General features: G+C 44.1%; 3 protein-coding genes, 1 long non-coding RNA gene and 1 other non-coding gene across 11 annotated transcripts; 1 reads left to right on the forward strand and 4 right to left on the reverse strand.

Annotated features, from left to right (window-relative positions):
• Window positions 1-11,556: 11,556 nt before the first annotated feature.
• ACTA1 (actin alpha 1, skeletal muscle) lies at window positions 11,557-13,415 on the reverse strand. Of its 2 annotated transcripts, none has more exons than XM_027094145.1 (6): window positions 13,281-13,415; window positions 12,851-13,175; window positions 12,606-12,767; window positions 12,322-12,513; window positions 12,054-12,235; window positions 11,557-11,952 (listed from the first exon to the last, which is right to left on the reverse strand). In XM_027094145.1, exons 1-6 carry the CDS (start codon window positions 13,407-13,409, stop codon window positions 11,809-11,811), a joined length of 1,134 nt encoding a protein of 377 aa, XP_026949946.1. In that variant the 5' UTR covers window positions 13,410-13,415; the 3' UTR covers window positions 11,557-11,808. The 2 variants fall into 2 exon arrangements, with proteins under 2 accessions (XP_026949946.1, XP_026949947.1); XM_027094146.1 differs by having other exon boundaries at window positions 12,851-13,046; window positions 13,281-13,409.
• A 7,149-nt stretch (window positions 13,416-20,564) lies between these two features.
• NUP133 (nucleoporin 133) lies at window positions 20,565-78,046 on the reverse strand. 2 transcript variants are annotated; one of them, XM_027094142.1, is made up of 26 exons: window positions 77,761-78,042; window positions 75,982-76,100; window positions 73,312-73,415; window positions 66,860-66,967; window positions 65,028-65,162; window positions 64,238-64,408; window positions 62,467-62,622; window positions 62,083-62,153; window positions 58,472-58,619; window positions 56,868-57,015; window positions 55,855-56,012; window positions 54,354-54,445; window positions 49,952-50,115; window positions 48,591-48,685; window positions 45,771-45,995; window positions 42,469-42,591; window positions 41,796-41,895; window positions 40,977-41,228; window positions 40,202-40,335; window positions 37,709-37,867; window positions 31,601-31,736; window positions 29,902-30,020; window positions 28,278-28,358; window positions 27,467-27,531; window positions 26,084-26,172; window positions 20,565-21,596 (listed from the first exon to the last, which is right to left on the reverse strand). In XM_027094142.1, the coding sequence occupies exons 1-26, from the start codon at window positions 77,940-77,942 to the stop codon at window positions 21,460-21,462; spliced, it is 3,471 nt and encodes a 1,156-aa protein (XP_026949943.1). In that variant the 5' UTR covers window positions 77,943-78,042; the 3' UTR covers window positions 20,565-21,459. The 2 variants fall into 2 exon arrangements, with proteins under 2 accessions (XP_026949943.1, XP_026949945.1); XM_027094144.1 differs by lacking the exons at window positions 20,565-21,596; window positions 26,084-26,172; window positions 27,467-27,531; ... (2 more) ...; window positions 31,601-31,736; window positions 37,709-37,867 and adding an exon at window positions 38,071-38,645 and having other exon boundaries at window positions 77,761-78,046.
• Window positions 78,047-78,160: 114 nt separating this feature from the next.
• LOC113613436 (uncharacterized) lies at window positions 78,161-81,120 on the forward strand. Its single transcript, XR_003430259.1, has 3 exons — window positions 78,161-78,290; window positions 79,073-79,308; window positions 80,407-81,120. It is a non-coding gene; the product is annotated as an uncharacterized LOC113613436 (long non-coding RNA).
• A 4,452-nt stretch (window positions 81,121-85,572) lies between these two features.
• On the reverse strand, window positions 85,573-118,253 carry ABCB10 (ATP binding cassette subfamily B member 10). 5 transcript variants are annotated; one of them, XM_027094125.1, is made up of 14 exons: window positions 117,438-117,935; window positions 110,022-110,222; window positions 108,961-109,232; window positions 105,172-105,306; window positions 104,265-104,411; window positions 103,144-103,279; window positions 96,642-96,737; window positions 95,224-95,433; window positions 93,273-93,352; window positions 91,942-92,122; window positions 89,406-89,449; window positions 87,612-87,646; window positions 86,900-87,145; window positions 85,573-85,714 (listed from the first exon to the last, which is right to left on the reverse strand). In XM_027094125.1, the coding sequence occupies exons 1-13, from the start codon at window positions 117,931-117,933 to the stop codon at window positions 86,914-86,916; spliced, it is 2,265 nt and encodes a 754-aa protein (XP_026949926.1). In that variant the 5' UTR covers window positions 117,934-117,935; the 3' UTR covers window positions 85,573-85,714; window positions 86,900-86,913. The 5 variants fall into 5 exon arrangements, with proteins under 5 accessions (XP_026949926.1, XP_026949929.1, XP_026949927.1 ...); XM_027094128.1 differs by lacking the exons at window positions 85,573-85,714; window positions 117,438-117,935 and adding an exon at window positions 117,950-118,253 and having other exon boundaries at window positions 86,511-87,145; XM_027094126.1 differs by lacking the exon at window positions 85,573-85,714 and having other exon boundaries at window positions 86,511-87,145; window positions 109,030-109,232.
• On the reverse strand, window positions 94,346-94,418 carry TRNAG-CCC (transfer RNA glycine (anticodon CCC)). Its single transcript has one exon. It is a non-coding gene; the product is annotated as a tRNA-Gly (tRNA).
• Window positions 118,254-144,179: the final 25,926 nt, after the last annotated feature.

Here is a 144,179-nt window from a genome sequence, read left to right on the forward strand (position 1 = left end):
GTGTCAACGAGCAGGGCAAGAGTGGAGTGACAGAGTTCTGGGTGCTTTTGGAAAATGAGCTGAAGGATGATCAAGACTAGGGACTTCCCTGGTGGTGCAGTGGTTAAGAAGCCACCTGCCAGTGCAGGAGGCACGGGCTTGATCCCTGGTCCAAGAAGATCCCACATGCCACGGAGCAACTAAGCCTGTGTGCCACAACTACTGAGCCAGTGCTCTGGAGCCCGCGAGCCACAACTACTGAAGCCTGCGCCCTAGAGCCTGTGCTCCGCAACAAGAGAAGCTACCGCAAGGAGAAGCCCGCGCACCGCAACGAAGAGTAGCCCCCGCTCGCTGCAACTAGAGAAAAGCCCGCACGCAGCAACGAAGACCCAACGCAGCCAAAAAAAAAACCTACACACTCCCAACGCAGGGGGCCTAGGTTCGATCCCTGGTCAGGGAACTAGATCCCACATGCATGCCTCAACTGAGTTCGCATGCCGTGATTAAGGAGCCCACGAGCCGCAACTAAGACCCGGTGCAACCAAATAAATAAATAAATATTTTTTTAAAAAAAAGAATAATCAAGACTAGATGTTGGATGTCTTGGCTTCTCCAGCTGAGGGAAGGTTGGCCCCACACCTGCACCTTGGATAACCAGGAAGACGGTGGAGAAAAAGGACATCTCCCTGGCTGTGAACCACAACCCTGTGTTCTCGTGTGGCTGGGAACAAATCTGTTTGCTTCAAATTGCCTGGATTGCCCTTTGGAAAAAATATGACCACCCAGTGCAGGGCTGGGACTGCGGTGCAGCAAGGGAAGTGCGCAGGGGAGCAGAGGCTTGAGGAAGGGCTGTTTGTGAGGGCTCCACCCTGTCCAGGCTGGACCACTGCGCTCGCTCTCATGTCAGTGAGAGACGCCCTGTAATTTCAGAGGTGCTGAGCTCCCCAGCTTTCAAATTCCTGGCCTCCACCGCCAGGGCAGCGTAGGAAGAAATCACTACACAACGTCTCCCAAGGGAGGCTCTGGGCGTCCCTGGTGATCCCAGCACGCGGGCCTCCTGGAGCCTGGTTCTCCACCGGCCTGCCCTGCACCAGCGCTAGAGGCCGGAGACGAAACTCAGAGGAAAACCTAGATTCCAGAGAACCTTCCAAAGACAGAGGGTAAGCATAGTAGGCATCCTTTTTAAGCATTTACTGGAGAAGTTCAAGTGCAGTGTGGTTATTCCATGTAGTGCCTCTTGTGCCTGCAATAGAAGAGACACTCGGTAAATGCGTGAATGGACTGGGCGGGAGGGGGAGGGGAGGCAGAACTGTGGGCACTCTGGCTTAGGAAGGGTAAAGGGTAAACAGAGCCTTCTCAGAACTTCAAAGGGCACCTGGATGTGGAGAAACTCTTTATAGCACTGGAGTCTCCCCTTTGCTCATCCCCTTGTCCTGCATCCTGAGGGGCTTCACAACAGCCCCCCCTTCCTCTCCCAGGGGTCCTGAGCAAGAGAAGTGGGGGGGGGGGCGTGATCACAGACTGTCAGAGGAACGGGGACCACCTAGAGCAGAGCTTCCCCCTCCTGTTACCGATGGAAACCAACGTCCTCCGCGGAGCCAGGGCTGGAACCCAGAGATGCTCTCCCCAGTGCCATCTGCCCAGCTCACTCAGGATGCCTGTGGAGCTCAGACGGGAGAAATGACAGGAGCAGTTTAGTCCTTTCAGCGGGGGCCACCTCGGGGTCACGCTTGACACAGCCGTTCTCCGACCCCCGCCTCCATGGCCCCGCCTCCCGCCACCCGCGTGGCTGCAAATGGATCTGCCCAAACTCCTCTGCTGCTGGAAGTACCATTCAGGGCTGAGGGCCTAGAGGGGCCTTTTCTTCTCTGTTTATTTATTTTTTCATTTTTCGCTTAAGTATTTTTAATATTAACATAACACTTATATCTTGAAAATAATAAAGTTGAAAAGAATAATGAAGTATAAAAAAGGCAGAAAAAATCACCTATCACCCCCCCATGCAGAAAGCATCGTGATGATTTATCACTTTGACCGAGTTGCTTTGTCCTTTTGCCCTTCATTTTTTCCCTGGTCCAATGGGTCCCTGCTGACACAGGGCACATTAACATTGGGCTGAAGGGCTCCAGGCAGCTCTGTCTCCCAGCTGGTGCCCTGTTATCCTGGGGAATTTTCAGACCCAGTGTATTTTTAGGCCCAGGGAAAATATAACAGATTTAAAATAAGGCAACAGAATTTGGGGCAAAATTCCTTAAGCCCGTGTGTGAGATTTGAGCTGTGTTTCAAGGGTGGCTTTAGGCCCGCACCGTGAAAGGTGTTAGTTCTATTTTTAGGGAATATGACAGGCTGAGTTCTTGGAACAACATTCCTGTGGAAAACAACTAAAAAGCCACATCAAGTATTTTGAACATCTTACAAGACCGAAGAGTTGACAAGATAGTAAGGAATCACCAGCGGGACAGTGATCCTAGAAACAGCTCTTGCCCTGAGAGTGTTTGTTTATCTCACTTACCTTGCTCTTGGGGTTTAACAGCTTTGCAAAGCTTGATGCCTCCCTCGTGAAGCTGGGACACGGGTTTACACCACGGGGAAGCGTGAAGGAGTGAGCCAGGGGTAAGCCCTGCCCCACACCGACACTTGAGGATCAGACAGGCGAGTGGCCCTGGTACCAAGTGTGTGGTAGTGGCGTGGGGTGCAGATTCCTGGGAAATTGTAAACTCAGGCTGAGTTCTCACATGCATTCGCAGCCCACCTCATCTGGGGGGACGAGGAGACCTCAGGCGGTGGATTTAGTTTACCATCATTTCAGATTAGTGGTATCCCAGGAGATCCCTGGCAGAAGCAAATACAAGTCCTTTCCTGAGAGAGTCACCTTTATTCTGGGTTTCCAAGTGTCCCAGAAATAATTCTTCAAAGACAGTGAACGCGACACTGTCAAGTACACATGGAAAAAGGTAGTGTGAGTATGAACCGGGACAATAGGTAATAGAAAGAAACTCCAAGACTTCATCCACTAGGATTATTAGATTCATATTATTAAAAACCTATGCTTGCTCTTTTAAAGAAGAGACAAGCTAACGCATATCCATAGGAAGCAGAAAGCTATAAAAATATGATCTAGTTAATTTTAAAATAAAATAATTTCTAAAATTTTCTAAAAGTTAAAAATTCAATACCAGAAATTTAAAACTGAGCAAAAGGGTTTAACAATAGATTAAGTAATTTAAAGGGAGAATTAGTAAATTGGAAGATCAATTGGAAGAAATTACCCACAATGCAATTCAGATAAACCCCCTAAAATGAAAAATACAAAAAAAATTTTTTTCCATTTAAAAATTTAAAAAAAATTTTTTTAATGTAGAGGGTATCAGAAGTTCTAACATCTTATTTTTTGCCTGCAATTTTTTCTTTTGATTAAAATGTACACAAAATGAAATGCACAAATCTTAATTGTACAGTCACTGAATCTGACCTTTGTAACCCAATCCTTTATCAAGATACAGACATTTCCATAATTCCAAAAAGTCCCCTCATGCCACTTCTCAATATCCATCCCACTCCCAGAGACAACCATTGTTCTTATTTTTTTCTATACCATAGACTAGTTTTGCCTGTTCTAGAATATCATATAAATGGAATCTTACTGTATATATGTGTAAATTTTTTTCACTCGGTATTTTTGAGATCCATTATGTTGTATGTGCATTTGCAGTCTGTTCCTCTTTATTGCTGAATTGTATTCCATTATACAGCTGTACACAGTTTGTTTATCCATTTTTCTGTTGATGGACACCTGACCTGTTTCCAGTTTTTACTATTATCAATAAAGCTGCTATCACAATTCTTGTATAAGTCCTTTTGTGACTATGTCTTTAATCTTAGTGGGTAAATTCCTAGGATTAAAATTATCAGGCGTTAGAGCAGGTGTATGTTTAGTTTTATAGGAAACTTCCAAATGTTTTCCGAAGTGGTTGCACCATTTTACATTCCCACTCAGAGTATGAAAGTTCCAGTTGCTCCACATACTTGCCAATATTTGGTGTCAATCTTTTTAATTTTAGCCATAATAGTGGGTATATAATAGTATAAGATTGTTCTTTTATTTTGCATCTATCGGATGACTAGAAACTTTGAGCACTTTTTCATGTGCTTGTCTTTTTCTTCGATTGTGGTAAAAAAAAAACCATAACATTAAATTTAGCATTTTAAACATCTGTAAGTCTACAGTTCTATTGCATTATGTATATTTACATTGTTGTGCAACCATCACCACCATCCATCCACAGAAACTTTTCATCCCCCCAAACTGAAATTCAGTTCCCATTAAAAGCTAACTCCCCATTCCCGCCTCCCCCCAGCCCCTGACAATCACCCTTCTACTTTTTCACTATGAATCTGACTCCTCTGAGTACCTCATATATGTGGAATCATACAGTATTTGTCCCTTTGTGACTGGCTTATTTCACTTAATATAACATCTTCAGACTCATCCATGTTGTAGCATGGGTCAGAATCTCCTTCCTTTTTAAGAGTGAATAATATTCCATTGTACATATACACCACATTTTATCTATTCCTCCATTAATGGACACTTGGGCTGCTTCCACCTTTTGCCTATTGGGATAATCCTGCTATGAACACGGGTGTGCAAATACCTCTTTGAGTCCCTGCTTTTATTTCTTTGGGGTATATACTCAGAAGTAGAATTGCCACATCATATGGTAATTCTATTTTTTAGGAATTGCTATAACATTTTTCCATAGCGGCTATACCATTTTACATTCTCACCAGCAACGCACAAGCGTTCTGGTTTCTCCGTACTCTTGCCAATACTTGTTATTTTGTTCTGTTTTTTTGTTTTTGACAACAGCCATTGATTACATTGAGTATGATTGTATGCTTATTTTATTGGCCATTTATATATTCTTTTGTGAAGTGTCTGTTCAAAATATTTTGCCCATTTTATTGCATTTTTGTCTGTTATTGGATTTTATAGGTTTTTTGTTTTTTTTTTTTTTTGCTGTACGCGGGCCTCTCACTGTTGTGGCCTCTCCCATTGTGGAGCACAGGCTCCGGACGTGCAGGCTCAGCGGCCATGGCTCACGGGCCCAGCCGCTCCACAGCATATGGGATCTTCCCGGACCGGGGCATGAACCCGTGTCCCCTGCATCGGCAGGAGGACTCTCAACCACTGCGCCACCAGGGAAGCCCTATAGGTTATTTTTATATAGGCTGGCTACCAACCCTTTGTCAGGTACACGTTTTGCAAATATTTTCTCTCAGTATGTGGCCTGATTGTTCATTTTATTAGTGGTGTTCTTTGATGAGCAACTATTTTAAACTTGGTGAAGCCCAATTTGTCAATTCCTCAGAATGAGGTGAGAGAAAAAATAGGATTGAAGGCAACGTTGGAAGAAACAAGGGCTGGTAATGTCCCAAACCTGTTGAAAGACAGCAATCCACATATTCAAAAGCTTGTAAATCCCAAACGAGATAAGTAAAAAGAAACCTACAATTAGGTATGACATAGAGAAACAATATTTTCTCTAAGATTTTCTCTAAGAATATCAAAGACAAAAAGAAAAAAAAATTCTAAGCTGAAATGTGGGGAAATGGAAATGCAGATTTCCTCAAAGAAGGACTAGACTGCTGACTTTTCAACAGCGACAATAGCACTTAGAGGGCAGAGAAATGCCATCTTCAATATGCCAAAAGAAATAACTGTTATCCAGGAATTCTTTATGAGAAAAAAGTGTCTTTCAAGAATGAGGGAGAAATAAGCACATAAGCAAACAAAAACTGAAAGATTTTGCAACCAACACACCATCACAAAAGGAAATTCTAAAGACTGTGCTTCAGGTGTAAGGGAATAATCTCCCTTGGAAGGTACCCATAGGGAAGAAGAAATGAGCAGAGAAAATTATTAATATACAAGAAAATCTGAGCTCTATAAGACAATTACAGTATTTTGAGGAGGTTAAAACCATGACTGATGTATGATAAATAATAATATGTAAGGGTTTATAAAGATAGAATGAAAATATGTGATGAGTCAGGATGAAAATAAATGGATGAATTAGAAGTCCTCAAGGGTCTCGTGTTGTCCAAGGAAAGTAAAAATATTGAAATTTTAGACTTTGAACAGGCTGGACTAATAGTACAAAATAAAATGATAGATTTAAACCCAAATATGCCAGTAATCACATTGAATATAAACGGACAAAGTGTCTCAATTAAAAGACAAAATTGTCAGGCTGGGAAAACTATTCAGCCTTATGCTGTTTACAAGAAATGTATATAAAATATAAGTGTACATCAAAATTGAAAATAAAAGACTAGAGTCAAGAGTTACAAGTTAAAGTCTTTCCTCTGCCACTTTTACTAATTTATAAACTAAGTTTATAAACTTAGGCAAGTCACTCAGTCTTGAGGCCTCACTGTCATCATTTATGAAAGTAGAGTAATAATCCCTATCCTAGCTACCTTCTAAGATAAAATGAGCTAATGTATGTGAAAGTTCTTCATATAACATAAGACACATAAGAGACATAACGTAAGAGAAAAGCAGTCAAACAAACATTAACATTTTAATAGTCCATGGACTATTAAAATGAATGGGCTATTAAAATGGACCATTAAAATGAATTGTTACTAGTGGCCTTTTAGTTACTATAGTGGGTTAAATTGTTGTCCCTATTGTGGGCTGAATTGTGTCACCACCAACCCAAATTCATATGTTGAAGTCCTAACTCCCAGGACCTCAGAATGTGACTGTATTTGGAGACAGGGCCTTTACAGGAGTAATTAGAACAAAGCCTTTAGGGTGGGCCTTAATCCAACATGACTGGTGTCCTATAAGGAGGAATTTGGGCACAGACATGAAGAGAGGGAAGAGGACGTGCAGACACAGGGACAAGATGGCATCTGCAAGCCAAGGAGAGAGGCCTCAAGTGACGACAATCCTGCCTTTATTTTGGAGTTCTAGACCCCAGAACTGTGGAAAAAAATAATTCCTGTTGTTTTAAGCCACCCAGTCTGTGGTAATCTGTTACAGGAACTTAATACAGGTCCCATGAAGGAAACTAGGAAAGATGGGGTGAACAAGGATCCAGGGGTGCTACGGCCACCCTTGGTCCATGACGTAGAGAGACTTCTACTCCCGAGTCCATCTCCAGTGACCAGAGCTCTCCACGTGGTGATAAGGTTTAGGAAACCCCAATGACTGTCACAGGAAAGGCAATCCTGATTCTATGGACAGCTCTGAGAACCGCCAACATCACCTTTGCACATTTGAGTCTTTCACCCAATCACCACCCCCAGAAACTGTTCAGCATCAGTGCTACTGAACTCAGGTCCGGCTGCTCATCACTCGAAAGCTAATATTTGAGAGGTAAGTGTTGGTAGAAAGGAAAGTTTGCTTTATTCTGGAGGCTGGCAACCTGGGGAGAAGGCGGGCTCATGTCCAAAGGCCAATTCTCCCCTGCCAATCAGAGGGCAAGAGCTTTTAAAGGGGAGTTTCAGGGGTGAATGGGCAGAGGGAAGGGGGCTGCATGCAGCAACAGCACAGCCAGCTCTGACCGTCGTCTTGAAACTGGTCATTGGTGGTCTGAGCAGCATCAGCCTGATTGTTTTCCGTACAGTGAGCCTTCAGTTCCAGGGTCGGTTTGTTCCCCTTTCTTTGAGGCCAGTTCTGGGAGTTGCGGCAGCTTATGTCATGGCTACAGTCTGGTCATCATGTAGTTAACTTCTTCCACCTGGTGGGAGTTTCAATGTCTACAAGGTAGCTCACAGGATATGGCTCAGAATATTATCTATAACCCTTGAGGAGGAACTAAAATCCTTGACTTTGTTTAATGACTAAATTATTATTATTTTTGTTTGACTGCTTTTCTTTGCTTCTGCATTTTCTCACTTCTCTGAATAAATTTATTCATTGGCTAAAGTTTTTCTACAGACAAGAGGCAGGCAGAGGACATAGAGGAGGGTGTTTCTGTTCTATGAAGACCCCTTAGGGTCCCGCTCCATTCCATCAGGATAAGCCATTAAGAAACTGACAAGCAGGAGCAGGGTCAATCAGAAGGCTCAGGGCTCCTGCACCCAGTGAAAGGGCCACCCTTAATGAGGGGCCCCCATTCCTCATTCACGTCAGCTAACCTCCAGCTGCCTTTGCCATCCGTGCCCCTTCTGGAAGGTGCAGCCCATGGCCTGCTGGGGGGAGTGTCTCTGGCTGTGGGTGACAAGGACGCAGGTGGACCCGGACGTGGGACCCGCCATGCTGCCCACCTCACCAGCACGCCATCACACCAGGTCTTCTCGGCTTCTCTCTGAGCTGAGGTCAGACACAGCGCATCAGCTTGTGGGAACTCCCCAAAAGGACTGTGACATAGCAACAGTGCAAAAGAGGGTGACTTCCAAGGACAGTGTGGGGCAGAGAGGAAATGTCAGCGACAGAAATGAGGCAAGAAGGAAAGGGAGGAAGGCAGGCAGGTGGCCTGGCCACATGAGTGCCCTCAGGGGCAGGGCTGGTCTGTGGCCTGAGCCCATTCTGACTCCTGTTCTCAGGGCAGAGGCACTGCCAGGTGAGAGGCAGCAGTAGTCTGTGTCCCCAAGGCCAGGGGTGGGCAGGCCTTCTCCAGCACAATGATGGATGTTTCCCTGTAAGAATCTATTTCTGGAACCATCCAGCCTCATCAGAAAACAATGCTGTGCGGGAGGGAAGCCGGCCTGGTGGTGGCGAGTGCAAAGCAGCCAGATACCCACAGCATCCGATATCCCAGGCAGCTCCTCCAACAGGCTTTGCGGCGATCGGAGTCAAGGCATAAGTGCCTGGTGATGGCGGGGGTCATGACAGTGAACTCCCAGGATGGGACCACACCTTAGCCTTCTCCGTACCCCTGGCACATAGTAGATGGGCAATAAAATATTTCATTAACCCCTTAGGGTTCTGCCAAATCTAGGGTGGCAGTTCAGGGGACTAAACAGCTGGGAGGTACTCCGGTATTCCATGGTCTAATGCTAACTGCCAAAGGTTTAAATGATAAAACCTAGGCTGTACCCCAATTCCAGACCCTTTTATTTTTCCCACTCAGCCTTATCCTTCTTTTTAATCCTGACACATCCTCTCTTCCCATTTTCTTCTTTGTCCCTTCTTCCTTCAACTGGGCACTAGCAATATAGATTTGGTGCGAAAAAAAATTACGGCTATTTAATGAGCTTTTGAGAGAATGAAATAACTGCAGTGAGATCCCTGATAAGACCTACCAGGTCTAAGGAAACACACCATAAGTGATTGCTGGGGAAATTGTTTTTGTTGTGTTCAATTCTCTCACAGCTCCAAAAATTGATTCTCTGAGATGGCTTTTCAGTGGGAAATTAGCCGTAACATTATTCCCTCTAGTGCCAAGTACACTGCTGTCACACAGGAGCTTCTCGCTTCTTCATACTGCAAACACACTTAGAGCTGCTGAGTGCTCTCCTCACCCAGCACAAACATGTGTATATCCCTATACACACTATATACACTCCATATACTGTGTGTGTGTGTGTTTATATATATTTTATATATACACGTAAAATTATATATAATTATATAAAAATGTATATAATTATATATACATATAATTATACATTAATTATATATGCATATAATTATACATTATTATATATACATAATATATAATATATATGTTATATATATATATAATTCTTTACTATAGCAACCAAATATCTTCTTTCAGGCCTAATATAGGTAACACAATTTACCAAATACCTATAATCACAGCCTACTAGGAGAGCAGGAAAGATACAGAACACCAATGAAATGTGTGATGCTTGTTTCCTTTTAGAGAAGAACCAGAAAAGAAAAGGTCATCTGGCACACTTCCAGTAAAAACACACAATTCCTAATTTTTGCACATGTTTTCAGTAGAACAACGTCAAAGGTGGGACAGAAGGAAATGCTACAGATTATATGGAAAACTTCTCTCGGGCATTTGATGATTATGACCACAGGAGAAATGGGTCATTACCTCCTTAAATATCTTACTTAAATCCTAATTAAGAGACCTGGGGTCCTGGTTAAAAAAGATTTAACGTGCTGGTTAGCTGACTCATGTAATTCTGACGTGTTTTCCCAGCTGTTGGCTATACGAATTATTCAGGCTGTGTGTGTGTTGTTTGCTCAGATATGCCTGTGTCAAGGTACTATTATCCATAAAACCTGGGTATCTCTGGAAGGCTAGAATTTAGCCCTTTTCCCAGTACGCAGACTTCTCACTGCTGTGGCCTCTCCCGTTGCGGAGCGCAGGCTCAGCGGCCATGGCTCACGGGCCCAGCCGCTCCGCAGCATGTGGGATCTTCCCGGACCCGGACACGAACCCGCGTCCCCCGCATCGGCAGGCAAACTCTCAACCACTGCGCCACCAGGGAAGCCCTAGCTCGTTTCTAACCTTTATCCATCCTAGGTGGATAAATGCATGGTTTTCAGCGGATTTGGTATCATATACTTGTTTTATTAAAACCTTAAGTTCTACTGAATGGTGATTCTCTTCATATCTGGGTTTGGCAGTATTCCTGCCTTGCAGGCTTCAATGATTTCGGAAGCTTCTCAATAGGCCATAACAGGAGGGAATAAACATATGGCACAGTGGCATATAACACAGCTATGTTGTTAATTCTACTTATAAACTTATTTCTGAATGAGTGTATTACCTTCTTTGAGTCAGAATCTATTTCATTTAGGGACCACTTTTCCCGAAAGTCTTGACTGGGAAACACTGGGCTACTTTAAAATATGTAGATGCAGTGTTCGCTCATAGAAATGCAAACTGTTACTACGTTTTGTGCCTTTCAGACACTGCGGGAGTGGAGTGGGGTTGCGTCTTCTCTCTTGCTGACCTCTTCTTCAGCACCATCTGGGCTCCCTTCCCTGCAGGCATTTCCTTGTTGGCCGGCCCCCAGTGCCCTTCCCCGCCTAGGATGCGCCGGTCTTCTTTCGGAGCGTTCACTTGGTCCTTCCTCGCCCTCCTCCCACCTCTGAGCGCCGCTCCTCCCCCGCCCCACCCTGGAAAGGGCGCTTCTTTATGCCACCATCACCTGGTACGAAGCAAAGGACTTCCCAATCGGGAAGAGAAGTGGGGATCTTCCCTTACAAATGAACACAGCCCTTTCAGTTAGATCGCAGATTCCGGAGGGAACCCGGATTCTGTAAGGCCACGCCCGCCGCGGGCGGAGCGTAAGTGCGCGCTGCGGGGCGGCCCCTGGGCCCAGCACCACGGTCAGCGCCCTGCCTGCGGCGTCCCCTGGCCACCCGCGCGCGGCCCCAGCGCCGCCGCCGACCCGAGCGCAGTGCAGAGCCGGACACGCCCGAAGGTCAAGTCGGGCCCCGGCGCGCCTGCCAGTCTGGGGAATGGATCTGAGCCAGAGGGGAGAGCCGTGAGCAGGGGAAGACTTAACTTACGGTCTTGAAAGGCGTGCACTCATTCGGAGTATTGTGCAAAGTGATGGAGGAAGATGGGGTCCCTCTTCCTCCCCGACCCCGGCCGCTCCCCGCCCCCGCAAATAAACACAACAGACAACTTTACGCAGCATAACAGAACGGCTGAGTTTAATGCTTCAAGTTTTCCATTTCCTTCCACAGGCCTTCGTTTTACAAATAACAAAATGAGGTAAATAAGTTAATGTATGTACACGTTATAAACAGTGTCGGTTTGCGGCGGCAGCAGCGCAGGTGGTTGGAGGGCAGTTGCCGCGCGGTGGCTCGAGGTCAGCCGCCTGCGCCGCAAGCGGATTCGTCGTCCTGGGGAGAAGTCGCGGCTGTCGGAGAGGCGTCTAGAAGCATTTGCGGTGGACGATGGAGGGGCCGGCCTCGTCGTACTCCTGCTTGGTGATCCACATCTGCTGGAAGGTGGACAGCGAGGCCAGGATGGAGCCGCCGATCCACACGGAGTACTTGCGCTCGGGCGGGGCGATGATCTGCAAGACAGTGACAGTGACAGTCCGTCAGGGACGCGGCCGTGGCCCGGAGCCCCTCGCGGGCCGGGGAAGCGGGGCGGGGGGGGGGGGGGGCCGCCCACCTTGATCTTCATGGTGCTGGGGGCCAGCGCGGTGATCTCCTTCTGCATGCGGTCGGCGATGCCCGGGTACATGGTGGTGCCGCCCGACATGACGTTGTTGGCGTACAGGTCCTTCCTGATGTCGATGTCGCACTTCATGATGCTGTTGTAGGTGGTCTCGTGGATGCCCGCCGACTCCATGCCTGGGGGCCACGGGGAGGAGCGTGAGCGGGCGGGCGAGGGGCCCCGGGGGCGGGCGGGGGCCGGGGGGCGGGCGCTCGGGGCTCACCGATGAACGAGGGCTGGAAGAGCGTCTCCGGGCAGCGGAAACGCTCGTTGCCGATGGTGATGACCTGGCCGTCGGGCAGCTCGTAGCTCTTCTCCAGGGAGGAGGAGGAGGCGGCCGTGGCCATCTCGTTCTCGAAGTCCAGGGCCACGTAGCACAGCTTCTCCTTGATGTCGCGCACGATCTCGCGCTCGGCTGCGGGGGGCGGGGCGGGAGAGGAGCCCTCAGCGCGGGGCCCGGGGACCCGCGGGCCGCCCGCCTGCCCGCCTGCCCGGGAAGCAGCGCACCTGTGGTCACGAAAGAGTAGCCGCGCTCGGTGAGGATCTTCATCAGGTAGTCGGTGAGGTCGCGGCCGGCCAGGTCCAGGCGCATGATGGCGTGAGGCAGCGCGTAGCCCTCATAGATGGGCACGTTGTGGGTGACGCCGTCGCCCGAGTCCAGCACGATGCCTGCGCGGGGGTGGGGCGGGCGGTGAGCGGCGGCTCAGTGCCCGGCGCTCGGGAAGGGGGTGGGGCGGCTCCCGGGCACTCACCGGTGGTACGGCCGGAGGCGTAGAGGGACAACACGGCCTGGATGGCCACGTACATGGCCGGCACGTTGAAGGTCTCAAACATGATCTGGGTCATCTTCTCGCGGTTGGCCTTGGGGTTGAGGGGGGCCTCGGTGAGCAGGGTGGGGTGCTCCTCGGGGGCCACGCGGAGCTCATTGTAGAAGGTGTGGTGCCAGATCTTCTCCATGTCGTCCCAGTTGGTGATGATGCCGTGCTCGATGGGGTACTTGAGGGTCAGGATACCCCTCTTGCTCTGCGCCTCGTCGCCCACGTAGGAGTCTTTCTGCCCCATGCCCACCATGACGCCCTGCGGAGCGGGGACACCACGAGCTCGTTACCGCGGCTCCGGGTGGCGCGGGGCTGGGCTGAGCGGGGACCCGGCCCGGCTCCCTCCGCGGACTGGCAGCCTGACCTGGTGGCGAGGGCGGCCCACGATGGATGGGAACACGGCCCTAGGGGCGTCGTCGCCGGCGAAGCCGGCTTTCACCAGGCCGGAGCCATTGTCGCACACGAGGGCGGTGGTCTCGTCTTCGTCACACATGGTGTCTGGTTTCTGCAAGGTCGGGAAGGCCGTGGAGACGCTCGGCGTGTCAGGTGGAAGGCCCCGCCATCCCGAGCGCCCTCCCTCCCCCGGGGCCTATGGACACCCCCAGCCCCCAGCCCGGCGCGGTCCCGAAGGGGAAGAAATTAATGCCACTCGGGCCGAGCTTCGCTGCCGGGCCCTGCACTGGGGGGAGACCACACGGAGCTTTTCTCCATCCGGGAACCCAGGGCACACTGTCCCCGAGGGTTCTCTTCCTTGGCTGCAGGCGCCGCCCTCTCCACACCTCCGGGGTCTCACCTAGGGGGTCAAGGTCCGCGAACCCTGCCCGCTGGGCGACTGTGAGGGTGAAAGGAGACGCCGTGGGAAGGGCTTGGGCGCTCCACCCGGGGACGAATGGTCTATTCCGGACCCCCACGACACACCAGACTCACAACCGAGGCGCCCTTGGGCCTGACGGCGAACCCGGGGAGTAGTGGCCCTTGCTGTCCTTTGGCTCGGTTGGGACGGAACTGCCCTGAGGACGACTAGAGCAAAACTAAGTGTCAGGGAGAGCAGCCCGAAGGGGCTGGGCATAAATTTGGAGAAGTTTCCAAAGGACGAAGGTTTCCTGTTTCTTCTTTAAAGCGCACGTGGCTCTGGCGTCGGAGGCGCAGCACTGAGGACGCAGGGCTGGGACTGATATAGTGAGTCGGCTGGGCCCTACCCGGAGTTCTCCGGACTCCCTGCGGTGGTGCCCCGTCCCCCTATCCCCACCCCGAACCCGCCTACCTCGGCGGGTGGCTACACCTGCTGCTCTCCGGCTGGGGCGCTGCGGTGGCCGCTCGTCTCCCAGCTCAGGTTTTATATAGCCCTCGGGCGCTCCCCCCGCGCCGCCCCGCAGGAATGTCGCTTCCCTTCTCGAGCCATATTTGGGTGTCGGGCACTAGAGCCCCCTCCCCCGGCCGGTTCGCGGCCTGGGTCCCCGCCCGGGTCCCCCGCGCTGACCAAAGAAGGAGCGGCCTGGCCCGAGCCCAGGTAACGCGGGCCGGGCCGTATATGGAGCGTCTCCCCGCTGGTCGGCCCCTCCCGACCCCGCGCAGCTGCCCGGCGGAGGGCCTGGGGTGCGGCGAGGGTCACCGCGTGCGCGGCGTGCGCCAGCGCGCCTGCGCCCCGGGCTGCACCTGTCCGCCGCCGCCGCCCTGCCCCGACCCCGGCCGCTGGGCGCGCACTGGGCCTCGGGGAGGTGCGCCCCACATTTCGCCCCTTCTTCGGGTTCTTTGCTCAGACCCCAGAACCTCAAGTGCGGCTCCAGGGAGGAGGGAGCCGTGTTCAAGTGGTGGGCCCGAGAGGACCGGGGGAGAAGTCACACCCGCGTCCCGGGCAGGGGAGGCAGGCGACCCCTCCCGCCAGCTCCCCAGCGAACCTGGTCTCTACCCCACCCCGAGCTCCCCGAATCCAGAGGGCTGACCCGTCGGCCCCCACCCCCACCGGAGAGGGTCACCAGCGGCGGGCGGGCGCGCAGCTGTCGTGGGGCAGACAGCTAGCGGCGGGAGGCAAGGGCGGAGCGCCGGGGAGGAGGCGCGGGCCGGCTGTGGCAGCGCCGGGCGCAAAGCCAGGGCCCGTGGACCTGCCCGCCTCGGGGACGCGCGGAGCGCTCGGGGGCTTGTGAGGGCAGTGAATTTCAGGGCATGACTGGCGCGCTCCGGGGTGCGGCGGGCCGCGCGGAGCGCCCTACCCTCCCGCATCCTTGGCGGAGCTCACTGAGGGCCCTGCTTCTGGGGCCGAAAGGCAAAGGTCACAGCCCACGACCTGGAGGTGGGAACGGTGAGGTGTTCTTACTAGATGAAGCCGCGCCCGTCTCTCCTCTCGGTAAAGAGGACAAGGACGTCGCGCTCTAGGATGGGCAAAACGTTTTCCTGCTGCAAAGGCTGAACAAACTCATCGTTATATTTAGAGGGTGACGCCCAGCCAAGGCCGGCCGCTTCCCAATCCACCTTGTAGAGTCACCGGTCCACCAGCGCCTGCGGAAGCGGTTCTATTTATACCACTGATATACGGGGATATGCCTTTCTAATTTTCTATAAGGATTTGGATCTGTCTACTTATGGTAAGGTGGAGTGGGGGTCAGAGGAGGTTACCCAGTTGGCGCTTCTCACTCCTCCCCCACCTCTGCTCCCGGATGAGAACAGTTCTAACCTTGCTGTGGAAGGCACAAGGAGAAACAATTTTCTGTGATGAACTCAGTGACATGCTTTAAGGGGTACATCAGTGATGTGGTGTGAGCCAGAAAGGAACCACTCATTTTTTCTGATGTGCTGAAGTGTCCCCAAAATAGCTACCATTCACATTTAGCGGTGGGACTCCAAGTGTGGGTCCTCTTGAGGAGGGATATAAAAGTATATGAAACCCTTCTCCGCAGCCCACATCATGGTAGCCCTTCCCCAAAATGGCCAAAGTCAATGACAAAATAAGGAGTTTGGTTAGTACGGGGCCTCGGTAGTGAGTATAATGCCACTGTGGCTTCATATTCAGTTTCTGAAATTTGAGAATGAATGAATAATGGACAGAGCTACATTTCATTTTCGATACCTTGTGTCCTGCTGTGGCAGTGTGAAGTGGCGACACTAGAAAAAACAAAACAAAACCTGGCAAATGCACTCTATGTACAGTGTAAGGGGAATAAATAAATTTTGGTCTTGAAGGTAGGAAGAAGTATGCTGTCATTTACTGAATACCTAAGAATTTGGTTGACATCTTAAAGGGGAAGGAGGTTGTATTTGCCAGAACTGTTGCTCAGGGCAACTCCTCTCCTATAGCAAGCTTTTCTAATCTCAGGGTCTGTTAGATTCAGACACACATGAAAAGCTATGAATCAAGCAGTCACAAACTAGCGGAGATCTGCTGGTACAGCAAACCTTGGGGAGGTGGGCTTGGGAACGCCAGCTGGGACACCTGCGCGGGTTGAAATAGTACCCGAGGGTTATCACAGGGCGGCCGCAGGCCCATCCTGGTCCTGCTGAGTTCTCATTGGCTCATAAATGGCCTTGAGGAGCAGGTGGAAGGCCGTCTCCATACATGTACACTCTGGGGATCACCCCAGCACCCCATGCCTGAGTAAGTGGGTCACTGCCTGCACAGCCTTTTGAGAGACACCCTGAGGAAAGGTCAGCCATGCAGGGTATGCTCGACATAGAGCTCCTGCTTCTAAGTTTTCGGGGGCAGCCTTAGCTCGATCCTCTGACAGGCCCTTCTACTAGGGCCCAGCCACTGTGCTCACACCCAATCCAGCCGCATCCCCTCAGCTCCTCACATATCTGTGGTCCCCAATCTCAAGCAGTCTAAGCCTTCTACTGTGTTTCCTACCTATTTAGACACGAATCTGTAAAGTGCTTCACATGTTTTTGTGTTGCTCCATTAATCCTGTAACTGTCTGGAGGTACATGAGGCAGGTACTATTTGCGCTAGCTTTAAAAAGAAGCAAACCAAGGCTCCATGAGCCAGACAGCACGTCCTGGGACACACAGCGGCTTGGGAGACCCACCCTTCCCTAGGAGTGCTCGGGGCTGCTTCCTATCTCCCTTTAACCTCCTCCAACACTTGGCATGTTCGGGAACATAACAGATCCTCGAGGGATCTCTTCCAGTGAAGGGCCAAAGACATCTTAAATGAAGCCATGGCTCCATGTGCAGCCGTCCTCTGTCATCTCAAAAAGAACAGGGAGGGGGGCTGCCTGGCAAGGCACAGAGTCAGAAGCGTTCCAGTGAGCAGGGGGGTAAAAGAAAAAACCAACTCACTGCCCTCCCAACCCACACATCCACAAATGTCCAGCTGACCGTGGCAGGCAGGAAGAGAGGACTTCGATCTTCTACTGGTTTTCCCAGACTGGGACTCGCTCTGCTTTGGCATCTCTAAGGGACTAATGATTCCATCCGAGGCTTCCTTTGGCCTCCTCCCCCTCTCCTCCCCCTCCGCTCCCCTCGTCCCCACCCCAGCCCACTAGTTAAGAAAGCCTGCACTTTGGTAAAGCACATCTGGGTGTACCCGCCCCTCTGACGGGCTATGTGGCCTGGGGCCAGTGGCTTCCAGAGACACTCCACCTACTCCTTTAAGACTGATTTGAAGGTTGAAACTAGGTAAGTGCCTGGAACACAAGAAACGATAAATGGTACAGTACCTTTCTTCTAAGTGTTTGGAGGAGGACAGAGGGGGGAGGTGAGCAAAGGACACTAAAAATCATTAGAACAGTTCACTGACCGCTTATCAATGTCATCACTAACTGAACAGGAAGAGTCGGTGTCATTTGAAATGTATCTGGAATGAACAAAGATTTTTGTACAGATTTATTCCAGTATTACGGTAAGAAAAAAGACAAAACCCCAACCCAACCCAACCCCAAACCATTAACCCAAGTGTTTTTAAGACTGTTAAGAAGAGAGAGACCTGTTAAATTATGATACAGCCCTATATGGTAAAGTGTCAGGCAGTCATTAAAAAAAATTGTACCTTGAAGAATACTGAAGACATACATTCTTTTTTTCTTTTTTTTTTGCGGTACGCGGGCCTCTCACTGTTGTGGCCTCTCCCGTTGCGGAGCACAGGCTCCGGACGCGCAGGCTCAGCGGCCATGGCTCACGGGCCCAGCCGCTCCGCGGCACGTGGGACCCTCCCGGACCGGGGCACGAACCCGTGTCCCCTGCATCGGCAGGCGGACTCTCAACCACTGCACCACCAGGGAAGCCCCTGAAGACATACATTCTTGAAGGGGGAAAAGTTGGTTCTTAGGGGGTTAAAAAGAAAATCTTAGATATTATAATGATGCGTGGCTCCAAAGGCTGTGGTACATAAAAAGATACACAATAGATTTGTGGTGTTAAACTTTCAGAGCGGGTGAAGGGAGCAGAGTGATTAAAGAAAATTGTCTTAAGAAGTCTCCTTAGGAGGAGTGATAATGAAAAGGAAGGTTGTCGGATGAATGGATAAAGAAGATGTGGCACATATATACAATGGAATATTACTCAGCCATAAAAAGAAACAAAATTGAGTTATTTGTAGTGAGGTGGATGGACCTAGAGTCTGTCATACAGAGTGAAGTAAGTCAAAAACAAATACCGTATGCTAACACATATATATGGAATCTAAAAAAAAAAAGGTTATAAAGAACCTAGGGGCAGGATGGGAATAAAGACACAGACCTACTAGAGAATGGACTTGAGGATACGGGGAGGGGGAAGGGTAAGCTGGGACGAAGTGAGAGAGTGTCATGGACATATATACACTACCAAACGTAAAATAGGTAGCTAGTGGGAAGCAGCCGCACAGCACAGGGAGATCAGCTCGGTGCTTTGTGACCATCTAGAGGGGTGGGATAGGGAGAGTGGGAGGGAGACGCAAGAGGGAGGGGGTATGGGAATATATGTATACGTATAGCTGATTCACTTTGTTATAAAGCAGAAACTAACACACCATTGTAAAGCAATTATACTCCAATAAAGATGCTAAAAAAAAAAAGGAAGGTTGAGAAATACCAGATTAAAGATACACAGAAATGCTCACAATACCTCACATCAAAATAAGCAGGTTACAAAAGGTAACACATGCACAGTCCACATACTGATACATGCACAATCTAGGATATATTTCAAAATGGTAACTGAAGTTATTTCTGGCTGGTGGGATTACAGGGGTTTATTTTCCTCCACGCACTTCTTTTTTCTTAATAGGTTTCACATTTTCTACAGTACTTATACCTTGGTCTTTAAGGAGTGAATTTTACGTAGGAATATAGAAAGCTGTTTTCTTTAGAAGCGTTCCTTGAATAAAGTCTCCAGGAACAGGTAGGCGGGCTACACTAATACTTTCGTAGTTATTAGCCTCAAAACGCACACGTGCGTGGGGAGCGAGGCTGCAGTCACCTCGGCATGGCTCTCCTTCAGGCCCAGTCACCTCGAGGAGCATGCTTCACACCTATTCCCGACAGCCCCCTACACCTGGAGGGTGAAGCTGTGAGCAAAACACGATTCAGACCCCAAAGTATAAAAAGCAGCACAACCCGATTTCTAAAAAGTTTTCTTCAGAAACGAAATCCCTAAAACTGAGGGCATCAGTCGCCTTCCACCTCACCAAGAATTCCAGCACCGTCTCTTGCTGTGATTCTCAAATTCTGTCTTAATCCTCGACACGTTCACAAGTTCCTAAAACACAGCCACACACAAAGCCTGTTGCTCACGATCAAACCCCCAACCTTCCTGTTTGATTTAATTGGGGCCACAAGCTGTGACTTTTCAAGCAGCGTTCAAAGACAGGAGTGAAGAAAACCTTTTCCAAGTCAGTACACTTTCTCTTTCCTAGTAAACATGTTCACCCTTTACAGCACCTTTACACTTTGTCATCGTCAACTACTCAGTTTATATAAAAATCATTAATTCTTTAATGAAGACTACGTTGTGCAACAAATTTTTAAAATTTAGAAGAAAAAATTACTCAATATTTTAGGCCTTAATTTCAGTACTCCTGTTAAAATAATTTTTAAGAAACCCAACCATTTTGGAGCTATGGCTACCATCTCTAACAGGGGTAGAAGAGAGAGCCTTTTTCTCCCTCAAAATGAGACAACCATCCATCCTGCTGTGAGAGCGGCAGCTGCACATCCTCGGGTCCATGGGCCGGGGTCATCGTCAGACTGGCTTTCGTCACACGGGGATAACTGGGTTTGTGGCAGCGCATGAAGGTGGCAGGGTCCTGTGTCCCAGTCACAGCATCACCTGACAGGATCTCACAGGTGAGAACCGTAGGGCCCTCACCTTTTGGTAAAACCAAAGTCTTCTAACACAAGAATTCTTGTGCCGTCTGACAAGTTCCTCTCCCTAACTTCCCCTAGTGCCCTTCAGGATATCCCTAACTGCGCCCCGCGCTGCAGACAGAGGCGAGGCTGCCCGTTTCCCTCCTTTGGTGACGGCCCTCCTTTGGTGACGGCCGGCCGAGAGCAGCTCCTCCATGAAGCCGTCCTTCCACACATGCTCAGAGGCGGGGTCTAAAGCCTGCAGGGGACAGCGCTCGAGAGCTGCACTTTGCGAAGCCGGGAACCGGACTCTCTTCACCATATTTAACTCCTGACCTTTTCAGCTGTTGGAGCAAGTTGTTTAGTGAGGATTCAACTGGGCCAAAGCCTGAATATGCCAGCAACTCCATCTTTATTTAAAGCCCGATAAAAACTGAGTGACAACATTGGTCAGGACAAACCTTTGAGAACAACTACTCTTCAGTTAAATCAGTTGCCACATTAAGAAAACCTATAAAGGTTTCTAGCATTACACACACCTTAGATTAGCTAGACAGACTGTGGTAAAGATGGAATTCAGTGTAAATCATCCTGAAAATGCATAAACCTGACTGAGTCCCCATACTGACAGGTTATAACCTATTATATGGTAACTTACAGATAGATTAGAAAGCCACATAAATATGTTTTATTCACCAAAATACTTTTATTAATACTCTATTATTTATGTAGAAAAGTCTGACATTTTTCCCAGTGAAGTAATCAGTTATCAAGCTCACAATGAATTAGGCCCACTTTGTCCTTTAGTTTCATAATAAGTTAGCAAATTTTGACATTTATCCCACTAGATATTTTCCCCAGACCTAACCAAAATGGACACCAACTATTCCAGACACTGTCCAGTACGTAACATCCAGAGCCACAGCAATTTCAGAGACAACTTAGTGCAGTCTTGCCATTTTTAGAGTTACAGAGGCTGAAGCCTAGAAGTGACCCGTGCATACACGTAGCCAGAACCAGGGCCCTGGATGGAGTGAGATAAAAAGGAAGGGGAGCAAGTATGAAACCCACAGATAAACTTCACAAGGAAAAGAGGAAGAAAAAATTATCATGTAAACAAAAACTAAAACCACAGTCATACAACTATTTTGTAGTAGCTTCCAAATACAGTATAAAAAGTTCAGGAATACATGTTATAAAACTGTACAAACTTCTAGATATTTAAGGTCTAAAATTTTTATAAGGACACACTCATACAAATTTTCAGGAACAATGACCATTTTAGCAAAATCACATTTGTCCCTGGACATAGTATTCATAATTAGCTTTCAAAACAAACTCAAAGTAAGGATTGGACTTCAAGCTTCCCAACTGGTCTGATTGCAGCAGGTCCTTCACCTCTGGCAGGTACTCACTGAGCTGAATGCCTATAAACACAAACACAGAACGTTTTTTTTTTTCACATAACTCTCAAAGGAACTGAGATGACTGATGACAAAAACACCTGTGCTTCTATTTAAAATATAACGTCACTCTGCTATTGGGAAATACTCTGTTCTAAATTCCTTCCCATCTGCCAAGCATACTCGCAGGCCTGAGAATATGACATTCCTTACTTAGCAGGGGCTGCGTAACTGTTCTTCGCCCTAGTGGTCAAAACATCCACTCTATTTAAAGTCTTTAATACAATCTGAAACACTTTCATGTCTCTCCACAGCTTAAGCCATTCCTTCGGTGTGGAAGTTTTAAACTAATAATCACTTGAAAATAAGTATTTCAAGCCCGAGGAAACAGCTTTCCAAGCAGCTGTATAGTGAGAGGTAGAAGGTATCAGTGAAAGATTGCTTATAATCCACATGTAAAATTTGAAAGACAGGAATCTGAATTATCAAGGAAGACAAGTTATACCATATCTTCTTAAAAGACTTTCAGACATTTATCTGTCTCCCAGATCAAAGATCCACTGCTTTGCTTGGATGGGTGGTCTTCCCACACTCTAGAAATGCTTCACTGCAGAGGTGCTTATTTGAGAACCGCTTTTTAATGTTTTTTTTCCTGGGGTGATTGGTCTGCTTAATTTTTAAAAAATTATTTTCTAGAGTCAACTTTGGTAATATGTATTTTCCTTGAAGTTGATCAACTTTATTTTGTATTTCAAGTTTATTTAATTGTTTAAAAATTTTTAAAAAAGAGAAGAAAACAAGTATTTCAAACAATATTCTCCTATTCAGGAAAATAATTTAGTAGAAACACTGCCGTGAAAGCTATCTACAGTGTCGCCAAATGTATTACAGTTTCTCTCTACAACTGGAGAGGGGGAAGAACCATGTCTTCGTCAGTCAGTCCTCTATTGAGCTGGAAAGCCAATGCGCATCTGTGTAGTCACAAAACAGTATGTACGATTTTTCTCATTTTATAAATAAAGAGAACTGGAGGAAACATTTTAAATTAATAAGGCAATATTTTATAGTTTGTTACATTATCATAAGTTTCTCAAAATCAAATACTGTTTATTTTTAATACCATCTAAGTGCCTAGCACCATTTTTGATACTTAATTATTATACAATAAAAAATCTCATAAGTGTTATGAGACTAAATCTGCAATATTTATATATCACTTATTAAAATTAAAACTTTCAAGAGAGACTTTTTCTCTCTAAAACAGCATTACACTTGTGAAAATATCACATTAATTTCCTAAAGATTAATTCTCTTAAAAAAACAATCTTATTTAACTTCTATTTTTATAATGCATGCCTTCTGTTAGACATAATATTTGATGGTTTATTTTTCTTTAGAGCAGGAGTCAAAAAAACTCAAATGCCTGCAAAGCCCTGGCAGGTACCATGAGGAAGATGGCCTACGGGCTTTGGTAAACTTAGGACCAGCGCCCCATTCAAAGTGGGCAGTGCTCATCAGCTCCAGCTGACAGCTGCCAGGTAAATATTTCAGTCTGGTATAGGCAAATCTTTTGATTTTTAAGACAAGTCAGAAAACAAGACTTTCGTAAGAACTCTTCTCAACTATTAAATGCCAGCGACTAATTAGGAAAAATGTTATACTCCATGCAATGACGTGCATTTTTTTCTGTACGTATAATGTACTTTAATAACATGTAAAAACTGAAAAGCTCCAGGTGGGTAATTTAAATATATATGCAGGCTGAATTCATTCCACAGGCTGAAGTAATTGTTGGGCTGCCCAAGTCTATGAAATACAATGTGAAGCTATCTATATCTACCTTCAGAATCTGCCCTTTAAAAAACATTTACTCTTGGGCTTCCCTGGTGGAACAGTGGTTAAGAATCCACCTGCCAATGCAGGGGACATGGGTTCGAGCCCTGGTCCAGGAAGATCCTACATGCCGTGGAGCAACTAAGCCCCTGCGCCACAACTACTGAGCCTGCGCTCTAGAGCCCGCAAGCCACAACTACTGAGTGCACGTGCCACCACTACTGAAGCCTGTGCGCCTAGAGCCCATGCTCTGCAACAAGAGAAGCCACTGCAGTGAGAAGCCCACACACCACAACTAAGAGCAGCCCCCACTGATGCAACTAGAGAAAGCTTGCGCACAGCAAAGACCCAACACAGACAAAAATAAAGAAAATAAAAAAAAAAACCAAAAAACAAAAAAAACATTTATTCTTGTACATGGAAGCTATATTATTAAAAGGTTCCAAAAATAAATGTCTTTGGCTTGGTTTTATAATATATATATAATATTATAAATGTATGTTATTAATATACATGTATTACATATTATATCATTATGTATTATAATTTATATATAATAGTTTCCACTTGTTTTTGTCCTTTGGTCAAAATTTAATAATTCTTTTTGTAAAATTATAGGTTTCTGTTTTCCATCTATGATTTATAATCTAAAAATAGCAACAACTGAAAAGTGAACTTTAAATAGCACCGAATACTTAATTAGCCACAATTCGGTTCAGTGGCACCTTTACAAGAGCTAACTTCATGGAAAGCATCAGATTTGGGTCCGAATGAATCTCTTCAACAGCACAGAGAAATCAACCATATCCAGTTATTTCTTCAATTCCAAATCTAGCAAAGAGAAAGCCTAATAGATATATTTTAACTCTGTCTGAATTTCAAGTATTTTTAAGCAAAAGATATTTTCTTTTGCTATACCCCTTCATTATTTAATTTTTTATTTTTTTGACAATGAAAAGGCTTAATTGCCTTTGTGTTATTTATTCATCTTTGAAAATAAAAGCATTCAGTAAATCTACTGTCAATGTGGGGTAGTCAAGTATTCATTTTTCATAAGTAAACACCCAGGTCAATGCTGAGGTGGACAGCTCTATCCGGAGTGAACTTCCGGCGTGTAAACGCCGACTTCAGCGCCCTTTCCCCTCGGCACACTGGTTGGTGTGGTGAGCTCCGCAGTGCTTCTCTGAGGCCCCCGTCATTTCGGTTAAGCCAGTGATTCTCAAGCAGAGGAGCGGAGAGTGGAATCTATTACAGAAGAACTGGGGCTATGAATCTGTAAAATAATTCTAGGCATTCAAAGAACAAATGTTTGTTGGGTGACTACTATGTACCAGGCACTGGGCCGCGCATGTCTTATGTAGATTAAATAATGTGTCTTGTAGATATATGTACAGAAATTTCCGAATGTGTGTAAATGTCAGCATCATGAATAAAATCCACATCCGTTTAGAAGGGCTGCTGAATTTACTGTGGTTTTTTGTCATTGTGTACTTTTTTCCAGCTGGTATTAAAGAGAGTGTCCTTACACCTGAAAAGATTGGTAAACACTAGGTTAGCCTATTTTGCACACTGCCTGGATTATCATCATATATGTGTGTGTATATATATATATATATATTTTTTTTTTTTTTTTTTTGCGGTACGCGGGCCTCTCACTGTTGTGGCCTCTCCCGTTGCGGAGCATAGGCTCCGGACGCGCAGGCTCAGCGGCCATGGCTCACGGGCCCAGCCGCTCCGCGGCATGTGGGATCTTCCCGGACCGGGGCACAAACCCATGTCCCCTGCATCGGCAGGCGGACTCGCAACCACTGCGCCACCAGGGAAGCCCATCATCATATATTTTGATTTAATAATTCTACAACAAATGAGCCACACTTGTCTTCATGTATAAAATGTGGAAAATCTCTCACCTCTAGTCTTTCTCCATATATTAACCTCCAGTTATATTAAAGTAAAAGTTAAGTACCCTCTAATTCATCTTCTCCCTTCATAATAAACATTTAACCATAAACGCTTCTTTACTTACTTGCACCTCGATCAGCAAATGGAATTTTGCTCACTTGTCTTAGGTACAAAACATATACAAAACATACTCCCTTCCTGTCTCCTTTTATTTTGTTCTTTTTTTTTTTTTTTGACGAGGACCATTTTTAAAGTCTTTATTGAGTTTGTTACAATACTGCTTCTGTTTTATGTTTTGGTTTCTTGGCCCTGAAACATGTGGGATCTTAGCTCCCCAACCAGGGATCAAACCCGCACCCCCTGCATTGAAAGGTGAAGTCTTAACCACTGGACCGCCAGGGAAGCCCCTTATTTTGTTCTTAAAACTAATTTTATAGTATTAATGTCCAAAATGAATTGATAAAACATTTTGTAGTTTGCTCTCAGGCATGGTATGGCCAGTTCAGTACGGGATATACCAAAAAAGTCACATTTTAGGTTTTCAATCTTCACAAGAGTTAAGTGGCCAAGCAGACGACAACTCCACCATGACACAGCTCCCCAACATGTAGGGGAGGAAAGAGCCCTTCCTTTATTTTAAACAAGTTTCTCTAATTCTAAGTATGATACCGTTTAATTTTAACCCCCTGGCATTTGACACCTAGGCAAATCCCCATTATTCTAAGATTCTAAAACTGAGGAGCGACACTAATTTCCAACATGAACAAACCACTTACCATCTTTTAAAAGTTTCTGTAAGATTTTCACAAATATACTGTCTTTAGATACTTCAATTGGATCATCTTTACCATCTGAACTGGACCAGCTAGAAAACAAAAGCACTGTGAGGAGAAAAGGGAACTGTGGCCACAATCTGAAACAAATGACGTGTTTGCTATTGTGGATTTGTTTTGATGTTTGTAAGGGGTGAAGAATCTTGAGTTTTGTGATACTGTTGAAAACTATTTAAATAAAGGAGCTTTATTAAATGTTGGATATACCCAGAGTCTCTCTAATAGATAGGAGATGCTATACTCAGGTAGCTATTTGCCCAATATAACCAGCATGTATTTGATGTCAAAACCAAGTAGTGAGGTATCTTTCCCGAGAAAATTCTATATGTAACAACCTAGTAACGACCCTAAAGTATGACCCTTCAGAGCACAGGTGATAGTTAAAGAATGTTATATTCTGTTTCTCATAAAAGTAAAATGGCAACCAGTGTCTGGTGTAACCTAAAAAGCTTCCTTTATCTAGTTGAGATTATCTACTACTGAAATACAAATCCACAGAACCACTCCTTTGTAGTAATCAATGGCTATATCCCTCATGATACCGTAGAGTGTTTAATCAGGAAGCCAAGACAAGGTATTCCAGTCAAATGACATAATACATCTTTTATGATTGCGAAGGAGAATCCAACAGGCAGAGCTAGATGCTTCGGAGGATGACCTCCAAGACCAAATTTGACAACAATTTTAACTATCTGGGAGTGATTAGAGGAAGAAATGCTTTAGTAAAAATAGTTCCATTGCAATTTCTCAAAGCCACAGGAAAAAGGAAAACCGAGTAGAGAAGGCTTTTAGCACTCAAGTCATGCTCTCTTTAAAATTCTTTCCGTGGGAAAAATCCGTCTCTACAGCTGATTATTCTGTCTCTCTTTGCCACTGAATCTTAATACCACCGTTCCAGTGGACAGAAATCCTCCTATGTAGGGAGATTACAGTGAAAAAGACGTCGCAATAACTTAGAAGAGGGTACTGATTCTCAAACTGTACTAACTTCTTATTCAAAAAAAAAAAAAATTTGTAGCCTCAAGTCTTTCTTGGCAGAACTGGCCCAACTTCTGTGAAAATAAGGAACATACACATTTCTGTGCCAACTGACAGTGTAAAATTTAAAATCAAAAGTAGAGATTTATACCAGTGGCCCCAAGTCCTTAAGCTATTCCTTAATTATTGAATAAAAACATTAGGATTGCTGATGAAACCATTAACATTTTTATAATATACGTTACAATGCAATTAGGTTACAAAACGATTTGATGTGTATGGTATCATAATCTTCCTAAAGAGTCCTTTTCCAAAACCATGTCTTATATTCACACTATGGGAACTTACTTATCTCTCTGAAGAGCTTTGCAAAGGATTTCCAGTTTTAGATTATTTATATTTATATCTTCCTCCTTCACAGCAAAACAAAAAAATCCTCATTAAGTCCTGATTTAAAAAAATACATGCTTAAATTTGAGTTATGTCAATTCCTAATTCCACATAAATATTATGATGCTTTAATTTATAATTTTAAAAAATTTCCCTTTCTTTGAGACGTTAATACTACTCAGAAGAGTAAAACTATTAAGAACTTTGTGTGAATTTGTTTCCGATTATTCTGAGATAATCTGATTTTATCAAGAAGCTTGAGAGAGTCAAGATTTTAAACAGAGTAACATAAAAGCCAACATATTATTGTCTTTATAATCTACCAAACTACTTTCAGTTGAAGGGCCGACTACTCACCCTACAGAATTATCATTATAATCTTTTTTTCAAAGAAGGCTGAGAAACAGCTTCTCTTAGGGTGAATACTATGAAGAATAAATTGGCAAGCAGCATATCAGTTTGAGAAACTAACAACGACTCAATAAATGAAAGAGAAAAAATATGTCAGGACCTTGAAAAGCAACATTTTTTATTTGTGCAGGGAAAAAGACACCTGGAAATGTGTGAGAATTATCAAGAGGTGAGATCTCTTGACAGCTTTTCTAAAGAGCTATACGTATTCCAAGAGTTACGGGTAGCTGAACCAGAAAGTCTTTTATTTTTTTGAGAGTCTTTTAAAATTAAGACATTTTCAAGATGTACTCAGTTCTACAGAAAACCATACACAAATTGTGATCCTTGCCTGAGATCATCAAGTGATTTTACTTACCTCGTCAATATATTCAAGCAAGTCCAAAGCTTTCTTGAAATCATACTCATTAGCTCTTCTGTTTTCTTCACAGATATACAGCTATGGCAAGTTAAATAAGGTAGAGAATTATTTTAACTCTTCATATAACCAAGACTGGAGAGATTTACAGAGAAGTCATCACGTCTATAGGTATCTTTATAGCAAAGAACAGCAACACGTTTGGAAATTAAATTCCATCTACCTCACAGCAAACTGTCTTTTAAAACACACCTATGTTCATTCACAGTAACTAACTTGTATAACTTGGTATACATACTTCTAAAATGCCAGTAAATTTATATTCATAAGTTCAAGATAGTATACATTTCAGTACTCTTTCAAGCATACTCTGTAATAAACAGCTGTCCTTGCATTTTTAAAGCTGGCTATAATGCTTTTGAAATGTTGCCCTTTCAATAGTTTTAAAAATTGAGACCTATGAGAAAGCATGCAGTTGGTCTACAGTTTACTTAAGAGATAACAAAACACACCAATATGTTACCAATGGTTACCCCTGGTTGGGTAGATCACAGCTGACTATATGATCATAAATGTCCCGTAATTTTATAATCAGAAAAATGCTTGCCTTATTAACAATATCAATTTGAATTTTTCCTAACTTCTTTTTCCAAAAATTATTTATAACATAACAAATTTCACTTTAAAATACTGCACATAATCCTTTAACAGCAAAGACAATACTCAAACCATTTCAGAAGAAAAGCTATCTACTTGTTGTCATTGTCTTACAACACTTGAAAACAATATTTTATTTCACTGTTTCTGAACCTTTTTTCCCCACAATGTTAACATCCCTGAAATTGGAAGGTAGTATTAAAATTGATTCAGTATCAAGGTAAATTTGGACAACTTTTTCCTTCTTACCAATACATAAAATAATGGTGAGTCTTAGAGGCAACAGCCCCTTAGATTTTTAAATTAAATGTGCTCTATCAGGAGAGGCTGCTGTGAGCTCAATGATAGGAAATGTGTTACTAATAATGACTAAAATACTGAAGTTTTTGAATTGTCTGCTTTCTTAGTAACATAATTAGGGCAATTCAAGGTGATTCTATGACCCCACTTTTGCATTGGAAATGCTTTCTTGAAAGGAAAAGAGAGAAGCAGAATTAAGGCTATTAAGTGTGCACAGCAACAAAATTACCTTATCTGGGTTGCAGCCCCTAATCTAGCTATGTCCTCAGGAATGTGCTATGTTGCAGAGGGAAATGGTGACGATGGCACTTAGAGGCTATGCAAATCCAGTTCCTAAAACCATTGTTTTTGAAGAGCCTGAACTATGTCTCATGGTACATATCTGTCCTGTACTAGAAAAGCACAATGGAAGTAATTTCTTCTGGTCGCCTGGATAAGCGTCTTGAGGAACAGGCAGAGAGCTATGGGGGGCAGAGGCTGACCCACTGCTTTCTGCTAACTGGCACCCTGCTCCTAAGCAGCTTCTGACACCTGACTCCAGGGGAAAGTGACCAGGAAAATAAGAAATGGAGAGATGACTACTCTGAGGAACTGTACTACGTGGTCCAGGAAACACTGAGGTGGTTTTGAGACTACGAAGTGGTGCAGGGATTTGAAAAGCACGTACGCCAATGAGCTGTGGTGCAGTCAGTACCGGCATCGCACTGAGACTCAGCTGCTTCTCGGCCAGCAGCTGTTCAGGCAGCGTCTCCTGGTGCAGCAGGAAGCGCTCCTGCTCAGCCATTTCTAGGAGGCAACACAGGGGGAGGGGGAAACATTCACTTTTGCGCTGTCATAAACAAATCTGAATTTAAAAAGAAATGGAACAGCTCTAAAGGTAATCCCATCACTAATTCAGTGATCCTAGAATGTTATTAATTCTGCTTATTCTTGATTCCTAGTTATGTTACAAATATTCAGGGTTTGATCCAAGTCATGTGGATTATCACAGCAACCGGAAATATTAGGAGGGGAGAGAAGAGCTAAGAAAACAAACCTACAGATTGAAGCAACTGTAGAGCAGATGGATTTCAGAAGCACAAGTCCCCCAAATCTGAGGTCTCTCAGGCCATTTTAAGGTTACTCTGTAAAGTACTACTTTTCACTTTACCAGAGTTTCTAGTATAATTTCATTCACTAAGGGAAATGATCTACTTAAAAGCCACCATGAGTACATGCCAGGAAAAACACAAGCCAGAGGACTGTGCACTAGACCTATTACCCAGCAATGGTTATTTATCGCCATACGATAGGGTGACAGGAGCTTTTGATTTACATAAACTATCATAACCTGGCTTCACCCACGAGAATGAGCTGGGCTGCAGGAAAAAAGGACGGAGGACTGTTTGCTAACAGCAGTTACAGCAAAATGGAGTGACTAAATCACAGATATGCTCATTCAAATACTGGCATCATTCCACATGATCCCAAGCTTGTAAAAATTAAAACTGTTTTGTGCAATTTCCATACCTAAGAAAACAGACTGGGAGGATTAAAAAAGTAACAGTAATTATCTCTAGGGCAGTGGGATTATAGACAATTTATTTTGTTGTTGTTGTTTTTTCTATACTTTACTAATTTCCATAATTAAACTTGTATAACCAATAGAAAGTTATCTCTTAAAAATCTACTCCCTTCAATTAGATACACTGTGATAATAGTCTGTAGGAAATTACTGAGACCTGAAAATATTCTCATTGTGCTAAGAAAGCAAAAGCTAAGAAGAAGTGATCAAAATGCAAAGTGATGACCAGAAGTTGGGGGGGAACCAGCAATAATAAAGCCTTGTGTTAAGATATTTTGATTAACATGATCTAACTCTGGTGGCCAGGTTAAAATACAGCTCCCCTTTCAGACTACCAGCCAGCCTTGCAGAACATATACACACTTCTCTAGAACAAAAGGCACTATTAGCGTTTAAAAATAAAAGAATGAGGAAGAATTTCCCAAACCACCACCTACAGCAGACCACCACTACAGAATTACCACCACCTACAGCAAACCCACTGAGTAAATGTCAAGTTTCTTTGCAGTTTCTTCTTAGCATATGAGTCACTAGGGGTGTAATCAGAGTACTCTGTTCAAATCATTTGAATTTACTCTTTAGGAATTCTTATTTAAGGCACAAATTACTTTTTCCATAAAAAGAGAATCCTAATTATGTAACTGAGTAATTGCCTAAGGACACTGAATAGAAAGCACTCCTCTCAAAGGAGATGGCTCCTGTTTCTAATGGACCCCATTAAATGATAACAAGAGCACATTCTAAGAATACACTGACAGTATGACTGATTTGTATGTCTTCTTGTTCAAATACTGTATTTTACCTTCAATTTTTCCTTGCAGTGTATCTTCTGGAAAGTCTGAAGCTAATGCAGCCAATTTACTCAAGCCAAGAAGGGTTTTTTTCTTTGCAAAGTAACGAGTTTCCATATTTGCCAAACCCAGAAGTGTTGCATGAGCCTACAATAAACAAAATATGAAAACTATGATAAAATCTTGGATACTAATTCAAGTTGCAATAAAGATTAAGTAAAACCCAAACTTGGTTTCCCCCCAAGCTGTATCAATGAAAGATCAAGTCACTGCTAGCAAGCCTAAAAACAGATGAGTACCATACGCTGAGAGTAATTACACATAAAGTATCAGCCACCCACACTAATTATTGGGAAAAGAGACATGTATAAAACATTTGCTCTCAGAAGCAAGAAGAACTACAATTCTGCAGCTCGCAGAATGAAAACCACAGTCACAGAAAGACAGACAGAATGAAAAGACAGAGGACTATGTCCCAGATGAAGCAACAAGATAAAACCCCAGAAAAACAACTAAATGAAGTGGAGATAGGCAACCTTCCAGAAAAAGAATTCAGAATAATGATAGTGAAGATGATCCAGGACCTTGGAAAAAGAATGGAGGCAAGGATCAAGAAGATGCGAGAAATGTTTAACAAAGACCTAGAAGAGTTAAAGAACAAAAAACAGAGATAAATACTACAATAACTGAAATGAAAAATACACTAGAAGGAATCAATACAGAGTAACTGAGGCAGAAGAACGGAGAAGTGAGCTGGAAGACAGAACGGTGAGAATCATTGCCATGGAACAGAATAAAGAAAAAAGAATGAAAAGAAATGAAGACAGCCTAAGAGACCTCTGGGACAACATTAAATACATCAACATTCGCATTATAGGGGTCCCAGAAGAAGAGAGAGAGAAAGGACCAGAGAAAATATTTGCAGAGATTATAGTCAAAAACTTCCCTAACAGGGGAAAAGAAATAGCCACCCAAGTCCAAGAAGTGCAGAGAATCCCAGGCAGGATAAATCCAAGGAGAAACACACCGAGACACAGTAATCAAACTGACAAAAACTAAAGACAAAGAAAAATTATTAAAAGCAACAATGGAAAAATGACAAATAACATATAAGGGAACTCCCATAAGGCTAACAGCTAACTACTCAGCAGAAACTCTACAAGCCAGAAGGGAGTGGTATGATATATTTAAAGTGGTGAAAGGGAAGAACCTACAACCAAGATTACTCTACCCAGCAAGGACCTCATTCAGATTCGATGGAGAAATCACAAGCTTTACGGACAAGCAAAAGGTAAGAGAATTCAGCACCACCAGACCAGCACTACAACAAATGCTAAAGGAACTTCTCTAAGCAGAAAACACAAGAGAAGAAAAGGACCTACACAAACAAACCCAAAACAATTCAGAAAATGGTAATAGGAACATACATATCGATAATTACCTTAAACGTGAATGGACTAAATGCTCCAACCAAAAGACACAGGCTCGCTGAATGGATACAAAAACAAGACCCATATATATGCTGTCTACAAAAGACCCACTTCAGATCTAGGGACACAAACAGACTGAAAGTGAGGGGATGGAAAAAGATATTCCATGCAAATGGAAATCAAAAGAAAGCTGGAGTAGCTATACTCATATCAGATAAAATAGACTTTAAAATAAAGAATGTTACAAGAGACAAGGAAGGACACTACATAATGATCAAGGGATCAATCCAAGAAGAAGGTGTAACAATTATAAATATATATGCACCCAACATAGGAGCACCTCAATACATAAGGCAACTGCTAATAGCTATAAAAGAGGAAATCGACAGTAACACAATAATATTGGGGGACGTTAACACCTCACTTACACCAATGGACAGATCACCCAAAATGAAAATAAATAAGGAAACAGAAGCTTTAAAAGACACAATAGATCAGATAGATTTAATTGATATTTACAGGACATTCCATCCAAACACAGCAGATTACACTTTCTTTTCAAGTGCACACGGAACATTCTCCAAGACAGAGCACATCTTGGGTCACAAATCAAACCTTGGTAAATTTAAGGAAATTGAAATCATATCAAACATCTTTCCCAACCACAATGCTATGAGATTAGAAATTGATTACAGGGAAAAAAACGTAAAACACACAAACACATGGAGGCTAAACAATACATTACTAAATAACCAAGAGATTACTGCAGAAATCGAAGAGGAAATCAAGAAATACCTAGAGACAAATGACAATGAAAACACGACGACCCAAAACCTATGGGATGCAGTGAAAACAGTTCTAAGAGGGAAGTTTATAGCTATACAAGCCTACCTCAAGAAACAAGAAAAATCTCAAATGAACAATCTAACCTTACACCTAAAGGAACTAGAGAAAGAAGAAGAAAAAGAAAAGTTAGTAGAAAGAAAGAAATCATAAAGATCAGAGCAGAAACAAATGAAATAGAAACAAAGAAAACAATACCAAAGATTAATAAAACTAAAAGCTGGTTCTTTGAGAAGATAAACAAAATTGATAAACCATTTGCTAGACTCATCAAGAAAAAGAGGGAGAGGACTCAAATCAATAAAATTAGAAATGAAAAAGGAGAAGTTACAATGGACACTGCAGAAATATAAAGCATCCTAAGAGACTACTACAAGCAATGCTATGCCAATAAAAACGACAACCTGGAAGAAATGGACAAATGTTTAGAAAGGTATAAGCTTCCATTCTATTTCTTCCAGGAAGAAATAGAAAATAGGAACAGACCAATCACAAGTAATGAAATTGAAAGTATGATTAAAAATCTTCCAACAAACAAAAGTCCAGGACCAGATGGCTTCACAGGTGAATTCTATCAAACATTTAGAGATGAACTAACGCTCATCCTTCTCAAACTCTTCCCAAAAATTGCAGAGGAAGGAACACTCCCAAACTCATTCTGTAAGGCCACCATCACCCTGATACCAAAACCAGACAAAGATACTACAAAACAAGAAAATTACAGACCAATATCACTGATGAACATAGATGCAAAAATCCTCAACAAAATACTAGCAAACAGAACCCAACAACACATTAAAAGGATCATACACCATGACCAAGTGGCATTTATCCCAGGGATTCAAGGATTCTTCAATATATGCAAATCAATCAGTGTGATACACCATATTAACAAATTGAAGAATAAAGATCATCTCAGTAGATGCAGAAAAAGCTTTTGACAAAATTCAACACCCATTTATGATAAAAACTCTCCAGAAAGTGGGCATAGAGGGAATCTACCTCAACATAATAAAGGCCATATATGACAAACCCATAGCAAACATCATTCTCAATGTGAAAAACTGAAAGCATTTCCTCTAAGATTCAGGAACAAGACAAGGATGTCCACTCTCGCCACTACTATTCAACATAGTTTTGAAAGTCCTAGCCATGGCAGTCAGAGAAAAAAAAGAAATAAAAGGAATACAAATTGGAAGAGAAGAAGTAAAATTGTCACTGTTTGCAGATGTCATGATACTATAAATAGAAAATCCTAAAGATGCCACCAGAAAACTACTAGAGCTCATCAATGAATTTGGTGAAGCTGCAGGATACAAAATTAACGTACAGAAATCTCCTGCATTCCTATACACTAAGTGTGAAAGATCAGAAAGAGAAATTAAGGAAACAATCCCACTGCAGCAAAAAGAATAAAACATCTAGGAATAAACCTACCTAGTGGGTAAAAGATCTATACTCAGAAAACTGTAAGACACTGATGAAAGAAATCAAAGATGACACAAACAGACGGAGAGATATACATGTTCTTGGATTGGAAGAATCAACATTGTGAAAATGACTATACTACCCAAAGCAATCTACAGATTCAGTGCAATCCCTATCAAATTACTAATGGCATTTTTGACAGAACTAGAACTAAAAATCTTAAAATTTGTACGGAGACACAGAAGAGCCCGAATAGCTAAAGCATTCTTGAGGGGAAAAAAAACAGAGTTGGAGGAATCAGACTCCCTGACTTCAGACTATACTACAAAGCTACAGTAATCAAGACAATATGGTACTGGCACAGAAACAGTAATATAGATTAATGGAACAGGATAGAAAGCCCAGAGATAAACCCATGCTCCTGTGGTCAACTAATCTATGACAAAGGAGGCAAGGATATACAATGGAGAAAAGACAGTCTCTTCAGTAAGTGATGCTGGGAAAACTGGATAGCTACATGCAAAGGAATGAAATTAGAACACTCCCTAACACCATACACAAAAATAAACTCAGAATGGATTGAAGTGGCGCAGTGGTTGAGAGTCCGCCTGCCGATGCAGGAGACACGGGTTCGTGCCCCAGTCCGGGAGGATCCCACATGCCGCAGAGCGGCTAGGCCTGTGAGCCATGGCCGCTTACCCTGCACGTCCGGACCCTGTGCTCCGCAACGGGAGAGTCCACAACAGTGAGAGGCCCGTGTACCGCAAAAAAAAAAAAAAAAAAAAATGGATTGAAGACCTAAACGTAAGACCAGACACTATAAAAATCTTAGAGGAAAACATAGGAAGAACACTTTTTGACATATATCACAGCAAGATCTTTTTTGACCCACCTCCTACAGTCATGGAAATAAAAATAAACAAATGGGACCTAGTGAAACTTAAAAGCTTTTGCACAACAAAGGAAACTATAAACAAGATGAAAAGACAAGTGTCAGAATGGGAGAAAATATTTGCAAATGAATCAACGGACAAAGGATTAACTCCAAAATATATAAACAGCTCATGCAGCTCAATATCAAAAAAACAAACAATCTAATAAAAAAATGGGCAGAAGACCTAAATAGACATTTCTCCGAAGGAGACATACAGATGGCCAAGAGCACATGAAAAGCTGCTCAACATCGTTAACTAGAGAAATGCAAATCAAAACTACAATGAGGTATCACCTTACACCGGTTAGAATGGGCATCATCAGAAAATCTAAACAATAAATGCTGGAGAGGGTGTGGAGAAAAGGCAACCCTCTTGCACTGTTGGTGGGAATGTAAATTGATACAGCCACTGTGGAGAACAGTATGGAGGTTCCTTAAAAAACTAAAAATAGAACTACTATATGACCCAGCAATCCCACTACTGCAATCCCACTACTGGGCATATACCCAGAGAAAACCATAATTCAAAAAGACACATGCACCCCATTGTTCATTGCAGCACTATTTACAATAGCCAGGTCATGGAAGCAACCTAAATGTCCATCAACAGACGAATGGAAAAAAACGATATGGTACATATATACAATGGAATATTACTCAGCCATAAAAAGGAATGAAATTAGGTCTTTTGTAGAGACGTGGATGGACCTAGATATGGTCGTACAGAGTGAAATCAGAAAGAGAAAAACAAATATCATATATTAATGGATATATGTGGAATCTAGAAAAATGGTACAGATGAACCCGTGTGCAAGGCAGAGACAGAGACACAGATGTAGAGAAGAAACGTATGGACACCAAGGGGGGAAAGTGGGGGGTAGGGAGTGGGGGGTGGGATGAACTGGGAGATTAGGATTGACGTATATACACTAACATGTATAAAATAGATAACTAGTAACAACCCGCTGTATAGCACAGGGAACTCCACTTTGCTGTGAAGTAGAAACTAACACAACGTTGTAAAACAACTATACCCCAATTCAAGAAAAAAAAGGGCTGTAACAGGAGCCTAGCCAAAAAAACCCCCCAAAATCCCAACATTTGCTCTCACGTCAATACCCTGTCAAGGACAAACTTTAATTCATGTACTCTTTTTACTGATAATTTGAACATTTTTATTACAAGAAAATACTCATTACAAAAAAAGGCCAATAACTGCTAATTATGTGTTAAAGTTTTTGTGCTTTATTTTACTGTAATAACAGTCAAATCATAATAGTCTTCATTTTTTTTTTTTACTGAGATATAACAAGTAATGGCAGTACCATCATAAATGAAAAATAGTTTTATCAAATTATGTGAGAGAATAGGAGATATACATTTTTAAAAAATCCATAAGTAGTATTTAACTACAAAAAACTAAACTAGTTAAAACTAAACAAAAAATTGCCTACATCTGCTCCATATAGCTGAATCCTTCTTACCTTTTCTAATTCTTGGCTGTTAATTTCATGTAACCAGCTGAGATGTTCATGAGCTTGCAAAAAATTGGCCAACTGTCCGTGTTGAGAAATAGGCTGAGATAATAATTTGCCTCGCTTTCCTTTCTCCAGATACCAACGGAAGAGAAAGTCTGAAAAATTCTATAAAGAACAAAGCCAAGAATTCAAGAATATATAGTAATACAGTTTTTAAAACTACATTTCTGGGGCTTCCCTGGTGGCGCAGTGGTTGAGAGTCCGCCTGCCAATGCAGGGGACGTGTGTTCGTGCCCCGGTCCGGGAAGATCCCAAATGCCGCAGAGCGGCTGGGCCCGTGAGCCATGGCCGCTGAGCCTGTGCGTCCAGAGCCTGTGCTCCGCAACCGGAGAGGCCCGCGTAGTGCCAAAAGAAAAAAAACAACACACATTTCTGATAATAAAGTATTAAATTTCTCCCAAAGGTCTTAGACTCCAGAATAGAAATCCAGTTTTAAACACTCATTTCCTGCATTGTAGGGTCCTCAAATCACCTCATTTAACAAATGAGGCCATTCAGATCCAGAAAGGGGATCTTGCTCAGGGTCACACAGATGTGCACTGTCCAATAATATGGCAGTCACCGGTCACATGTAGCTGCTTAAACTTCATCTAAAATGTAAAATTCAGTCCCTCAGAGACACCAGTCACATTTCAAGTACTTGAAGGCCATCTGTGGTCAGAAACTCCATTTGGGACAGCACATATGGGCAAGATCTCCATTACCACAGAAAGTTCCACTGGACGGTACTGAGACGCTATCCTTCCAGAATGAAAGATTCTCAGGGGCAGAACTGGGTGTCACGTGTCCATGTGGGCTGGCACAATAAATCAGAATCTAGAGAGGCACATCCAGTTTCCCCACAGGACGTTTGCTGGATTCTGGGGTGGTGTGAGAGGCTGGGCTGGAAAGGAAGACAAAAGTGTCCTGCAGTCTCACAGTACTTAAGAGATATTTCCACTAAAGGGGGAATTCTGCAAGGAACACACCAGCCCCATAAGACATCTGAAACCAGAAATGAATGAATTTAACGGAAGTTGCAGTCAAGCCCTGACCCACCTCTATTCTTGATGTATTGAGTGATCTGCCTCTCATCTTTCCTGTCTCCCAGGGGAAAGAACAGCATTGATTTCCGTCTTTACGGTTCTTTTATACACAATGTCCAAAATACAATTTAAAAAATTGCAAGGGACTTCCCTGGTGGTCCAGTGGGTAAGACTCCATGCTCCCAATGCAGGGGGCCCAGGTTCAATCCCTGGTCGGGGAACCAGACCCCACATGCATGCCACAACTAAGAGTCCGCATGCCGCAACTAAAAAAAAAAAAAAGATCCTGCATACCGCAACGAAGATCCCATGTGCCTCAACTAAGACCTGGCACAGCCAAAATAAAAATAAATAAATGTATATTTTTTGAATTGTAAGACATAAGAAGCAGAAAAATATGAATATGCAGGCAGCAGAAGCAGACCTAAGAATGATCATTTTGGAATCAGCACAAAAGGACTTAAAATAACTAGTAAACATATTAAAGAAAATAAAAGGAACAAAGCACAAAAGGATGGAAAATATCAACGGAGAATAAGAATCCTTAAAAGGAATAAAAATTATGATGGGCACAAAGTACTTACTTCAGCACTACTGTGAAATACGAGATAAGCCATGTCCAGCAATCAGGTACTGATCAAATAAGTTACATCCAGTCCATGAAATACCATAACAACATTAAAAATGTGGTTGTGTAATATTTAATGATATGGACAAATGTCTGTTATGTATTAAGTGAAATAAGCAGTTAATGAAACATGTTTGGTAGAGTAAAAAGACTAGAAGAATAAAACCAAATGTTAAAAAGGGTTCTCTCTGGGTGGTAGAATTATGAACGATTTTTTAATCTTTTTTGTTTATAGTGGTTTCCTGAACTTTATACAATGTTACCTTTATAGTAAGAAAAAAAATCAGTTTTTACATAAAGATCAACTGACTGAATAGACTGGCTTTAAGGAACAACTTAAATGTACCTGAATAGTGTCACAATGCGAACTTTAAAAAAAAATAGTAAGCGTAAAAAAACAACAACAGGAAGCATGTCAAAGAAGGAAAACAAGAATCTTAGGTGTACAGAAATCTGAGCTCTCTAAAAGTAGCATCCCATGCTCCCAAGATCTTCTACTCAAACTTTAGAACTCTAGCAATATCCGTATCCCTAAGTACTTTTAATTATAACTGAAAATATAAGAATAGAAATAAAAGTCTTAACATATTTTTCAGAGGTCAAAGAATCCGTCAGTAATATTTATATATAAAGAATTGTCTACCTATTTACAACGAAACATAATGTACAAATTAGTATCTGGTAATCTGCAAAAAGACTGTATCATCTTCCAAAAACCCCAAGTAAGATTTGAAATGGTAAAGTCTTCTCACAGGGTCCACAGCCTACACCCCCAGGGTTCGTTACCTGGTCAGCAAACTGTGTCATGTAGCGCTGCAGTCTGGCCTGGTTGTCAGTCTGCTCACACATTTGTACTAAGATATCAAAGTCACAGTATTTTTCTGCTAATGAAGCAGCCCATGGATACTGGCCTAGTGTGACTATGGAAATGAGAACAGATGGAAAAAAATCCTGTTAGCGAAAACTTAATATGTAATAAGAAAAATATTCCTTGAAATTTTACCTTTATTCATATTATATACTAAAGTTAATTAATAGAAACCTTTCCAGTTACTGGCATTTAGTTTCATAATCCATATAAACTCATTAAAGATGTAAATTCAGTCCCTTGCTTCATCACTGCCCACCTAAGATGCTATCCCCTTCCTTCATGTAGCAAGACAAGCTTCTTCTCTGAATCCTGGCTGTGACCGTCTCGTGTTCTCCTCTGAAGAGCCGTACCACCTCTCCACACCGTGGAACGACCCTTGTCTGCTCTACCCTGCAGTCTAGCTGTTCCTGTGAAGGTCTGAGATGGTAAGCAGTCTCCACATGCTGTTAATTTATTTATTTTTAAATCATCTTTAACACCATCTAGGACACTTGTTACCTGGTAAGTAATGACAACGAGGCTGAATAAACGAACACAGAAAGCTGTACACAGGAAAGCTCTGCTTTAAGCTCTGAGCTACAGCTGGGTTAACGACATTACACTGCATAACACATTGCGTGAATGATTTGGCTCCTACATCTGTTCTGCAGACTCAAGACCCACAGCCCTCACTAAATATCAGGCACTTACGAAGCGGAGATAAGAGGTCTGATCTTTTCTGCAGGTATTCCATTTCCAGATTGTTGTATCTTTCTTGATCACTGGATCTGTCCACAGACTTGAGCTGAGAAACATAACCATCCAGGAAGCAATCAATCAGTGCTACCAGCTGCTCTGTCAGAATGTTTCGGAGGTTGCTATCCGCCTGAGGATAAACCACTTTCAGGACAATCCCATGCTGGCGCACTATTGCTGTTCGGATGCCGGCAGGACCACTCGTTGCTGTAAAATCACACAAAATAATATGACAAGTAAGGATTCTATAATGGCTACGGGAAAGACCAACTGCCTAAAAATTATATCCCGTCAGCCTTGATGGATGGAAAAAGAAATCCAATAGGAGGTCAGCTGATACTTTTCTATGTCCTGCTCAAACCCATCTTCTCTATGAGGATGGCCTCAGCAGAGCCAGGTAAACATGATTCTTCTTCCTTCTAAATTCCTTTAATGCTACTCCACTTATTTCCTTGTATTAAAACAACAAAAATTACAGTCAGTACATCCAGGGCCTGCTGCTATGAATAACTACACGTACTAAAACCTAGTAGATGCCTGAGTACCAGTTTAAAAAAATGAGTTACAAAGAGATCTACAAATTATTCCAAGGCAACAAAGTGATTTTCGTAAGAACTACTCATCTTGGGGATGGCACTTATGTTATTTTTCATTTCACTCACAAACTTGCACTAGGAGAACAACATGGCTTCTGAAAATAACAGACCATTAGAAATATGTTTTGATCAACTGCTAATGAATCAGTGTATTTGGGCTCAGTGCTTGCAATCTCACCTGTCCACGGAATATACTCAGGTTCTTTTTCTACTGGCTCTTCTCTTCTATACAAGGAGTTTCTATTTTGTCGATAATGACTAGCAGCCTGCAGCATGTCCTGGAATATGAAATGTGTTATCACATGCAGGAAGCAAGGGATCCCAGGATCTCTAAGATAATCTGAAACATCAAGTCTATTATTACAAAAAATTACTCGGCAGAGACCTGTTGGACTACTTTTTGATTCTTTCTGCATTTGAAATTTGTTTTACTCTAGAGTTTAACTTCAGTTTTAGAGAACTATGGTAACCGAACTAGGAAGACCATTACTATAAAGTCCATGAGCTAAATTAAATGAAACATTTTAATCAATAATATAAGTAGTGTGCTTTTGTGTAATTAAAAAGCATACAGTTACAGTAACATTAATACCTTTGCAATGATATACATGTCTTCTCCAAATAAAAGGTTTATTCTACCAAATAGAAACTTTTAACATGCACAAGGCAAACACTCAGATGTGTATTAACTGACTGATAAAATGACTGAGGTTTTCCTAACTTTTTGGAATGAACAAATGGCTAAACCATTATGGATCACTGGTGATGCAAAGTAGGAACATGGAGACCACTTCCTCCCCCATCCACAGCCTGGGCTTTGAGTTGCTGGTATCTTCAGCATGTGTGCGTACCTTGAGAATACTGTTCACACTGATCGCCACCTCCGCCCATTCAACTGGCTCCAAGGCCGTGTCCTTCAAGACTTGCTCCTCGTGCTCCAGTAAGCACTCCCAGACGCTATCTACCTGGGACACCTGAGGAAGGACAGAGACGGTACCTACTAGGAACAGAGACCATGCCGATGGGCCACGCTTACAGCTGCCTGGAATCGACTCAGCAGGCTTTCCTCACTAAGTCACACCCTCTGCTCAGTAGTCAAAGGGACAGTCAGTGATGAAAACAAATTTAAAAGCCAAGAAAAGTTAGAATCTCCTAACTTTTAAAAGGTGGAGAGCCCAAATAACTGAGTCTGATAAATAAGCAAATTCTGGATTGGTAGCCGGTAGGTTTTGTATTTAAATATCAAGTAACTGAAATATTTGTTTATTATAGCTATGAGGGCTCAATGCCACCTTTAAGTAGTACTAGGCTACAAATGATGTCACATAACAATGCGAGACCCCAAAGTAATGAATTAAACGAATGAACTAATGGATTAAAATAGTTATCCAACCAATGAACTTGCTAATTTCTTTCTTTGAAGAATTTCTTTTCTTTAGACATAATAGAAATGTTTGTAGAACAGCAGTAGCTACATAGAAACTAACTAAATACATAACTTGTAACTGTTCTATTTTTTGTCATTAATTAACACATGAAGGTAACTGTGCAAAAATGTTAAGCACTGAAACACTTGTTTCCAGTTTCAGCCCCCAGTTAAGCTTTTCCCCCTTTATTTATCAAGTGGATATTTACTTGGCATTTAGAGTTTGCATAGCATTGGGCGCTCAGAGATAAGAAGAAATGGAAATTAGATTTGCTGCCCTCAAGGAACTTACAAACTAGTTGAAGGAACGATTCATAAACACATGCACAATGGAGCCCAAACAAAATCACTCTTCTTCTTTTAGTATTTCTGATGTCAGTCAAAGGCATCCTAACAGCCCTAGCAAGAAACCTCTGGCACGTTGAATTTGTAAGAATGTTTTACACTGTTAATGTGAAAAAGATAATGAAAGCATGTGATACAAAAGGCACGAAATAACATAAAAGCAAATAAAATCCCAAGACACTTGCTAGACAGCCTTACCACGTGAGTTACATGTTCAGTGGTTTCAAACATTGCTCATAAGCTGTACCAACACTGTTGAGGGCCTGTTCTGAAGCAGTTAACTCGCTTTATAGAGACCCAGGCGGTGCGGGGGCTCCTTCCAGACTGGCTACAGGTGGAGGGTCAACCCTCAAGCAGAGTCTGTATTATTTTACCTTCTATCCAGGGCTATGAGATCACATCTCCCCTACACAGCCCACCAATCAGAGCCTGACTTGGGTTATCCAGCTCTTCTCTTAAAATGCATACTTGTTTGTAATGTAATTTACCACTCCCAAGTGGATGGACAGGTAAAAAGAAAAAAAAAAATTGATACATATTTTTTCACTAAACACATGCATACCTCTTCAGCTCTCTCTTTTTATTATGGTTATGCCATGTGGGAGGACCTTTAGAACTTCACCCAAAGGAAACTTAAGACCAGTAAATGTAAAGAGAAATTAAGATAAATGGTGATGTAAACAGTCTTAAACATTACTATCTTCCATATGGAGCATTCTTTTGAGGAACCAATCACATTTTTAGTTTTTTTTTTCCTATCACATTCCTACAGTGCTACTCATGAATTATGTATTCATCCAACTGATAATTTCCAGACCCTATTTCTTTTCCAGTTAATTGGAAAAATGTACTTATACATAATTAACTAGTATGCTTTGCACTTTGATCCAAAAGCAGAAAAAGCAACCAGGTTCTTGCTCAACTCAATTTGTCATTAATAATTAAATAAGAAAAACAAAAATTTTATCTTGTAAAATTATGTATGAATAAAGACAAAAAAGGACACAAAAATGACAACAGTTTGGTTAGATCATGAAATTTGAGGTGAACTGTCTTTCTTTTTTTTCATTCAGATTTCAGGTATACTTGATTAAAAAACAAAATAAAACAGAAAAGTGCTTTGCCTTACATTCCCTAGAAAAAGCCCAAACGTATAAAAATGAGGCCTTCAAACTAAACACATTTAAGGAGTCAACAGAACTGAACATAGTTCAGTGTCTTATTTTTGGTTGCAGTACATCAAATATTCAGAGTAGAAGAGACCCTTGGCACAGGCTGTTAGATGCTAGATGACAGCCGGACTGCACGAGGAAGGAGATAAAATTAGAGGCACCAAACAGAAAAACTTCCCAAATGCAAAAAACAATTCCAAATTCCACAGAGCTGGGGGAAGAGCTAGCAGTTTCTAGACTCAGATAACGCCACAAAGGGAGAAGGAACAGCCCTAGTGAAGGACTACTCCTGAAGCAACTGACTAGCACACCCAAAACAGCCTGCTGAATGGTGGCTCAGAGCCAGGATCTGTGGTCTCAGCTGAGTCAACCGGCCCCTGGGTCTTGGCGTCAACACCTGTAAAGGGAGATGGGAAAGTCAGCCCTGCCTTTCATGAGGTTGTGAGGTGTCACTCAGGTACCAGAGCTGTGTGCTCTGACCAGTGCCCAGCTGCCACCAGCTGGCCAGCACCTTCATCTTTTCTCCCTCCCAAGTTTACAGCAGGTTTTTCTTTTCCTCTGAAAATAAATCTGACTTTAAAAGTGAGGTGTAGAGCAGGATCCCAGCAGGCAGCTGAGGAGAGTTTAGTGAAGGGACTGTTTACAAAGATGTGAGCAGGAGTCAGGGGACCAAGGCGGGATGGTGCAGCCCCGGGCTAGCAAGATGGGGAGCCACAATTAGGTCCAGGCCTGAAAGGGAACTGGGACAGAGCAGTCGCTGGAGGGGCGGAGAGGGCGGCCTGAGAGGAGCCTGGTGTGACAGCAGGCACAGCAAACAGGTGGAAGCAGCAAGGAAGGAAGCTGGGGACGACAGCTCCAAGCTCTGACCTGATGGTGCTGCACCTTCATCAAAACAACAGAAGCCGGGGGACAGGGGAGCCCACCATGGAGATGCCCTCTGGGGCAGAGTCAAGACGTGGTGTGGAGAAACACAAGGAAAACATCCAGACGTGATAGGGAAGACTTTGTAGTCATCTTTACAAGCCCTAACTTACAGGGAAAGCGATAGATGAGTGATACTTCTGAGGGATAATTTACCCAGAAAACATGGAGTCCAATTTAAAACTTCAATGACATCTTTTGTTCTCAATCCTTTCCTCACTGGGGGCCCGTTCTGTAAATGGCACAGCGCTCCAGAGCCGCACTAAGGGGAGGACGGGTCTCGTCTCACCTCTCTGAAGAAGACGTCTGCGGGAGTCAGGTTGCACGGGATGTCGCAGTCCCTCTTGTTTAAGGCCATCAGTATCGCTGTGTTGACAAGGTCAGAAAGCCTCGAGTGGTGGTTCTTGAGGACGATGGCGGCGGCCAGCTTCTCAGCGTGTTCACAGAGCAGCAGCCGTGTGGCCATCGGCAGCCCTCTCACTGGAAAAGTGCCGAGACGTCCAAACAAGCCGACCTTGAGGCAAGACGAACACATATTCTTAGAAAGCATTCACAGTAACATACAGGAGAACGCAGTCACATTTCCACCAGCAGCTCACTGGGTACAGAGATGCTGGCCCCATCCTCCCCCAGAAAGACCTCCGTCTATTGGTCTTTGGGGCTGTTCCTAACACTCTCTCTCTCTCTCTCTCTCTCTCTCTCTCTCTCTCTCTCTCTTCAGCCAGGGCCATTTACACCTGTAAGAAAGTACAGACATTCCTGTTCTAAGATTAGGGTCAACTACTGTTGTCTCTACCTACCTTATTCCTCAAATGATTGTTTATGGTTATCAAAATCATAAAATTGTTCTTTTCTAGCTACATTGATCAACTCCCCTAGACTCCAGACCTTCAGAACTAGAAACTCAGCAGCCTCCACCTTCCAGAACCCTAAAGCCATGGGGAGGGTTGGGGGGGAGGGTGTCTCTGACCCTTTGCATCAGCTGCCTCTGATTTGCTTGATGCCCATTTCTGGCTTGAGGAGGAGAGTTTTATATTCAGAATTATTTTCTTAGATACAAGTATCCAGTTGTACATTTTTCCTGATTATTAATGTAAATCTTTCAATGAAATGAGCTCTAAATATTAAAGGAAATATAAAGGCATAGGCAGACTGGGATTTTTAGATCTGGCTAGACATTCCCTTGCAACGGATGCTACTGCCAACAGCTGTGTGACTCCATGAGGGTCTGAGGCCCAGGGATGCTGTACCAGGAGATACCACAACGGCTCCAGCCCCATGGCTCCCCCCCTTCGCCCCCCGCCGATAACTTAGCATCCCCGCAGTGTGGCATGTGAGGGCCACGGACTCCTCCCACCCCAGCCTTCTGCACACCCTTCTGCAAAGTGACCTTGCCACTCCTCCCATCAAGAGGCACAATCAAGTTCCCAATCCCTTTTATCTGGCCTGGCCTTGTGACTTGCTTTGACCAACGTCGCTTTGGTGGAAGTGATAATATGTGACGTCTGAAGCCTACAGCTTCTAAGTTCATCCCCTTGAAGCACCACCTGGAGACCACAGGAGGCCAGTCCAGCCTAGAGGAGGATAAGACTAAGTGGGGGGAGAACCAAGAGGCCCCAGCGGACGGTGTCACCGACTGCCAGTCTGACAAGAGATGCCTGGGGACCTGCCAGCTCAGCCCACCCCAAATGCAGTTCAAGGAGAGGGCCCAGGGGAAATCAGCAAATAACCACCCCTGCTAACCCACAGTTGTTTTAACCCACCACATCCGGGGGTATTTGTTATGTATTAAGAGTTAACTGATAACACCTGACAATTACATCAGAAGAAAACATGTTTTTTCCCCATTGATCTGCAGCCCACCTAAAACACTAAGAAAAGACTCAATGAACAAATAAAGTTCTCTTGCCCAGACAGTAAGAGCAGACTGGAGCCAGACTGTGCATTAAAACTGAAGCAGAGGGCTTCCCTGGTGGCGCAGTGGTTGAGAGTCCGCCTGCCGATGCAGGGGACGCGGGTTCGTGCCCTGGTCCGGGAAGATCCCACATGCCGCGGAGCGGCTGGGCCCGTGAGCTATGGCTGCTGAGCCTGCGCTTCCGGAGCCTGCGCTCCGCAACGGGAGAGGCCACAACAGTGAGAGGTCCGCGTACCGCAAAAAAAAAAAAAAAAAAACTGAAGCAGAGTGAGGTATTAGAAACAACCAAGGTATTTCTGGAATCCTCTAGAACCACACTGTCCAATAAGATAGCCACTATCCAGCAAAGTGGTGACTTTAAGTCAATTAAATTTAAATTTAGAAAACTTCAGTTCCTCAGCTGCAGCAGCAATTTCAAGTGTTCAGCAGCCACACAGGACTGAGGCTGCCACGCTGGGCGGCACAGCCACAGGGCAGTCCCATCACCACAGAAGGTTCTATGAGGTGGCACTGACTTCAGTCTCTTTAACGGGGAGGCATACTGATTCTGGGGAAAAGTGTGCAAAAATAGATTTAAATTAATTCTTTTGGATTATGCCTGGGAGCCACAACTGATCAACAAGGTAAGGATGGGTGATTTTGTGTAACAACTCTGGCTAGCAGCAAAAACATTTTCTATTATTAGGCTCAATATAAATGGGAATTCCCTTACCCCTTAAAAAAAAAGAATACTTTATATGAGTATTTGATGCTAATGGCACCTCGAAATTAAACATCCACATAGAAAAACCTGTCACCACCTTCAGATTCTTCACTGCCTTTCTAGTAATACAAAATCAACTCGGGAAAACCTAAGTTTTATATAAAAGCACACAGGAAATCCGAATGAAAAGCAGGGTATCATAGGATGTAACAAGAAAAGCTGAAATAACATTTCTGCTGAAATACACTATTTTTCTTCTTTTTATCCTATTTTCAATGCAGCTTTGCTTCTTGTAGTAACAGGCCTCCACACAGCCCTGGAATTATTTACTTAAGTCAGCAAAGAAAATGGGCAACACTAGTCATGTCCCACCCAATGAAACACCTCAGAATTAGTGAGAAAGGGTCTCCCACTGTCCTGGAGAGAGCCACAAAGGGCACAGTAAAGCCAGGTGTCTGGCCATCCCTGTTCACAGCGACTGGGATGCCTACTTGGTGAATGAAGTCCATAAGGAAAGAATGGGCTTTCATCTTGTCTTCGAGTTGGTGGAGAATAATCAAAGATGTATTGCTGAACCCAGGTGCTTCTGGTGAAACACAATAACAAGACAAAAACATAATACACTGGCTTGACAGAAAGTACTGCTATTAAAAGTTAAGAAAAATCTATACAAAAGGAAAGTACTAACCTTTCAATGCAATTATTAATTACATTATCCAAGAGGTTAAAAATTTAGATGAAACTTTTGGGGGTTTGATACAATTCATACCGTATTTATTCAAAACACAAATATGTTATTATTAGTTTAATCACTTGTATCATTCTAAGCTTGACAGCTCAAAACAGTCAAAGAAAGAAGGTGAGCACTGATGTTTTCTTCCTAAGACTCTAATGAGAATTACTTGCTAGGCAGGAAATTAGGGATTGAAAGGATGTTTGTGACAGTTACATGGTCCTTGGGGACCCCTGAGTGCCCCGATGCTGCGTGGAGGGTAAGACGGACAGTCACCCAGGCCGAACAGGAGGACACATGCCCACTTCTACAGGCTGAGATCTGACCACTGCTGCTCTTAGAGAAGCACATAATTTCCATTAGCCAAATTCAGTAGTTATGCTAAAATTATCATTTAATTTGGGGCAAGTGTCAAATGCCTACCTATGCCACCAATTTCCTTTTAGAAATAAAATGCTGAGAACGCTAAGTAGGGCTGATTAATCTGTTCAGACAGAACATGTAGGATTTGCTCCAATGTTTCCTCCGTTTCTATTCTACTATGTAGACCTGTTCTGAGCCCTTTATGTATGTATGCCTGTATGTATGTAAAATAGATGAGGTGTTTTTTTCTTTTTTTCTTATTTTGGCCATGACGCACAGCTTGCGGGATCTCTGTTCCCCGACCAGGGACTAAACCCGGGCCATGGCAGTGAAAGTTCCGAATCCTAACCACTAAGACCATCCAGGAGCTCCCTGTTCTGAGCCCTTTTAAAAATCTACTATGGGCTTCCCTGGTGGCGCAGTGGTTGAGAGTCCACCTGCTGATGCAGGGGACATGGGTTCGTGCCCCTGTCCGGGAAGATCCCATATGCCGCGGAGCAGCTGGGCCCGTGAGCCATGGCCGCTGAGCCTGCGCGTCCGGAGCCTGTGCTCCACAACAGGTGAGGCCATAACAGTGAGAGGCCCGCGTACCGCAAAAAAAAAAAAAAAAATCTACTATAAGGAAACTTACAACTTTTATAAAATACTGAATTAATATTAAATTGTTTCAGAAAATAAAAAATATGCACTAAGAAACGCTTGAACAAAAGAACCAGAATGTTCTTCTCCGTAACATTAAAATTAGGATGCTCTTACCCTCGGGGACAGACTCAGCCCACCGTGGATCAGAAGCAGGGTAGTCGTCCACCAGGTCCACGCTGATTTGGGTAACAGCTCTGTCTAGTTCACAATTGGAATCCGAATCAGAGTGAGAGGAAAACAGCTCATCAACTATCATTTGAGCATGACCTAAATCTTTTCTGAAATAAAATCAGAAAACAAAAGTAAAAGTATTAGGAGATATGGGGATATATGTATATGTATAGCTGATTCACTTTGTTACAAAGCAGAAACTAACACACCATTGTAAAGCAATTATACCCCAATAAAAATTTTTAAAAAAAGTAGAAGTATTAAACTCATCATGAAGTTAATTGTGAAATTAAAAGTCCCATATGTTAGCCCAAAGTTTATTACTTCTAATAACATTTATTTAAAAGGGGGACAATTATGCATTCATTAATTCAACAAATATGTGTTGAACACTGATAATATGCAGGCTCTGGAGACAGAACAATAAACGAAACATCAGAACACAGTCCTAAGACTTCACGAAGTATACAGTGGCATGAGGAGTCAGATAATTAAAGAAGCAGTTACACACACACACTAGACAGGGAAAGAACAGAGGCCACATAGCACACAGAGGGAAAACCAAAACCCCCGACGGGCAGGGAACACTTCCTGGAGGAAGAGGTGCAGGGGGGTGGGGGTGAGTGTGGGAGGGGCACACAGCAGCAGAGAGAGCACAAGGCACACCTCTAAGAAGTACGCCTGCATCCCAGCAGAGAACGGAAGCCCTGGGGGAGAGAAGATCACCCAGTGAGGAGAGAGGGAAGAAGGGTCCAAGGCAGACCTCTTAGAAACAAAGGACAGAGCACAGAAGGTCTCGTAAAGCACGTGACAGAGTTCGAGCTTAGAAGGAAATGTCGCGATCTGTTCTATTTTTAAAAGATCATTCTAACTACGCTATGGAGATGAGGGATCAGACAGGAGGGAGAAAAATCCAGTGAGGAAGTTACTGCAGAAATCTATCCAGGCAAGAGAGGACGGGAGTTTCCATCAGCAGCAGCTGCAGCAGCGAAGGAGACAGGCAGACAGGTTTGAGAAAGAGACACAGGAGGGAAATTCTGGCCATCGGCTGGGTCTGATGCGTAAGGATGACTGAACAACTGACTGTGGCTGCTAGGACCTGCCACTGGAACAGGGGCTAGGAAAGAAAGAATAAGCTCTGGAGAAGACAAGCACAGTTTCACATGTGTTACAACTAGGTTCCTGTGGAACACACAACTGCTTCTGAACATTCTTCATTTGTATGTAATGGCCCAGAGCAAGGTAGGGCTGTGCTTCTTCAGCAAATGAAGCCAAGGAAGGAGGAAAGATGGCACAGGGAGTAGAAAGAGAAAAATATGGAAGACGATAACAACTGGAGGCGACGTCTCAGGCAGTTTAGCCGTAAACAGGAACAAACAGAAGAGGTGCTAGCTCAAAGGGGGACAACAAATCAAAGACTGGTCCTTTTTAAAAATGGCAGATTAAATATGATCAACAGCTGATGTGAAGAGGCCAGCACAAGGTTGAAGATGTAGAAGGGGAGTAACTGAGAGAGTACAGTCTCCAGGGAAACAGGACACAATGGCACTCAGAACAGAGAGACTGGCCTTAGGAAGAAGAACACCTCTTCCTACTCCCCAGGGAGGGAAAGGGAAGAGGAGCCGGGATGCAGGTAAGTTTGTGGGCGCTAAGTACAGGGAGTTGTCCTCTGATGGCTTCTACTATCTCTGTGCAACAGGAGCCTGAGTCAGCTGCTTGGGCGGGAAAGGGGCAGAGAAATGGGAAGGTAGCGAGGCGAGGAAAGGGTTGAAATGGTCTCTGCAGAAGAGGAGACAGAGCTGACCAGAGAAACACAGAAAAACTGCCGCGAAGTGTTAAAGGCAAGGTTGAAGCCGGAAACCTAGTTATGCTAGAGGTCGTGGGAATACAAAGTGGACCATAGCAATGATCACTCAATAATGAACTATTTTAATCAAAAGACTAAGTTTCTTAAAACTCTCACGAACGAAAGATTTTATATTTATATTAAGTAAAATCAAAATAATATAAAAATTAATTTCAAAGAAACCATGCTAATAAAAATAGTAATATTACCTTAGCAAAAAACTGAATGGATAATAGTTTAGAGTTCTATCCACCAGCTTTGACCCCCTGAAAATAATTCTGGTTGTCACGGTTTGGGGGGAAGGATGCTACTGGCATCAAACGGGAAGAGGCCAGAGATGCTGCTAAACGCCCTACAGTGCACAGGACGGCCCCACAACAAAGACCATCTGGCCTCAAATGTCAGTAGTGAGAAGGCTGAGAAATGCTGCTTTAAAGGTTCCATGATCCCATTTGTGAAGAGGCTAATTTTTTTAGACCATTGGCTGACACCACCCCAGAAATGACTTCTTGTTAACCTCATGGTACTTTATGCTAAACAGGATAACACAGTTGTGTCAGAAGCCCAATAACACCGGTCCTAAGGTTACTACGTTCTGAGCACTTGAGGTCAGGGACCCCTTTTCGTACTTAATCATCTTCCCCAGTAAAACATTTAGAAATGACTATACTGGGTGGAATAGTGTTCCCCCAAATCCAAGTCCACCCAGAACCTCAGCACGTGATCTTATTTGGACATAAGGTTTTCGAAGATACGATCAGCTAAGTTCATGCTGAGGTCATACTGGATTAGGGTGGGCCCTAAACCCAATGACTGGTGTCATCATCAGGACACGTGAAGACAGATGCACAGGGAAGAAGGCCATATGCCAATACAGACAGCTGGAGGGATGCATATGTGGCCAAGGAAAGCCAACAACTGCCCGCAATCACCAGGAGCTAAGGGAGAGGCTAGCGAAGACCCTTCCCCAGAGCCTTCAGAGGGTACACGGCCCTGCTGCCACCGTTCTCTTGGACGTCTGGCCTCTAGAACTGTGACAGAATAAATTTCTATTGTTTTAAGCCACCCAGTTTGTGGCAATTCACTACAGCAGGCACAGGAAACTAGTACAGTGACTCCATTACCATTTAAATGTTGAGATGCCACAAGTCTGACAGAACTGTTAATTAAAGAATAAATTTATACAAGATAAAATCAGAGTATTAATCCAAATCTTGGCAGTCAGACTGAACACCATGCAACAGAACAAGACTAAAAGAATACTATTTAAAAACAGAAACAAAACACTGGTGCCCTCTTCTGGACAGGAAATTAAGCTCAGTAGACCATCAGTACGATGGCACAGAATTTTCAAACTGTGAATGCACTGCAAAGTCTCAAGTGTGTCCCTTCTGTGAGAGGGAGCCTCCACGCACCAGACGCCACTAGGAGTGGAATTACGGGACCGTGAGCTGAGAGCGGCAAAAATGGAGGCGGTAAAGTCTGACTATTTCTTCAAAACAAAAATCTGCTAAACCCCAATTCCAGAGACATTAAGCAATCTGTCCAAAGTCTCACACAGTTAATCGGGACAGAGCAAGGGCTGGATCACAATTTTCCCGAGTATTCATTCCAATATAAATGGAAGGTACCAGATACAGAACGTGCAGAATGTGTGTGCAGGACAAACTGAAATGACTGTATAGGGTCAGCAAGTGCGACAGAGCGAGTGCAGTTGTTTCTTCCACCCCGCGCACACCCTCCTGCGAGCAGCCTTCCACGGGGCCTCACCCCGGGACTCGCTGGGGCCAACGGGATATTAGCAAATGTGACCAAGCAGAAACCCGAAGAGCACTTGTCCAGCGAGGCTTCCTCTCTTCCACTTCCAGAGCCCTGAGGTTTGTGAGCAGGCCAGGGTAGCCTGCTAGAGGAAGAGATGCCACATGAGGCAGACAGAGCTGACCAGCCAGGGTCCCCAGATGGGAGCAAGTGTAACCAGACAGCTGGCTGCTGACCACAGACCATGCGCGAGCCCAGGCAGGACCAGGAAAACTGCCACCCCAGCACAGCCCCAAACAGCCAGACGCAGGGCCAGAAGCTGTATTAAATAAGCCACTGAGTTCTGTGGTGATTTCTACACAGCAGAACTCAACCAACAGGCCAAGACTAATTCCTTTACAACAGCGATGATAACCCTTTGTATGCAACTTCACTGCCTTCACATTATACATAAAGCATGCCTGCAAGCTGCCTTCATGACCACCATTTCTAGTGGGACATTGTTTCCATCGAGTGGAGAGGCTGTGTTACACCAGGTCTCTCCCAGCCTAGCTGGAACCCTCCCGCGGCTACCAAGTTCAGAACAAGAGTTTGTTAAAGTGCTAAAGCTCAGAAAAACATCTTCTCCTGGATGGCTTCACTCCTCCAACTCGTTCCCACTAGTCAACAAATAAGCAGCATATGTCAGTAACATGTGTCCTCAAACATCAAAAGGGCAGTAATTTTAAAGACTTGTCATACCTGCAGTATTGCAGAAAAGCAGCTTTTAGCAATTTGGTTTTATCTTCCCGGGCAATAGTTTCATTCTTGGTAGAGGTGTCAAAAACCACACTCTGTAAAATAACAAACTATAATTTAGAGGTGAAGGTATAAGAATATTCTTAGTTATTGGACTAAACACTGGACCCACCTATGAGAGCAACAGTACAGACACACAGCTGTTTGCCGTACTCTCTATACCAACGGTTTATATATTGATACTTAAGACATTTATTGAAACAAGATAAAACACACCAAATGATCAACTAAAGTCCTATAGAAAATGTATATATAATTCAGGAATTATATTGTGAGTAAAATCATTTGCAGATTTCATCACAACACAACCTTCTTATAGGCTTACCCTTATACAACTCATCACAAAGTGTATTTCTAAGCATAATGGTTGATTTCAATCTTAACATACAGCAGTATTATGAAAACCACATGATTACAAAAGAAAAAACGTAAAAAAAAAAAAAGTTACTTTCTGTTGAACCTGTATCAAATCATTTTCATTTTGAATTACACAGTCTATATATTTTACATACTATTCAAATGGAAATTACCCCAAACAGTGTTAATTTTTAGCCTCCTGTAAAAGAATGATAAAAATCTTTTTTACGGATCAGGGTATTTCAGAATTCAAGATGACAGGAAAAAAAAATGATGTTTTTTTCCCCCACTCTCCCCTCAAAAATCATCCCAGAAGAAAAAGAAACAACCACCACACATCTGCGGTTCCAACTGCAACACACAAAGATGGAAACCAGAAGGGAGGAGCAGCAAGTGACAGAGCAGGGAGGAGGCCAGGCAAACCCGTGCAGTGCGGGGACAGGCCCTGAGGACAAGAAATAGGGAAGTTCCAGGCAGATAGCAGGCAAGGGGCTTCTCTAGAGACGTGACCCTGGGCAAAGCTTTACGGAAAGGCGCCTACGCAGCTGCTGGAGGGTGTGGGAAGATTAAGCCATATATCAAAGAAAAGTAAGCAAATATGAAATTAGTCCACTCCAAGAATCGCACAAAGTTGTACACTAAAGGAAATGTAATCAGCACACTGCTTCACTCTGGACTATAAACAACATTCACATAGCCCTTATAATGGAAAAAATGTACACTGGGGTGATAAACGCAGAGAGGAATGTAGGTTACCCAAGTCCTCATCCTCCAACAGGAGATCTACAGACGACGAGAATTAGTGAATGAGAGACAGCAATACACGCATATTACTTAGAAATGTGGAGGCAAACACCAAAAAAAAACAGCTGAAGGACTTACAAGTAGTCGCTTCTGAATAAGAGGACAAAAGAGATGAGAGAGATAAAAGAACTAATGTCTTCATCACAACTCTTTTAAAAGGGTCTGACTTTTAAACATTTGTGGGAAACACCCTGATAAAAATCGTTAAATCCTTCGCAAATCAGCTACACTTTAAATCAACTATACTTTAAAAAAAAAAAAAAATCTTATGGAACCACGTTACCTCATTGCCTGGTCCAGCAACTGAAGATGCCAGGGAATCTTCAAGGTCTTCTGCCAATACGGACACATTTTCCCTTGAAGTAATAGACACCAATCCACTGTTTCTAGAAAAAAGGATAGGAACGCCCCCACAGGAACCAGCTCCTAAAATACTATCTCCTAAGAGAAAGAAAAATACACAATCAGATAGACATAACCAAAAAGTACTTTCCTAAATCCACCTCGCAGCAGAAAATCCTGGTGATATCCTTTGCCGTGTTACTCCTACTCTGTAATCCCGCGTCAAAAGTCAAGGTTCCCCGCTATCTGGAGTGGTAGGCTGTGTCCTTCACTGTGCCTTGCAAGAGTAGTGGGTACAGAGCACCAAACGAGAAAATCATCCCTTCTGCAAGACTCAGAGTACAGCTTGCCAACCCTACCTTGACTTACGGAGTAAGCCAGTGCGGAAGGAAAAGGTTTAAGCTCTCTTGGAGTCTTAACAGCATCCCACTCACCCAGTCAAGTCTCTGGTGCTGGGACTAGAGAATTGAGGTTCCATCCTGCTGCCTCACATGGATTTTGCCCTTTGCCCCTTAAGATAAAGACCCTAATGAGACTGTCTGCTTGGTATTTTTCACTCCTGGCTGGCTCCCCCCATCACCCACACCTCCCCCCCAATTCCAGCCCCCTTGCATGAGTCCAGCACCTGGGATTCTTCTTACCCAGGGGTCTGGACAAACATTTAAAGAACATCAGCTCAGAATAAGTCACTCTTACTGACCAGGAACAAGCAATTACTTCTGTTAGCATCAGTTCTTTTCTTCTTGGCCTCTTCTGGGAAAAACGTTACTATTTTTTGCCCATAAATGTATCAGTTTGGGAACTCTACCACCCTTCCAGTTTTTCAGCTACTGTAGGCATGGTATTGAATGTCACAGGCATCATGCTTGAAGCAAAGTTTATGGAAAGAGAACAAAAACTGCTCAGAATGACTAACGAGTTCCCTAATCCTGTTTTCTAAAACCACTACCCTACCTTGTGTATTGAAGACGATTTTCTCCCGAGGAAGAGAAAACTTCCCAGTTCCTGTGGAGCACACGTAGACAGCACTTTCAGTATACAGATAGGCAGTCTGGTTTGAAAAGTTTGGGACCATCAACTGACATATAATCAAGTCTTCAGACTGAAAATTAAATTTAAGATTACATGTAATCAGAATTGAAACAAAAATACTTGTTTGTATGATTTTGTAATTCACACTTTTGTACGCTCATAAAAATGATAAAATAATTTGTTGATTATCCTTGTGAAAACCGAAACACTATCCATCAGATGATTTACAAAACATGACAATAAGTTTATAAACAAATTAGAGAGACCATTTGCTGAGTTGCAAATAATTAGCAAAGTTTGAAAACGTTTCCATGGTGATAAAATTTTAACTAACCGCCTGTAACAAATGTGAGGAAGAAAATAAAAGGATTAGTTCATTATTTATTTTAGAATTGACAAATTTATTTATAAACGACCCCTGATAAATATTGTCTTTTTCTTCACTGTCCAGATGTCAAGCACAAGAAAACTGAGTTAATTTGATCATATATGAAATTAAAAATAGAAATAAGACCTAATTAAATCATAAAATTAGCGAAAGCTAAAAAGGATATTCCATTTATTAAAAGAATTTTACAAACATAACATAAACATGGAATTTTTTAATTCTCGAATTGTCTTCTTTATACCCTTTCCCACTGTCTGAAAAATTTTAACACTGAGCATATTTTTCTTGTATAATCAGAACACATAAGGTTTATTTCTGTTTGAAATAAAAGACCAAACTAAAAGATTTCCTTACGGCACTCAGCTACACAAATCATATTAAGAGTGAGAGTTCAACAGAATTAGATACTATACAAGATTAAATGAAATGAATTTACAGCAGTTAAGGCCTTTCCTCAAAAACATCATACTTATTCAACAATGTTCAATTGCTATTAGGAAGCTTAAAATTAGAGAGCTTGCCTTTTAATCGTTCACATGAAATTTGACAAGTACAGAATGTGGTTACCTACAAATATAATCCTACTTTGAGGAAAAATGGGATTTTTCTGTAGTATATAGGGCTCAAAACCAAAGCCCAGTTCATGTCAGGTTTCTTCCTTATTTTTCACTCTGCAGTTCATCATCAATGTTTTCCTTCTCAGCGATACTGAAATGAAGACCCCTTCACAGAGCTACGGCAGGAGAGGCACGCTCCTCGCTGTGAGGGGCTCCCACTCTCACTTCTCTTTAGCTAAGGCTGAACAAAGGACTGAGTATGAGATGGCAAACAGAATGCAATGCCTAAAAACTAGCTACTTAAAATGTATTTCCAGGAACTCCTTGGCAGTTCAGTGGTTAGGACTCTGCACTTTCTCTGCCAAGGGCCCAAGTTCAATCTCTGATCGGGGAACTAAAATCCCGCAAGCTGCCAAAAATAATAACAATAAAGCAATAAAGAGATTTAAAAAAAATAAAATAAAATGTACGTCCAAGCTCTGCAGATGAATTTCTCAAAGAATCTGACCCTGCAATGGTTAGGAAAAGAACTCAGCATGTTACTGTCACTTTGTACGTTAACTTACAGATGGAAACCTTACCTGAAAAGGTGGGTTATACTGAGTGACTTCCACAGTCACTGCATCTGACATTTGGTAGCCGTTATCTTCTACTGTTACCAGCGAGTAATAGACGAGACAGGGCTTGTCTGCCAGGTGCCATGCCGCTGACAAAATCAGGAGACCATCGCTAATTAGTGAGAAAGAAAGATCTATTGTCTCTTGGGAAAACAGTCAGGCAATGTCTTGAAGAGTTAAACACACATTTCCCGCAGGACCTAGCAAGCCCAGTCCTAGAGACTGGGACCTTATAGTGGCTTTACTCATGATTGCCTAAAACTGGAAACAACCCAACATCCTTCAACTGCTGAATAGATAAACAAATCCTGGTAAATCTATACAATGAACTACTACTCAGCAGTAAAAAGGAAGAAACCACTGAATGAATATCAAATGCATTATGCTAAGTGAAAGAAGCCAGACTCAAAAGGCTTTATACCCTATGATTCCATTTATACTATAAGGACAGAAAATACATCAATGGTTGCCAGGAGCCGCAGGTGGAGAGAGGGGTTGACAAAAGAGTACCAAGGAAATTTTGGAGTGATAGAACTGTTCTGTATCTTGATTGCGGTTCTAGTTAAATGACTACGTGTTTGTCAAAACTCACCAAATTATACATTAAAAAGGGTGCAAGGTATTTTCTATATGTAAAATATAACTCAACAAATCTGACTTAAAAAGACCAACAAATCATCAATTACAGGGATTGGCAAAGTGCAGCTCTCAGACTAAACTGAGCCCAGGTTGAGGTTTTGTAAATGAAGCTTTCCTGCCATGCAGCCACGCCACTTGTTATGTGTTGTCTACGGATGCTTTAATGCTACCACTGATAGAGTAAAAGAGCTGCAGTGAAGACCACATGGTCCCCAAAGCCTGAAAATATAAACGTTTTGGAACCTTCACAGGAAAGGTTGCCAACCCCTGATCTGATCTGTTCTTTAAAGCTTACTTTTGTACAGAGGAAAAACATTTTGTTTTTAAATTTAATAACCAATCATAGAACTGCTGCTGTATATTCAAGCTGCTATATATGTGAAAAACAAACCTTTTTCCATCTTAAAGTGTATATGGTCCTCTTAAGTCTATCAAAGTTGTTGCCTCCAACCAATTAAATGGTCTCTAATCTCAACCCCTTCTAAAACATTTAGTAGCATTTTTAGCAACTCTCGGTTCAAGTCTCAGAAATATTAACAGGGTGGCAAACACCCTCTACTGACAACTAAAAATAATAAACCGAGCTAGTGGCTGGACAACATGCACTTCAAACCAAGCAGTCCTAACGCGGCTCTCATTTCCCTTCTCCACTGTTCTCTTCCTCCAGCTCCCCAGCCTTTATCACTTCTACCTGAATTCCCGAGAAGAATTCAAGGACACTGGCCCACATCCAAACATACTGGCAGTGACCTAAAGAGCTACTGATGACACGTAAGAAGGAAGCGACTGAGGCCGCAGAGAATGCAGTCTCTTGCCCTCCGCACCAGGTAGGGAGGGAGAGACGGCCACGTCCAGATGAGGCTCGACACTGAAGTCACTCCAAAGACTGGACTGCTGTGGGGTAATGGGTGCCCCCTGAGGCCCAGAGACACAGCTAACAGAGGATTCCTCAGGGAGTGGTGCTTGGACCAGTTTCATTTGACATCTTTATAAAAAAAAAAAAAATCTTCCTGATTAAAAAAACATGAAGGTATTTTAGGTAGTAAAGATGATAGGAAGATAACCAATTCTGCAAATCAGTAAAAATTTGACAGGGACTTAGCTGGTGGTCCAGTGGTAAAGAATCCACCTTCCAATGCAGGGGACGCAGGTTCGACCCCTGGTTGGGGAACTAAGATCGCACATGCCGCGGGGCAGCTAAGCCCACGCGCCACAACTACTGAGCTCACGTACCTCAGCTAGAGAGCCTGCATGCCACAAACTACAGAGCCCACACACTCTGGAGCCTGTGCGCCACAACTAGAGAAGAGAAAACCCGTGCGCTACAGCTAGAGAGAAGCACACGTGCCGCAGGAGAGGATCCACGTGCCCCAACGGAGGTCCCGTGTGCTGCAGCCAAGACCCGGTGCAGCCAAAAGAAATCAATAAATAAACAGAATTTTTTTTTTAATTGACAAATTTTTATGCGAGTATATACAGGGCAATACGTTTATGATTTCAAAAAATCCAGAATGAAGCTACCTGAGCTTTGTGTCAGTAATCGTCTGGTAAAAGAACTCGTGAGGCTGTTCACTGCAAACAGGAGCCGAGGTTGCAGCTCTGGCCAAAAGGAGCAATCGACCGAGGAGGAGCAATAAGCATCAGGGAGACACACACGCTCCTTAAACAGAAGAGGCCCACCCAGACACGGTGAACGGATCACCAGAACAAGAGTATTCAAAAGAGCGATGACCACATCATTTGGAGCTATGGTGGGGAGGGGCCCAGAAGGAGGGTGAGAGCTGCATCTCACAGGCCCCACGAGAATCGAGCTGCGTTAGCATGACAGCACCGGGGGAGGCGCCCAGGGTCTGGTCTGCCTCGGCACAGCCAGTCCTAAGCAGGTTTCTCTGTTCTCAACCCGTGTCTCCGTTCTGAAAACTACACATGAGGAAACGTCTGCATCCCCGCATCCTACATCCACAGTGGGCTGTGTCCTGGCAGCAGTTCTAAATTTATGAAGGTCTGGTAAAGCTAAATGAAAACAAGATACACTGTATCTAATGCAACTGTTTTGGGAAATTAAATATATACTATTATTTTTACTTCTTTGATAGTTTACATATGTGGTTTTCAGAAACTATAAAGGGTCCTGATAGTCCCAATAGCCCAAGAGAGAAAAATTAAACAGCACAACTTCAAGCCAAGAAACAAGTAGAATTTGTTCTACTAAACTAAATTACTCTAGAACACATAAAAATACTCCTTAACTTCTGGTAAGTTGCGTTTTGAAAAATTACAAGTCATGTATTTGCACTCATGATGAGCTCTGCCACAGAAGCCATGTTACAAATGGTTTTTAAGTTCCATATGGCCTCTGGTATTAAAGCTAAACAATAACATGGGATTAAGTAGCTTTATCAGACTAACCTGGGATCTTAAGCACCATTTAGAGCACCATTTCTAAGAGGAAATTCACTCTGAGTATAAACCATGACTGAATTCTAACTTGTACCACCATGACAAAACCTCACCCCATCCTTCCTTTATTCAATACAGCGACAAACACAGGCTAAAGCTCCTTCAGCAACAGAAAAAGGGCTGGAGAAGAGCACCTGGCATCTCCACTGAGTCGGGAAAAATGACAGCATGGAGCACCCCCAGCAGCGGGGTAGGCAGCTCTTAGAGGCTCCGGCTGTGACAGCAGAACAGACGGATCCCTACTGAGGGCAGACAGCTAATGGAACACAGAGTGGAAGGCTGACAACTGCCTATATTTCTCAAATGAATTAGCATCGCTAGACAACACAAAACGATTTAGTTAAGACATAATAGTATAAGATTAGCATTAGAGGCATTCGAAAAACAGATAGCAAGACTGCTCATCATTTTATAACAAACATCAGTTTGTTTTTCCAAACAACTCCTATGTTCTTCATGACAAATTAATTGCTTACCAGTTTTGCTTCAAATCCAAATACCGAATGTTGACCCCTTCTTTAATAGCTTCATAGTTACTTTCAGATCCCTACATGAAAATATCAATAACGTAAGCTCCTTGAGTTTAGGAATCGTTTCTTTTCACCTTTATATCCCCAGCACCTACTAAAGTGCCTCATCCACAGTAAGTCAAACATTTATTGAATGAATGTATGCATTTAAAAAGTTAAGTAAATCAGTGCTTCCCAATACTTCTAAAGATTGACTACTCCATTTCAGCTTATCTGCTGGCTAAAACTTTGTGTATTACACTGAAATATGTTCTAATAAATACAACAACTAAAGGAACTAGCAGTCTCACATAAATGAAAATTATAGAGATGAATGTTACTGTTCCTTACCCAGATAGCATCAATAATGTTTTCCTTCAGGACTCTATTTATATCCCAACTATGTGCTTGTTTTTCTGAAGAATCATCTAATTCCCATTTACCGATGTTTGAACTTGTCAAGCTATAAAAGCTTGATCGCTCTCTATCCCAAAGGACACTTGAAAGCTATATGGAGAGGAGAAAAAAGTTTATAGATTATTACGTTCTAATGTTAATGAACTATTTTTCTGAAATTCAAAATTAGTACATTTTATAACTATTTGCTAGTAATCCTAGCAGAATTCTTCATTTAAGACTCGAAGGAAGGAGTGATCCTGAAACAGACCTTGAGTAAGGAGGGTTTCCACAGGCACAAATATAAAGGCAGAAGGCCCAGGAAGAGCAGAGACGGGAGGTGGGAAAGTCACAGGATCTTCAGAGAACAAGACACAGTCCTGCTTAATTGGGATGTGGATTACAACCAGGAAAGAAGCAAAAATAAGGTTCACACACAGCACAGTCTTAAATGTGAGCTTGTAAACCTAATAAGCAAGGGAGATAGTCTCAATGGCTTGTGAGCACAAGAGCTGTGTTACAGGAGAAGGAATCTGGTAGGGCTGTGTGTAGTTCCACGTGGGTATGTTAACCTTGTCTTTCTTGCTTCTGAACAGATGTGTTTTTTAAGTTGGGTATACAGGACTGTTGAGTGAAAACCCTAATTGTCTCCACTTCTCCTGTCACCATGACTCTAGTCACTAATGGGACCGGAGGGGCCAACAGTGAGTAAAGCGGACTGGCACCAAGAATTAGGGGAAATTAACCAAGAGTGCATATTAGGGCCTTACAATGGAAGCAGGAAGATGGGGATGGCAGTGAGACATGAAAGAAGCCAAACCTATAGAACCTGGTAAAGAGAGAGAGACACACAGACAGACACACAGACACACAGACACACACAGAGACACACACACACACACACACACACACGCACCAGGGTTTTATACCTGGGTCTCTGAAAAAAGTGACAGTGCCATTAGAAATAGGTCAAAAGAGAAATGAGTTTTGTAAGTCAACAGGAGAGAAGAGAATATCAGCAATTTGCTTCCAGACATGTTACATTTTAGGTTCAAAGACCAGTTAAGGAAGCAGATAATAATAGCAACCTGAAATTAGAGGGAACAGCATAGCTTAAAAAAAAAGGTGTGCTCTCAATTCAAACAGACGTGGGTATGAACCTGCCGCTGAGTGGTTCTGTAACCTTGGGCAATTTAGCCTCACTGAGGCCAGTTCCTCATCTACAAATTGGAAATGAAGCTCTCTACGTTACAGGTCATCTAATAATTACAGGAGGTAACAAACATGGAGCACCTAGCAGAGAGCAGATGCCCCCCACACGTTAGTTCCCATCAGCCTCCCTTCACTATTCCAGAGACTGAGGCAGAAGCCCAGCAGACATAGATTTGAGTCATCCACACAGATAGCTGGAGTCATGGGGGTGGAGAACACACTTTTGGTTATGTCTAGAAAGCAAAATTAATCCTTAAACACGTTTATAATTTTGCATCATAGTTTTAGTTCAAAGAATTTACTTATAAGATAATCTGTGTGACTTAAGAATATTAACGTTACAGGGTATGAACTCATTTGACCATCATGATAAAAATGCTTCACTGAAAGATCAAAGCTTTCAGCTCATGTACACCACAGTTCATACAGAGGCAATAACAACTTCATAGGGAACTGCCAACTTATTGATTTCACTAAGAGAAGCTTGTAAAACAAAGTTATTTTATCAACTTACTATGAGATCACTGCTAGAAGATAAAATTCCCAAAAGAGAAGAAACCTTCCGACCAATTCCCGAAAGCACACCTTGCCCTTGAGGCAGGATATGCTGATGAATTTTTCCTACACTTTCGGGTATCAGGCGAATCAGCTGGCCTCCCGATGAGGATAAAATAAAACTTCCTCCCTGTGAACAAACATAGCAAAATTAGTTAAGCAGTTAAGACTAAGAAAAGAAAATTAACACAAATCACTTTGATACAGAAGGAAATCATCTGTACCTTAAAACAAATCTAAAAGAATAAAAAAGAACAGTGCTATTTTATTAAAATCACTTACTTATGAATCCATTTACTTAATATTAATTCTACACAGAATAACTTTGTTGCAATTTTTTTAACTGCATGTATTTTTTAATTCTGATTTTTAAGTGATAGGTTCACCATCATGCAGGTTCAACAACTCAAGTATCAGATTTTATTTCTTCAGTAAATCTGCAGAGTATATATTAGCAAACCATTCCTCCTACTGTCTAAGAGTTTCTACGTCATTTTATGAAGATCTTCCTGACAGAAATGAATAACATCAGCTACTATGCACTACTGATATTGCAGAGTCCTATGAGAAGGGCTTCCCTCTGTCTAAGTGTTCAAATCCTAGATCCTGACTTTCTTTTCTTGCCTCTTTTTGATTCCCCCCACCCCCTGCCTGTATGATGTGCTCAAAACCCCAAATTTTTAGTCATTTAAATCCCACTTCCAAGCCAAATCACAGCTTTCCAATAAATATAAAAGAATATCATATACCTGCACTGTTGTTAGGAAACTGCAAGTCTTATCACCTCCCAGATCTACGGACGTCTCTGTGTAGGTGTCTTCACTTGCAAGGCTTGGCCAATAGCGGATGGATCCTTCTCTGGTGGCAACCATGACAGCAATAGCCTCAAAACAAGACCATAACACTCAGTAACCACAATAAAAGAAGGAGCCCAAATCGGGAGTTTGTTGACACTGATATAAAGAAACTAGGGCAATGTACTATTGATTAACAGAAATCAGAAATAAAAATTCCTTTTTTTCATATTAAAAAAATTATCATACAGTAAAACTGACATTTTCCCCCTTTTGTTTTACAGTTCTATGAATTTTTATACTCTGGTTTCTCTTCAGACCACATAAAATCTTTTGCTTTTTACAGTTCTGTGAATCTTAAAACATGTGTAGACTCATATAACTACCACCACGATAAAGATACAGTACACTTCCATCTGCACCCAAAACTCCCTAACGCTTTCCCTTTACTGTCACACCCTTCCCTACCCTAACCCCTGGCAATCACCGTTTCGATCATTATAGTTCTGTCTTTCTGAGAATGCCAAACAAATGAAATCATATAGAATATAACCTTTTGACTCTGGTTATATTTGACACTGAATATAACCTTTATCTCACTTAGAATGACGTCTTTGAGATTCATCCAGGTTGTTGTTGCATGTATCAGTAGCTCATACCTTTCTACTGCTGAGTAGGATTCCATCCTATGGATAAATCAGTTGAAAGGACATTCGGATTGTTTCTGCCGTTGGCTATCACAAATAAAGCTGCTATGACATTAGCGTGCTGTTTTTTGTGTGAACATAAGCATTACTTTCTCTAAAGTAAATAGCCAGGAATGAAATTGTTGGGTCATAGGGCAAGGGTACTTTAACTTTATAAGAAGTGAAAATCAAGTGGCTGTACCACCAGCAGGCCCACCAGCAATGTATGAGGTTCCGGTTGCTCCACATCCTCGCCAGCACTTGGTAGTGTCAGTGCTTTTAATTTCAGCCACTGTAACAGGGGTCTAGTGGTATCTCACTTGTTTTATTTGCATTTTCCTAATGGCTAATGATGTGAACACCTCTTCATGTGCTTATTTGACATCCTTATATCCTCTTTGGTAAAGCATTCAAGTCCTATTTTAAATTGGGTTGTCTGTTTTCTTACTAAGCTTTGAGGGTTCATTTTATGTTCTACATACAAGTCCTTTGTTGGATAGATAAATCGTATATAATATTTATATAATATACTATTTCCTACCAGTCTGTAGTTCTCTCTTCATTTTCTTTTCAGTGCCTTTGGCAGAGCCAAGTTTTAAATTTTGATTAAGTCCAATTTATCTATTTTTTTTTTTATGACTCATGCTTTTGGTAATTTCTAAGAACTCTTCACCTAATCCCAGGTCATGATGATTTTTTTTCCTGTTTTCTTCCAAAAGTTTTTAGTTTTACATTTTACATTTAGATCTATGATCCATTTTGGGTTCATCCTTACATAAAGAATGAGGTTTAGGAGGAATGCTTCTTTTTTCCATAAAGACAGCCAATGATTCCAACACCAGTTACTGAGAAGACCATCCTTGATCCACTGAATTTCTTTTGTGCCTTTGTCAAAGATCAAAGGGCCATCCTTGAGCGAGTCTATATCTCTACTCTCTATTCTGTTCCACTGCCCTGTGTGTCCATCTCTTTGCCGTCACCTCTCCGTCTTGATTCCTGTAGCTTTACAGCTATGCTTCAGAACTGGGCTGGATGATTCCTCCAACTTTAGAACTCCCTTATTTTAAAAAATGTACTTCAATAAGCATTTAAGTCACCTACCTGAGTAGAATGTGCTTCACCTGAGGTAGCAGAGTAAGAGAGAGCCACCAAGTTGGCACTCCAGTGGAAATCAGTAGGTGGTAGCTGAAGTTCTTTGCAAACAGATAACTATAGAACAAATCCAAACAAAAAATCTTTCATGTCAAATCCAATTTTTTGAATATGTATCTGGCTTCACTATTTCCCTTCTCTGCATATTTTAGATTCTAATTCATTGCTGGAAATACCATTCTACAAATACTCTTTCTTCTCATATTTTTTTGATCAGGCTTTCATCATCATTTTCAGTAATTTTAAAACAAAATATCTTAAGAGATATAGAATCAGGAAAACGTAGCAGCTAGACCAGACCCTTAATATAAACTACTCCAATCTCTTCCCAGACCAAAAAGTCTATTGGTTGAAAGAAGTGTGTAGGCTTCCTATGGAATTTTCCCAGTCTAATCTTGATTTGTTTAGTTGACATTTAAAATCTGCATGACCACGGAGTTAGTATTCCAAGTCACCTAGAAAACATTTCTTAGACTCAGCCAAGTATCATTGTTCCTCTGCTAACTCAGGATGCCCACCCCAGGCCCTCTCCCTCACCTATGCGCCTAAAACTACAAACACGGTTTTCTAGGTAGCAGCAGTACAGAGGCCAGTAGACGTGAAGAGTTTAGGTAAGTGGGAGCCCAAGTCCCAGTGGAACAATGGCCCAGTGAACACAAGTGGTACAGGAGAGTATGCCTGATCTGGAGCGGAAAGAAAAAGAGGCTGCTAAGGGTACGGTAGTGGATGTACAAATGAAAACCCCCGTGTGAGAAGTTGACAATTGAAAGTTAAATTAGCGTTATAAAAACTGGTATCATTTTTTCCTATTTTATTATGCATCATTCAGTAGATTCAGTGAAATACATTCCTATCTTCTAAGAAACTCAGTTGAGAGTTCCGGCAGAGAGCGCGGTGAGAAGCGGATCGCGGCCTTCTAGCCCGGGGCCCTCCAGGCCCTCCGGCCTCTGGTGGGCAGGTGAACTGGGGGGCCCCCGGGACAAGCTCAGGCTGTGTCTTACCGAGCCCCAGAGCCCTCGCCGCAGCCGTCCACTGGCAGGGCCCAAGCCTGGAAGCAGCAACGAACTGCTCCCACACCCCCACCTCCGCGACCTAATGGCGGCGGACCCTTGGAGCCCAGATCCCACCCACCGCCGGGTCTCTTGACCCCACACTGCAGGGCTTAGGCGAAGCCTCCGGGAGCCCACCGAGGACGTGGCGCCTTTGGGCGTCGGGCGTGGAAGGGCGAGAAGAATGGCGGCCACTGGAACGCTGCGGAGGGCCGTTAGAGCCTCGAGGGCCTGGGAAGGGGGCTCTACGTGGACGCCAGCTCAACCACCCTTAGGCCTTGGAGCCCGCGCGGATCCAGGACCTGAGGTGACCTCTCTGCCCCAGTTGGACGAGACCTCACTTCGTCCGGACAACAACGGACAAAGGCCTTAACGGGCCCGGAAGGTGAGCGGAGCCCCGGTCGACGACCGGTGGAACGTTATCGGGTCATCGGGCGGTTGGTGGTCGTTCTACCAAGACCTCGATGTCGTAAGATAGAAACGGGAGAATCACGTACCACGTGCCACCAGTAGGAAGTGCCCGCCACCCTTTGGGAAGATTTACTGGCCGTTTATAGAAGGCCTGTGTATATAATATGAAAAAGCTGCTCTCAACTTTCCCCCTAACCTTTCGAAAGAAAACTTTTCGCTACATATAGGCCTTCTAGATGTGAAGAGGTTGCCGACATATGATAGAGTTAAAGTCACATGTCTTGTAAATGCCTATTTGTTTCTTTAAAAAAACCGTAGAAAAGAAATGTCTTCTAGAAATGACTTTTCGAAATGGAGTTGTTTGACCGCCTCTAGAGGCGACATCAGGAGCCACAGAGGACCACGTTTGTTCACTGGGTTAGAGGACATGGAATGGAAGACGTTGAGGAGGAAGAAAAGAAGGTTCTGTGCCAGACTGGTCACAGTTAGAAGACATTTGCATATTAGAACCATTGGTTTGTGTATGCATTTTACTCCTTACTACTGTACGTGTAGTTGACAATAAGTACTTTTTTGAAATACCTAGTCTTTCTAGATCTTCTAAAGTGCCTGATATATGTTCAAAGTAGAGGTAGTAAAAAGACATTTTGTAAATATCTTTTTGTTAAAATTCGTATGAAATGTTGTTCGGGTGGGGAGGGGTGAACAGTACGCAGTATGCACTGTGTTTGTTTGTGCACTGGTTCAAGGTCGCGGGGAGGAGAAGGAAGTGCAAAGAGATCTCTGCCAGTGTGTTTATAGTGAGGCAAGATTAACTATTGTCTTTTTTATGTTCCTGCATTTTGTTTCACTTTGCTGTGTATATAGTGTATATAATGGACAAATGAGTCCTAATTTACAACATCTAGTCTTTCTAGATGTTAAAGAGGTTGCCAGTGTATGACAAAAATAGTTAGTAAATAATACATTTTGTGTTAAAATTTATAGGAAAGATTGTCTTCTGAAAATTTGAGCATTATAGCCCTCTGGGTTGGTGGAGGGGGGAGAGAGAGAAGGGGATTGGTCTTAGAATGGCTAGAATGCTGGTATTTTGAAGACAGTTTCAGATTATAACTGTTACATGTGTGCAGTTCATTCAGTACTGCTCTGTATATAGTGGACAAATTAAGTCCTTATTTGAAACATCTAGTCCATCTAGATGTTTAGAAGTGCCCAACGTATGTTAGATGTAGAGGTAGTAAAATATCACTTTGTAAATAACTTTTTGCTAAAATTCACAGGAAGTACTGTCTTTGGGAATGTTAAATGTTAAACCACCTCTCTGAGCAGTATACTATTTTCTATACTTGTTCAGTGGTTTGGAGGAGGGAGGGAAAGAATTGCAAAGGTAATATGCTAGTGTGTTCATACCTGGACATTTTCAGACAAAACCATTTTTTGTATGTTCATTTTGTTTTGCTGTGTATATCGTGTATATAATGGACAAATTGAGTCCTAGTTTTGCAACATCTAGTCTCTAGATGTTAAAGGGGTTGCCAGTGTATGACAAAGTAGTAAAATGAGCACATTTTGTATACTTTACTGAAATTCATAAGAAAGCTTGTCTTCTGTAAATGACTTTTGGATATGAATTTGTTCAACCACCTCTAAGCATTACATATGCACGTACTTGTCCACTGGATTGGCGGTGGAGAGAAGGAAGTGAGGGAGGAAATGGTTCAGGCCAAAATGGTCATATTTAGAAGATACCTCAGATTATAACCATTGTTACATGTGTGCAATTTTATTTAACAGTGCTGTGTACATAGTGGACAAGTAAGTTCTTATATGAAATATCTATTCTTTCTAGATGTTTAGAAGTGCTTGATGTATTTAAAAGTAATTTTAGTAGAATAATGCTTCTTGTAAATAGCTTTTAAAAACTGATGGGAAATACTGTCTTTGGAAATGGAATTGTTAAACCTCCTCTCTGAACAGTATACTCTGTGCTTGTTCATTGGGTTTAGGGAGGTGGGAGGGAAGATTGCAAAAGATGTTTTGCTAGCAGGTACTAGAACACTTCAACTTATCCATTGCTCTATATGTTACATGCATTTTGTTTAACTTTACTGTATATATTTTGTATATACTGGACCAATGGGTCCCAATTTTATAATATCTAGTCTCTAGATATTAAAGAGGTTGCCAATGTATGACAAAAGTAGAGTTAGTAAACTAACACATTTTGTACACTTTGTGTTAAAATTCATTGAAAGGCCGTCTTCTGAAAAGGGCCTTTGGAAGTGAAATTGTAAATCACATCTAAGTGACACCTGTGCCTGTACTTGCCCAATGTTGGATGGATGGCAGAAAGGAGGTACTGGGAGAAATGAAGTGTTCTAGATTAGAATGTTCCTATGTAGAAGACAATTTCAGATCTAACCATTGTTACACGTGCATAGTTTATTCAACACTACTGTGTATACAGTGGACAAACTTTAGTCCTTATTTGAAACATCTAGTCTTTCTAGATGTTTAGAAGTGCACAAAGTATGTTAAAAGTAGAGGCAGTGAAGTAATAACATATTTTGTAGATATATCCTTTTGTTAAAATTCATATGAAATACTGTCTTTTAGAAATGAAGTGATCAAAATGATCAAACCACCTCTCTGAGCAGTACACATTATTTTATTTGTGCTGGTTCAGGGAGAAAGAAGAAAGTGTAAAGGGCTTTATACCAAGACTAACCATTGTCTGGTGTGTCTCTGCGTTTTGTTTTACTTGGCTGTGTACATAGCGTACATAAAGGACAGAGGGTCCAAATTTACAACATCTAGTCTTCCTAGATGTTAAAGAGGTTGCCAGTGTATGACAAAAATAGCCGACAAATACATTGTGTACACTTTGTGTTAAAATTCATAGGAAAGACTTCTGAAAACAACTGGAGGAAGTAAAATTGTTAAAATCCCCTCTAAGCATTACAGACGCTTATTATTCTTGTCCACTGGGTTGATAGAGATGAGAAGGGGAAGCTTCTAGGCCAGTGTTCCTGTTTAGGAGACACTTTGTGACTATAGCCTTTGTGTGCAGTTTCTTCAGTGTTACTACGTGTATACATAGTGGACAAACTTAAATCTGGATTTGAAACATCTAATCTTTCTAGATGTGTAAAAGTATACAACGTATGTTGAAAATAAAGAGTTAAAAGTAACACCTTTTAAGTATTTTTTTTCTGTTAATTCATAGGAATGGTTGTATTGGGGGAGTGGAAATTGTTAAACTTGAGTCTTGGAGAGTAAGCTGACTATTCACTGGGTGGTGGGGAGGCGGGGAGCGGACAGGGAAGGAAGTACAGAGAAGGGATCTGTGCCCATGAGCCTTTAGACAAGTTCAGATTGTCTAACCATTGTTCTATTTGTGTGTTTTAGTTAATATTGCTGTGTATTAAAGAATAAGCAAGTCCTAATGCCCAAAGTATATTAAAAGTAGAGGTAGTAAAATAACCCCTTAATAAATGCCCTTTTGTTGGTTTTTAGGAAGGGCTGTGTCTTCTGGGAGCAAGGGCTGTGTCTTCTGGGAGCGTCTACGTTAATCCACCTCTTGGAGCTAGATATAGTCCTGTACTTAGTCGCTGATATGCTGGAGGAGGGGTAAGAGGAAGGGTGAAGGGAAGGGCTCTTAGCTAGTATCTCCATATCTAGAAGACAGTTTTAGGTTATAACCATAGGTCTAAATGTGCATTTTTGTAAAGTACCAATGGTTACTATGGACAAGGTTCATTCATTATTTTGCAACATCTAGGCTTTTTAGGAGTCCTGAGGTGACAATGTATGATAAAAAGTAGAGCTAGTGAATTAACCAATTTGTAAATATCTTTGTTATAATTGGTAAAAAAGTAGCATCTTGGACATGGAATTGTTAAACCATCTGAGAAATGTAAACCAGGACTTGTTCATTAGGTTGGTAGCAGAGGGGCAGAAGGAAGTATAAAAGGGAGGGAAGTATGTGGATGTGTTCCTTTTTATATTTTGATGATAACCATTGATGTGTGTGCATCTCTTAGCTGTACTATAGGAATACACTGTTAAGTAATTCAGCAGAAATATACCTCCTTGCTAATACTTTAATAGTTTAGATCAGATAATGAATCCTCTTAAAAGCATTATACTTTGGGTACTCTGTTGCTTTATGTCTCATTTTTAACTGAACGTGAAGGGAATGTAGTATTTTAATCATAACTCTGCCAATATCTTTATCTAGAGGGCTGTTGCCATTTTTGTCTTTTCTGAAGTTTTTGTCGCCAAGAAAGGATTACATTTTTTTCCCTTCCAGATTGAGTTGGTGTAGTGTATTTTTGGTTATCAAAATACTCGTATCTTTGGGACTTTGAAATGGTAAATATTCATGATGTGTGAAAAGCATGATACATAACTGTATGATCTTAATTACATAAAAATGGATGCTTAGTTGTGTTTAAATACACAAACGAGACCTAGAAGGACACATCAAATGGTAAACTGCTTGTGATGATGGATGACTTTGTATTTCGCTTCTTGTGTTCTTTGGTGTCCTATTATGCACATGTTAACTTTTAAGAAATAAATGTTATTTTGAAAACCTTAAAAAAAATAAATAAATAAACTCAGTTCATCAGCTTATGTGGATGGCTTTTAGTTTTAGACTTCATTAGACAGAGTGACTAGCATGACATTCATTAAAAACTTCCATGTTTCTAATTTTATTAAATGTAAATAAGATGGATCTTGCTTAAAATCATGATAAGGGGAGAAACTTTTTTGAAATGATATGCTCAGTATTTCATATTGCTATGAAAATGCAAATCTATAATGCTTGAGTAGATTCAAATTATGGTCCTCCAACAACTCTAAAAATTTAGGGTAAAAATTCAGAGCCAATTAGGAATCCTCTCCTCTCTTTCCAGCTCTCTAAAGAACCATTACCTTGGTAATAGGTGACAGAGCAATCTTCCAAATAATGAGTTTCTCTTTGCAGACCAGACAAGCCCATCCACCTTCATCTATGTGAACAGTCAGCTGATCGTCAACTGAAGAAAAAAAATGAGGTACGTAATTAATCTTAAAGTATGAATAAGAAAAACTTAAAACTTCCTCACACCAAAATCTTCATTGGCACCATCTTCACCTAGAAAAGTAATCAGCACACACACACGAGGTTAACTCACAACAAAAAATACTCTTGAATAATTCAAGAGTTATTAATATCCGAAACAAGAGATCCATTTAACCTTGACAACTACTTTTAGAAATATATCTAAAGGCAAAAAGTATATTTTGGGCCTAGGTTTAATATTTCTTAAGTTTTGTTAGAGACAGATATCTTACTTTTTATAATATTATATTTAGTAACATTCATAATTTTGATAAAGCAACACAAATAATAAACCTCATTAAATATATAAAATATTTCAAGGAAAAATCACGTTCCTTCAAAAGAACAAGATTTTCAAATAAGAGCTCTCTGAAAGTATGATAAATTACTTAATTATATGGTGACCTAAAGGGTTACATTCCGTATTAAGTGACAAAACTAAATTAGTATACAGTAATCACTCCTCATCCTCAGTTTCCGTGGTATCAGTTACCTGTGGTCAACTGCAGTCCAAAATATTAAATGGAAAATTCCAGAAATAACACTTCTTAAGTTTGTGATGAAATCTTACACTGTCCTGATGTCCTGATGGGGAGGTGAACCATTCCTTTGCCACCCGCCCATTAGCCAATTATAGTCGTAGTGCAGGTTATCAGAGTCACTGTCGCGGTATCGCGGTCCCTGTGTTGAAGTAACCCTATTTTACTTAAACATGGCTGAAAGCACAGAGAAGTGACGCTGGCAACTTGGACATTCTCTTACTGTGCCTAATTTATAAATTACACTTTATCACAGGTATGTACGTCCAGGAAAAAATACAGTACACACAGGGTCTGGTGCATCCCCTGGGGGTCTTGGAACATACGCCTGTGGATAAGGGAGACTGCTCTATTGCTGTTGTACATGTTGGTGGTAAACCTGAGTAAATGTATTAGCGGCCCTAGAAATTTAATTAATGTGAGCTTTGCTCTTCGTTTAGAGTCAGGGTAGGGCTTCCCTGGTGGCGCAGTGGTTGAGAGTCCGCCTGCCAATGCAGGGGACACGGGTTCATGCCCCAATCCGGGAGGATCCCACATGCCGCGGAGCGGCTGGGCCCGTGAGCCATGGCCGCTGGGCCTGCGCGTCCGGAGCCTGTGCTCCGCAACAGGAGAGGCCACAACGGTGAGAGGCCCGCGTACCGCAAAAAAAATAAATAAATAAAACTAAAGTCAGGGTAGAGGGGCAAAATAAAAGGCATCAATAATGTACAAGCTAAAATACCACATCATACCTAGGTTAAGGGTGGGCTTTTTGCTGAACTGGAGTATCTGCTCCGTATTTTCTTTTCCTGAAAGCACTACAGCAGCTCCAAATCCTCCACTGGTGAACCCTCGAGGACGCTAACACAGCACACCAACTGACTAGCACTTGGAAGTTTCCACGTGAGGACGAGTTCCTCTCAAGTTTACACACTCTTCAATTTACACATCCTGATTTCTAGAGACTCTCTCCTCTGAGGCTGTGTACTATTTGTTATTAACATGATCTGGTGGCAGGAACCAGGAGTGTGTCAAAAGGTTTAAATGCAATTTAAGCTGAAATTTTTAGACAGGAAAAGAAAATATATATTTAAAATAGGAACAATGCATGACAGAGGTTCATGGAAGTTTAGCTGCCTGAAAATAATTGGACCTGAAGCTCCCATGGACTTACTGGCAAGATGTGCCGGTTCAAGTTGATGAGAAATATTCCTTCTTGTTGAACGGAGTACTTTAAACTTTTGTGACTGTCATTCACAGTATGAAATCCATTTTACATCATGATGCATTCATACACAATTTTAATAAAACGAAATGAGAAGCACTCTGATATTTTGCAATCTATTTTACTTCATTTTTTAAAAAAATGCTGGTCATGAACCACTAAACTGATTTCAGTCACTACCTGCAGTCTCAAAAACACTGTTCCAGGAAATCACAGGATGCTCTGAACTTTGCTCTTCTAGTCACCCCAACTCATCCTTAACGATGTCTTTCTAAAGCTTGTGTTGGCTGCACCGTCCACGCTTCCACTCTAATTGTCTGCCAGGAGAATCTTCTAATGGTGCACCAAACTGATAACATAAATTTGTGCATACAGCCTCTAGGGTACTACATAGGATCCAGAAATGGAGGTAAGACTTGATTCTACTGAATTATTAAACCCAGTAATGTGAGGCAGTAGTTTTTTGGATTTTGTTTAAAAAGCATATACTCATATACTCAATCAACTTTTGAAATTGGACTAACTTTTGCATATACAGTATGTACAACCATAAACACTTATTTTGATTGTGCTAAAATGAACTCTTTCTGCTTCCCAAATTTATCATATTTCTCAATTACAATGAAACACCAAATAAGCCACCTATTTCTCTCCACTGAAGTGAAGGTATACCAGAGAACGCACAAATTTCAATCTCCATGCCAGATCTAGGCTTCATTTTGCATTGCTAACAGAGACAAATGGAAGATGATACCCACCGTCAGCCAATGTTAAGGCTTCCATGACTTTAACAGGGAGAGAAGATCCAAATGTTTTCACATCATAGTTCACAGACTCAGTTATGGAGTGGTGTGGGAATATTCGTGTAGGTGTTCCTCTAAAGAAACGGGACCATATTATTTCACTCATAACTTAAAAATTTCCATTATTCATTATAATTTTTATGTATATATTTTCACAATAAAGAGAAAATCTCTGATAAACAAGAAGAAAGATGAAGTATAACAGTGAAAAAACTCTGGCTCATATATACTGTGTTATTAAATTTATTTTTCATTAAAAAAAAAGACTGACAGGATTTAGGAAAACTTGGTTTCAGACTTTCATGCTCTAGTAATTAGATGCATGATCTACTCACTTAAACTCTTTATAACTCTGCCTCCTTAGCTGTGAAATAAGAAGGCTGGACTAGATCAGTGTTTTTCAAATTATGGGTCTCAATCAACATTTTTAAAAAACGAAATAGAATATAGAGTTTATCATACTCTGTGGTCAAAAATGTTTTACAAACATTGGGTTAGATTATCTTTAAGCTCTCACCAGATACAGAATTATAAGAATCTACCAGATTTATACAATCAAAATCAAGAAATTAAATAGGGTCGTGAGTATCTGCTGCTACCTGGTCTTCGATAACAGATACAGCAGTAGAAATTATATTTCCTTCTCCCCTTCTTCTTAACATTCAGAAAACCAGTGTAAATTTATTAGTATAAAAGTTATTCTACCTCTTATCACAGGATTAACTGAGGAGATGCAGAGTGACTGAGAGCATTGTTTCTTACAAAGTATTATAACAAAGGTTTTTCCTTTCAATGATTACCGAAAGATAAGAAGAAATAAAAAAAAAAAGAAAACCAAGTATGACTTTTATTCACTGACTTTTCTCAAAAGGAGTAGAAAACAATCACAAGATTACCATTTGAAGAGCACTTTACAAAACGCAAAAGGATACAAGGTATTCTTTAAAAATCATTTCTCCTTTAAAGTATTGCAAACTTCTATAGATAAATTTTAACTATAAGTTCAAGATCCAGTATCACCGTCTTTTTGCAGGGGAAAATTCATTTTTGATAGATGAATTCAAAAGAAACCACTCAAGACACATGTTAGCTTCTTCTAAAATTCTAGTTTAATTATGAAAGGGGAGATGCAGACCACGGTTTCACGAGTGACGTGAACTGGTGTGCCACGCTTTTATTTGGTAACAAAACTACTAGTCTTATCGCATTGCTTATGGAAAGCCTTTTCCCTATTAATTTGGCTACAAAGCTAACTTCTGTAGCTAAAATCCCTTTAATTATCCACCAGCGGATATTAAGGGCAGTTAGTATATTAAGCACATATAATGATTTTCCAGGGTTTGAGGTCCTCACTCTCCACTTTACATCTGCATCGTGGCATTTCATACTGACTCCTCGCAGGCTCTGGTCAGGTATCATTATCGCCATTTCGCAGACGAAGAGATCATGAGTGACCTACACCAGATCACAGGGGTACTAAGAGTGAGGCGGGTAACCACTGATTCTAATCCAATGTGTTCTTCACCTCTACACAAAGGTAATTCCATGCAAAGTGCATGATGCGAAGACTCAATTGATGAATTAAAGCGAGACTAAAATAACACACAAGGATGCAAGGGTGACAGAGGTCTCTTCTCCCAATACACTGGCGTCCCGCGCCGTCCCCGGTTCTGGTGGCTTCTGGAGGCCCGTGAGCCTGTGAGTCGCCAAACCAAACCCGGGACGATCACTCACCGCGAGCTCAGCGAGCTACGACGGCCGGCCGGCGAGAAGAGCACCGGAGAGCTGAGCGAAGACCCCAGGGCCAAACCCTTCCTGCTGGTCGCCCGGGGCGTGGAGCCCGGCCCGACTCCGCCCAGCGGGCCCCTTCGAGCCCCAGGCCCCGGGGTCCGCGGAGAGGAGACGGCCGGGAACATGACGCAAGGGAGAGGCTACAGAGAGCGCACGTTCAACCGTGGAGCTGAGGCTCGGGCAGCGCGCGAAGCTTGAACACCTGAGGGGAGGGAGAGAGCGTGGTGAAGACGTCAAAGCGCCGCGCCAGGCCACGGGGCGCGCTGTGATGACGCCAAAGCGCCGCGCCGAGGCGCGGGGCGTGGTCGGGAAGTCAGGAGAAACCGGGAAGGAGGGGGTGGGGTGGTGACGTCGAGCCACGGGGCGTGGTCAAGGCGGCGGCCCCTAGAGGGGGAGAGGGTCTGTGTGCACGTGGACCCGTCCTGGAGCGGCGAGAATCCGGAGTTTCCAGGGAAGTGAAGCAGCAAAAGCAGGTGCCCTTCTCCAGTCCGGCGGGTGGGGGTGGCCCTCCAGCAACTGGAACGCAAAGCCTCTGCACGCTGGTCCTTCCTGAGCCTCTCGGGAAATGAGTTCTTCCCTGGTCCAAGCTGAGAAGGGAGGAAAAGTGTTAAATCTGACACTGGGTTTCACACTCAGTGTTTTAGATGTTATTCTTTAGGTTTGTCATTTCCCATTCACGTTGGTGACGCCACAAGTCCGTATCGCTAACCAGATCCTGCTCAAAAACCACAGGGTTCTGACAGCCGCCTAGTGGACGCTTTCACCTGGAAGTCCTGCAGACCCCTCACAATTCAGTCGTTAAAAGCTGGTTTCACGATTTCATTAGGACCCCTATCTTACTACCACCTCTGCCACATTTGGTAAAACTGGGCAGTTGGCCAAGGCAAAAGGAAGAGCTCTGGGCTTCCCTGGTGGCGCAGTGGTTGAGAGTCCGCCTGCTGATGCAGGGGACACGGGTTCGCGCCCCCGTCCGGGAAGATCCCACATGCCGTGGACTGGCTAGGCCCGTGAGCCATGGCCGCTGAGCCTGCGCGTCCGCAGCCTGTGCTCCGCAACGGGAGAGGCCACAACAGTGAGAGGCTCGCGTACCGGAAAAAAAAAAAAAAAAAAAAAAGGAAGAGCTCTGTCCTAGGGTCATTCTTCACACTCTCCTCCACTGTGACACCTGGGACATTGTACTGAGCATCTGTAGTAGAAACCACATCTGCACTGCCTCTGCCTTGGTTCACGTGTTCACCTTTTCCCTCTCTTGTAGACTTTCACCTCTTTTTTGAGTCTCTGTGCCTCTGTGTAGTCTTACAACACTGTCCTCCCATGCTGCCAGCTGATAAATGGAATATTGCCTGTCGTATCAGTAAACAGAGAATGTCAGTCATCAGCGATTGCAGCCACAGCTGATGGTGAGCTGATGCGCCTTGAGGAAACTCAGGATATTAAAACACAGGATGCTGGCCCCAGATAGCTGAGGTGCATATCAAAGGAATGATTTCGGTGAGCCCAGACTCTTGCATCTTCCCATACATAGAAAAATACTAAATTCCATAACTTGACATACCTGGTTTTCTTTAACGGTAATATTTTGACATTCAGACTACCTGCCCTTTGTTGCAAAACCTCTATATATCCTGGCTCCCCCGCCCCCACCTCCTTGGAGCAGTTCTCTCAGGGTTAGTTGAGATGCTGCCTCCTGGACTTGAAGTCCTAAAAATTCCTGCCAAATAAAACACAACTCTCAACTTTCAGGTTGTGAATATATATTTTTAATTGACACCGCTTAACAAACTAAGGAAAACCAGAAGCTGCTCTTGGGCTTCTAAATGCTCTGGCTGATCGTTGCCCAAAGGTAATTTGCTAAGCTCCCTTGCAGGGTCCTTTGTGATATAACTCTGGCTGGCTTTTCTGTCCCTAACCCACACCCCCCTGCATTGCCCTTGCACATGTGTCTTTTGCCTGGAATGCCTTCCCTCCCCCTTTGCCCACAAGCGTCTGCCTCTTACATCATCTTACTTCAGTGCTGCCTTCTCGGTGCAGCCTTCCACAGGACTAGGCATCCCTTTATCCTTTGCCCGCTGTGCTCCTACGTAGAGGCTATAATATTTTTACACTGCATGACAGTTGTTTACATAACCCTCTCTCACTTAGCTCCTTTTGAATGCCTTAACAGCTGTTCCCTTTGTGCACACCATAACAGGTACATAGACTTTCATTAAATATTTGTTGAAATAAGGGAATGGTTAAGTAAACACTGGCATATGATGTGGGAGACCACAATGTGGATGTCAGGTGTTGGCACTTCCCCTGGGAAGCCATTCTTTTGTGCACGTTATAGCATCAGGACAGTCACTCAAAGGTTATATAGGCAAGCTGCTTTGCTCTTTCTTCCCCTTAGATTTATAACCCAACTTTGCACCTCATCTTTGAGTCTTATAGCTTTTATAGCCCCGTGCATTCCCCTCTTGTTTCATTCTTACCAGGGGGATGAGAGTAGTCGTGGCTGAGTGGGTATTTGTGGGATAAATCTGTTCTTGGGCTTTGTGGGTCTGGTTAGTGGTTTGTCCACCAGCCAGTTATAAAAGTTGCTATTTGCAGGGGCTGAAACGACTCGCCAGCACCTTTGTGCTCAAAGGAACTTCCCTGGAGCCCAGATGTATGACTAAGGAAGGATGGCGAATAGACAGTCACTCATTCATTCTGGATTTATTGAGTACCCACCGCGTGCCAGACTGTGCGCTAAGTGCTGAGGTTTATGACTGTAAACAAAGCAGCCGTGGGCCCTGCCCCCATGGAGTCACAGGCCAGTGAGAAGGACGGATACTGAACAAATGGACACAAACTTATTTACGCAACTACAAGTTGAGATGTGTACTATGAAAGAAAAGAGCAGGGTGTCTGACAGAGAATGACTGGGGTACCTGATTTTGGAAGAAGATCTACAAGGCCTCTGAGAGAAAAGGCCATCTATGCTGAGACGTGCCGTCAGCCAGGCAAAGAAGAGGAGGAAGAGTGTTTGAAGCAGTGGATCCTCAGGCAGAGGTCCTGAAGCAGCAAAGAGCTTGGTACATTCCAGGGACTTCAGACAAACCAACCAACAACAAGTGAGTAAAAGTAGAGGAGACTGGAGAAATGAGGGTCCAGGAAGGGCCTTGTAAACTCTATCAGACAAGATCCCAGAGGAAATAGATAGCACCCTCAAGCTGGGTAGAGAGTTTAATAAAGGACTATTAGGGGGGCTTCCCCGGTGGCGCAGTTGTTAAGAGTCCGCCTGCCAATTCAGGGGACGCGGGTTTGAGCCTCGGTCCGGGAAGATCCCACATGCCGTGGAGTAGCTGAGCCCGTGCGCCACAACTACCGAGCCCTCATGCCACAACTACTGAAGCCTGAGTGCCTAGAGCCCATGCTTCACAACAAGAGAAGCCACCACAGTGAGTAGCCCATGCACTGCAATGAAGAGTAGCCCCTGCTCGCCGCAACTAGAGAAAGCCCGTGCACAGCAACAAAGACCCAACGCTGCCCAAAATAAAATAAATATATAAAATTTCAAAAGAGGACTATTAGGGATTGTGTAAAGCCCTGAGGCTCCTAACAGCAGATGGGCCAAGAAAGGAAGTGGTCACCAGAACCTGAGAAATAGGGCCACCTGCCAGAGCCGTGGCCTTGGGTCAGGAGATGCAGCAACTCATGGCAACCTGGAAGGAAGGGGACTGGGAGTGTTCGTACTGTGACCTCAGTGCAGGGAGGCCAGGGTGTGAGGGAGGAGGATACGAGGACAGTCTGTGGAGGCCGGCCTCCCAGAGGATAGAGTGGAGAAGGCACGTGGAACAGAAGACATCACATACACCTTGGGGCAGCCGAGGGCTTCTCTATCCCTCCCCAGTGCTGCCATTTCCCTGTTTATCCTTCTACCTCATTTAATCTAGTGCAGCCACTTACTCTGGAAATCCAGAATGAAGGGTAGTGTAGTGCAGTGGCTCTCCAGCCTAAGTGGGCACCAGCAGCACCTGGAGGGCTGGCTAAGCTACACGGCTGAGCCCCATCTCGGTGTCTGACTCGTTGGGCTGAGGCTTGAGAGTCTGCATTTCTAACAATTTGCACTCCCAAGTGTTATTTATTTTTTTAACATCTTTATTGGGGTATAATTGCTTTACAATGGTGTGTTAGTTTCTGCTTTATAACAAAGTGAATCAGTTATATATATACATATGTTCCCATATCTCCCCCCTCTTGCGTCTCCCACCCTCCCTATCCCACCCCTCCAGGTGGTCACAAAGCACCGAGCTGATCTCCCTGTGCTATGCGGCTGCTTCCCACTAGCTATCTCCCTTACGTTTGGTAGTGTGTATATGTCCATGACTCTCTCTCGCTTTGTCACAGCTCACCCTTCCCCCTCCCCATAGCCTCAAGTCCGTTCTCTAGTAGGTCTGTGTCTTTATTCCAAGTGTTATTGAGACAGCTGTCTTGGGACAGTTTGCTAACTACTGTGTAGTAACTGACAAGAGTGTATAGACTCTGGAATTAAATGGGACTTGTTTCAGATCCCGCCTCTGCTGTCTACTATCTGTGTCACCTTTTTGAGCCTCTGATAAACTGCTAATAGTGCCCACTTGTGAGAATTAGATAACAGAGACACCATTACATTTGTGGACGTCAAAAAACACAAAAAATCTGAAGGAAAAATATTTATAATAAAATAGTAAACTTTAAAGAAAATCAGTAAGAGAAAGTAAGCTACCCCAATAGAAAAAAATGGAAATGTATGAAGGGCATGAAGTAGCACTAAATCAAAGACTAAAAATGACAAAAAACACATGAAAAAGTCTTAAACTTCACTACTAATTAAAGAAATGCAAGTTAAACCACCCATCAGCACTGTTTGCCTGTTGAACCAGCAGGAATGTTTTAAAAAATGAAAATAGCGGGCTTCCCTGGTGGCGCAGTGGTTGAGAGTCCGCCTGCCGATGCAGGGGACACGGGTTCGTGCCCCGGTCCGGGAAGATCCCACATGCTGTGGAGCGGCTGGGCCCGTGAGCCATGGCCGCTGAGCCTGCATGTCCGGAGCCTGTGCTCTGCAATGGGAGAGGCCACAACAGTGAGAGGCCCGCATACCGCAAAAAAAAAGAAAAGAAAAAGAAAATAGCTCATGTTGAAAAGGCTGTGGAGAAAGAGGTCCTACTGTATAGCCTCCCGGTGGGATTATGAATTAGTAGTCTTTTATTAGGACAGTCTATCAAAAAGCCTTATAATTTGCATATGCTCTTTAAACTCGGCCATTTCACTTTTAGAAATTTGTCTGAAAAAATCAAAGAAATCAAAACAAAGATATATAGGTAATGTTGTTTATGACAGCAAAGAATACAGCAAGTAAATGTCCAACAATAGATTTCTAGCATATTCACATTATAGAATGCTATATGGTTAAAAAGAATACATGTGGATGTGTGTAATGAATACTTGCAGATGTGGGAAGATATTATCAAATAAAAAAAGCAGTTTGGTGGGCTTCCCTGGTGGCACGGTGGTTGAGAGTCCGCCTGCCGATGCAGGGGACATGGGTTTGTGCCCCGGTCCGGGAGGATCCCACATGCCGCGGAGCGGCTGGGCCCGTGAGCCATGGCCGCTGAGCCTGCGCGTCCAGAGCCTGTGCTCTGCAACGGGAGAGGCCACAACAGTGAGAGGCCCGCATACCGGTAAAAAAAAAAAAAAAAAAGTTTGGTTAAAAATTAGTATGTCCAATATAAGCCCATTTTTGTTTCATTAAGATAAAAAGAAAAATACCCCACAAGTGCAGCATGTGTGTGTGTAAGATTCTCAGCCTAGGTGTGCCTCCCTCTGTCCAACCTTCCTAAAACTCAGCCCATTCTGTTACGACCACACTGATTGATGTGGGACTCATCCCTGCGGTCAACAACAGGGAAGCAGCCAGGATTATTTCCTGCAGATGTGGTAGAACTATCAGAATTCCATTCTCAGCAACACAGAAATTATGATCCTCTTCAAATGGAAAGGCAGGGGTGCAATGAAGAACTCATCATGGAAATTATCCAGGCCTAGTCATTTCCAAGGCCCCCATCTAGTGGCAATGGAACTTCTTGAGATAACTCTAAATTTCAGCATAGTTTAAACATCCTTCAAGCAGTGAAGAATGTGTGTTGTTTTCCCCAGTGCTGGAGGCTGCAAACTTTTACTGTCAAGGGCCAGAGAGGAAGAATCTCCAGCTTGCTGTCTGTTGCCCTGAGTATGGCTGTGTTCCAATAAAATTCTACTTATGGACACTGAAATTTGGATTTCATATACCTTTCATGTATTATGAATTTTTTTTAACCATTTAAAACTGTAAAAACCATCCTTAGCTTTGCAGGCCATACAAAACAGGTAGCAGGTCACAGCTTGTGGACCCCTGTGCCAGCCTCATGAGGGAGGTGCAGCCAGCACCTAGCACAGGACCTAACAAAATAGAAGATGCTCCATAAATGTTTACTGAATGGGTTGAATGGCGATTACCAGCTAAGCTCCATGATGCCTCAGATGTAAAAACGGAGAAAAACAAACACCCTCAAACGAACATTTACAATGCAGTTTCCATATACTTCTTTCATTAATATACTTAATGTTTTACAACATTTACATTTGTTTTCACTTATTTTCTAACAGCTTTGGCACTTTTATGGAATAAAATGGACTTCCCTAAGTGGAGCCCTACTTTATAAAAGTACATATACAGGGTATGGCCTATAGTGGTTTAATTTGTGATTATTTCCTGGGAACCAGTCAGGTCCAAGGTCAGAGACCTTACACAGAGAGGAGCCTGGGAGAGCAGACCACAGAACACTAAGCTCACTGATGGGACATTTTATCTTCACGTGGAGACTTTCATGTGATTTAAACTTCTTTTTGCTTATCTTCTAGATCAGCGGTCCCCAACCCCAGGCCACGGAGGAACCAGGCCGCACAGCAGGAGGTGAAGGGTGGGTGAGAGAGCGAAGCTCCATCTGTATTTACAGCCGCTCCCCATCGCTCGCATTACCACCTGAGCTCCGCCTCCTGTCAGATCAGCGGCAGCATTAGATTCTCACAGGAGTGCGAACCCTACTGCGCATGCGAGGGATCTAGGTTGCACACTCCTTATGAGAATCTAATGCCTGGTGATCTGAGGTGGAGCTGAGGTGGTGATGCTAGCGCTGGGGAGTGGCTGCAGATACAGATTATCCTTAGCAGAGCGGTTTGACTGCATAGTAAATCAACTGCTTGCAGACTCATATCAAAACCCTATCAGTGAGTGGCAAGTGACAAGCTGCATCTGTAATAATAATAGAAATAAAGTGCACAATAAATGTAATGTGCTTGAATTTTAATCCATGACATAAAATGTTACCCAAGACACAATTAACACATTGTATAAGAAAATAAAATGTAATGATCAAATTCAATTTTGTAAATATTTCTATGGCACAAAGAGATTTCCCTCAGATCCAACCTTGTGATTGTATCTTTCTGAGAACTATACCATAGTAGTAAACCATGAAGAAAACAAGTAAAGCTTGTTAAAATTACTGTCACAGATGTACTGTTTACTAATTCAAAGAACACTGAGTTCATTCATTCACTGAACTCATTTTATTCATTAATAAATTCCCTTACGTAGAATAAATGTAATACTCCATGCTTATCGTGAAATAGTGGTTTCTTCCAGTATAATCAGGAAACTAATCAATACTTAGGACACGAGGAAACGTCCATTTTAATCACATCAACATTGTCACTTCTTAGGTTCTGGCATTATCAATGTAGAAAAGCACTTTTTCTTGAGGCAACAGCAAATTAATGGTGCCGATATGAAATACGACAAATCCAATGGCGTCAGCATTGCTTGAGGAATTTTCAGAAATTTAGGTGAATAAAACTATAACCACAAATAAAAGAAAGATGGTTAGTTATGTCCTCTTTTCAGAAGAGTGAAAAGCTCTTAAGCTTTCTTGATCTTCTGCAGAATAGCAAGAACGTATAAGTTTCCTTCAAATGTTTTAAGGTTGAACATTACAGTTATATTAATAATTTTGGAATTTAGCCTCATTGAATGAAATGTCAAAACTAAGTAACTGATAAAAAGCTGTAAAATTTGGCTAGGAATTATAAACTCTTAAAAGATAATTTTCAAGATACATGCCTCAGACAACATAAGTGTAAAATTCATTTTTACATCCTTCTTGATAATACCTGGCTTCCCAAATTCACAGAAACAAATATGTAAATAATGAAATCAGAAGTTCTCATATTCAAAGGATGGGGCCTCTTCCCTTTTCACAACTCATCAGGTTCTTATGTGCCAAAAATGTTGAAAATACACACATCCAAACACAGTCTCAGCCCAGAGGAACACATGTCCCTGAACTTTCACACCTCTGAAGAGAGGAGATGGGGAACATACATGATCCCCCCTTGCCATGTGATGTTAACTATTTGTGTGTGTGTGTGTGTGTGTGTGTGTGTGTATATATATATATATATATATATATACACACACATATATATACATATATATATACACACATATATATAGATACATATATATATATATATGTCAGGTTTGCTTTATGAGATTATCAGGATAAAATAAAGGGTTACATTTTCACCTTCTGTTATGCTACCTGGTACAATGATACCCAAAGTAGGTAGAGTACTACCAAGAGATTACACAGTGATTGGTAAAGTGGCCTAAAATAATTAGGCTCTTTATTTATAATTCCCTTTTAAAAGTTGTCATTTGACAATAGCTTCAATTTATAACAGCAGATAAAAGAAAATGAGGTGCCAGGCTATATTAATCAAAATATTCCAAGATAAAAGTACAAAACCTGAAAATAACTTCAGTGAACTAGACATTTAGAAAGTTACAATTATTAAAACTCTGAATAAAAAGGTCTTGAGAACAGGTCGATCTCAAAACAGTATTTTACAATCTTTGGAAAAAATAGGCAGATTTCAAATAGCTTGAAGTATGATTTACAGATTTCATACAGCCTGGGTTTTTAAAAAATGTTTTTCCTGCAGTGCTGCTTTGATTTAAAGTGTCTCATATTAAGTTTACCAATAATTGCTTCTTTATGCTGAAATAAAACTCTGTTTATTCATTAATTTCCTGTATATCCCGTCTGGTTTCGAAAGCAGTTCTTCGTGTTTCCCACACTCGGTGATCTTCCCCCGGTCGAGGACAGCTACCATATTGGCATTCTTAATGGTGGACAGACGATGGGCGATGATGAACACCGTCCTTCCTTCCATCAGTCGATCCAGAGCTTGCTGAACGAGGTACTCGTTTTCAGCATCCAGTGCACTGAATAGGAGAGCCCACAGGAAAGCAAAGACGTCAGGGCCACGCACACTGTTCACGCGTGTATTTCCTGGTGCACGTACACTGGCCCCTCATTAGCAGCCAATTTTCACTCTGATCAAAATTGCAACTTCTTGGGTCAACTATCTATATTTTATATTATAAAGTTACTATAAAAAAAAGAAGCTTTGGACCCTTGATCTCCATAGAACTACTGCCATGTAAGTTAAAAGCATTTTGCACAGTTGCTGATTGGTGATCAGGGATTCACCACAAATGTCTGAATTGAAACTAGAACCCTCAACTCATGACTTGGCCTGCTCACTGCCTCCCAACTGTCATGATTAATTCAGACCCCGTAACTTTAAAGTGTAAGGCATTCTCAGCCGTATCACTTGAAGTACAGAATAAAAGTTTGTGATAGAGGAAGAATTTGGTTTAATCCAATTACACATTAAGATAGCCTCACCTGGTTGCTTCATCTAGGAGAAGAATTCTGGGATTCTGAAGAAGGAAAAACAGTAAAAGGAAAAGAAAACATAATTTTATTAGAAAAACACAAACTCTCAGTAATAAAACGAAATAAAGTGCTGATACGTGATACAACATGGATGACCCTTGAAAACACTCTGCTGAGCGAGAGGAACCAGACACAGAAGTCCACCTCGTGTGCGATTCCACTTAGAGGAAATGTCCACAACAGGCAGCTCTGCAGGGGCAGAGTCGTTACCTGGGACTGGGGTCAATGGGGAAATAGGCAGGGTGGTGTGTGGATGCTATTTTGGGGGTGATGAAAATGTTCTAAAATTGATTATGGTGATGGAGGCACAACTCTGAATACGCTAACACTGAACTGCACGCTTTCCATGGGTGAACTGTAGAGTGTGTGAATTCTATCACAATAAAGCTGCTACAAAAGAAGAAAAACAAACTCGTAAGTGTCTGAGATCGCATGATCTCACACAAAAACCATGATCACAGTGATCACTGAATCGGATATTCTTCATAGTGCAGCTTTAACCTGCTGGTGAATCAACCAACAGTACGAAGTGGGGCTCTAAGGTGAGTCAGATGGAGTCTAGACTCTCAAGGTCCTGCTTGTAGTTTAGCTAGGAGTAGTACACACAGAACTGAGAAACACATAAATTCTAGCTTTGTCTAGGAATCCGTCCGTAAGAAATGAAAACACGCCCACACAAAAGCTTGTACACTGTTCATTCGGAGCAGTGCTATTCACAACAGCCCTAAACCGGAAACAATCCAGAAGTTCATTAACACTTGGGTGATAAATTGTGGTCTGTCCATACAAAGGAATGGAAAGGAATAAAGTACTGATATAGGCTACAACATGGAGGAGCCCCAAAAACTATACTACTGAAAGAGGCTAGAAGCAGAAGACTGTATCTTGTCTGATTCCATTTATCTGAAATGTCCAGAAAGGCAAATCTAGACAAACAGAAAGTAGATTAGTGGCGGGCTGGGGCTGGGAAGGCAGAAAGGTTGCAAAAGGGTATCAGGGTGATAAAAATGTTCTAAAATTGGATTGTGTGATGGGCGCACAACTCTGTAAATTTACTAAAAGTCACTGAAAAGTACATTTAAAACTGGTCAATTTTATGATATGTAAATCATGCTTCAATAAAGCTGTTTTTTTTTTTAAAAAAATCACCTATAAATCTGAGGAGAATAGTTATATAACAAAGGAGAAGGCCATCATTTCCTAAAAAATACAATGTCTATGACTTTCAGCTTTTCCCTCTCCTCTTAGGAGCCTTGTATAAGTATTTCAAGTCTGTACTATTCAGTTTAGCAGGTGATTACAGATTACACAAGTAAGCATACTTGTATTATTTTGGTATTTTGATATAATCACTACTCTACCAGTTAGACTGTATGCTTAATTTTATTATTTTTTTGTACTGAAGTGTAGTTGATGTACCATGCTGTGCTCTGCTGCACAGCAAAGTGACTCAGTTACACACATAGAGACATTCTTGTTTTAAAATATTCTGTATGCTTCTTGATGGAAGATCCGTGTGTTAAACTGTTCTCCCTCTGGCTCCTAATACTCAGGAAACACTTGCTAAATTTGGACCACAGGTACTCAGTGGAATTCCCAACTCATCTTTCACCAGAACTGTCAACCATATACCCACCCGCCCCTTCCCAAGAAAAAGGAAGAAGAAGAAAAGTTGCACATTACAAATTACAAGGTCCCTGATTAAGAACAATGCCAACCCCCGCCGAGAGGCTTCCGGCTTACCTTAAGCAGAGCACGGGCAATTGCAATTCGCTGTTTCTGCCCACCTGACAATGACAATATATACATTTTAAAATTGAATGCCTTAACAAAAATTCTTGGTAACAGGCTTTTCTGATGAGCCATGTGGCAATTTGAAGGTAGTTTCTCCCAGTCATAGTTGAGATAGATGCGAGAACAGAAACCTACGTTTTAAATATTATAATGTTTCCTCATCTATCTCAAGATTAATAATAACAATAATTATTATCATGGCTAACATTGAGGAATTCCTACGTCCCAGGCATTTCCTAAATGCATTACATGTATTATTTCATTTCATCTCAAAAACAAGCCTTTGAAGTAGATCCTATAATGATTCTCTTTTTACAGGTGAAAAGCTGAGGCACAATATCCTGTGAGAGGCCTCACAGCTGGTCAGTGGCAGAGCCGAGGTCTGAACAGTGCTGTGCGCTTTTAACCACACGTGCCGTGCCCCGCAAGAGGGCACCTCTCGTAGCAGGAAACGAACGGGAAACTCGAGGAAGTTAGAGGTTTCAGAGCAGTACGTGAGATGGACAGGAGCGAAAGGAGCTGGGACTGGTAACTCCACTGTCCGCCCAGAACACTACTCCATACTTCCACTCTCACGCTGTTTTCTTTTTCCTGCCCCAGGGAACAACCGACACACGCGGTACTTTGTGCGTGTATGAAAATGGGGGCAACAGATAGACTATGCCATGCTAGCCAGCCCCCTTTGTAAAACTCAAATTCGACTAAACGCCAGGGGGTGGTGTGGGGGAAGGGGGAGGGACGGCCAGATGATACTTCCCCTCCTCACCCCTGTTGCACCCCACCCTCTCCTTCCCCCCAGGGACGCTCTCCTAAGTTATAACTGGTGAAGTCTCAGCGCAGGACTCAACTCACTCCTCCCAACTTAGTTCATGTTAGGAAACTCAATTCCACTTTTGGTGACGAAGACATTCCTTTTTGGTTGATGTTACTGGCTGAACCTACTTATTATTCCATCTGAGACAAGTTAATCACTTAAACTGAAATGGGCGGTGCTGCTAAAGCTGTCCCCAGCCAGGCAACCCCACCCTCACGAGGAGCGAAGGAGGAAAAGCCCTTCCTTTCCCAGTTCTCGGGTTGGTGGGGGTCTGAGTGCTTGGTGTGGGTCAGCAGAGCGGCCAGCAAGGGCTCTGGTCAGCTCTGAAGACCCCAGTGCCAATGCGCACACGGGGGGCCTTCCTCCAGGGTAGACCGTGACCTCCGGTTACTTCACTGGAGATGGAGCTTGAGCGTCCTGGTCGAAGGGAAGGACATGCAGCACCTGTTCAAAGCGAGCAGGTGCTGTGCTCATGGGACAGAGCACAGGTAGCTCCCAACCCCACCCCTCCATCTCGGTAATTTCACCACCAGCAGCTTACACTGGAGTCCTGCCCAAGGACACGTCTGTTCCAGCGACACAGTAGTGGTTCTACTCCCGGAACTTCTCCAATCTATCAAAACCCCGGAACTTCCCCAATCTATCAAAAAATATTTTTTCATCTACTGCCTATCATTGAAACAAATCATACACAACAAACTTAAAACGTTTTTGTGTTAAACTGTCTGCAGTCTAAGTTCAAGCAAACGGTTTAGCACTGGAAGGACTCCTGCCCCCACCCAACCCGGCAGCTTCACTCTGACGTGGAGGCCTCTACCCCCTGCTCGCACACATCCCGTGACAGAGCTCGTCGTGAAAGGAAGTACAGTTGAATATTTGTAATTAAAAAAAAAAATCTGTTTCACCAAAGATTTACTCCTCTATTCATTGGTCCCACTTCTGTATTTGAAAGCAATAGAACTGTTTTCTCTTTCCCTCCTGGAAACACCGCCCCCAAAGGCGATCTGACCTGCGGGGTGAGCCGATACCATGGGCCAGATGGTGCCACAGCCCTGCGAGCCCCCATTCGTCCAGGATGGGGCAGAGCGGACTCCACCTGGGCTAGGTCTGGACCAGGGCCTGTCCGTGCACAGCCTCACGCTGAGAATGCTTTTTATGTTTTAAAGGAGTCGTTAAAAAATAGTAATAAGACTGTGACAGAGACCACGTGTGACGCACAAACCTACATCATCTACTCTCTGGTCCTTTACAGAAAAGTCTGTAAGTCCTGGGTCTACACATAACCTACGAGGTGAGGAATAAGGAGCCCCTTCAGCTGCACGTCTGCCCTGATGCAGTCTCTGCCTCCCTGGACAAATCATCCTGCCATCCGCGGTATCTGTCTTATTTTCTACAATTTTCAAGGATCTCGAGTTACAAAACGTATCTTTTCTGGGATGAGAGAAAGCTGCTGTGGCTGAGTACTACCCAGTGGGACACCAGTGGGAATCTGGAAACATGTCTGGGGTAGAAAGTGAAAGGAACTGGGGAGTTGTCCACATACAAAAGAGATGTGAGAAAACGAAAAAGGTTAATTTCATAAACTCTAAGGACAAGAGCCTAATTAGAAAATAACACTGCGACAGGAAGTGTTTAGAGAGTGTTTGCTGCAAAGGGGTAACAAAAAGGTACCTGAGAGGAGAACACCCTTTTCTCCGACCACAGTGTTGAACCCTTGAGGGAAATGTCGGATGAAAGCAGCTGCATTGGCTACACCAGCCACTTTCTCTACCTGCTCAGCCGTCACCGAGGAAGGGTCGTCTGCACCATAGGCAATGTTCTCCGCAATTGAGCAAGAAAACAAAATTGGTTCCTACACATTGGAAATAAAACGTATTTATTGCAAATTGCAACAGTCTAGTAAATACAGTGGAGCTTAGTACAATACTTACAGCTAAGACACTAAACGGTTCCCAGAGAATATATACTGTTTTTCTGGTTCATTCTCCATAAATATACCCCATGGGCGATTAAAAAATTCATGCATTAGCACGAGCAGGACTGCCTTTATCACCTGTAGGTCCCCCACTGCAGGACACGGGGTCCCACAGTAGCCACCTGCAAGCGTCCAGCACACAGCAGGCGCTCTGTAAACGCAAGTCCCCCTCCCCGAGGAGGACCCCGAGCCCGTCTGCATTCTCCAGCTGCCTGCCTTCCAAGGGCAATGGGAGAATCCATTTCTATCACTTTTTGATATACACACAGAGCAGAAGGGAACGTGGCATTTGGACAGAGCTATTCTGTGGAATAGTGCTAAAAAGCAAATGAACTCCCAGCTTCTTTCTCCCTCCCTAATAAGGCTGTGGCACTGCCGTTACCCTTGCACCACCGAGCCAAGCCCCCCGTCGCTGCCCCCCACCAATGGAGTGGTGCTGAGGGAAGCCTCATTAGAGGAAGAGGCTCAGCAGTCGGGGTGCTTGGGTTTGCCTGCTGTGCACGAAGCTTGGTGATAAAAATACCAATAGCTGTGTCAAAACTCCCCTGCACCGAGTGGTCCTGTGAAAACAGCCTCATCAAAGACACCGCATTCCATCAAGGTTCTTGAAATCTGCAGCCTCTTTGCAAGGAGACCCTGGCTCTGGCCACAGCCTTTGCTTGCTTGTCTCTGAAACCCATTATGCAAAACAGTAGACTGGCTAGCAATGAAAATGAGAATTGAGGAAGAGCCAGAAGCAGCTAAACAGTTGTATCTTTTTCTCCCCAATCTTCTAGACTATCTGCATTACAAAGTAATGCCAGTCCCCAGCTTCTGATAAAGTCAATGCTTCGAGTGGTTAAAATGTTTAAGGTCTTCATGAAACAGCACTATTTACAAACCTAAACAACCTGCCCTGGAGACTGGTTTCATACATCTAGAAAACTTCCATTCCTTTTCTTTTGAAAGGTTCAAGACCAAGAAAAAAGCAAATGACAAAAGCAATTTTAAAAGAAAATGTAATAAAAATGGAGCCCTCTCCTCCTACCTGACTCACTGTCCCAATCTTGGATCTCAGCCAGACTGGATTTAGCTGACGGATGTCACGGCCATCAAGACTGATCGTTCCTTGCAGAGAAGAAGGAGAGTCACTGAGTGTCATGGGGCCAATGACTCATGTAAACCCAGAAAGGCTCTGGTGTGAAAATTCTAGACTCAGTTTTTTAAAGATCAGATACTCAAAATCTCCAAACAGAATCTAAAACCAACGTATTTTAGGGAACTTCAGAGCTAAAAGGGACTTTTCTGGATTGTCCATGCCTACTATCTCCCTGCAGTGGTTAGATGACTAAGCCCACCTAGCTCATCCATCCAGCTCGCCTTCCCGAGTAAGCACAGCTGGAGAGTCTGCTGTCTGCAACTAACACTCTGACACGGTGGCAGAGTGTTTCAACAGTCAGATGTAACGCTGTGACCTCAGCTGACAGAATTACCTCTACACCTTGAGGGAACGCAATCATGCTTCCCGATGACAATGACAGTGACCAACACAAGAAATCCCATTCCTTCTCAGTTAGGTGTGTGGCATTATACAAGCCAGCTGTGAACTTTCATAAACCTACCAAAACCTGAAGTCTTGACTTAAAAAGTGTAAGTGTTCTATAGGCTACACAAGGCAGGAATGTAAGTGTGGTTGCTTTTCTCCTTGATCTACTCACCGTCGTGAAGAAACCAGAGACTTAGTGTTTTGACTTGATTTGCATCCCACTCACTAGGATTTTTCTCAACTCAGAATTTTACAGCAAGTAGAGGGTAAACCAAGGCAGTGATGCCAGAGGCCAACAGTGTAGTAATACCCATTTTAATGCACTTGGTGGTTCTGTGGTCAGGACCTGTGAGTCAGATAATTACCTGGCACATAACCAGCTCACACTGTTGTAACCAAAAAGACCATAAGACATACTCTTCAAATTCACGGTTTTATTTTATACTGACAATTGTTTTCTTGCTGAGAAATACCATTCTTTTTTTTTTTTAATATTTATTTAATTTTACTTTGGCTGCGTTGGGTCTTAGTTGCGGCATGCGGACTCTCAGTTGCGGCATGCCTGTGCAATCTAGTTCCCTGACCAGGGATCGAACCTGGGCCCTCTGCATTGGGAGCGCAGAGTCTTAGCCACTGGACCACCAGGGAAGTCCCCATCATTGTTTTCTTAATCCAAAAACAGACTATCTTCTCCGAGCTCTGATACAAAGAAGGATATCAACTCTGTAACTGTGTGTGGTGATGGATGTTAACTCGACACGCTGTGGTGATCATTTCACAGTATATACATATATGGAATCATTATGCTCTACACCTGAAACTAATATGTTGTAGGTCAACTGTATATTTTAAAAAGATATAAAGAAGTAAAATAATGTGTTCTTTGCTCTGAAAGCTGCTATAATCCAGTTAAAAATTAAAAAAAAAAAATCTGAATGAGAAAAGTCTGTAAGAAAATCTCTACTACCGCAAGAAAGCTTCAATGGAGCAGCGGCCCAGAAGTGAATCAGTGACGGCCACATGCCCTGTCTGCACACCAGCCCCAGGCAGGAGGACTGGAGGGCTTCAGGGAGAGCCCGGGCTCCTGCACAAGCTCAGGGCCGGCACAGAGTGGCACGTACTCATGGTGCTGCCGTGGCCGGTGGTGCTCAGCAGCCCCGAGGCACCTTCTTGGAGCCCCTCTCCCGGTGGAGGAAGCACCACACGGGAGACGAGGAGGTGGGGTTCAGGAAGTCACTCTGGACCTGAGTGGCGAACACAAGATACAACGTGCCTGATGGGCCCTCTGTGTGAGCTGCCATAGCCCGAAAAGTGAATCCTCTGTTTGGGACTTCCTTGCTGGGAACAAACCCTCTGTGTTCAGAACTCGCGCACTGCACGGCCCCTGTGTAACCTGACCCTCTCTGGGGGCCCAGGAGAGGCCTCTCGTCCTACAATGTGCTCAGCCACTCACCAGCGCTGGCGTCGTACAACCTCAGCAGGAGAGAAATCACTGTTGATTTGCCAGAACCACTTGGGCCAACCAGCGCTGTGATGGATCCTGCTGGGATAGAAAGGCTGAAATCCTGGAATATGGGCACCTCTGGGCGAGCTGGATAGGCGAAATGCACGTTCTTGAACTCCAAAGCACCCTGGAAGCTCTTCTCGTTTAAAATGGCCCCCTCTGCAAGGGAAGATGGAGCTCCAATCACTCAGGGCAAAGCTCAGGCTCACAGCGGAGCCCAGAGCCCGCCTGTCTGACTGCAGACACGGCCCAGCATGGCGAGTCCTGGAGTCTGGGCTCTTCCCGGGCAAGTCAGGAGGCCTCCGACCAGCGCTTCCCTGAACCCACTCTGCATCGGCACTACAACCATACGCCCGCCACCCTGCTGGAGCCTCGCAGCCCTGAGAGGTAGAAGTCCCCATCCCAGGCTTACTGACGGGACGCCGAGGTGAAGAGGGGCCAGGCTGCCCGTGCCAACCGAGCCGTGGATGGAGCTTCCAGCCCGGGAGCCATCCGGGCGAGCCCAGTGGCCTTCTCCCTGTACGCTGCCTCCGCGGTTCCCTTGTCTAGGGTTTACCTCACCTTCTCTAAATCAATGTTTTCAGAGGATGATGATGAACAGGCGGGCGCTGCACAACAGCCCCGGAGCTAGAGGGGGGTCAGAGGTCTGCTCTGTCCTGTGTAACCTTGCTCCTGACTTGGGAGAAGGGGCTCAGTCTCTCCCAGCCTGTCATAGTGGAGAATACTGGGCATTCACCACTGACCTGGGGCCAACGCCAGTACCTAGGGATCAGCGAGCAGCTGGCAGTGGCTGCCGCTCCCAGCCCCGTCCCCCGACCCCGTGGCTGGCTGGCCCAGGCCACACAGCTGCCCCGAGCACCGGCTTCCCGGGAAGCAGCTGATGAAGGAGACAGCTCCCGCCAATTAGCACCAGCACCCTCCACCCCACCCCCGAAGCCAGGCAACTCAGAGGCTTTTATACGTGTGATCCCTCTTCCTGCCTCCCTCCCCCTGCCCACACAAACGTCAAAAGCACCAAGGGAGACGAGTCTGGGCACTGGCCGGGCCCTTCCTATCTGCACCCCTGAGAGGCACTCACTTCTACCCTGCTGTCTGTGGTAGCAAATCGCCTGCAGGGAGGTAAACAGTGGCTGCACACTTTGTGGTCAGTCCCCACGCCTCCAGGGACGCCCTGGGGCCCCATGACAGAGCCCAGCAGCTGTGCTTCCTCACCGCCCACCCTGCTGACGGCCCTGTCCCTGCCACATGCAAGGGACAGCGTCCCGCTCCAGCTCATCCATCCCAAGTGGGGCAGGAAGCTGGTGTCATGGTCCGAAACCACATTTGTTTAACCCCAGCCAAGAGGAGCAAACCCATTTCAGACCCACCATTGAAAGGAAGCTCCGGCTCTCTCTCGAGGAGCTCCCAGAGGCGGCCCCCGGCACCCAGGCCCTTCATCAGCTCTGAGTAGAAGGAGCTCAGACCTGGGTGAGAAGCAAAGGCACACGTCTATCACTGGTACCAGGAAACGGCCCTCTGCTACTCCCACACCTCTGGGAACAGTGACCACAACCTGCTGTTAATACAGAATCTGATTTGAAGCAGCTACCTGGGAATCCATCAGAGTTCCCTCAGTCTCATACCCTTGTGTTCCTTCAGTTTCTCCTCCTCCAATTTCATTATTTCTAGTAAGGATTTAATGTTTGGTCAGATCAGGGAATTTATAAATACATATAGTCATATTAATCAACCACTGAATTAAAATCACAGTGTTAGGGCTTCCCTGGTGGCGCAGTGGTTGAGAGTCCACCTGCCGATGCAGGGGACACAGGTTTGTGCCCCGGTCCGGGAAGATCCCACATGCCGCGGAGCGGCTGCGCCCATGAGCCGTGGCCGCTGAGCCTGCGTGTCCAGAGCCTGTGCTCCGCAACGGGAGAGGCCACGACAGTGAGAGGCCCGCGTACCGCAAAAAAAACACAAAAAACAAATCACAATGTTACATAAAAGTCTACCTACTCAAAAACATAGCAATATAAATAAAATATAATGCTTATCCCATACTTATAAGGAACTTAAGGTACCCCAATATTCATTTAAAAGACATATCCACATAATCAAACCCTCCTTTCAGATACTCAACAAATACAACTTTTACCAGGCTAAAAACTGAAAAGAAATTTGGCAATATTAAATACTCCAACCTCTTCTTTTTTTTTTGGTACGCGGGCCTCTCACTGTTGTGTCCTCTCCCATTGCAGAGCACAGGCTCAGCGGCCATGGCTCATAGGCCCAGCCGCTCCGCGGCATGTGGGATCCTCCCGGACCGGGGTACGAACCCATGTCCCCTGCATCGGCAGGCGGACTCTCAACCACTGCGCCACCAGGGAAGCCTCCAACCTCTTCTTAAAGCCACCTTTGAACTATGATTTAATTAATGATTTAAACTCCAAGTACACTCCATGTCAACTGCCAGAACATATACTTGTAACACTTTCCCTCAGTAAGCATGCTGAAAAAATGCAATTCAAATATTCTGTCTAAGGTATACGGTTATTTATACAAGATACGGTGGATTAAAACCTTCAGGTTAAATTAAGAATGCATTGGTCAGAAACAGAGCCACATACATATAGTCAGTTGATCTTTGACAAATGAGCAAATGAAATTCAATGAAGAAAGGGTAGACTTTTCAACAAATGGTGCTGGAACAACCAGACATCCATGTGCAAAAAATGATTCAGGACACAGACCTTACACCTTTCACAAAAATTAACTCAAAGCGGTCTAAACGTAAAACGCCAAGCTATAAAACTCTGAGAAGATAACATAAGAGAAAAACATATATGACCTTGTGTTCAGCAATGACTTTTTAAGTATCATATCAAAAGCACAATCCACAAAAGAAAAAAATAAGGAAGTTAGAGTTCATTAAAATTAAAAACTTCTGCTCTGTGAAGGACACTGTTAAGAGAATGAGAAGATGGGCCACAGTCTGGGAGAAATTATTTGCAAAAGACACATCTGACAAAGGACTGGTATCCAAAATACAGTAGTTCCCCCTTATCCGCGGGGGATACGTTCCAAAACCCCTTGGATGCCTGAAACCGTGGTGCTCCATATATACTACGGCTGACCCTTGAGCAACACAGGGGTTAGGGGCGCCAACCCCCTCACATGTGAAAATCCATGTATAACTTTGTAGCAGGCCCTCTGTAACTGCATCCGTGGATTGTGTAGTACTACAGTACGTATTTATTGAAAAAAAATCTGTATAAGTGGGCTCTCACAGTTCAAACCCGTGTTGTTCAAGGGTCAACTGTATTTTTTTCCTACACACACATACTTAAGATAAAGTTTAATTTATAAAGTAAGAGAGTAACATTAATAATAAAATAGAATTATAACAATATACTGTAACAAGTCATGTGAACATGGTCTCTCTCAAAGTATCTTGTACAAATTAAATGCCTTTTCCAACTTAACTAAGCAGTGTGGTGTAACTTTTGCAGTTTGAGGTGGGACAGCAACACCAGCATGAGTTTCTTTTTCCTTCTTCACAATTTCATGACCAGAAGACTCATTCTTACCATAGATCTCAGTAACCTCAGCATATGATTTTTTCTCTTTCTTTAAGAAATCAAGAACTTTCACCCTTTCACTTAAAGGAAGCACTTCATGGCTTCTCTTTGGCATATCTGAATTGCCAGATCACCACTCTTGCAATTTGGGGCCATTATTAAGTGAAACAAGGGTCACGTCAATACAAGCACTGCAGTACTACACAGTGCATCTGATCACTGAGACGGCTACCAAAAGACTAACGGGTGGGATGCGCTGGACAAAGGGATGGCCCATGTCCCAGGCAGGAGGCAGGACAGCGTGAGATTTCATCATGCTACTCAGAATGGTGTGCAATTTAAAATTTATGACTTATTTCTGGAATTTTCCATTTAATATTTTCAGACTGCAGTTGACCACCAGTAACTGAAACTACAGAAAGTGAAACCGAGGATAAGGGGAGACTATTGTATACAAAGAATTCTTAAAACTCAACAATAAGAAAACAAACAGCCAATTAAAAAATGGACAAACAGACATCTCACCAAAGAAGATACACCCATGGCAGATAAATATATAAAAGGATACTCTGCATCACGTCACCAGGGAAAAAAGCAAATTATGACAACAACGAATCTATCAGAACAGCAAAAATCCGAAATCCTAACACCACCAAATGCTGGTGAGGACGTGGAGCAACAGGAACTCCCATTCTGGGCTGGTGGGAGCGCACAGTGGTGCAGCCACTTTGGAAGAATGTCTGGCGATTTCTTACAACACTAAACATACTGTTACTGTATGCAATCTAGCAATCGTGCTCCTCCGTGTTTACCCAAAGGAGATGAAAACTTATATCCACACAAAAACCTGCACACAAATGTCTACAGCAGCTTTATTCATAATTGCCAAAACTTGGAAGCAACAAAGATGTCCTTTTTTTTTTTTTTTTGCGGTACATGGGCCTCTCACTGTCGTGGCCTCTCCCGCTGCGGAGCACAGGCTCCGGACGCGCAGGCCCAGCGGCCATGGCCCACGGGCCCAGCCGCTCCGCGGCATGTGGGATCCTCCCGGACCGGGGCACGAACCCGTGTTCCCTGCATTGGCAGGCGGACTCTCAACCACTGCGCCACCAGGGAAGCCCAAAGATGTCCTTTTAATGGATACTGTGGTCCATCCAGACAACATTAAAAAGAAAAGAACTATTGAGCCATGAGAAGACATGGAGGGACCTTCAATGCCTACTACTAAGTGAAGGAAGCTAAGGTGCAAAGCTCCACACTGCATGATTTCAACAACACGACATCTGGAAAAGGCAAAACTGTGGAGACAGTAAAAAAATCAGTGGTTGCCAGGGGCTGGCGGGAAGGAAGGATGAATAGGCAGAGCACAGAGGATTTTTAGGGTAGTGACACTACTCTGTATGATACTACAGTGGTGGATCCATGCCATTATACGTTTGTCCAGACCCACAGAAGGTACAACACTACGAGTGACCCCCTAAGGTAGACTCTGGACTTCGGTGATAACGTTTCGGTGTATGTTCATCGATTATAACAAATGCACCATCTGGTGGGGGATGCTGATAAATGGGGAAGTCTGTGCATGGGGGGCGGGGGGTCTATGGGACTCTCTGTACTTTCTGCTCAACTTTGTTGTGAACCTAAAACTGCTCCTTTTTTTTGGCTGCATTGTGTCTTCGTTGCTGCACGCAGGCTTTCTCTAGTTGTGGCGAGCGGGGCTACTCTTGGTTGTGGTGCGCGGGCTTCTCATTGCGGTGGCTTCTCTTGTTGCAGAGCACGGGCTCTAGAGCTCAGGCTCAGTAGTTGTGGCACGTGGGCTCAGTAGTTGTGGCTCACAGGCTCTAGAGCACAGGCTCAGGAGTTGTGGCACACGGGCTTAGCTGCTCTGTGACATGTGGGATCTTCCCGGACCAGGGCTCGAACCAGTGTCCCCTGCATTGGCATGCGGATTCTTAACCACTGTGCCACCAGGGAAGCCCCTAAAACTGCTCTTTTAAGAAGTCTATTAATTGGAAGGAAGGAAGGAAGGAAGGAAGGAAGGAAGAAAGGAAAAGTCAAGGGAAAGAGTTGGAAGTAGTTCACAACATAGTAAAGAGTTTAGACTCTGGAAAACAGAAACAAAGACAAAATGGCCCTGGATAAACAAAATGTGGTCTATCCATACAATCGAATATTATTCAACCACAAAAAGGAATGAAGTACATGCTACAATGTGGGTGAACTTTGAAAACATGCGAAGGGAAAGAAGCCAAACACACAAGGCCACAAACTATATAATTCCATTCACGTGAAATATCCGGAATAAGTAAATACATACAGATAGGAAGCAAACTGGTTGCTAGGGGCTGGGGAGGCGGGTATAGACTGCTTGATGAGTATGGGCTTTTCTTCGAGGTGAGGAAAATACTTTGGAACTAAACAGAGGTAGTGGTTGCACAACACTGTGAATGTACTAAATGCCACTGAGCTGTACATTTAAAAATGATTAAGTTTGTGTTATGTGAATTTCACCTCAATAAAAATGTAAGAAAAAAAGATATTGGGTTTGATAGGAAGATGTAAGAGCCTTCTCTGGTATAAAAGAAACCAGCATGTTTTCCTTCAAATAGCACCTCTGATCCTCTCACAACAGAAAATAAATGTAGAATTTACTGTGGGTTTTTTTTTTTCAGTAAAATCTATTCTAAGCAGGAACCAACATATAAAAATTCTGATTTATTTAATAAATAAAACAGGATTTCTTGATTGCAGATTCATTACAGAATCACTCTAAACAGTGAGCTTCACAAAAACATTTAAAACCCAACTCAACCTGTAACAGGTCCCTACAGTCCCGCCCACACTTCACTCCTCTCTCCACCTCCAGACGGCAGGAACCATCAACCAGAGCTGTGGGGTGGCCTGTGGCTCAGGAGGCCGAGCCCCCCGAAATCTCAAGCACAGACAAAGCCTCAGCAGCACATCTGTAACCAGGGGAGGTAACTGACTCCCAGGGGACGGGAACTGTGTTTCCAACCAATTTCTGTGCAAGACACAGCTATGAACCTGGGACAAAAGATAGGGCAGCAGAACACCCCAAAACAGAGGTAGTGTCTATCAGGTCAAGTACTATGGAAAAAAGGAGGTGTCAGCAGAGGGACTAAGAAAGATCAAGACAAATGTGGCAGAAAACTCAAGATTGGGGGGGGCAGGAGGAAAGCTGACAGCGGTCAAGCGTGGACCGTGCACAGGAAGGCCACAGAGAGGGAAGGTGGCGGCAGACAAGTCCGCTCTGAGGTGGGACAAAAGGCTGAAAGGAACCCACCCACACGGGTGTGCGAGCCTACAGCCCGACAGGCCCAACCCAAGAGACGGAGAGAAAAGAGAAACACTGTCATTGCTCTGTCCTCCTGAACTGGCCCTCTCGCATCCCAAGTCACTCAGCACCCGGAAGTGTCTTGATCAGGTTTGTCTTCAAGACCAGCCAGAGGAACTATTATGCTATTTTTAAAGGAGTCTCTGGAAATCTCAGTCCAGAAAACATCCTCACTTGCCTGCAGATGTCTAAGGAAAAGTCTATACCTTTAACCAGTAGAAAACCCTGAAACCCTGAAAACAACAAGAGTGTCGGGTTGAGGTGACCCCCATGGGATACCTGAGCTCCTTGAACCAGACTTCAGTGTTTATCTAACCTTTCCATCCTTTCCAAAGCAGGAAATCATCTGCTCCCAGCTGGCTGGGGCCTCAGGAAAGCTACGGAAAAGAAAACCTCGCAGACTCCACGGGTCTTGCTTCCCTTCACTCAGAAGTAGACGATGAAAGCTCATCTGAGAGGCTCTTGACAAAAGCAAGCAACTGTGCTTCATGTACTTTATCACTTATATTTGTGATTGTTCACTAGTTTTGAACATGTCTGACTTTGTACAGAAGGAACTTTACTCCCCACCAGTGACTTGCCCATCATGGAAGCATCACCACCAGAGGACGGGGGTTCCTGTACATGTCTGTTCACACCACCCTTCCTCCCCAGCATCCATCCTACGGTGAAAGGGAACAGGCTGCCCTACATGCAGCTGGAAAGAGCTCCAGTGAGACCCGGAGCTCCACCAGCTACGGGGGGCCTGCAAAACCCTGGAAATTCCAGACCCCACGGAGGATCCCACTTGTATCTCTGCTCTTTCTTTCAAAGTCAAGTTGGAGTAACATTCTAGGAGAGGTTTTTGCAGTTAGTTAATTGATGAGAGGAGGAGTAATGGGAAAGTTAACTTTTCATTTCAGAAACTATAACCCTATTTTTGATTTGTAAATTCCCAAGCCTATTTAAATTATATACCTCCAATGCTTAATCCAACCCAGAAAGCATACATTAGGAAGGAAGAGAGTTCACCCACTGTCATGTGGGCACTGCCCATCAGCAGTCCTCCTTTGTACAGGACGGAAAGCACGATCAGGTTCCCAGAGAGCCCGGTCTGTCAAGGGAAGAAAACACAGAAGTCAGGTGGGAACCAAAGTCGCCAAATGCAAAAAGCATTTGCATGGCCTATAATTCCCTTTATGCATTTCACCATCAAGCAAGATTTTTCCAAAATACTAAGTAAGTTTTAATCTGAATTTAAAAATACTTTTGAAATATCACAGTATTGAAGGAAATAATCTCATTAACACAGAAACCTAAACACTAAGTCACCCATCAGATTCCTATTTTACTCAGTCTAATCAATTTGCAAAGGAGAAAAATGATAGTAAGGAGGCCTTCCCTAACTGGAGGAAATCAGTACACTGTACCGTGTTGGGCTGGGCAGGCTGCACTGAGAAGTTAGAGCCCTGCATCTCGCTCACCTGCCCTGACCTGCGTTAGGTGCGTGGTCTCTGTAAGTGCTGCCTCCTTGGGCCTTCCTATCCGTTAAGTCACGGCCGTTACTGAATCACCTCTAACATTCTTTCCAGTTTGAACATATTATGAATCTGCCATCATGGTGATTTTCTAGTTCGGTGTCCTACCCGAGTTCATTGTGATCAACGTGATCAATTTTCTTATACTTCCTTCTTGAAATACACTGAGATTATTTTGGTTAATCCTCAGTGGGTCTCAAACTGCCTGCATCAGAATGACCTGGGGCTAAAACACAGATTGCCAGCCCCATCCCAAGAGTTTCCAATTCAGGACATCCAGAGTGGAGCTGGTGTGCCTAACCAGTTCCCAGGTGAAGCTGACATGCCTGGTCTGGACCACACTCTGAGAATCAGTGCCCAATCCCACACTGTCTTGGTCTCACCACCTTTCTTTTAATTACATTTACTTGTTTTCCTCCTCCTTCACAAAAATATTTTAAGGATGGTAATTCTTACTCTTGAGGGAGAAGTATTTTCTACGTATGGCAAGATTCACAGAATAAAAACCCCTCCCAGTCATAACGTCTACCCTTTCCACTCTTTCCAAAATGATCTACTTACTGCTCCAAAGAAACCAGCCCGAGCAAATGCCTCTTTCCTTGCTAACTGCATCACATGGTCCACTTTGCTGGTGTATTTCTCTATCTCAGTCATTTCTTTCCCAAAAGCTCGAACAGTTCTTATATTTCCAATACGTTCCTCAGCTAGCTGGGAGAAATAATACATATATTTCGAGGGAGGCAAAATTAAAATGTGGTTCTCATTTTTAAGATACTATCAATAGAAAGCTGCTCATGATACGCAACTACGTCAAAAATAGATTACAAAGTAGAGTATATGATAAACAATCCTGTTTTTGGAAACAAATATATATTTATACATAGACACATCATATATATAGGTAGATAAAGAGATAAATGGGAAGGTAGGTAGATAGATAAAGACATATATTTTACGTAGTGAAAAAGATAGATGAAAAGGATAGACTCCAAAATGTTAATAACATTCATTCTGAGAGCTAGAATTATGCATGTTATTTTTTCTCTTTATATTCTCAAAATTTTAGTTTCATAAATATGCATGGTTTTGTAACATGAAAATATAAGTTATTTTTAATTTTTAAAAAAGACAATACTGGATAGCATTACAAAGCTACCCTTATTCATTAATGAAAGACAGAGTATCATCCAGAAACTATTTTCAGAATATAATTAGCTTTTTCGTCCTATAAGAAATAGTGACAGTAAGAAGTTCACACAATGTACAGTCAAGTGGGCTCAACGCTGAGGTGTGGGTACTAATCTAGTCTAGAAGGCAGAGTACTTTGTGTTGCTAAGATCCGGGGGGCTAATGTAAGGAAAAGGAAGTACTTTTTTGAAAAGCTTCGGCACATCCCTTAGGGTCTGCCCACCGATACCCTGGCTCTGAGTTCATTCAAGTGGAGACCACACCAGGGAGGGGCCTTTACCTGAGTGGCTTGTGCCAGGGAGTCCTGAGTGACTTTGGTCAGTTTCCGTAGGTATCGGCCATAAAGCACAGCAAGGATGGATATTGGAGGCACCACACTCAAAACAAAAGTGGCCAGATTAGGGGAGACAAAAAACTGTCAAAAACAAAAGCCAAAAGGTATTGTGTTACACAGAGTAGCAAGACATTCTCACTGCCCGCTCTAAGTGTGTGCGTGTGTTGAAATTAACAGGCAGGCTTAAAGGTTGCTGTCTCAAAATCGTACATCCAGTTTTGGTAGAACTTTTCAAACATTTTCAATCTTCACAAAGCCCCATGAATATTCAGCCTGCCACACAGGAGTGACCGACAGAGAGCTGCTGAAGCAAGGGTGGGGCTCTTTTACCCTCCACCGCTGCACCACTACTGACACAACGCAGGACCAGTGCTGTGTAAATCAGGCCACGCTGTTCACCGACAGAGAAGGGGGGCAGGATGTGAGCAGAGGAAGGAGGCCGCCTTCTGCTCCACGCTGGCCAGACCTCACCAGGAGTTCTGCATTCAGGTCCAGATCAAGGGCTCTGAACAACCTGAGCAATATCTCACTGAAATGACTCAGGTGGCAGCAAGACCAAAAATACCCACATCACATGACAGAGCTGAAAGAGGACTTGGCAGGGGGTGTAACAACCAAGTTAGAGCTGTTTCCGCGGCTCAGAGGACTGGAATCGCAGTCCGATGGATCTAGACTCAACAAAAGGAGGAGTCTCCTAACAACTGGAGTTGCTCGAAGGGGAAGTAACACAGTGGGGTTTTCCCGTAGCCAACCCTGCAATTAGGTGATTGTATTTTAAATGGTACTAGCATTTCTTCGACAAATTATTAATTATAAAATAGTATCATCAGTACAAGGCTCTCCTAAAATGCTGAGGAAAAGCTGCAGACTGAAATGTAAAGTAAAGGACGAAGCACGCAATCATTCACTTATTTACTCATTGGTTGCCTAATGCCGTCATGCAGCGAACACTATTCTAGGCACCTGGGAGATAACTGACCCACATGGAGCTTCATCCAAGGGGACAGCAAAGATGAGAGTCGGAGAGCAAACAGGTAAGAGAGAGAGAGAGAGAAACCACAGGGTCATGTGGTCTTGGAAGAGCAAGTACACAGAGGCCCTGAGGCAGCAATGAGCTCAGCACCTTGATTCATGGGACGACCCACCCTGAGCAGACAAGCAGACGCTGGGATGGCAGTGGCCACAGGACACATGCAGGGGCAGCGAGGCACCCAGGCAGGTCTCAGCACAGCCCAAGCAAGCCCTCTGCACGGGGGGCAGGAGCATCCCTCGGTGCCCCCCAGGCCCTGGGGACGGGCTCCGAACCCTCCCTCCCCGTGCTCCGGTTCCACGCTTAGAAATATCCTTCCGAAGAATATTGCAGGGTGCTGTATACAAGGAGCGCTGGAGTATCAGGACACACATCTTAATGGTGGGAGGGAGACCCCCGAACGTAAATTACCAAACTGGCAGTATGGTACAGACATCATTAGGTTCTTGGGAGCAGGCTTACCATAGTCAGGTCCAGGGAGCCCATGAGAAACAAAGCACACTTCTGTTCCTCCAGAGCTAAAGGCCAGGTCCCAGGGGATGCCCCCTTATGAGGCCCTGCTATGAGCTGAGTGTTTGTGTCCCCCCCACACTCATATGCCTTAAGCCCCAATGGGGCTGGACTTGGAGATGGAGCCTCTAAGGAAGGAGTTAAGGCAAAATGAGGTTATAAGGGCGGGGGCCCTGATCTGATAGGATTCGGGTCCTTAAGAGAGGAGACACCAGCGAGTCAGCTCTCTCCCCACAAGCACGGAGGACAGGCCTTGTGAGCGGAGCACACAGCGAGAGCATGGCTGCCCACAAGACAAGAGAAGAGGCCTCAGAACGAACCTACGTTGTCAGCACCTTGATCTGGGACTCCCAGACTCCAGAACCACGGGAAATAAACTTCTGTTGTTTGAGCCCCCAGGTGTGGTACTTTGCTATGCAGCTCAAGGTACTAAGGCTCCCTCCCCCTGATGAGCCACCTGCCCTACACTGGGACTCTCTTCACCTGCTACAAAAAGAGGTTCCCAGCTCTTCCTGAGCCCTGGACTATTAATATCTGGAAATGGTGCTTTAGTTCAGGAGGGCCCTTCTCCCAGAGTTTTGCTTCTCTCCTGGCTGGGCATACATAAGATTTCAAAGCTGTCTTCCACTCTGTATGTCAGATCTTACAGGCTCAACATATTCTTCTGCTCTGGACTGAATGCCCTGTGGGACACAGGACAGAAACCCAAGCTTTTCCACCTGTGAGAAAAGATCAGTCACCGTCCTCATTCTAGGGGTCTAGAACTGTGCTAAGATGACAGCCTCTCACAGCTACTGAGCACCTGAAATGTGGCCAGTGTGCTGGGGAACTAAACCTTACATTTTATTTAGTTTTAATTAAAATTTAAATTTAAAAACTGATACTCCATTTCTATTTAGTTATTGGTAAAGTTTTAAGAATGTCTGGGAATTTGGGTATGTTAATATACTTTTTCAACCACAAATTTTATGAAATCTAAATACAGATCAGGTATTCCCAATGAAAATTTAGCATCCAGATTTAAGTGTTCCGTAAGTATAAAATACACACTATATTTTGGGGGCTTCCCTGGCGCAGTGGTTAAGAATCCGCCTGCCAATGCAGGGGACAAGGGTCCGAGCCCTGGTCCGGGAAGATCCCACATGCCGTGGAGCAGCTAAGCCCGTGTGCCACAACTACTGAGCCTGTGCTCTAGAGCCTGCGAGCCACAACTGCTGAGCCCGCGAGCCACAACTACTGAAGCCCGTGCGCCTAGAGCCCATGCTCCGCAACAAGAGAAGCCACCGCCATGAGAAGCCCGTGCACCGCAACGAAGAGTAGCCCCCGCTTGCTGCAACTACCTGCACTAAGCAACTAAGACCCCAAAATAAATAAATTTATAAAAGAAAACACACTATATTTTGAAATCTTAATATGAAAAAATAATTTGAAATATCTAACAATTTTTATATTAAACACATGTTGAATTGATAATATTGTTTATATTAAGTAAAATTATTAAGATTAATCTCACCTCACCTTTCTTTTCGCTTTTTTTTTTTTTTTAATTTTTTTTGGCCACACCACGCAGCTTGTGAGATTTTAGTACCAGTTCCCCGACCAGGGACTGAACCCGGGCCCACAGCAGTGAAAGCGCGGAGTCTTAACCACTGGACCGCCAGGTAATTCCCTCTTTTTGCTTTTTAAAACGTGGCTACTAGAAAATGTACACTGGCACACGTGGCCTGCACTACATTCCTACCAGGCAGCTGCGCAGGTCTGAAGAGACCACTGGTGTGAAGAAGGGAGCTGGGCTCAGGCCCCCAGCTAAGGAAGGGACACGGGCCTGGGTGGAGCCGGCTCCCCTAAGGGAGGGCAGAGCTGCCTGCGTGCAGGAGGGGACCTGCTCCTGATAGGAGGAGGAGAGGAAATGAGGCCTCTGTCCCATCCAGACGGCAGTGGCAGCTTCCTGCCTTTGGGGACGGAACTGACACCCCTCCTCTGACCCACACTCAGGACCCGAGGGCCCTCCCACCACTTTCACACGTTCTCGGAAAACCCAGGCAACAAGGTAAGTTTTTCTAAATGCCAACGGTCCGTTCTCCAGACAGGAATTCATGGCGGAGAAGTGAAGGCGCAGGTGCCACCAAGGAAGCAGCTGCTCCAGGTCCCCGCGGCCTCTGCGACAGCGATGAGAACAGCTCAACGGAGCGCACCTCACGCCTGAGGAGAGGGCGCGGGCCGAGCCCCGGCCGCAGGGCGCCCCGGCAGCCGGGCCGACATACCATCATGCCAACGCCAATGGAAGCCTGGGCTCCGGCCCTGAGCCCGTCCGAGAGGTTCTCGGTCACCGACCGCCCCAGCAGGGCCGCGTCCGAGGACAGGCGGTTGATCAGCTCTCCGGTGCGCGTCTTGTCAAAGAAAGCGACCTCCTGCCTCAGAACCGAGGAAAAGAGCGAAGCTCTCAACCTATTCACGATGCGCTGACCTGCAAGGCAAAGAGCAGTGGCATCGGCTTGGGCTCAGCCGCTAACACGCAGCCGCGCGGCCCGAGGTCGGCGCCTCTTCTGAGCCGCAGCCCCGGAGGCCTGTCTGCGCCGGCTTGGGTGCGGTGGGAGCCCGGGCGCACTAATCGGCACGCGCTGCTGACCAGCACCGATCTCCTCTCGGTGCCCACAGCCCGAGGATGCCGAGGACAGGATACAGTAGTAAACGGAATGTGACCAAGAGACTTTCGTAAAGTATAACTTACAGAGAAGTTTTACGACCTTAACTTCTCAAAAGCTAATTTTGCTTCTCCTTCGCAATTCTTTCCTGGATTTAACTTCGAATAGCAAGAACTGGTTACTTATCTACAGAGTATTTCATCAGCTAAATGGCCAGCAACCGACTTGGAGTCGGGTGTGCCGGGCTCTAGCGTCACTGTGGTGTCACCGCCTACTAACAAGCAGGCCTCACAGTGACACCGACCACTATCGCCCGGCTCCGCCTGCAGGGGCGGCACAGCGCGGGGCACGGCCCGGCTTCTGCGGCCGCCTCACTCAAACCTCCCGGAAGGCACACAGGCGACTGCGCTCCAATTCACGGGAGAGGCAGGTTGAGCACAGAGCACATGATCTACAACAATCCCCAGCCCAGTGTTGGCCCTGTCCCCCACGCGGTGGAGGAAGAGAGCACAGGGGCCGGAAAGCACAGGTGGGGGCCGGAGCACAGGGAACCCACGAGATCCGCCCCCCCAACCCCCACCCCATGTGGCCCAGGAGGTGGGTCGTGGCACCTGACGTCTGCATGAGGTAGACGCGGACGGCGTTGGCCGCGGCGCCGCACAGGAACACGCCGCCGAGCGCCAGGCAGAGGCGGGTCAGGCTGGAGCTGTAGTCCGCAGAGGGGTTTGTGTAAATGACGTCGATTATCTTCCCCAGGAAGAAGGGGGCGGACATGGTGATGACACTGGACACCGTCAGAAACCCAACTGCAGCTGGAAAACACAAGCAACTCTCCGGTTCATCGGTGCCTCGGCCAAGGGGCAGGGTGCTGAGTTCATCACGCTTCTTTCCCGAATAAACTTTTCAGATCATGTGATGCTCTCAGATGCCGGGAGTCTCCTCCCTTTAGCTCCTGGACCCTTGACTAAAGGGAAGAACCGAGTAGTTTCTGGGGCCAAATCAGGCAGGATGACTGTAAGGGCACTGATCGTCCCCAAGTACCCAGACAAGACGGCTTTTGCTTTACCCTGGTCTGCTGCTCTCTTCTTCCTCAGGAGTAACTGACAGCTAACCACAAAAATCCGTTCTGGCCTCCCTCCCGAGATGACATTTTTCCTACATTCGTGCTACACACTGTTATTTCCTGGCATCTAACTGTATCTTAGCTTGAAGATCAAACTATGCAGGTAAAGCTCTTGATTATGTCTAATATTTCAAAACACTTGAACCTTTGGAAAGCAGTTATGGGCAGCCATTACACATGTGATACGTTCCTTCTTAATATTATTGCTCTGGGAGATAAAGTACCAGAGTATGAGCATGATAATAAGACATGTAAGAACACAACTGTTCACACGGCTTAAAAACAAAAAAGACACAGGACACAGTATCTTTTCAGAAAAGAAAATATCGAGAAAATCCAATTAGGAACAACATGTATCAGATAACAACATTCCTAATAAGAGGAATGCATATTTACACTACACTTTCATCTAATGACTGGCAAAGATCAAAGAATTTGACAGCATGGTGTTGGTAAAACTGTGGGAAAGGAAGCATTTACACTGCTAGTGGGTGTGCAAACTGGTACAGTTGCAATGGCAGAGCGATGTGATCTTATCAGTCAAAACATAAATGCACATTCCCTTTCATCCACCAATTCTAGCTCTAAGATTCTAACTTACAGATACACTCCCATATGTGTATGCAAAAAATGTACACTCAAGGGTGTTCATTATGACATTGCTTATCCCAGCAAAAGATTCAAAATATCCTAAACGTTCATTAATGGAGAAAAGTTAAATCAATTATGGAGCATTTATTTTATAAATATTATGCAGTCGTTAAAAAGAACGAGGTGAGTCTATAGGAAGAGACATGAAGCCATCCACCAAGATACACTGTTAGTGAAAAAGCCCAGGACACAGATGTTAACATCTGTGGCACTTTTTTGCTTATTGATTTTCAAGCTCATGAATGCACAGAGTATCTCCAGGAGAGTAGCAAGAAACAAGTAACAGAGGTTCCTTCCGAAGAGTGGCATCAAGTGGCTGGGGCAGGGCGCGTGCCACTGTGCACCTGCTGAGTTTGGGCCCGCTTGGGGCCCAGCTAGCTCCATCACTGGACAATCAATGGCGAGAACCCCAAGTGGACACAATGAGGGTTGAGCCCTGGGGAATGGGCGCTGCCAACACCCTGCAAACAGCTTCTCTATCTGTGTCTTGCCTAATGCTCACACTTCAGTGAAAGGCTTTACTTTCACAAAACATTAATAAAAAGAGTAGAGAACGAACTCAGTGTGAACCGGTTGTTCAGTTGGCAAACAGAGCTGTAGGAGGAATGTGAGCCTGACTTAAGTCGGGAACACTGCACACACTCTCTCCCCTCCTGGGGGTCTTCTAATGGCCTCCCCTCAAGGAGGCCTGCTCTGCAGTCCTATCTGTTAATACAGACCCAAACACAGCAGCCTCGCCCTCCGTTCTCCTCCCAGCACTTCCCAACGCTTCACTTGTCTACTGTCTCTCTCCAGTAGGATAAAAGATTTCTGTCTGTTTTGTTCACTGTTGTATCCCCACTGCCTACAGGGACAGGTATATAGGAAAAGCTCAATAAATATTTGTTGGATGAATGAACAAATAAACTGAACTTTGGCAAAGGAGGCATGAAAGCGTATCAGAGTTCGACAACAGCCTAAAGAGAATCGTAAGATCTGGTGGCTCAGGAAGTCCGTGTGTGGCAATGACTCCTTTACCAGAGCCAGAAAGCCCATGTGACTGGCTGAAAACCCCTTTTATCACAACCGAACTGCATAACGTGAACCTGGCCAAGGGCCATTTCCTTCTGCTTTAAGACCCGGGGTCTTGTTTCAAATCGCGTGTTCCTGATGACAGTGCTCAGAGGGACTGGAAGCCCGAAGGGTGTAGGAGGCAAGTGTAGCTCGGGTTCTGCAGGGCACGGTCGTGGCAAACGGGCTGCTCCAGAAAGCAGTGGCCTGGCGAGCCGGGGGTTAACCCGAAAGGCCTGTTTCATCTGTCATCAGCAGCCAGCTTCTCTGGTCTGTTTCTTCCCTTTGGCAAATACTTCAGTAAGTGTAATGTATGCAGAGTGCCATCAAGGTCCATCTCTCCCTCCCGCCTCTAGTTTTCAAACTCAAAGTTACAACTCCGAAATAAGAACCTGTATCTCATGAACACACACTAGTTCTTACACAGTAATGATAATGATTACAAAGAGAAAGGAATTGGGCTGAATCAAAATTCATTCCAGGATCTCCCCTCTCTTTCCTTTTTATTAAAAAAACAAAAACAAAGAACGATTGACAGCTTGTCTTATTGCCATTTGCCTCTTTCTTCTACAAGTTGAATGTATACAAAAGTTAAATTTTTTTTTTCAGCGTTGGTTTAGCTGGATTCCTGTTAATTAAGGTTTTACTACATAACACCATCTCGGACATTCATGAATCATGTAGATTTGCGCCACAACTATCATCTCTGATTCCTCCCCAAACCCGACAAGCCAAGTATACCATAATCCTTCTGGAAACTCTTCCCCACCTTTTCTCCATGGTTAAGCATCTTGCTTGTTCCTATCCTTGCTTGACGGGTCCCAAGCAACTGTCATCTGTCTCTTGACAGGTATCTTCAAGTATCTTTCCGTTACCCTCATTCTACTGCATCACAGCGTTCAAAGAATAAGAGAAATCTCCTCCAAAAGAAAGGGGATGGAAAACCTGAAACAGAGGCTGTTGGGAGAAGGGCTGTGGCCGGTAGACAGCTCCTGGATGGACAGGTCTGGGGGGTGGAGGAGGCTCTCAAGCATGTCTATCACCACTGGATACAGGACAGATCTTTTAATGACTCGTCTGCTCACTGTGCTGGGCAGGTGCAGCTACCCCCGTGTCACTCAAGTACTAAGGCACCAACCACCCACCACTCTCTGAAGCGTTTGATATGCACTCTCTCCAACAATGCTTTTATCACCCTCATTTTTGTTTCCAGAGAGGAAACTCAAGCACGGAGAGGTGAGGGAGCTTGCCCAAGGTCACCCAGTTCATACACTGAAGAACCACATTCTGAGACAAAGCTTGTCTTCTTCGTCTTCTCACATTCCAAGCCAAGAACACAGCAGGGGCCTCGCCTGGGGGTGAGGGCAGCCAGGGAGCAGGAAGGCTGCAGGATAAAGCTGGAACAGGGACTCTGGTGCAGAGAAGTACTGAGAAATAAAGTGGAGGCATACTAGGCTCCGGGTTCTAAAGTAGAACTGGGACTCTGCAGCAAGGCAGGCCTAAGAGCCTCAGGCTGGGGAGTGAGACAGTCAGATTTGCATTTTACGTGATCCACTCTGGCAGCAGAGTGAAAAGAAAGGACCTGAGGCTCCCCTGATCCAGGCGAGAGGGGAACTGGGGTGAAACGGGGAGGGGCAGAGGGGATACGGACAGTGACAAGGACTGCAGATATTTTTAAGAACTAGATTCTACAGGACCTGAGAATTTCAGATTTGGGAAGCATGTTGGGAAGGTCAGTTCTGAAGTTGGGACTGACAGGGTCAGTGCCCTACCTCTGCCATCTAGCTGTTTGACCTTGAGTGGGTCACTCAAACTCTCTGTGCCTCAGTTTCTTCATATGTCAAATAGCAATAAAAAGAACCCCTCCCTCACAGAAATGTTGTGAGGAGAAATTACACACACACACACACACACACACACACATACACACACACGTAAAGCCTCTGGCCCAGTGCCGCCCAGTATCTAGTAAACAGTAAGTATCCGCTATTATCTATATTACAGCTGTCACCGCAAGGCGTCAGGAATGACCCGTGTCCCTGCCAGCAGCTCCACTCTCTGACGGGTGGGACAGAGGAGGAAAGGCGCTTTCTGTGTCTATAGAACAAAGGAGTAGAGGCCCGGTGCAGGTTGGAGGCTGAGCTAGCCTGGCACCTAGCTAAGCCGGCCAGGGCAGGAGGTGAAGGGGGCTGACAGCCAGCAGGAAGCGGAGGGTGAGGAAGCCTCGCAGGCTCGTGGAGTGACCTGGAGAACAAAGGTCTGGGCAAGGCCAGAGCATCGGGTGCTCCTGTCCAGCAGACACGCGACGGGCGCCGCCCACAGAACTTAAAATCTTCCAGCTGCCACATTTAAAAGAAACTGGTAAAATTAATTTTAATACTGTATTTTATTTGTATATTTGGATCCAATATATTCAAAATATTAATCAACATGCGATGAACATTAAAAAGTAAAGAAAGTTCACAATTCTTTTTCCATACTAAGTCCTTTCAAAATCTGGTGTGTATTTCCGTCTTGAATCAACTCTGACTAGCACATTTCGCAGCACAGATACAGAATGTTCATGTTTTCTCTGCAACGTGGTACTTCCGTAGGGCTTTCTGGAGCAGTCTCCATTGCGGAGGCTCAGCCTCACTGTCCCACCAGTGCCGTCCTTGTCAGACCCCCTGTCCCGACTTGGCTGCAGGACACATGCTCCGCCCTCTCCTTGCTTACCGCACCCACTGGTTTCACCACTCTGTTCATTTTGGTCACGTCAAGGTCTATCTCCATAAAATGTAACTACAAATGCAGCAAAAGCTCCTGGCGGGCATCAGGTTCTGAGAACTGTCCTCTTCTCAACCACACAGGCCCTTATCAGTGTTTAAGTGAACACCCTGGGGGTGGAGGGCTGGACGTGCACCTGCCACATCTAACCAGGGGCCTGCCTGCAAAGCGTGAACAAGACAAGCTCCCCTGCACCGGGCCCGCCGCACAGAGACCCTCCATCGGCATCTCACGGCCCCCTCCTAACTCCCAACCCCACGCACGGCGCAGCCTGCCTCTAACTCCCTGGGAGCCCCAGCAGCCGCTTCTATCTGCCAGGCCCAGCAGGACGGCTCTGACCAGTTACCTCTTATCCCATCAGCCCACAGGGGCTCCGCAGTGAGCTCCTCCATCTTTTAAGACTCCTGTGACCAAGGTGATAAGACGAAGAATTATCAGTGAAAAAAGACTGCAGAGCAACCTTGTAGGCCACAGCTGTTGGAAGATATCTGCAAATTCCTACATAAAGTGAGACACAGGGAGAAGGGGCCGCGGAGAGCATCGAGGACTGTGGTTCCTTTAGAAGAGAAATGGAAATGACTGTTTTCAGCAGATACCTATAAACATTTCAAATGGCGGACCCTGTTTTTAAAGTTTCTGACACAAATCACTTAAGACCAAAGTTTTCTGGTCACACAGTTCAGGCAGCATGCTCACCAAACTACTGAACACAGATGAAAACACTGTTATTCAAACATACAGCGGAATTTTTGAAAAAGGATTTTTGTATTCCTTTTCCTAAAAATTAACAAATTAACATTGGAATTCCTTCTCTTCAACTCAGCTGTTTTTGGCCTCTTGATTTAAAAGTACACACACACACACACACACACACACACACACACAGGCTAAGGACTAGACACAGAAAGATGAGGCAGACACAGCCCCTTTCCCAAGCAGCTCACAGGCCAGTGAGAGCTCCTAGCCTCAAAATTTTCTTTTAAAAGAGGAAAAAGGAAAAAAACTTTATTTCCATAAAAATACACGCACAACCAACTGAGCGATGAGATAGTTCTCTTTATACCTCAGTAATACCAAGAAGCCCCCTAAACTGTAACAGTCAATGAGAGGTATAAATGTTCCCACTCTACTGCCCTCCTCCACGGCACCAACCTGCCCTACATCACAAATAGCTCTCTAGGACTATCCTTCCTAAAGCAATGGACTTGTAACAAAAAGAGGTGGGATTCTCTCCTCTTTCAAGCCTAAGAACCTCACAAGCCCTCTTTGCAAGCCCTCATCACATGTGCAGTTTTATCTCCAGTCACATATCTTTTCATCAATGTTTCTCCCCCACTAAGCTGCAAGCCCCAGCAGGAGCGGGAACCATGCTTCTTCCTGCTCATCAGTGGAACCCAAGGGCCTAGCACACAATAAGACTCAATATTTATTAAAGAAACGAAGACTTGGAGAAGTCTCAAAACCTTTGAGATCTTACAAGGCCCTTGCATTTAAACATTTCTCCATTTATGGCTAAAATGACAAGCTATACAAAAATCTGTTTATCTGGATTTTGTTTCTAAAGATATTCTTTTTTTTTTTTTTTTGCGGTACGCGGGTCTCTCACTGTTGTGGCCTCTCCCGTTGCGGAGCACAGGCTCCGGACGCGCAGGCTCAGCGGCCATGGCTCACGGGCCCAGCCGCTCCGCGGCATGTAGGGATCTTCCCGGACCGGGGCACGAACCCGTGTCCCCTACATCGGCAGGCGGACTCTCAACCACTGCGCCACCAGGGAAGCCCTAAAAATATTCATTTTGATTTCTTTTTAAAAATTACTTAATTATGATTTAGTTGGGTTATGAGTCACAGTTTCTCAACACTTCTGGAGTTTACAGATCACTGATCACGACCAGTGTTGACTCTTCTGATAAGAACTTAGTAACTTCCTGCCTACCACCCAGGAGACAAAAGCAGGGGACAAACCTGAAAAGTTTACACTGCTTTGCTTCACACAGTAAAAATATTGTTGGCTGCTTAAAAAACTTGCCTGAAGCACGCACATATGACAACATTGGTTTATTTGGGGCTAGGATTAATTTTACAAAGATATGGGGAAAAAACCCAGGTCATTCTGAGAACGCCAGCAAAGTAAAAACGGAACAAACCCGAAAACTGCAACACTGAGATGCTACCCCATTTGTATAATATGTATCAAGATAAGAAAACAAACATTAGCTCTGGGAGCAGATTCCCGGCGGGCCTGCCGGCTCCACACCGCTACAGCAGGCGCGCTCTGTCCGCGCTCCAGGTGGGGACGCCCAGGTAGAGGCACCCCGTCCTCCGCACCGTTTCCAGTGGCCCCGGGTCCCCCTGCCGCCACCGCAATGCCCCTCTCGGCGGCCCCGGACCTCGCGTGTGTAAGGTCGCGGTGACCGAGGGGAGGGGACGGGGGCCCTACCTGCCAGCCTCCGGCGCTCGGGCTGCGCCAGCCTTAGGAGCTTCTGGGCCTCCGAGCGCCCGGCAGCCACGGGCCGCTGCAGCGGGTCGTGTCCGGGGGTCGCCGCGGCCGCAGGCAAGGCCGGCTCGCGCAGCCAAGCCTCGCCCCCGGCCCGCGCGACCGCCGCTGGGCCACCGGGGAGCGCGGCGCGCGGGAGCCGGGGGACGCCGGGCCCGGCGAGCGCCCCGCACCTGGAGGGCCCGGAGGGCCGCGTCCACAGCGCCAGGAGCCGCGCCAGGCCCGCGCCGCCCGCGGGGCTGCCGGGACCCCCGCCCGGGCAGCGGACCGCCCGGCACCGCGGGGCTCGCGCGGCTTCGCCACCCTCGAGGAGCGATGGCCCCGAGTCCCCAAGCCGCGCCGGCGCCAGGAGCGTCGGCGGCGGCCGGGTCCCGGGGGCGCGGGCGGCTGGGCCCCGCCTCAGGAGCAGCCGCAGCGGCCAGGCCGCGGGGCCGCGCATGGCGCCGCGTCCGAACCTTGCGCCTCGGTCCGCAGCCTCTCCTGTGCTCGCCGCCGCCGCTCGCCGGCTTGGACCCCCGCCCCGACGCCCGCCCCATCCCGGCCCGCGCGGCCCCGCCCCGGGGCGGCTAGCCCGGCCCCGACCACCCCCGGGCGCCCCGGCCCGCAGCGCCCCCCACCGGGCAGCCCAGCGACTGGCGCGCCGCCGGAGCCGCAGTGGCTGAGGCGGAAGAAAGCGCCGCGCGCCGCTACGCCTGCGCACTGCCGCGCGGGGAGCAGTTTCGCCCTCCTCTGCCCCTCCGGAAGAACCTGGGAGCGGCGCGGGCCCTTTCTCACGCCCGCGCACGGCGGAGCGCGCAGGCGCGATCACACGGGCCCGGCACCCGAAAGAGGAGAGCGGACAGCGCGCTGCGGCAGTGCGCGGGCCTGGGGGCCGCTGTGCGGGACGGGCTTGGCGGTGAGTGAAACTTGGGTCTCTGAGAGGGAAGGGGTCATCTCTTAACGTGGACAGACGTGCGGGAGCGGACGTGGCCCGGGCGCGCCGGCCGCTCCGAGTAAGGCCGGGCAGAACGCGCAGTGTTTTAATACCCGAGCGCGGAAAGGAGGAGGGGAGGGTCTAAACCCACTGGGACGCGGAGACTTCACGGCAGGGTGTCTGTACCCCGGAGCCTGGTCCTTATCTAAGAGTCGTGGTTCGGGAAGGTGGATAGCTTTTTGTTGACTCGTCAGTATTTTAAAGGCCGGGACTCGGGTGAGACCAGTGAGAGGCAATTGCCTCAGTTGCAGTATTTATGGATTCGAAAACAAAAGTCAATAATCAAGATAAGTATTTTAGTTAAAAAATTTTTAAAGGCCAAAATTAATGCAAAAAACCCATAATGAACAATATATCAAAATATCAAATGCAGGATCTGCCCCCGCACTTGTACGAGCCCACCTCTCTCTCCTCACCTTGATCCCAGCCCTGGAAGCCTTATTTCCAAAATCAAGCAGTTAGCAGCTTTATTTGCCAATTTGTTTGTTTAATTTTTTTGCGTTAAAATACCATTTATCTTGATTACTGGGGCTATTTAGGGTTCCCCTAAATTTTGCCCCTAGGAGAGTGCCTCACTTACCGCCCCCTACTGGGGGCCCTGGTAGATAAAGACTGTAGGACTTTTGAGGAGAAGTACCCATAATGGAAAGATAATGCGGGATTAAATCGCTCTCTAAATGCCCTTGTGAAGACAGCAGGAAGCATGCCATCCTCTAAATTCCAACCTGAGAGCCAGGGGGGCATGGAGTCCCCCCAGGTTACCTTAGGTCAGCCTCTCCCTGGTGTCTGCATTCTAGAATGCAAGCTGTGATTGAAGCTGACGCTGCTGATTTATGAGTAGGTATGTCCTACTGGGAAAGATTTTGTTAGGTGACTTCTGCAAACAAGAGAGATACAGTGCCTCATACCCCACATCATGTCAGAGAATGACCTTCTCCCAGTTGGAGAGAAAGTGACAATTTTAACTCAAATCTAATCTTCCTCTTCTTTTCTGTTTCCTACTTTCCAGAAAACTGCTGCTGCTGATCGCTGGGGAAGGCAGGACTGGCCTTTGCTTTCTGCCTTCCCTGGAATGAAGTCCGCCAGGCCTTTTCAGCCAGCAATCTCTGGGGCCTGGAGTCAAAAGAAAAATGCTTGAAGTGTAGCTGATGAAAAAACCAAAACTCTCTGTGTTGCTTGCATTTCTAACAGTCAGTTGATAATCTGAAAATTATCCCTGACAAAACTGTCATGCTTAAAAAAAAAACCAAAAAACCCCACCCAGCTATCATATGATATTCAAGGCAAGAATTTTTTTATTTACTAGCAAAGAATCTAAAGAAAACGTCCGTGGCTCTTTAAAAAAAAAATACAATGGGGGAATGGAGCAGGGAATAATAATTGGCTGAAGGCTCATCTGGACTTATATAGTCATCACACCAAAAAAAAAAAAAGTGAAAGTGTGGCCTGCTCTAAATATATATATTCAATATATATTGGCAATTTTATATATGTGTGTGTGTGTGTGTGTGTGTGTGTGTATTCCCATTTTAAAATAAGGATAACTTCTCACTGCCTTTTTAGAAGTTAGTATAAAAATTCCTTGGCCACTGAAAAGGGCAAGAAATGCTCTAAGGTGACTTTGGGAAAGAAGGGAAAAAGCCACTTAGATATGAGTGGATAAGTAGTACAAAATTCCTCAGGAAAGCAAGGAAAGGCTGCACATTAATTCTGAGACAACAAGCAGAAGTTCAGATGCTACCCACAGCGAGACAGAAAGGGCTCTCGGCAGAGGGGTGACTGAACCAAGTAGTAAAATCTGGCCCTTGGTGAATAGATGCTTAATAGGTTAGGCGGCCAGTAGGTGTCGAATTCAAAAAGGATGTCTTTTGGCTGAAACTTGAGATCAGTTGAGACTACTTCAGGAACAGCTCCATGTGTGGGTCCTTGTCGCTCTCAAAGGGTGACAAGGTGGACAACAGGAGGGGGCCCCCCTCAGAGCACAATAGCACGGGAAGCAGACAGAAGTCTCCCCGGCCTGCAGTCTGATCTGTGATCTAATGGGGGATCATTTGACCCTTCTTAGTTCATTTCTTTTTCTCTGCAGCTTGCAGCTCGTCCTGTCAGGGACAGGGTGGCAGGGTGATGGCTGAAGGTGGAGCATACAGTTCAGTGAATCACAAACGAAAGGACTAGGATCCACGTGGGGCAGAAGTGCTTTGTAAGTTCCTCTGAAATTAAGCTTTTGGTAAGTCATCCACCCTGTGCTTACAGCAAATGCCGATATGGCTCAGGCAGGCTGAATGCAATGTATGTAGAAGGTGTCAGCCTCTTTGGCTTTTACCTCGTCTCTCTCACCTTCTCCCAAAAGATTCTAGAGAAAGGTTGTTATGGGTTAAATTGTGTCCCTCCAAAAAAGGTATGTTGAAATCCTAAACCCCAGTATTTCAGAATGGGATCTTACTTGGAAATAGAGTTATTGCAGATATAGTTCAGATGAGGTCATTTTGGAGATGGAGTAGGGTGTCCTTATAAGAAGGTGTCCATGTGAAGACAGAGACACACGGGGAAAATGCCACGTGATGACAAAGGCAGAGACGGCAGTTATACAGCTGCAAGCCAGGGAACACCAAAGATGGCCAACAAATCACCAGAAACTGCCAACAGGCAAGGAGGGATTCCCTACAGGTTTCAAAGGGAGTGTGGCCCTCCAAAGCCTTGATTTCAGAATTCTACCCTCTAGAGCCATGAGACAATAAATTTGTTTTAACACCCAGTTTGTTTTTGTTTTATTAAGGTAGCTCTAGGAAAGTAATACAAAGGTCAGTATCTCGTCTGATACTGCAACACATGCTCACTGTTTGTCCACTTACTCATGTTTGGCCAAAAAAGCAACTGAGTTATTCAGGCTACTTTATTTATTTATTTTTAAAAAATATTTATCTATTTATTTATTTGGTTGCACTGGGTCTTAGTTGTGGCACGTGGGCTCCTTAGTTGTGGCATGCAAACTCTTAGTTGCGGCATGCATGTGGGATCTAGTTCCCTGACAATGGATGGAACCCGGCCCCCCTGCACTGGGAGAACAGAGTCCTAACCACTGCACCACCAGGGAAGTCCCTATTCAGGCTACTTTAAATAGTCAGTTTGCAGATCACATCGGGTACAGTGCTTAACTTTATTATACCAAAAAGTATGTTCAGCAGCTGTCCAGATTTCAGGCTACACAAAGAACCTTGCATGATCTAATGAAATGTAGCTCGGGACTGTTCCACAAAAGACAGCATAAATGAAACTAGACGGTGCACCTGATTCTATGCTCTTTATAACATTTAGGTATGGTATTATTTCTCATGTTAAGAGGCTGAGGTTGTACCCAGATATACAGAAAACGTACCCATACGCTATTACTCTTCTCATTCAGTTCTAGTTTCACCTCATGCTTAAAGATGCAAGGTTGACTGCAGGGTATATGATAACTGTATTTTTCAATCCAAAATATAAGATCTTAACACCATCATTCCCATTCCAATTTGTAGATTTTTAACTATAAAATTAGGTGCAGACCAAATAGAAAAATGGGCAAAGAAAATGAACAGGCACTTCACCCAAAAGGAAATTCAAATGGCTCAGACATATTAAAAAAAAGAAAAAAAGGTGTTCTATCTAATTTATAATGAGACATGAAAATTAAAATGACAAGCAGATACCCTATTCCTTTAACAATTTAGTGATGATCAAAAAGTTCAACTATAGGGCCTTCCCTGGTGGCGCAGTGGTTGAGAGTCCGTCTGCCGATGCAGGGGACACGGGTTCGTGCCCCGGTCTGGGAAGATCCTGCGTGCCGCGGAGCGGCTGGGCCTGTGAGCCATGGCCGCTGAGCCTGCGCGTCCGGAGCCTGTGCTCCGCAACGGGAGAGACCACAACAGTGAGAGGCCCGCATACCGCAAAAAAAAAAAAAAAAAAGTTCAACTATATTGTATTGATGAGAGTGAGGTATAAAAATAGGCAAGGCTGATGTAAATTGCCACAGTAGTTCTGGAAAGCTCTTATATCTATTAAAAATTTAAATGCATATATCCTTTGATCCTGCAGACGCCCCCAGGATTTTAAAAAATAGACTTTTATTTTCCTAGAGCAGTTTCATGTTCACAGCAAAATTGAGTGGAAAGTAGAGAGTTCCCATGGACCCCTTTTTCCTACACACAGCACAGCCCCCTAACCACCACACCCCCACCAGACGGGACATTTGTTACAATGGATGAACCTCCATTGATGCATCATCGTCACCCAGAGTCCATAGCATACATGAGGGTTCGCTCTTGCTGCTGTACATGCTGTGGATTTTAACAAGTGTATAATGACATGTGTCCACCGTAATAGTACCATAGAGAGTATTTTCAGTGCTCTGAAAATCCCCTGTGCTTTGCCTATTCATCCCTCCCTCCCTCCAACCCCCTACAACCACTGATCTTTTTACTGTCTCCATAGTTTTGCCTTTTCCAGAATTCCATATAATATAGTTGGAATCATACAGCATGTAGCATTTCAGATTATCTTCTTTCACTTATAATATACATTTAAGTTTCCTCCATGACTTTTCATGGCTTGATAGTTCATTTCTTTTTATTATTGACTAATATTCCATTGCCTGGATGTACCACAGTTTATTAATCTATTCACCTAGTGAAGGACATCTTGGTTGCTTCCTAATTTTGACAGTTATGAATAAAGCTGCTGTAAACATCTGTGGGCAGTTTTTTGTGTGGATGTAAGTTTTCAACTCCTTTGGGTAAACACAAAGGAGCACCACTGTTGGATCCTAACATTAGAGTATGTTTAGTTTTGTAAGAAACTGCCAGACTTCCTTCCAAGGTGTCTGTATATTTTGCGTTCCCACCAGCAATGAATGGGAGTTCCTGTTGCTCCACATACTCGTCAGCATTTGGTGTTGTCAGTGTTTTGGCTTTTAGCCATTCTAATAGGTGTGTCACTTCTAGGAATTTAGGCTGTAGGTGTACTCCCACATGTGTGGAATGATAAATATGTACCAAATATTTATTACAGTATTGTTTATAATAGCAAGACTGTAATTTACAGTCCAGCATTAGGGCATTAGTTAAATAAATTGAGGTACATTCATGCAATGGAAGACCGTGCGGTCTTCAGAAAAATGAGGCAGCTCTACATGCACCAATTTGGAACCATACCCTAGATGTACAATGAAAATAGCAAGGTGCAGGGCTGCATGTATAATATAGTGTATTTGTGTAAATATATATATATATATATAAATACACTGACAAAAAATATAAATACACTAATATTCATATATTCATAGAATATATTTGGAAGGATACACAATGAACAGTGGTTGCCTCTGGGGAGAAGTGAATGGGGTATAAGGGTAGGTGTCCTGTAACTTTTGGATTTTTCACCATTATTCAACAATCAGTTAAAACTATTGACTAACTAATAAAACAAAGATAAGAAAAAAAAGGAAGAAGAAATTTTTTAAGATAGCAAAAGATTACCTAAAAGCAAAATATGGGGGAGTTCCCTGGTGGTCTAGTGGTTAGGATTTGGTGCTTTCACTGCCATGGCCAGGGTTCAGTCCCTGGTTGAGGAACTGAGATCCCGCAAGCCATGCGGTGTGGCCATAAATAAATAAATAAAGATAAAATACCAATCTCCATCATTGTCTATAAAAATAGATAAAGAACCCACAGCCACTTGAGAAAATTAACGGAGAATGGTCAATTCTGAGACATTGTGGTAGATTAGACCTTAAACATACAGAAAAATTCTCAAAGCCTCCAGGCAAAAGGGTTAAATAACTTGCAAGGGCAAGAGAACTAGACAGCCTTCAGACTTCAGACTTCTCCAAAGTAACACACGAAGTAAGGCAACCATGGAGCAGCACAGAAAAGAAAAGTATGAACTAAAGATTTTAGTCTGTATTAGTTGCTTAGGGCTATCGTAACAAATTACCAAACTTGGTGGCTGAAAACAATGGACATTTATTCTCTCAGAGTTCTGGAGGCCAGAAGTCTGAAATCAAGGTGTTGGCAGAATTGGTTTCTTCTGGTGGTTCTGAGGGACAGTCTGTTGTTCCATGCCTCACTCCGAGCTGCCAGTGGGTGCCAGCAACTCTCGACATTCTTGGCTTGTAGCTGCATAACTGCAATCTCTGTCTCTGTCTTCACATGGTCTTCCCCTCTGTGTCTCTGTTTAAAATCTCACCCTCTTTTCTCTAGAAGAACACCAGTCATTGCATTTCAGGTCCAGCCTAAATCAAGGATACTCTCATCCCAAGATTTGCAGATAATTATATCTGCAAAAACCCAATTTCCAAATAAGTTGATGCACAGGTACCAGGGGTTAGGACTTGAATATCTCTCTCTCTCTCTTTTTTTTTTTTTGGCGGTACGTAGGCCTCTCACTGTTGTGGCCTCTCCCGTTGTGGAGCACAGGCTCCGGACGCGCAGGCTCAGCGGCCATGGCTCACAGGCCCAGCCGCTCCGTGGCATGTGGGATCTTCCCGGACCGGGGCACGAACCCGCATCCCCTGCATTGGCAGGCGGACTCTCAACCACTGTGCCACCAGGGAAGCCCTCTCTCTTTTTTTTTAATGTTAATTTATTTATTCGGCTGTACCGGGTCTTAGTTGCAGCACGCGGGTTCTTTAGTTGTGGCATGTGAACTCTTAGTTGCTGCATGTGGGATCTAGTTCCCTGGCCAGGGATCAAACCTGGGCCCCCTGCATTGGGAGGACAGAGTCTTAGTCACTGGACCACCAGGGAAGTTCCTTGAACATCTCTGTTTGTGGGACACTATTCAACCCACTATATTCTCCTTCAAGTATCAAGACTATAGAAAAATTGATTTGAACATGCAAAAGCTTGGGAAAAACAGAGTTTATGAGCCCCACTTGAAGAGTCTATTAGAGGATGAACTTCAACTAAGTGATGTTGGGGAAAACTTTTATAAAGCCAGTATAATGTTGATACTGATTCCTGATTAAAATAATACAGAAACAATTACAGACTGATGTCACTTATGATTATCAAGGCTAAGATACTTTATTATTTGTTAGGGCTGCCTGAACAAAATATTACAGACTGGGTGGCTTAAACAGCAGACATTTATTTTCTCACAGTCCTGGAGGCTGAAAGTCCAAGATAAGGTGAGAGCAGGTTTTGTTTCTTCTGAGGCCTCTCTCCTTGGCTTGCAGATGGCCCCCTTCTCCTTGAGTCTGCACACGGCCTTTCTTTTGTATGCATGCCTGTCTTGGTCCAAATGTCTTCTTCTTATAAGAAAACCAGTCACATTGGATTGAGACCCACCCTAAAGACCTCATTTTAACTTAATTACCTCTTTAAAGACCCTATCTCCAAACACAGTCACATTCTGAGGTACTGTAGCTTAGGACTTCAACATTTTAGGTAGACACAATTCAGCAGACAGATACTAAACAAAATATTAGTAAACAGAATGTACCACCACATTAAGGAAATGCATCATGTCCAAATACAATTTAATCCTAAAATACAAGGTTGGTTCAATATTTGGAAATTCATTAATATAGTACAGTTGACCCTTGAATAACATGCAGGTTAGGGGCACTGACCCTCTGTGCAGTTAAAAAAAGCTAAGAATAATTTATAGTTGGCCCTTGGTATACATAGTTTCTCCATTATCTGAAGATCCTCTGTATCCCCAGCTCTACATTTAAGGATTCAACCAATCATGGATTGTACAGTACTATAGTATTTACTATTGAAAACAATTTGAGTATAAGTGGACCCACACAGTTCAAACCCATGTTGTTCAAGGGTCAACTGTATATACCATATTAACAGATTTAAGGAGAAAAATAATATCATCTCCCTAGATTTTGAAAAATCATTGACAAAATTCAACTCCTATTCCTACTCATATATATATATATCATATATCTTAACTCTAAACCACCATCTACTTAGAGGGGAAATACTAGAGGCATTTCTATTAAGATCAGAAACAGGAAAAGGATGCCCATTATGTACATCACTACTTAACATTGTATTGATACTAGAGGTATTAACCAATGCTAATTATAAAAGGAGACAGGAGAATTGGTAAAAAAAAAAAAATGCAGATGATATGATAGTAACCCTAAATAGCCTCAGAGAATCAAAATTAAAGCTGACTCAACAAAAAGTTTCATTAAGATAGCAAAATATTATACAATATCAGCATACAAAAAATAAGAGGGACTTCCCTGGTGGCACTGTGGTTAAGAATCCGCCTGCCAATGCAGGAAACACAGGTTCGAGCCCTGGTCCGGGAAGATCCCATATGCCGCGGAACAACTAAGCCTGTGTGCCACAACTACTAAGCCTGTGCTCTAAAGCCTGCAAGCCACAGCTACTGAGCCCTTGTGCCACAACTACTGAAGCCTGCGTGCCTAGAGCCCGTGCTCTGCAACAAGAGAAGCCACCGCAATGAGAAGCATACGCATGCAACAAAGAGTAGCCCCCGCTCGCCACAACAGGAAAAAAAGCCCATGCGCAGCAACGAAGACCCAACGCAGCCAAAAATAAATAAATAAAAGAAATAAATTTCTTAAGAGAAAAAGAGGCTTCAGATACACAATTGCCCTTTAGACAATATAATATAGAAAATGTATTTAGGAATAAACATAAAAACAAATGTGCAAAATTTATATGGGGATACTTTGAAACACTTTTAAAAGATACAACAGTGAATTTTAAACAAATGGAAAAACATCCAGTGTTCTTAGATGGAACATCTCAGTATCATAAACACATTAGTTCTCTATAAGTTAATTTATGAATTTAACATGACCTCAATAAAAATACCACTAAATCTTTTCTAGGACCCAATCAATTTGATACTGAAGTTCATGTAGAAAAATAAACATACAACTAAAAAAACATGGCCAAAATATATGAAAAAAGTACTGACCTTACCTAGTAATTAAGTGCGAATTAAAACCATGAGATACCAGTCTCTCCCTACTAAATAAACCAGTTGCATTAACCAATATATTAAATGAACCAAGATATTTAAAACAACAGGTATTTACTGTATAGCACAGGAAACTATATTCAGTATCTTATAACAACCTATAATGGAAAAGAATCTGAAAAACAACATTTTTATATATAATGTTTTAATGTTTTAAATTTTTTTTTTTTTTTTTTTTTTTTTGCGGTACGCGGGCCTCTCACTGTTGTGGCCTCTCCCGTTGCGGAGCACAGGCTCCGGACGCGCAGGCTCAGTGGCCATGGCTTACAGGCCTAGCCACTCCGCGGCATGTGGGATCTTCCCGGATCGGGCACGAACCCGTGTCCCCTGCATCGGCAGGCGGACTCTCAACCACTGCGCCACCAGGGAAGCCCTAATGCTTTAAATTTTTAATCTTTTAAAATTTTAGAATTTAAAAAAATTTTTAATTAAAAATTAATTTTTTCTTTTTTAACATCTTTATTGGAGTATAATTGCTTTACAATGGTGTGTCAGTTTCTGCTTTCTAACAAAGTGAATCAGTTATACATATACATATGTCCCCATATCTCTTCCCTCTTGCATCTCCCTCCCTCCCACCCTCCCTATCCCACCCCTCTAGGTGGTCACAAAGCACCGAGCTGATCTCCCTGTGCCATGCGGCTGCTTCCCACTAGCTATCTATTTTACATTTGGTAGCGTATATAAGTCCATGCCACTCTCTCACTTTCTCCCAGCTTACCCTTCCCCCTCCCCATATCCTCAAGTCCGTTCTCTAGGAGGTCTGCATCTTTATACCCGTCTTGCCCTGAGGTTCTTCATGACCACTTTTTTAGATTCCGTATATTTGTGTTAGCATACGGTATTTGTTTTTCTTTCTGACTTACTTCACTCTGTATGACAGTCTCTAGGTCCATCCACCTCACTACAAATAACTCAGTGTTGTTCCTTTATACGGCTGAGAAATATTCCATTATATATATGTGCCACACCTTCTTTATCCATTCATCTGTTTTTTTTTTTGTTTTTTTTTTGGTTTTTTTTTGCCGTATGCGGGCCTCTCACTGTTGTGGCCTCTCCCGTTTCGGAGCACAGGCTCCGGACGCGCAGGCTCAGCGGCCATGGCTCACGGGCCCAGCCGCTCCGTGGCATGTGGGATCTTCCCGGACCGGGGCACGAACCCGTGGCCCCTGCATTGGCAGGCGGACTCTCAACCACTGCGCCACCAAGGAAGCCCCCCATTCATCTGTTGATGGACACTTCGGTTGCTTCCATGTCCTGGCTATTGTAAATAGAGCTGCAATGAACATTTTGGTACATGACTCTTTTTGAATTATGGTTTTCTCAGGGTATATGCCCAGTAGTGGGATTGCTGGGTTGTATGGTAGTTCTATTTTTAGTTTTGTAAGGAACCTCCATACTGTTCTCTATAGTGGCTGTATCAATTTGCATTCCCACCAACAGCGCAAGAGGGTTCCCTTTTCTCCACACCCTCTCCAGCATTTATTGTTTGTAGATTTTTTGATGATGGCCAGTCTGACCAGTGTGAGATGATATCTCATTGTAGTTTTGATTTGCATTTCTCGAATGATTAGTGATGTTGAGCACTCTTTCATGTATCTGTTGGCAATCTGTATATCTTCTTTGGAGAAATGTCTATTTAGGTCTTCTGCCCATTTTTGGATTGGGTTGTTTGTTTTTTAATATTGAGCTGCTTGTAAATTTTGGAGATTAATCCTTTGTCAGTTGCTTCATTTGCAAATATTTTCTCCCATTCTGAGGGTTGTCTTTTGGTCTTGTTTATGGTTTCCTTTGCTGTGCAAAAGCTTTTAAGTTTCATTAGGTCCCATTTGTTTATTTTTGTTTTTATTTCCATTTCTCTAGGAGGTGGCTCAAAAAGGATCTTGCTGTGATTTATGTCTTAGAGTGTTCTGCCTATGTTTTCGTCTAAGAGTTTGATGGTGTCTGGCCTTACATTTAGGTCTTTAATCCATTTTGAGTTTATTTTTGTGTATGGTGTCAGGGAGTATTCTAATTTCATTCATTTACGTGTAGCTGTCCAGTCTTCCCAGCACCACTTATTGAAGAGGTTGTCTTTTCTCCACTGTATATACTTGTCTCCTTTATCGAATATAAGGTGACCGTATGTGCGTGGGTTTATCTCTGGGCTTTCTATCCTGTTCCATTGATCTATATTTGTTTGTGTGCCAGTTCCATACTGTCTTGATTACTGTAGCTTTGTAGTATAGCCTGAAGTCAGGGAGCCTGATTCCTCCAGCTCCGTTTTTCTTTCTCAAGATTGCTTTGGCTATTCGGGGTCTTTTCTGTTTCCATACAGATTGTGAAATTTTTTGTTCTAGTTCTGTGAAAAATGCCAGTGGTAGTTTGATAGGGATTGCACTGAATCTGTAGATTGCTTTGGGTAGTAGAGTCATTTTCACAATGTTGATTCTTCCAGTCCAAGAACATGGTGTATCTCTCCATCTATTTGTATCATCTTTAATTTCTTTCATCAGTGTCTTATAATTTTCTGCATACAAGTCTTTTGTCTCCTTAGGTAGGTTTATTCCTAGATATTTTATTCTCTTTGCTGCAATGGTAAATGGGAGTGTTTTCTTAATTTCACTTTCAGATTTTTCATCATTAGTGTATAGGAATGCAAGAGATTTCTGTGCATTAATTTTGTATCCTGCTACTTTACCAAATTCATTGATTAGCTCTAGTAGTTTTCTGGTAGCATCTTTAGGATTCTCTATGTATAGTATCATGTGATCTGCAAACAGTGACAGCTTTACTTCTTCTTTTCCAATTTGGATTCCTTTTATTTCTTTTTCTTCTCTGATTGCTGTGGCTAAAACTTCCAAAACTATGTTGAATAATAGTGGTGAGAGTGGGCAACCTTGTCTTATTCCCTTGTCTTGTTCCTGATCTTGGTGGAAATGCTTTCAGTTTTTCACCATTGAGGATGATGTTGGCTGTGGGTTTGTCATATATGGCCTTTATTATGTTGAGGAAAGTTCCCTCTGTGCCTACTTTCTGGAGGGGTTTTATCATAAATGGGTGTTGAATTTTGTCAAAAGCTTTCTCTGCATCTATTGAGATGATCATATGGTTTTTCTCCTTCAATTTTTTAATATGGTGTATCACATTGATTGATTTGCATATATTGAAGAACTCTGCATTCCTGGGATAAACCCCACTTGATCATGGTGTATGATCCTTTTAATGTGCTGTTGGATTCTGTTTGCTAGTATTTTGTTGAGGATTTTTGCATCTATGTTCATCAGTGATATTGGCCTGTAGTTTTCTTTCTTTGTGACATCTTTGTCTGGTTTTGGTATCAGGGTGATGGTGGCCTTGTAGAAATGAGTTTGGGTGTGTTCCTCCCTCTGCTATATTTTGGAAGAGTTTGAGAAGGATAGGTGTTAGCTCTTCTCTAAATGTTTGATAGAATTCACCTGTGAAGCCAAATGGTCCTGGGCTTTTGTTTGTTGGAAGATTTTTAATCACAGTTTCAATTTCAGTGCTTGTGATTGGTCTGTTCATATTTTCTATTTCTTCCTGGTTCAGTCTTGGAAGGTTGTGCATTTCTAATAATTTGTCCATTTCTTCCAGGTTGTCCATTTTATTAGCATATAGCTGCTTGTAGTAATGTCTCATGATCCTTTGTATTTCTGCAGTGTCAGTTGTTACTTCTCCTTTTTCATTTCTAATTCTATTGATTTGACTCTTCTCCCTTTTTTTTCTTGAGAAGTCTGGCTAATGGTTTATCAATTTTGTTTATCTTCTCAAAGAACCAGCTTTTAGTTTTATTGATCTTTGCTATCATTTCCTTCATTTCTTTTTCATTTATTTCTGCTCTGATCTTTATGATTTCTTTCCTTCTGCTAAATTTGGGGGTTTTTTTGTTCTTCCTTCTCTAATTGCTTTAGGTGTAAGGTTAGGTTGGTTTTTTTAGATGTTTCTTGTTTCTTAAGGTAGGATTGTATTGCTATAAACTTCCCTCTTAGAACTGCTTTTTCTGCATCCCATAGGTTTTGGGTCGTCGTGTTTTCATTGTCATTTGTTTCTAGGTATTTTTTGATTTCCTCAGTGATCTCTTGGTTATTAAGTAGTGTGTTGTTTAGCCTCCATGTGTTTGTATTTCTTACAGATTTTTTCCTGTAATTGATATCTAGTCTCATAGCGTTGTGGTCGGAAAAGATACTTGATATGATTTCAGTTTTCTTAAATTTACCAAGGCTTGATTTGTGACCCAAGATATGATCTATCCTGAAGAATGTTCCATGAGCACTTGAGAAGAATGTGTATTCTGTTGTTTTTAGATGGAATGTCCTATAAATATCAATTAAGTCCATCTTGTTTAATGTATCCTTTAAAGCTTGTGTTTCCTTATTTATTTTCATTTTGGATGATCTGTCCATTGGTGAAAGTGGGGTGTTAAAGTCCCGTACTATGATTTTGTTACTGTTGATTTCCCCTTTTATGGCTGTTAGTGTTTGCCTTATGTATTGAGGTGCTCCTATGTTGGGTGCATAAATATTTACAATTGTTATATCTTCTTCTTGGATTGATCCCTTGATCATTATGTAGTGTCCTTCTTTGTCTCTTGTAATAGTCTTTGTTTTAAAGTCTATTTTGTCTGATATGAGAATTGCTACTCCAGCTTTCTTTTGATTTCCAATTGCATGAAATATCTTTTTCCATTCCCTCACTTTCAGTCTGTATGTGTCCCTAGGTATGAAGTGGGTGTCTTGTAGACAGCATATATACGGGTCTAGTTTTTGTATCCATTCAGCCAGTCTATGTCTTTTGGTTGGAGCATTTAATCCATTTACATTTAAGGTAATTATTGATATGTATGTTCCTATTACCATTTTCTTAACTGTTTTGGGTTTATTATTGTAGGTCTTTCCCTTCTCTTGTGTTTCCTGCCTAGAGAAGTTCCTTTAGCATTTTCTGTAAAGCTGGTTTGGTGGTGTTGAATTCTCTTAGCTTTTGCTTGTCTGTAAAGGTTTTAATTTCTCCGTCAAATCTGAATGAGATCCTTGCTGGGTAGAGTAATCTTGGTTGTAGGTTTTTCTCCTTCATCACTTTAAATATGTCCTGCCAGTCCCTTCTGGTTTGCAGAGTTTCGGCTGAAACATCAGCTGTTATCCTTATGGGGATTCCCTTATGTGTTGTTTTTCCCTTGCTGCTTTTAATATGTTTTCTTTGTATTTAATTTTTGACAGTTTGATTAATATGTGTCTTGGTGTATTTCTCCTTGGATTTATCCTGTATGGGACTCTCTGCACTTCCTGGACTTGATTAACTATTTCCTTTCCCATATTAGGGAAGTTTTCAACTATAATCTCTTCAAATATTTTCTCAGTCCCTTTCTTTTTCTCTTTATCTTCTGCGACCCCTATAATTCAAATGTTGTGTGTTTAATGTTGTCCCAGAGGTCTCTAAGACTGTGCTCAGTTCTTTTCATTCTTTTTTCTTTATTCTCTCTGCAGTAGTTATTTTCACTATTTTATCTTCCAGGTCACTTATCCGTTCTTCTGCCTCAGTTATTCTGCTATTGATCCCTTCTAGAGTATTTTTATTTTCATTTATTGTATTGTTCATCACTGTTTGTTTGTTCTTTAGTTCTTCTAGGTCCTTGTTCAACATTTCTTGTATTTTCTCCATTCTATTTCCAAGATTTTGGATCATCTTTACTATCATTATTCTGAATTCTTTTTCAGGTAGACTGCCTATTTCCTCTTCATTTGTTAGGTCTGGAGGGTTTTTATCTTGCTCCTTCATCTGCTGTGTGTTTTTCTGTCTTCTCATTTTGCTTATCTTACTGTGTTTGGGGTCTCCTTTTCGCAGGCTGCAGGTTCGTAGTTCCCGTTGTTTTTGGTGTCTGTCCCCAGTGGCTAAGGTTGGTTCAGTGGGTTGTGTAGGCTTCCTGGTGGAGGGGACTAGTGCCCGTGTTCTGGTGGATAAGGTTGCATCTTGTCTTTCTGGTGGGCAGGTCCACGTCTGGTTGTGTGTTTTGGGGTGTCTGTGGCCTTATTATGATTTTAGGCAGCCTCTCTAATGGTTGGGGTTGTGTTCCTGTCTTGCTAGTTGTTTGGCATAGGGTGTCCTGCACTGTAGCTTGCTGGTCGTTGAGTGAAGCTGGGTCTTGGCGTTGAGATGGAGATCTGTGGGAGATTTTCGCCGTTTGATATCACGTGGAGCTGGGAGGCCTCTTGTGGACCAGTGTCCTGAACTTGGCTCTCCCACCTCAGTGGCACAGCACTGACTCCTGGCTGCAGCACCAAGAGCCTGTCCTCCACATGGGTAAGAATAAAAGGGAGAAAAAATAGAAAGAAAGAAAGAGGATAAAACAAAATAAAGATAAAATAAAATAAAGTTATTGAAATAAAAAATAATTATTAAGAAAAAAATTTTAAAAAGTAAAAAAAGGACGGACAGACCCTAGGACAAATGGTGAAAGCAAAGCTATACAGACAAAATCTCTCATAGAAGCATACACATACACACTCACAAAAAGAGGAAATGGGGAAAAAATAATCTATCTTGCTCCCAAAGTCCACCTCCTCAGTTTGGTATGATTCCTTGTCTGTTCAGGTATTCCACAGATGCAGGGTACATCAAGCTGATTGTGGAGATTTAATCCGTTGCCCCTGAGGCTGCTGGGAGAAATTTCCCTTTCTCTTCTTTGTTCGCACAGCTCCTGGGGCTCGGCTTTGGATTTGGCCCCGCCTCTGCATGTAGGTCACAGGAGGGCGTCTGTTCTTCGCTCAGACAGGACGGGGTTAAAGGAGCCGCTGATTCGGGGGCTCTGGCTCACTCAGGCCGGGGGGAGGGAGGGGCACGGAGTGCGGGGCGAGCCTGTGGCGGCAGAGGCCAGCGTGACGTTGTACCAGCATGAGGCGCCGTGCGTTCTCCCGGGGAAGTTTTCCTGGATCCCGGGACCCTGGCAGTGGCGGGCTGCACAGGCTCCCAGGAGGGGAGGTGTGGAGAGTGACCTGTGCTCGCACACAGGCTTCTGGTGGCGGCAGCAGCAGCCTTAGCGTCTCATGCCCGTCTCTGGGGTACACGCTTTTAGCTGCGGCTCACACCCGTCTCTGGAGCTCCTTTAAGCAGCGCTCTTAATCCCCTCTCCTCGCGCACCAGGAAACAAAGAGGGAAGAAAAAGTTTCTTGCCTCTTCGTTAGGTCCAGACTTTTCCCCGGACTCCCTCCCGGCTAGTCGTGGCGCACTAACCCCCTGCAGGATGTGTTCACGCCGCCAACCTCAGTCCTCTCCCTGCGCTCCGACCGAAGCCCGAGCCTCAGTTCCCAGCCCCGCCCGCCCCGGCAGGTGAGCAGACAAGCCTCTTGGGCTGGTGAGTGCCGGTCGGCCCTGATCCTCTGTGCAGGAATCTCCCCGCTTTGCCCTCCGCACCCCTGTTGCTGTGCTCTCCTCCGCGGCTCTGAATTTTCCCCCTCCGCCACCCGCAGTCTCCGCCCTTGAAGGGGCTTCCTAGTGTGTGGAAACCTTTCCTCCTTCACAGCTCCCTCCCACTGGTGCAGGCCCCATCCCTATCCTTTTGTCTCTGTTTATTCTTTTTTCTTTTGCCCTACCCAGGTACGTGGGGAGTTTCTTGCCTTTTGGGAGGTCTGAGGTCTTCTGCCAGCATTCAGTGGGTGTTCTGTAGGAGTTGTCCCACTTGTAGATTATTTCTGGTGTATTTGTGGGGAGGAAGGTGGTCTTACTCTTCCGCTATCTTGAAGCTCCTCCCCCTAAAATTTTTAAGATTTAAAATGTTTTTAATGAAAAAAATTTTTAATTATAATTAAAAAAATTTTTAGTTATAATTCAAACATTTTTTAATTATAATTTTAGAATTTTAAAAATTTTATAATTTAAAAAGAACATTTATATATATAATATTTTATATATATAACTGAATCACTTTGTTGTACACTGAAAACTAGCACAATATTGTCAATCAACTCTAATTCAATTTTTAAAATTCAGCAAAATATTTAAAATTACCATACCCAATATTGTGGAGAATGTAAGGAAACAGCACACTCATACACCTATTGGTGGAATTCTTAATTGTACGATCTTTTGGGAGGACTATTTGGCAACATGTTAAAAAAAAAACTCGACAAATACACTTCATTTTAATGTTCCACTTCTAGGAACTTAACCTAAAGAAATTGTTAGGAATTTGTAGCAAACTGAATGGTCCACAGTTCAAGATTCATAAAATAAATTTTGGTACCTCCCTACAATGGACAACTTTGAGGCCATTAAAAATCATGCAGAACAATATTTAATGACAATATTTATGACACTGTTAAATGAAGAAAGGAGATGACATTAATAGCATCTTAGGTTTTATCCTGATTCTGCAAATGCAAACAGTTGATTAAACAGCTGAACATCGCCCAATTCTCTCTGAAGGTGTAGTTACCTGTAATTCTAATATTTACTTTAGTGATTATTGGTCTTTTCCAAGTAGGCTTCAATAAAAAAGAACTCTCGGGCTTCCCATTGCGGAGCACAGGCTCCAGACGCGCAGGCTTAGCGGCCATGGCTCACAGGCCCAGCCGCTCCGTGGCATGTGGGATCTTCCCGGACCAGGGCATGAACCCGTGTCCCCGGCTATCGGCAGGCGGACTCTCAACCACTGCGCCACCAGGGAAGCCCAGGAAAGACTTTATTTTTAAATGTAGAATGAGATTACTGCATTACTACAAACATGGCTAATTTCCCACAGGGCAATAAATGATACTTTTGGGCGTTAGCTCTACTCTAAGACAAATATCAGTTGCTGTGCTATCAGTTTTCTTCAAGTTAATCTCCTTTAGAACTTTAAAACATCCTAACCAATACTAAGTAGCAAGTCAGGAGAAGGTTTTTCTAGCAAGCTTGTTAGAAACTGAGCGGGACACTGAAACAACAACTCATAATCCCTTTTTCCTCTTTCCAAAATTTGGATAAATTTTCTTAATGAACACATTAAGCCCAAGCTAAACAGGTTTCCTTCCTACTGGGCGTTAATATGCATATAGCTGGTATGTGAAACAAGCGGTATTTGTAACACACTGGAAATTCAGTTTTACTTTTGTCTTCTACAGTCCGTACAAAGGTTATTGAGCAGAGGTAATCTTCCCTTGTTCCTGGAAGAAAAGTCAGGCAGGCACAAGGATGTCCTGCTATTCCGAGGTAACAGTCAGTTCTAGCTCTGCACCAGATCTCCTTCTCTTCCGCAGTGCGGGCGGGGCAGGTGGCTGGCTTCTCCACTCTCTCCCCGTCTTGCCCTCAGAGCCTCTTTTTCGCTCCCCGTCTTCCTGCTCCTGCATCCCGTCCAGTTTCTTGGACCCACTCCAGTGTTGGAAAAGGGTTGGAGCAGAGCGGCGTATAGAGTAGGAAAGTCCCTCTTTGAACTGGCACGGTCCAGGATGCTCTCCAGGCAGGGTAGATGTTTGAAACTGACTAATGAGTCAGTTGCCTTCTGCAGGTGATACCACAGGATCCCAGGAGAGTCCTGCTGTTGGGGACCCTTGTTCCCCTGGTCCAGGCTGATGCGTCACTATTCGGGATGCTCATTTGGTCCTCCTTCCTCAGCCCCTAAGAATTTAGCCTTGGCCTCCAGCATCTTGCTATTGGGTCCCCTTGGGCTTTGCAGAGTATCTGTAGGGCACAAATGACCACATGATAGCACTCTCTGGCATAACCCACATCTGGTCTTCAGGAAGCGTTTGTGTATCCCATCCTGACAAATGGTGGGAGTGTAGGTGATCCCAGCGCAGCCACCCTCGTCCTGTGCACACAGCCCACTTGAGCATCTTAGGTTGAATCAAGCACTGGTCTTCTGTGTCTCCAATTCAGGGTATGCTTTCCAGGCTTGATAACTGCCACACCACATACTCACAGACTGAGAAGGTGTTAGGGGAATATGTTACCCTTGTGTTAAAGAAACATGATTGAAATGTAAGACCGTATGCTATAAAACTCCTAGAGGAAAACATAGGCACAACACTCTTCCACATAAATCACAACAATGTCTTTTTGGATCCGTCTCCTAGAGTAATGAAAATAAAAACAAAAATAAGCAAATGGGACCTAATTAAACTTAAAAGTTTTGCAGAGCAAAGGAAACCATTAAAAAAAAAGGACAGCCCACAGAATGGGAGAAAATATTTGCACATTATGCGACTGACGAGGGATTAATTCCCAAAATATATAAACAGCTCATACAACTCAATATCAAAAAAAACCAAACAACCCAATCAAAAAATGGGCAGAAGATCTAAATAGACATTTCTCCAAAGAAGACATACAGACGTCCAACAGCCACATGAAAAAGTGCTCAACATTGCTAATGATTAGAAAAATGCAAATCAAAACTACAGTGAGATATCACCTCACTCCCTTCAGAGTGGCCATCATGGAAAAGTCTACAAATAATAAATGCTGGAGAGGGTGTGGAGAAATAGGGAACCCTCCGACACTATTGGTGGGAATGTAAATTGGTGCAGCCACTATGGAGAACAGCATGGAGGCTCCTTAAAAAACTAAAAATAGAGTTGCCATATGATCCAGCAATCCCACTCCTGGGCGTATATCTGGAGAAAACTATAATTTGAAAAGATACATGCACCCCAATGTTCATAGCAGCACTATTTACAGTAGCCAAGACATGGAAGCAACCTAAATGTCCATCGAGAGATAAATAGATAAGGAAGATGTGGTAAATATATACAATTTAATATTACCCAGCCATAAAAAAGAATGAAATAATGCCATTTGCAGCAACATGGATGGACCTAGAGATTATCATATTAAGTGAAGTAAGTTACACAGAGAAAGACAAGTATCATATGATATCACATATGGAATCTAAAAAAAAAGATGAACTTATTTACAAAACAGAAATAGACTCACAGACATAGAAAAGTAATTTATGGTTACCGAAGAGGAAAGGGGGTGGGGGGAGGCTGGGATCAACATATACACACTATTGTATATAAAATAGATAATCAGCAAGGATCTGCTGTACGGCACAGGGAACTCTACTCGATATTTTGTAATAATCTAAAAGGGAAAAGAATCTGTAAAACAATATATATACACACACACACACACACACACACACACACACACACACACACACACACACACACACACACACTGTGCTATATACCTGAAACTAACATGACATTGTAAATCAGGTATACTTCAACATAAAAAAATAAATAAAGAAAGAATAAACATGATTCACTTTAGAGTTTGGATTCACTTTTGAGTTTGTAATGATTTGTATTGTGCTAAGATACAGAGAAATAATGGTGGTATTTACTTTAGAAATTCCTGGTAGATGTCCCATTATTTTCTGTGTGTGCATAATTAATAGATTCACACGTATTTAGGTAAAACACACGTGATGTAACTTTTAGGAAGAGAACCCTCTTCAGCAGTTTAGACGTGAGGAAGGCTGGTATAGAGGCTGGAAATGTGGACTTGACTTCCTGCAGTGCCTGAGACGGACCGACTGCTTACATTCCTTTGAGACTCAGTTTTCTCATCTGTGAAACTGTGTGTAATGTCGCTCATAGTGAGGTTTGAATTAGGTAGCAGAGCCCGATCAAGCTGTCGGCAGTGCGTTATTCTAGCATGCAAAATCTGAATTTGAACAACTCTGTAAATGGCCTTCTTCAATTTCCTATTAGTCACCAACGTCATAGATTTATCAGGTGATGAAATGCAATGAAAATTTGTCACCTTTGAGCATTAAGCATTTATGGTGTCAAGATTATGGGCTCGTGGTTTTTCTGCAAGGCTGGCCCACAGAAATTTGTTCTTTCAGGGTGGGTCGCCCACGGCTCCCGGGAGGCGGGATGCAGGGGGTGAGTTCATGGTCACAGGGAGGTCCAAGGTGCTGTTAAAGCACAATGTCAACAAGTTTGCAATGTGACTCTCAAATATGTACAAAAGGAACACCTGTCAAAGATTTTATTCAACTTGTGATTAATGGGGGAACCAGTAAGATAACAAGTCTGGCTTAAAAGGGAATTTGAGGAACAGAGATTTATATAGTCAGTCCCTGAAATGAATTGGCTAATAGAGACAAAATGGGTTAATGTCCTACAGGGCAATAACCTCTGGGCTGACCTTTTCTATCTGATAGAAATCCACATATCACAGTAGGCTTCACAGTAGCTGGGCTTTAAGGAAATGATCAATAAAGTCAAACTTGGTGCATTCCGCTAGATGACTGAATAATTAATTCTCTATGTAAACTGAATTGACATGTCAATCACCTTTTTACCTTTTGTGTCAGTTGGGGCCTCTGGAAGCAGACAGTGAATGCGAGTGGGCTGGTGGGGGCGTGTGGGTTGAATCGGGTCCTGCCCCCAAGAAAAAAAGATATGTTGGAATCCTAACCCCTGGTGGCCATGAACGTGACTTTATTTCGAAAGAGGATCCTTGCAGATGTGATCAAAATGTAAGCTGGGAGGCGGTCACCCTGGAGCAGCCTGGGCCTTTAGTCCGACACGACTAAAGAGAAGCAGACACACAGGACAGAGTGCCACGTTCAGGACGGAGGTGGAGATGGGTGACATGGCTACGAGCCGAGGGGCACCCCAAGGGCTAGGGGCCCCCGGAAGCTGGGACCTATTCCCCCCTCGGTCCTCAGGGGGAGCGCGGCTCTACTGACACCTCGATTTCGGACTTCTAGCCCCCAGAACTGTAAGACAACAAACTGCTATCGTGTGCAGCCACCGGGTTTGTGGTAACACGTTCTGGCAGTGATAGGAGACGCATGGGGCGGGAGAAAGCTTGCGAAAGACCCAAGGAGAGGAAGCAAAACTGAGCGGGAAAAGCTCGCAGGTCACAACGTGGGCCTGACGCACGCGTGTGGAAGGCACAGAGGGAAAGCCGCAGGGCCGGGCAGGGAGGGCCCTCGCCTAGGCTGGCAATCTGGCGAAGCTTTGGTCAGCTCAACGGGAGGGCCAGGGTCAAGGCTGTCCCTTAAAGGAGTCCCACTCTGGGCAAACACGGTCCTGGCCAGTCCTTGGCTGGGGGCTGCCTGGAAGGGCATGGCCGCGATTGAAGGCTGGATGGAGCCCCCAGACGCTGTGGCTACAGTGTCACTGGCAGTGGGCTGTGTCTTGGAGGGAGATTCAAGCGCACCCACCCTGGCAGCCCCGCCCACCGCCTGCCACAGGGCTCCGCTCAGCCGCTCCAGGGCTCCTGGACAGTGGGGCGACCTACGGTCTGTTGCTGCTCGAGGACTCGGGGCCATGATGATGCGCGCTGGCCCCTCCGCCACCGTCCGTTCAATTCCTCCTGCCCTCCTCTGTCCGTCCTGCTAGTCCTGGTGGCTGGCTTGGTGGTGTGACCCCAGCCCTCATTTCTGAGGGTCCGATCCTCTTCTCGGGTTGGTGTTGCTGCACTTGACCGTTCCTGGTCACAATGGTCCCAAGTGGATCACCGCGGTGACTGCTGCCCTTGCTGTGGGGCGGCAGCTCTACCCCTAGTGGTGCTCAGAGCCAATTACCCCTGCCAAGGTGGGGCTTGTCCCCTTACCTCTGGGTCTCTGGACACATGGGCACAAAGCAGCCGTATCCTGTAGCTCGGTGGGCACTTCGTTGTGTCTCCTGGCTTTCCAGAGTGCAGAGGGGGAGGGATGGCCAGCAGGAAGGCCCCCAGTGGGCCCTGGAGAAGGATGGGAAGCAGGATGCTCCCACTTCTGCTCTCTGGTTCTCGGACCCTTGCGTCCTCTCTACTGGAGACACCACCGCAGAGGCCTCAGGCTCAGAGCACACGACCTGGAAGATGGCATCTCAGCCTGGCGGCAGAGGGCTGTTTCCAAATGGGCCCCTCCGCTGTGCTGGGGGCAGGACCTCGAGTGCTGGGTCCCGCCGAGGCTGGGATGTGCAGGATGCTGAAGTGGGTCCCTAGGGTGAACGCTAGGTGGGTCAGAAACTTCACAGCCCCCAAGTGTGGTGCTGGCTGAGGTTCTGTGGACAGGAAGGGCAATCCGGCCTGGAATAAGTGCTTATTCCTGTAGGACAAGTTGTACACCTTCCCAGGATGCTGTAAACTTGCCGCTAAGTGGCTGGTTGGTTCTATCAGAAAATAGTGCCACTGCGGGGTCTCTGGGATGGTTTCAGTCGCTGGGAGGTTGGACGTTCAGAGGCAGAGGTATTTAGATCAGCCTTGGCGAGTAGGAGTCCACGCCGTGGGGCTCACGTCGGCTGTCCATCTCTGGCACTACGGCCACTCCATTTCTGTGACCTTCTTTCCAGTGCTGGGCTGGCTGATGTCCACAGGCTGAGTCCGTCTGTCGATGTAGCTGACTGGCGGGCGCCTCTTCTGTGGTGGATGCTTTCTGCTGAGCGTGGTGTGCGCTCTCCAGGTCTTCCCACCCTGAGCCCACACCCTGATGTCCATCCACATAGGCGTCCTCCATCCCAGACCTCCTCATCCTTGGTCTTTCAGGTGCCCAAAATAGCCAGCCAGGTCACTCACCACTGCCCGTGAGTCCATATATATTTTTATCCTGGGCTGCCTTTCCTTTCACTCAGCACATGCAATCAGGTACACTGCCCACCGGGAAGGTTCCCCCATGCCACTGTCTTTCAAGGTAACTGCTGAGTGTGGCTACAACGAAGCTGCCAGCCATTTTCTGGCTTGAATTCTCTCACTGAGCCAACCCCGCATCATCAAGTGTGGACACTTGCTTCCTGCTGCATCTGGTTTTACGGGACCCCCGCCACCACGTGGCTATTCATGTCAGTTGAGGTGGGGAGAGGTGTGACAAGTGCAGCCGTGGTGGGGGCAGGGGGCTGGCTACTGCCCACGCGGCTCGCGTGTGCCCTCTTGTCCTGCTTGGGCTCAGCCTGGAGGCACCATCTTGTTATGGATTGTCTCTGGGCTCCCCTGGTCCTATGAGTCTGACAGAACCCAGGTCATGACGGGCAGTGCTGCTGTGTGGCCACTTGGTGTCCATGGTCAGACATTGAGTCCCTTCCAGAGCCCTGTAGCATAATCAGGGGCTGTTTTCCAAGGAGCAGAGCTGGGTCTGCATGTGCCTCTCCCTTGAGCTGGCCGATGGCTCCTCACAGCATCACCTCCACTGGCTTCAGGCCCGTGGGATCATGTGGCCCGAGCAGAACTGCTTTGCCTGTAGCCTGGGCCCAGTGAAGACTTCCTTCCTGCTCCAGGCCCCACGCGAAGGGGTGCCTTTGGGTCACCTGGTATATGGACTGGAGGGGTTGTCCTGAGCGTGGGAGGCACCCAAGAATCCATAGAGGCTTCTTCCTCTGTGGTGAGGGATGCCAGGAGCTGCAATCAGCCTTTCACTTAGTACGTGTGTCCCAGCACACCCCTGACCGTCATACCCCGAGGCACCAGGCTGGGGGGGCTTGCAAGCCTCTGAACCTTTGTGCGGATTATCTCTGTGTCTTATCAAAGCCTCCGGCGTGCTTGCTTGTCCAGCTGGACCAGCTTGACGCCAGCACTGTATGTTGTGCGTACCTGGAAAGTTTGACTACTTTCTCATGGGTTGGGTCAGGCACATAAATTGGTAGAAAACCATGACACACATCTCCAATATGAAAATATGTGCTCCTAAAGCAGGACAAGAAAGATTAAGGAGGAATTCCCTGGCGGCCCAGTGGTTAGGATTCTGCGCTTCCACTTGCCGGGGGAACCGGTTCAATCCCCGGTTGGGGAACTAAGATCCCGCTTGCTACAAGGCCAGAAAAAAAAAAAAAAAGAAAAGAATGATTAAGGCAAATAGTTTGCCAATTTTCTGCTTTTTTGGGGATCGAATCATCAGGTCAGATAACATGTAACGTGACAAAAATGAGTTAAGTTTTACAGTGTTGAAATTTGCCATCAAACCTGATTTTGAGCACTGCTTTAAATCAATTGACTTTAAGAAAGAAGAAATTTGTTTTTCCTTAATAGGCTAGATCTAGGGCATTCATGTTCATAGGAATTTCTTGAACGGTTGGGTACACTTATAAGGAAAAAAAAAAAAGACAACTTACTGGGCAGGCTTAGCAAACGTTGCTGGTGTTCAACGTACATGCAAACATTTCAGGTGTCTGAGTACCTACTAGTCACAAGGCTGACCTCTCTGTTCACTGAAAAATGGAGATACCAGTTGAGCAAATCTGGAAGCGCGAACTATTCACCCTACGCCACACAGTCTCGATGACTTTGTCTAGAAGTGGGTGCCACCTACAAATATTTAAAGGGCTTTAGTTGATGTAGTTCTAAGTGTAATAAATTTCTTACGTAATCTTCAAATTCCCAGACACACTTAGCATCATCCTCTTTGAACCTGCAGGATACCGCATCAGTAGACAGAGCCCTGTGCTGCATTACCCCCGCTGACCAGCTGGAAGTATTTTAGGTGTTTGTTTTTGTTAATAGACCAGATCCATGAAATCACTGCTCACAGGAATTTCTTGAACTGTTGCACACACTTCCAAGAAGCAGATAGATCTTAAGCTGCTGACCCTCAAACATTTCAGTTCAGTGATGTCTGAGTAGCTGCTGAGACAAGGCCTCCCTGGTAACTGGAAGGTGGAGGTGCCACCTGATTTATCACAGAGTCTCTGGCATCTAGCACGATGCCTGGCACACAGCGTATAGTCTATAAGTGGTAGGGTTTTTTTAAAATAAATTTATTTATGTATTCATTTATTTATTTCTGGCTGCGTTAG

This window comes from Aethalodelphis obliquidens, unplaced genomic scaffold, assembly GCF_003676395.1.
Source record: "Aethalodelphis obliquidens isolate GAN/ISIS:26980383/991018 unplaced genomic scaffold, ASM367639v1 scaffold87, whole genome shotgun sequence".
Lineage (NCBI taxonomy): Eukaryota > Metazoa > Chordata > Mammalia > Artiodactyla > Delphinidae > Aethalodelphis > Aethalodelphis obliquidens.

Bases quoted from the DNA above. Each gene is read 5' to 3' on its own strand.
- ABCB10 (XM_027094125.1), bottom strand. From the start codon at position 117,933: ATGCGCGGCCCCGCGGCCTGGCCGCTGCGGCTGCTCCTGAGGCGGGGC. The intron at 93,353-95,223 runs GTGAGTGGCTGA...CTTCTCTGCAAG, and splicing joins GTTGTACGACGCCAGCGCTG to GAACGATCAGTCTTGATGGC. The intron at 87,146-87,611 runs GTGAGGCTATCT...TCTCCTATTCAG, and splicing joins CTCCTAGATGAAGCAACCAG to TGCACTGGATGCTGAAAACG.
- ACTA1 (XM_027094145.1), bottom strand. From the start codon at position 13,409: ATGTGTGACGAAGACGAGACCACCGCCCTCGTGTGCGACAATGGCTCC. The intron at 13,176-13,280 runs GTCAGGCTGCCA...CCCGCTCCGCAG, and splicing joins TGGGCCGCCCTCGCCACCAG to GGCGTCATGGTGGGCATGGG. The intron at 12,768-12,850 runs GTGAGTGCCCGG...ACCCCCGCGCAG, and splicing joins CGCCTCCGGCCGTACCACCG to GCATCGTGCTGGACTCGGGC.
- NUP133 (XM_027094142.1), bottom strand. From the start codon at position 77,942: ATGTTCCCGGCCGTCTCCTCTCCGCGGACCCCGGGGCCTGGGGCTCGA. The intron at 45,996-48,590 runs GTAGGCATCCCA...TCTTGCCTCAAG, and splicing joins TTATGGACTTCATTCACCAA to GTCGGCTTGTTTGGACGTCT. The intron at 42,592-45,770 runs GTGAGACGAGAC...GTCCTTCCTCAG, and splicing joins CAGACGTCTTCTTCAGAGAG to GTGTCCCAGGTAGATAGCGT.